The 144,179-nt window shown below is 40.4% G+C and overlaps 1 protein-coding gene across 2 annotated transcripts; it reads right to left on the bottom strand.

Moving 5' to 3' along the window:
• Positions 1-27,684: 27,684 nt before the first annotated feature.
• LOC116036824 (contactin-4) lies at positions 27,685-138,645 on the bottom strand. 2 transcript variants are annotated; one of them, XM_031280491.2, is made up of 23 exons: positions 138,493-138,645; positions 80,126-80,270; positions 73,769-73,892; positions 73,252-73,427; positions 71,706-71,801; positions 64,620-64,823; positions 63,984-64,086; positions 63,663-63,847; positions 60,338-60,480; positions 59,578-59,707; positions 59,083-59,233; positions 53,622-53,767; positions 52,858-53,030; positions 48,030-48,147; positions 45,802-45,960; positions 42,561-42,710; positions 41,908-41,978; positions 41,258-41,492; positions 41,026-41,141; positions 34,296-34,476; positions 33,621-33,733; positions 30,399-30,567; positions 27,685-28,459 (listed from the first exon to the last, which is right to left on the bottom strand). In XM_031280491.2, the coding sequence occupies exons 2-23, from the start codon at positions 80,184-80,186 to the stop codon at positions 28,371-28,373; spliced, it is 3,093 nt and encodes a 1,030-aa protein (XP_031136351.1). In that variant the 5' UTR covers positions 80,187-80,270; positions 138,493-138,645; the 3' UTR covers positions 27,685-28,370. The 2 variants fall into 2 exon arrangements, with proteins under 2 accessions (XP_031136351.1, XP_031136360.1); XM_031280500.2 differs by having other exon boundaries at positions 53,622-53,749.
• Between the last annotated feature and the right edge of the window lie 5,534 nt (positions 138,646-144,179).

Raw genomic sequence — 144,179 nt, 5'->3', positions numbered from 1 at the left:
ATGAAGTTATGAATATGTGTATTTATAACTTTACCAAATTGACAAACAATCAAAACAGGGCACCACCCTGGAATCAGGGACCAATAACTGAACTGTGAAACAGTCTCATAGGTGGTGTTCTCTTTAAAATACAGATCTTAATTAATTTGATTAATTTTGCTGGTATCTTTGAAAGGAACAAAGGAAGGGTGAAATTTGAGCACTGACCTGTTCAACCAGCTATACTTACAATAGATATACAAATAATCACAAACAACTGTTCTTTAAAGTATAATATAATTTAACTTCCATATTATTAATTGTTAATCAATCGTTCTTCAATCAATAAACCTATATACTTGTTACAAACTACAACAAAAGCAAAACAAACAGACATGTAGCAGACATGTCTCTGTGTATGTGTGTGTGTAAGTGTGTGAGGAAGGGGGGGGATGATGAGACCGCAGGGGTAGTTAAACCACGCGATATCAGGGTGGCGGATGAGACTCTGCGAGAGCCAAGATGGCGGGTCGTGGAGCTGGTTGCTAGCTGTTTAGCTTACCTGTGTATGTGACTGGTAGCTAGCAAGGCCAGCTGTTCACAACATGTGTATGTGTGTGTGTGTGTGTGTGTGTGTGTGTGTGTGTGTGTGTGTGTGTGTGTGTGTGTGTGTTAGGTCCGTGTGTAAAAGAGGAAAGGAAAGCACATTTTAGAGAAAGAAAAAGCACTTGGAGTCTTGATTCTCGAGGTTCTGATATTAACACTCCTCTAGTTCACTCAGGACTCTGGCCCCAATGTGACGCTATGGCCGGAGGGTGAGAAGCTTGCTAACAAGGGGATTGTCTACTATACAAACTCTAGTGTGCTAACAGCTGATTTTCCAGCGGAAATTATAGACTGGCCCCTTCGTCTACACAGCGACCACACGGTAACTGTCTCATTACCTATTGGTGCTGTAGTTTGAGTGACGAACGGGACATCTATTACCTTGCTAGTCCAGTAACTAACTTCTCCGCAGCAGGAGAAATAGCAGGGTAGCAATTACAGTTCCAGTGAGCTACCTATCTAACACCTTCACTCATTAATAAACACACATATTTCTCTGCCCAGAAACCAACTGCTAAGCAATCATAAGTCAGTGCTGAATAAATGCAGATGTTAAGGCCTTGCTGGAGCAATATGCCCATATTGAAAACCTATGAGACATTAGAAAAACAAAAAAAACAACTCCCCATTTTTCTACCTCAGTGATCCAGTAGACAAGACATATTTTACTTCCTTCCTTGTAGCCTAAATTACCTGTGTATCTGCTGTGTTGAGGTAGGCTCTTATCTTTTATTGAATAAGTTGACAGGAAGCAGCATGGTCTGTGAGGTGGATCTGATGGGATGGCATATCTTGAAGGAAGCTGGCTCTGTGCATCATTGACAATTCCCCATACAATATTTGCGATAGTTGCTCCGGTTCAACTTCTCCTCAGTGCTTGTTTTGCCATGTAAGCCGTACTGTTTTCCTTACTGATCAACATCAGTTCTAGCTTTGCCTCTGATCATAGAAGTGACAATTTAAAATTTAAAGACATTAATTTAATGCTTTAGTGCATAATTTCTGTCCCCCCAATGGAATTCTAAGTAAGGACAACAGCTGTTGGTGCATCCACATGACGTAAGGGTTAACCCTAACCCCCTAACCCTAACCCTCTGAGCATCCATCTATCCATCCATCCATCTTTGTCCGCTTATCCAGGGTTGGGTCGCGGGGGCAGCAGCTCCAGCAGGGGACCCCAAACTTCCCTTTCCCGAGCCACATTAACCAGCTCCGACTGGGGGATCCCGAGGCGTTCCCAGGCCAGGTTGGAGATATAATCCCTCCACCTAGTCCTGGGTCTTCCCTGAGGCCTCCTCCCAGCTGGACGTGCCTGGAACACCTCCCTAGGGAGGCGCCCAGGGGGCATCCTTACCAGATGCCCGAACCACCTCAACTGGCTCCTTTCGACGCAAAGCAGCAGCGGCTCTACTCCGAGCTCCTCACGGATGACTGAGCTTCTCACCCGATCTCTAAAGGAGACACCAGCCACCCTCCTGAGGAAACCCATTTCAGCCACTTGTACCCTGGATCTTGTTCTTTTGGTCATGACCATAGGTGAGGGTAGGAACGAAAACTGACCAGTAGATCGAGAGCTTTGCCTTCTGGCTCAGCTCTCTTTTCGTCACAATGGTGCGATAAATTGAATGTAATACCGCCCTCGCAGCGCCGATTCTCCAACCAATCTCCCGCTCCATTGTCCCCTCACTCGCAACCAAGAACCCAAGGTATTTGAACTCCTTCACTTGGGGTAAGGACTCATTCCCTACCCGGAGTAGGCACTCCATCGGTTTCCTGCTGAGAACCATGGCCTCCGATTTAGAGGTGCTGATCCTCATCCCTCTGAGCATGTTTTTTGTTTTTTTACTTTTGGTATGTCAATAAACAGACATTTGATAAGAGCATACATGCACACAAACACTAACAATACTCCCACTAACAAATGACAACTACAAATCTGTACCATCTTCAAACCATAACGTCTGTTTGATACAGTACAACTTGTCTTAATGTCTAGTTACACCTTTGTCTATCTAATAACAACAAAAGAACACCATGTGATTTTAATCAACATAATAAAGAAAAAACAACCATTATTTGCATTCTTGTAAAGCATGTGCTGTGATTTGAAGAGAAGTGCATTTGTGTCTGACAGGCTCAATTAAAATGTAACATATAAGCCTTCCATTAAAGAAGCTGTCGGGTTCATTTCCACATTGTTATGAATTCTTTTAATTATTTTGTGTTGTGCAACTTTCACACTAAGATTTCATTACAGCTTTGCTGGCTGGAATGTGTACATTTTGATGGCACCATTTCAAAACTGTCTGCCTTGAAAACATTTAAAAGTTTCTTTAGACTTTAACACATTTGTTAGTTAGTGCTGCTGTTGGCACTGCCACACATCAGGGATCAGCCTGTTCTCATGAACCATTCGTTCAAAAAGCTACGAAAATTTAAGCACTGTAATTCGTAAGCATTCCATGTTTTTTTTGCTGTATTCACTACACTGACGGCCGCTGTATAAGAATGCAGCTGTCTGCATAGGAAGGTTAGGGTGGATGGGTGAGCGTTAACACACAGGACTTTCAAGCCAGAGAGTGGAGTTAGCTTCCCGGGGAAAACTTTAGGCAAAGGCACATGACCAAGCATCCGTATTTTACGCGATGGGAGAGTGAGAATGTGTTGGTCCACAACAATTTACGCAACATGGTGGCAGCACGACCAGTATAGCTACAAGTCCGCAGCTGTCCACGGACACGGAACGCAGAAAGTATGTCTGAGCCTTAAGGATTTAGACCAGACTAAACAACTGAAGGAAGAAACAATCTAAGACAAGACAGTTGAAACATTGTGCCTGCAGTTTGGATAGCTAAATAAAAGATCTCAGTTAACCACTGACAATTACCAGCTACTGTAGATAACACAGATGCTGTATGCAGAACATTATTCACATCAAATAAAGTAGATCTTTTCACTTTTCTCTTTTACAGGATTCTAGTGCAATAACACCCTTGTGGTCCTAGCAGGGCTTTCCTTGAGACAGCGAGGCTATACATCATGCTGCCCCGACCTGCCATCCAGTCACATGCTGGACTTTTTTTAGCTTGTGAAAAGAAGAAATAACTTCATCCACATACAGCTTCATCCATATCACAACCTATTTACTTTTTGCCATTCCTTAGCACATTTATTATAATTATACCCCAATAACATATCCTTACAACTTAGTTTATTTTTAAACTTAATTTAATCCTCAGGCTCAGAATTAGGTAAACAGCTTGATATAATGGTGTTACTGTACCCACCTGTAAGAGAAAAAGTTCAGGCCATCAAGTTGTCATATTGTTAACGGGCCTTCGCACATTCTGTATACGAGTAGAAAAGCCATTAACGGGTCATGCTGCACTGTGACATGAATGTTGACCGGCTGGGGGATTGGCCTCAGGTGACAGGGCCACATTCTTCCCAGCAGCAAGGGGCTGAAATCTTTAATGGAGAACTTGTCAGGGCTCAAAAGAGGATTCATAATGATATCTTTCACAATAGACTGCCTGACAGCCACTGAGTCCCTTGCCTGTCAGAGGAGCAGAGCCAAATAAGATGCCATGGAGGTGCACAAACTGCCTTCTTCGTGGAAAATAATGAAATACTGAGGTTTTTAGGAATTCTAAAATCAGGGTCCATATACTCATTTAAAGCTCTACTATGCCAATAAAGTTGAAAACATTTTCTGAAATGACAGTATTTGACATGACTTTTTGGCAGTAAAAAAGCCTTTAGTCTTCTAACTCATTCTTTTCCTTATTGCCCCAGAGATTTATAATAACCCTGCACTGCCTTGCTTGTGATAACATCCCAAGTGCATGGCTCTTCCCTGACATTAATATTACACAGTGCCAAATTGGAAGTGTCTCAGGAGGTAAAGATGACATTCAAATATCCTGTCCAGCTCTATTCATTATGGCCAGTGGAAGTGGCTCCCCAACTGGGAACCAGGTGAGCAACTCTTCTCTCAACTCTCACCTAATCAGCTCCCTCGAGAGATCTGTTTTCTGTAGAGATGATGCTGTTGTGTGGATGACATTTACATTTTTAGTATTTAAAGTTATTAATGTCAAATCGTTTAAAATCAAAGTTCTGATTGTAATGTTCTGTACGAGCTCCTGATTAGTAACAGACAGCTTTGGACAGATATGTATCTTTAAGCCAATTTCATGTTTTTTTATGCTCTTTCCAAATACCTTGAATAGAAATAGGAGCTATGACAGCTATTCAATAAATATCCACTTATGCTTTTTCCAAGTGGTGTGATATTACCCTAAGGTGCCATAGCAGTTGTGCAAGTTATTGACTCTGTTTAACAGAAGTGCTTCCTTCCGCTCTTTATGTCCCCTAAAACTATATTCTCAAACTTGCAAACAAGGATGAAATTTCATTTTTGTTGAAAGCGTACACTGTGTATGTCACTGTATTTTGTCAATCAAATGAATGACCTAAGGGGGTGGATCCACTTCTAGGTTTTCAATTGCCTTGAAGCAAAATCCCAAAGTGGATGCACTCAGCTCATATTTCCAAATTAGTGTGTCCTTTTTTTTTTTTTTCTACGCAGAAAGGCACACTAACAAGAAAAGCAGAGATTCACCCATTTTCTTACTGAAGAATTATTGGAGCGTATCTCTCCGGCTGGCCATGTAATAAATGGGCTGAGACACCATGTACTAAGCATTTGACAGTAACAAAGAAAAAAAGGAAAGACTATTTTAAAATGAGGAATACTTTGACCTCTGGTGTGCTAGAAGAAAGAGGTGTCATGAAGGTCTCTTTATGAGTGATACTGCTGTCTTTAGCAGGCATGGAATGGGCAGTGCTATTATTGCCGGGGGGTTTCACTTAAATGTTAACATCTCCGGACTGACCAGACTTCTAAACCTCATTCCTGCTCTGCAATGTGAATGTGTTAATGTTAACTACATGTGTTGCACATGTTGTGAAGAAGGTGTTGCATGTGATGTGTGTTGTGGTTCAACCCGGTCTCACGGCAGCTCGTGAAATGGTCACGTTATTTTGATCTATTGATTCGTCAACAGGGACACGATTTTCTCGTTTATTTCGTGGTGGTCACCATGAAATGGGAACGTGACCATTTCACGACACAACAACGGGGAAATGAAACGCCACACGTGGTAGACGGTGACAACGGCTGCCCGGACACGATCCGCGGTCTCTGGGGGACGCAACAACGGGGAAATGAAACGCCACACTCCGGCGACAACAACGGGACGGACCGCCACACGCGGGACGCGCTACAACAACGGGAAGGTTGTGGTTAGGAAAAGAACAACGGGGAAAGGAACCGTCAAACGCAGGAGACGGCGACAACAATGGGATGGTTGTGGTTAGGAGAAGAAGAATGCTGAAAGGAACTGCCACACATGGGACATGATCCCCGGTCTCCGGGGTGAGTCCTGTGTTGTTTGACCCATCCACCACCCCAACCAGCCTCCTTACGCGGATTTTCGGCTTTTCAATAGTACTCGCTACCGTAATCGTGCTGTTATCACGAAAGATGCTTCCTATTGAAATACATTAGTTTAAAATTCATGCTCACCACCATGATAAAAATGAGAAAATCGTGTCCCTGTACACGAATCAATAGATTAAATAACGTCACCATTTCACGAACTGCCATGGGACTGGGCTGTGTGGTTTTAGTGCTGATCATTACTCTGGACCGATTCATAATTTTAAAAAAGCCACAATGGAGATTAAATGATGGATAGAAATGCATGGTGTTGCTGGTATTTGTTCAGACTGACTTATCTCAATAACTATTGGATGGATTTTCATTAGCAAAGGATACATCCTAATGACTTTGGTGATTCCTTGACCTTTCCTCTATAACGGCACCATGAGGTTAGTCTATATCCACGACGTTCCACTTCCAGGATTGCTCCTGTGCTGTCGGAAATTCCACCAGATCACGCTCTTTTGCACCCGGATTCCGTCACCTTCCGCTTTCTTTGTGTTGGAATTTTAAACTCTGGTGGATTTCTGAGGACTATGGTTCACTGCTCCTCAGATCTCTGCAGGGTAAATCCAAACAGCTAGCTAGACTATCTGTCCAATCTGAGTTTTCTGTTGCACGACTAAAACAACTTTTGAACGTACACGTTCCATCAAAACAAGTTCCTTCCCGAGACTATTTTGCCGTGGCACCGTGGCTCTGTCGGGCGCTTAGCTCTGCCCAAGACGATTGTGATTGGTTTAAAGAAATGCCAATAAATCAAACCCGGAATGCTTTGTGGACTAGACAGACCCTCCTCTGCAGCGCTGTGGATGAAGGTCTGGCAAAGCTAGACTACCATGATGTTGACTTTTGTGGTTATGAGTAAAAATTATTCATTATTCATTATCATCTACTGCCATCAGGGCATGAAATTGGCACCCGCCCACCCGCCAAATGCGGGTAACTTTTGTGATTGGCGGGTGAAACTGTCAATCTACCTGCCACATTGGCGGGTAGCCAATGAGAATTGAGTGATTCAGACTCGTAACTATCGGTAAGCAGGGTACACGGTTGCTTACGGGCCTGGTCCAATCAGGGGCCCGCATCACTGGAGACATTGATTGACAGCCGGGGCCCCCTATCGCATTTTCATTACTCACACAATCCCAGCATCCCACGTGCAGCCACTGACCAAGCGGGAGTGAGAACGGGTCAAATTCATTTCCTAGTTTCTGATATGAAGAGGAGACGTGTGTGTGACTCGAACATCTCACATTACAAACAAAACGTACAGCGAAAGACCGTGGAAAACATTTCAGACCGTCCTGCCAACATGTAGACATTTTAACATCAATGTACGCTGTAACGATTTTTCACTCTAAAGTCAGCGCTGCTGTTTCAAATTGTCGGCTCTCTGCAGAGGGCGGGGCTGCTCCGTTTCCCCCGCGACTGACGCGCACACACAAACACACACACAGACACACAAACACACGCACGCACAGACACACACACAAACGCACACAGTGGATGCAGGAAAAAACGCAGATGAGACGTACAGGATGACCTAAATTGAGGACAGCTACGTTATTGTAAGTGCAATGATAAGTTAAAGTCTAATAAGTATTTTATTAAACCGTATGAATGTGTGTCCCAGGCCAGGTTAGGAAATTAACTAAACAATGTAAAGATCAACAAGCCAATGACAATGACAGATATGTTCATATTTGATTCATCCAATAAATTATTTTGTGTCTTAAATCCACCAGCCTTTTTCATATTTTACCAACATTTGCAGCATCCTGAGCCTTTTTGGTAAAGTTCCTAGAAAATCTCAGCCTAGAGTAATTAATTAATAGTAATAAGTATTATTCTCCCCAAAACAAGTTTCCTTTTTATTTATTTTTTTATTTTTAAGAACTATACAAAAAACATTCATGTGTTATGGTGTGCATTCACCAGTGTTTTGTTGTTGTTGTGGTGTGCGTAGGCTACTCCTGATTTTGTCAGTCATCTCATCTCTTATATGCAGTGGCATAACGAGCCAACACCGGGCCCCTATGCAGGATTATCAAGGTGGACTACCATCAAAAGGACAGGACAGGATCATAGAGTCACAGCAATTCCTGTTTTTCACCTTTATGACGCAAAAAAAAAGTGGCTGGTAAAAAGTCCCTGTGGCAGGTGGATTTAAAAATCCACCTGCCACAGTGGCTGGTGGTCAAAAAAAGTTAACTTCATGCCCTGAGTGCCATTGTGTAATAATTTATATTGGTTTATTGCCGCATATTTCCCTCAGACAGAGCTAAAAGAGTGTGAATATCGGGCTTACGTTGATCAGGAGGCTGGAAACGTAAGCCCGATATTCCAACATGCGCCATTTGAACTTAGAAGGTGATTATGTCAATGTTGTGTTCGCAACCTGTTTCTGCTGCCCCCAAGTGGCCAAAATATCAGTATTTGTGGCAGAATACTAGTGATGTTCATTTCTGTTTCCTTTGCGTGCGATCCCCGGTCTCCGGGGTGAAAGTCCTGTGTTGTTTGACCCATCCACCACCCCGACCAACCTCCCTGCACGGATTTTCGCCTTATCAATACTACTCGCTATTGTAATCGTTCTGTGATCACAAAATAAGCTTCCCATTGAAATACATTACTTTAAAATCCGTGCTCATCACATGAAAATAACGACATTAATGTGTTCAGTACACAAATCAATAGATTCAATAACGTGACCATTTCACGAACTGCCATGAGACTGGGCTGTAATTACACACGTTTGATAGCCCTATTCCTCTCAAGGAAATCCATTTCCTTGAAATCTGAGCAACACTTCTTCCACCGCTGCCTAATAAACTGTACTGTGATTGGGATTTATGAGAAAAAAACATGTCTTATGATATTCATTATGTAATATACTGTATCTACTATGCAATTTTCACAACTGTAGATTCATCTCAGAGTCTAATTTTAAGCAGTCTCAGGAGAGGAACATCCCTGAGGGAGGAGATTTCAGTGCTTTGCAGATGTCACAGCGAGGCAGGAAAAACCATGTTCAAATTAAAAATGCACTGTAATGTAAAAAAATATCGAAGCTGTATTTCCTCCTAACACACTCCCTGCTTACACTAACCTGGTGACCCCAGGCATTGTTACTGATGAAAAAAAGCAGCCTGATCTGTCTTCTAAATAGAATTCCTGTGTTGAAAAGTGCCCCAGCTGCAGATTCACTCTGCATTTAATGAAACACACACACAAAAACATTTCACACAGGTCTCAAGGTGATAACAGGATTTGATACGTATTGATTTACGCAAGTAATATGAGACCCTCCTCCTATATATACTGTACATCAAAAGTCTTTGACATCACCATTATTTGTTTGGAATATGGCTATCCATCATGAGACACTCAAATATGAAAGCTGAAAAGAGTTGAACACAAATGTATCTCTGTAGCTGAAGATTCATTACGCTTTGATTCCTATGCAATTCCCTCCCATTTTCAGTCTCAGCAGGCAAGTAGGTTTCCCTCCCGTCACTATCCTCTGAACAGCATTTCTGCTGAAGTCAAGTTCTGGTTTGAGCAAAAGAAATTAATCCTAAAAATCAGCATATCCTCGACAGTTGTGCCTGCAAAAACACACGTCTCCTTCCCCCCCTCAACACCCACTACACCTTTAACACAAACTACAACAACGTCACGCAATTCCACGGAGTGCCCCTCCAAAGAGAATGGCCTATTTCATATTTATATCTAGTGAGAAGATGGTGTACTTCGCTGCGCTTTTGAGTGAGAGATTTCCCTAGTCTCTCACAAAAAACTCTGCCACCCTTTAAACATTCAAGCCATGGTTCAGTAAGGTGCCTGCTGTCAATTTTATTTATAAACCTCCCTGGCCTGTTCTTTCATTCAGACAGACTTTCCACCACCCCTCCATCTACCTCTTGTATATTGCCAGGAGGGATGCAGACACCTACAAGGCATCCTCAAAGGCAAAGGGTAAACATGGTTCACAACAGCACTTAATGCAATCACTGGGCAAAGAAACACATGCCTCAGCAACATCAAGCTACAACACTCTTGGATGTGTTAGGGTGAATAAAAATGCTTTACATCCCGTGGCTTTAAAAGTGTAGATTTCTTCTGAGAGCCACATCTCAGAAATTACCTCCCATGCTTCCTCTGTCCAGTATCCGCCTCTCGTGTAGCAGACAGTGAGGCTCAGAGAGCGTGATGACTCCCTGGTGGTAACTCTGACAATAGGCTGTGATACTCACAAACCAAAGTGATGGTTCCCTGTGTGAAAATGCAGAGAGAGAAGAGAGAAGCCACAATAAAACAGATAGATGCCCTGGTGAATGCCAGAGGAACACTCAAACTGTGGGATTCTGTGGGAGGACAGTCACATGAAGTTTCACTTCATGCAAGAGGAACAACAGAAAATACCGCTCAGAGATGGCCATTAAGAAGGATCTTGTTAAACTAATTTGCATTGTTTTTATTTTTTTATGTTTCTAAATTTTCAACTCCACTATTCCTAGTTGTAACTTGTTTTTACCTATGAGTGTAGTTTTGCTCTCATTCCTTCTGTGTCAAAAGACCTTGACCTGGCAATACTAGCTTGGTGGAGGATCTCTGTATTTTCTGCATAACCTTCAAGATTCATGCTGGTGAAAATAGGTCCAAAAAGTATTTTTTAGACTTGAAATATTTCTGTACAGAAGTTATAGTTTGATCAGCCCACATATGAAGTTCATTACATTGCATACATTAGTAGTCCAGAAACATGTATTTGAATTTGTTAATTTTTTCCCCGTTAGATAAATACTGATATTTTGCATATGGACTTGTTAATCTTTATTTTACTTTAAAGACATACATTAGGCTTTTAAAATATGCAGTGAAAGAGCAGAACGGTGGAGTATACGGTAATTTATTTATTAGCCACTAGTATGCACAACTAGCCTATAAAAGTGCTGGTATGCCTGTAGCTGCAGCACTATTAGCATATACATCATATCAACGTTTCAAACTGGCGTTTCATATTAATTCATCCATTAGTAGAAAAAGTTGGCAACAACTTGAATTATATTATGGGCTTTAAAGGACATTTTGCCATAGCCCAGTCTGAAATGTCTTTTATAGACAGAAATAAATAAGCAAATAAATAGAGATACATATATTATCTTGTAATCATTAAAAGGTAATAATAGCAGTACAAATAATTAGTTTCCCATGCTCTTATTAAGAAAAGTGTTTTGTGGACAGACCAACTGACAAACTGTTTGAACATGGGAATTCTTACTTGAATGATTTACAATGATTTTGAAAGATGTGTTTGCTGAGTATTTTGTTTTTGTTGGTTTCTCTTGCTTATGTTGAAATGCACATGTTCTTATTTATCTTTTCTCTTTTTATTTTTAACATGTTCAAAATAAACTAAACTAAAAAGAGAACACAAAAAACAAAACAAAAAAACTGACTGACCGGTATCCCTATGCCAGTCACGCTGCCAGTGTGGCCAAAAACTACCTGGTGCAAAAGGAAGAAGACTGATTCTCACTCACCACAAAATAGGTCACCAGCAAGAGAGTAACTGAATAATGGCTGTGAAACCAAAAGTATTGCAGTCAACAACATGCTAAATCCTTACCTTTGCTTATACTGTACCTTCGAAAAGACCTCTTTGCACATACATTACTTCTGCATGGTCGCTATGTGAAGACCATCTATAAGGGCACAATGATTAGTACACCATTCTAGATACATCCTATCATTGACTTCCTTCTTTGTCAGATGCATGTGCTGTCTGATCTAAGCTCTGGTTCTTTGAGGTGATGTTCTTGAATAGAAAAAGCACCTGTTGAATTATACGGACTAGAGTAGGGTACCTTTAGAGGATAAGATAAAATGTATCGTCCAAGTGGATAATTTTGCTTTGGACATCACAGTGTCTGTAGTATGAAATCACAGTAAAAAAAGAAAACAAATACATTTATCCATTAATTGCAGATGCACATCTACATCAGAAACAGGGCACACTTAGTATTAGTACAATATATAACAGATCAACGACAAGGACAACTACGGCATACACATATTTCAGCCTATAGGCGGAGTAAACTGCTCAAATCGACGGCGGGACAAAGGGATGTTTGAAACAGCGAGGCCTGCTGGGGGACCCTGTCGTCTGCCTGAAGGGAGGAGCTGATGGAGAACCTTAGATGAATCTGAGATGGTTTTTTGGGCCTGTCTGATTAAGGTTTGTGGAAAAATAGCCTGAAAACTGGGACGTTGATGGACTTCCATGACCTTTTTGGCTGTCTGTATAAGTCAGGTGATCTAGGTCTTCGACTGTAATGTCAGTTTACCAAACCATGTGCAGGAGGCTCTCCACTACTGCATGATAGAACAGAAGCTGTGTGGAGAGGATGTTGATTTTCCTAGTGTGTACTCTGCATACACAGAACAATCCTCAGAGCTAAACTTCATCAACTAATAGCTTCCTGATGTTGGATGTGAAGAAACACTTTCATGTATCACTCTGAGGGGAGAACCTTTCCTGTCTGTGTACCAGAATTAAATCTAGGAAAATGCGATTAATCAATAGGGTTTAAATCATACCTGCAAACTAGTCGCTTTTTGGCGAAAATCGCTGTTTTGAATGGGAAAATGTCATCCATGTGAATCGTGTAGATCTGAAGAGTTTTTATTTTGGGGGGGGTAATCCGAGACCCGGTGCTAATACGGCACCGGTGCCTTAACGACCGTTATCTACCGGACCGAATAGCAACGCAGATTTCGGTGCCTTATTTAGGTGCCACTTAAATGCCTGTGCTTCTCTCTGATGCTCCGAAAACGGATGTTAGAGGGAACTGAAACATCGCCGCACGGGACGCTAGTTAACACTACACTCGACAGCAGGTAACGTTAGCCTACCGTTAGCTAGCAGCTGGAGTAAACACGGTTAAAATGCTGACAGCTAAACGGTGTAAAAGTGTGTCTGCATTTCACACCAGACTGTAGCTGCCGTTGTCTGAAAAACACAGACTCAGCCTCGCCTCGCCAGCCTCGTGGTGCATTCAAAGTTATTGTAAAATACCTTTTTCCCATCCAGTGGTTGTTTTTGTAGTTTAACAGGAATTTACTGGTGAAATAAGTTATTGTCATAAGTTATTGTTATTCCATTTTTAATAAATCATTTAATTTTGACCCTGTGGCCTTAGCAATACACAAGCCGTTCTTTAATGTAGCCGTTTTGTGCTCCTTTTGGGGTGTCACCTTTTTTTCAGCCCTTCTGAGTTTGCAGGTATATTAAATGCTCAGGGAAGAAACTTTTTCAGAATGTTAAAGCCCTTGTGGTGCTTGGGTAATTGTGACAGAGCCATGACCATTACTGCCTGTGACACACACATACACACACACACACACACACACACACACACACACACACACACACACACACACACACACACACACATACATATAGTACGTGGGGCGTTAAGTGGTGTCTACTTAGCTGTGTTTTTCAGTCGCCTGTCTCACATGCATCTGAAAAGATACACTTCTATTTTATTTGCCACAAACTGGCTCAAGGAATGTGACAACGAGGGTGTCACATTCACCCAGTTCAACAAGTGTTACACTATACAAATGAAGTGGGGTGTGGAAATCAGTGATGTCAGCCCTGAACGCAGTGCATGGATGACCTGTTGTTTACGCTATGCAGACTGTAGGAAAGGTTTTATGGGAAAGCCTTACAATTTTTAAGGGGCATCCTCAACAGTGGAGTTAGTCTCAGCAGGGTTACACAAAAGGTAACAATCAAAAATCACCAATCAAGTAATGGAATACTTTGCACGATTAAGTATATGAAGAAAACCATCTCTTCAGTTATCATTTGTAAATCAAATACAAACAGAAATGTCACAGACTGGGTGGCTACAGAGCTACAACTGACTTCAATTTCTGTGCAAACATCCAGAACGGAAAGGATAGAGCACACTACATTGTTATATTTTCATGCTTTTCACTGAAACACCATGTATATTGTTGGATTGTTGACGAGGAATGGGCTGTATTCCCTTGAATAAAATAGGCCCGACTTGGATGTATTGCTCAGTGATGCTTCAATAGCATTTACCACCCTCGCAGATGGCTGCTCTCTTATAGCCTGGAGGAACACAGTCAAGTCTGAGCTGCTTTTAACTGTAACACAGTAAGTTAGCTTCAGTTGTGTTAGTATGACAAATATCTCAGGGAGAGGAGTATATTTATGTTCCGTACACTGGGAAATATGAACAAGAGAGTACTCTGAACATTTGAAATTTTAAGTGAATGGATCAAGTTTCTATGTACAGTAACATTCTGTGGATGCTCTCATTGGGTTAATAAGACATGATTTGTGATTTTCAGCATTTTGCAATCCACATCTCCGCTTTGCTACTGTACTTCTCTCTAAGTTAGGAGGCTCAGTCATGTAGAAACTCTCGTCCTTTTCCCCATGAGAGAGATGATGAGACTAATCCAGGACCATTCGATCACATGAAACCTTTCAGTCAAGCTATATTTCAATGTCACATTTCTTCATGTTTGATCCATGAGGTACAGGCTTGCATCATCTATCATCATCAAGTGGAGCTACCGGGCTCTCCTGACCACTGAGCAGTCGCTCTCGGGAGACGGATGCTTCAGAGGAACATCCGTCAATCAAAGACTCGTAGAGGCTTTTGCTGCATTTCCATCTTCAATCAACCAAAAAGAAGCTCATGAATGTTATACGCTGGAATCTTGTCCATGCATGCAAGGCTACTGGTATTTAGGTACGTGCATGCACACAAAAGCTCTGCATATACTCATACTATATATATACAGTCACTCTTTGACACTCCAGTTATCATAGAAAGATTTTCACATGCCTGTCACAGATGTGATTCCTGATTCAGCTTTGTTAAAAGTACAGCTTCCTGCCAAGATTGGAGGAGAGCCTCTTGGAGGAGTTGCTTAAAGCCAGGAGTGTACACATTCATTCTTCATTCATTCTTCCAAGTTAGCCTTGGCACTTGTGTGTTTGTGGAGGTATGTGGTGTATTCCAAAATTAAAAGAAACACCCTCTATCAATCTGCAGTAAAAATATCTGTATTATCTGCATTAATAGCTCAAAGATGAATGCAAAAGAAGACTTTGTCAAGTCTTTGGAGGTGCAAGAGCAGCAGTTCATTCTCTCACTGGAGAATCATTTTGAGCTGCTTTGAAGGCTAATCAATGGCACCCGACATCTAACTACAAAGACCCCTGATTTAGTCAGTCTAGTTAGCAGAAAATATCTAAACATGCCAGCGCTGCTCACCTAGATGGACACCTAGAGTCCTTGAAATATCAATGCATCGAACAGCTGCTGATGAAGTGCTGACAGAAAGACTGTTGCATGTAAAATCATTAAGTGAGACAGTCCCCTGAAGAAAGGAAGGACAGGACAGGCAACAGATTTTGGGATGTTTGCGGTCACCAAAGGTTGAGCACTATTCAGACACAGAAGATACGTTAATTGGGGTCACACCTCTGGGACGTTCTCTCCTTTCAGTCTAATTTTCTTCAGATGAGGATTTGCCCACAGGATCGGAGGAGAAACTGGTACAAATTAGCCAATTTGTTGTCAGAGATTTAGTAGTGAAGTGGGACAATTGGGATCATTTCATCAAATCATATTGGTGTTTAGACACAATATGAAGCAATCCTCCTTTGCCAATAATAATAAGTACTAGTTAGTACTAACACCATGTCATTAATCTGTTGTGCGCTACACTCAATTAATCTATTTTCTCCAAGGAGCAAGGAACAGACTGTGGCCTTAACTGTGGTTTCACAACGTCTATAATTAGAAAAACAATTTTTCAATTCCATGATAAACATGGTTGCAACACTGTGTAACACACACATCTCTCCCTGTATCCAGCTACAGTGTCTTTCTCACTGTTTCCTCTCACCTTCAAAGTTCATTTGGGGCTAATGAACACAGCTCATACGAGCTGCACACTCCCCGATGGTTTAAGAGGATATTTCACTTGTTTATGTTCGCCATATGGTTAGTGCCACTTTTCAGTGGGGACCTGGGAAAAAGGGTTACCTTCAAAACGGGTCTCTACACACAAATGTCCTGTTTGCTAGAACCTTATATTTTTATATGCAAATTTTGGGTCACCTTGAGGGCAATGTCACTGTTTTTTTATTAATTATAAAACACTTAACAGTACTTTTGAAAAAGAAGTTAGTATATATTTTATTCAGCATGTGAATTGCCTTGTTGTGTCACAATCCTATACAAAGGGCAGCAGATACGGTTGGCATGCAAAAAGGATGTTTATTAAGAACATATTAATGAAACAGGCAAAACTGAAAGTACACACATGCAATGCCAATGACAAAAAAACATTCATTTACTGCTGACAATAGAAGTGTCCATGAGTGCACCAACTTTAAAGCTGCTATGATTCATATTTATTCAAAGAACAATGTATCAAATATGAAACAATTTGAAACCTACAGAGAATTATCACCTGAATCTGTAGCTCCTATCAACTTTAAAGGGATATTTCACCGCTAGAAAGATGAATATGTATTAAATTGCGTCATTTATGTAGTAGAAATGTTGGTACCTTCTAGACCGAGAAAAGCCAGAAAATGTATTTTTGGCTCATGTGGATAAAAGACAACAACTCCCAGAATGCACTTGCTTTGCTTCCCTACGAGGCCACTCCCAAGCCACGCCTACCGGTTACAGACATAGTCAGTGAAATTGGTTACAGAGAGGGAGTCAAGTCAAGTGTGTTTTATTGTCATTTCAACCATATACACGAAACAACGTTTCACCGTTAGCTTTCCACCTAGCCTGAACTCCTGCACACCGCTTTCGAGGTCCCCTTCCCCGGCTAGCGGCATCATAGGACACCACAGGCTGAGGTGCTGGTCTCCATAGCAGGCAAAGCTCACGTAGTGTGTCGAGTATTCCGTCTGTAATAAAGTTTCCTGCATATTCTCCGATCTGTACCAATGTATCCCGGTGGTACACGTGTGGTAGTTTGAATGCACATAATTGCAAGTTTGTTGCTGAAAACAGAGAGCCTTGTTAGCTTAGCTTCAAGATGGCTGACAACTCGACTCGCATCGGGTAGTGACAGTCCCACCCCCTATGGGCGGGTTGAAAACATACAGAACTAGCTGGCTGTAGTCCATAGCCTCTGGGCAAAAATGCCTCCGATGACGCTAAATGACGATTTTTGTGTCATCAGAAGGCAAGGCAAGGTAAGGCAAAGCAATTTTATTTACATAGCACATTTCAGCACAGGGCAACTCAAAGTGCTTTACATAAAACATCAAACATTAAAAAGCAAAGAGCAAAAATAAAAAATAAAAAAATAAAAATATTGACGAATACAAATTTAATACGAGATAAAATACAAGAATAAAATTCACAGTACAGTATAAGAATTAAGGAAAGGCAACATCAAAAAGAAAGGTCTTCAGCCTTGATTTAAAAGAACTGAGAGTTGCGGCGGCCCTGCACTTTTCTGGTAGTTTGTTCCAGATATGTGGAGCATAAAAACTGAACGCTGCTTCCCCCTGTTTAGTTCTGACTCTGGGGTCATAAAGCAGACCTGTCCCAGATGACCTGAGAGGTCTCGGTGGTTCATAGTGCAATAACAGATCAGAAACATATTTTGGCCCTAAGCCATTTACGGATTTATAAACCAGCAGAAGTATTTTGAAATCAACTCTTTGAGGCACAGGAAGCCAGTGTAAAGACTTCAGAACTTGAGTGATGTGATCCACTTTCTTGGTGTTAGTGAGGACTCGGGCAGCAGCATTTTGAATCAGCTGCAGCTGTCTGATTGATTTTTTAGGGAGACCTGTAAAGACACCGTTACTGTAGTCAAGTCTACTGAAGATAAAAGCATGGACACGTTTTTCCAAATCCTGTTGAGACATAAGTCCTTTAATCCTTGATATATTCTTAAAATGGTAATAGGCTCATTTTGTTATTGTCTTTATGTGGTTGATGAAATTCAGGTCTGAGTCCATAACTACACCAAGATTTTTTACTTTGTCTGTTGTTTTTAACATTGCCGTTTGAAGCTTAGCGCTGACTTTCAGAGGCTTTTTTCCAGACCCACAATACAGAGAAATCTAGTCTCAGGGGGACATGAGGGAGGGAAGCACAGTCATTCGAAAATACTACCGTGTTTTTACTGATACAAAGCTTAATGCTAATCGGTAAAGTATGCCTTTAATTAGCTTTGTAGAAACTAATTTGGCAATGACTTGAATGTAACAGACGTTCATTAATATCAAAAAGTTACGCACTAAAGCTTTAAATATGTGCTATTGACAAATTTTATATTTATTAATGCAGGTTTGAATTTTATGTACATTGCAATTCTGATGCATATATAAGGTGTTTTGTTTCCTTTTTTTCAGTCAATTAATCATAAGTTACCACAACTGTTCCGATGAGGAAATAGACAATATTGGCATATATTGGCCTCCGACACAGACCTCCTCTTCCCACCACTCAGGAACAAGCACCGTACCTGCGGTGAAAGAACTTTCACCATCGCAGCCCACCCCCTCCCCTGTGGTCTGTGGTCTGCCTTGCATCTCCAGTTGGCGTTGGATAGTGCTGACATTGTCCAGATGTCTACAGTATTTAGACTGATTGCCTGAGACAAAGTGAGCAATGGAAATGAATGCCTTTACCAGAGGAAAATCCAGATCAGAACAGAGCAGAAGGACAGAAGAAAAGAGAGCTAGGGAAGTAAGACAGGCCGCTTCAAGTAAGCTGTGTCTTGTTAGGTGCTTCGTTTACTTGATTTATTTATTTCAATTTTTAGTCAGTTTTGTTTGTTCCGTCATTTCGTTAATAAAGAATCTGGTGATATAGCTAACAAGCTTAGTTGCTTCTGTAACATCTATGCAATTTAATGATCTTGAAGCAATTGGCTGTCTCAGTAATTGCATCTTTGAAGACAACTGCTTCACAGAGGCACACATGGCAATACCCAGATTGGTAATTAAAAGTGCAGTCGAAGCTGGGATGGGATGATTAAGGCAGTACTGACTCTACTGACAGATGACGGAATGAAAATTGTATTGATAGTGCAGAGGCGATATCAGTGTAGTCCTCTCAATCATCGGCATGCAATACACACACACACACACACACACACACACGCGCACACACACACACACACACACACACACACACACACACACACACACACACACCCTATAAAGTTAAAATGGCTAATGTGTTCACATTCATTTGCTTATCAATACATCCAGAAGACACTGAATAGCATTAGCATGCACTTGGAGTTGTGTTTCTGTCCACCTAACAAACAGCAGTCTCTGAACTCGCATTGGGAGTTTCGTTGAAGTTGGATGTAGTCCAAATTGTTGTCTAATGAACGGACACTTGCAAGCAGGATGGATGGGAAAGGTGGCCGGCCAGGATTTCCCCATCTCCCTCCCACAACCTGGGACTCAGACTTGCCCTGCCATCCAACAAGAGATGCGTCTGTGGGCAGGGAGCCCGCCTGATGCGGAGGAGAAAGCCGCTGATGTGCTGCTCCCGTTCTGGGACGGTGAAGAGGTAGAGCCCGTGCCGGCTAGAGAACCATCTCTGGGTGGAGATGGTTGCTAGAGAATTCTGGGTGGATCCAAGTCAGCGGACTCTTGCCCGCCAAAGAGATCCCCTTCCGGGATGTCTGGGTGTCGCCGCTGGTGGTACCCTTACCTTACCTGACTGTCCGCCTGGCTGCCATCGTTTGCCGCTTCAGTTCCTCCGACGGTAAGCGGGCGCAGAACTGCTGGCGGCCGGTGGGGTGCCAGCAAGGTGAACGGGGCTGAGGCACACCTCGCAGCTTGGGTGCTGGAGATCTGGCGGCAGGATGTAGCCGGTCCGTCGACCGGTACACGGGCGGACACCGCTGTTCTTCGAAGTCTTCAAACTGCTTGTCGCTGAAGAAAAATAGGGAGCAGATCTCTGGTCTCGCAGCTGTAATATACAGTAACTGCGGACGTAAGAGAGGCCCGTGCAGGGCACAAGTGCACGAAAGAAATCTTCACGACTGCGCATGCGCGAGGGATAAACCCAATAGCAAAAGCTCTTAGATGGCGAAGCCTATACAAAATAGAACCATAGAGTCATACAGTGACAGCCACATTCATGGGCAATACGCCGGCTTGAAAGAAACCCAAATTTCCCTTTTAAGCATAGGCAAGTGTAGGGTATTTTGACTTAAATATGGTAAGTCATCTTTATTCTTCATTACGTAATGACAAAATAATCAACCACTTCCCTTATCTAAATCAGGCTCATGTGAAATCATTTGATAACTGTCTCCGTATGTCCCTTGTTTCTGAGCTTCATCAATGTGCTTGTTTAATGTAGGTTGTGCAGCATTTAACACATCACTATAATTTTTCGGTATTTCTGAGATAGTCTTTTCCTGTCAACTTCTGTGCTTTCTTACATGCAATGCTGCGCCCATTGTGAAACTGTGTCTATCTTCTTTAGTCCGTGCTTATGTTTCTGTGCTTATGTGCATTTATCTGTGCTTATGTGCTTACGAGTCTGAGCTTATGTGCTTTTATCTGAGCTTATGAGCTTGTGTCTGTGCTTATGTGTTTATGTGTCTGTGCGTATAAGATTTGGTATGTTTTCTTTTAATGCCATCAACCGGCCAGGGACTGCAGATGAAAATTAGCCTGTATGTATGTCTAAATCACATTTAAATGATGGACTCAAATGTGCGTGTTAATTAATGTACATTGTCCCTTCTTAAATAAAAAGTACATAAACTCAAGTCAATTTTATTTATATAGCTCAATATCACAAATCACTAAGTTGTCTCAAAGGGCTTTCTGCACAGACACACACAAAAATGGAAGTAACCTCAGGAAGCGCAAGTGAGGAGGGATCCCTCTCCCAGGACAGACAGATGTGCAATAGATGTTGTGTGTACAGAATAAACTACCATTGATATCATGCACTTCTTCAGGGTTACTAGTTTAGTAAATCGTTCACTGTTATCAACTTGAATAATCACACAATGACAGATGAGCGAGTTTTACACACACATGCATTATCACCTCAGCAAATATATCGTAAACACATCCTATCTGGCTGTGTAGAGGCAGCCTTACAGTATATCAGTGTAGTGCTCTTATATCAAAACCTATCTTCTATAGTGTATCATCCTATTTACAGAATATATTAAATGTGTTGTATGTTTATGTTTATCAGCCAAAAGACTCCATTGAAGATAGAATCACACTATTTACACATTTATTGTATATTATGCACAAAAATTAAGTGTATGCAACCATCTATTGTTGCTTGTATTGTGTATTTTTCCGACTGTGGGACCTAGAATGGAGAGGACTCAGAGAAGTTGAATCACTGGTATTTAAGGAACAATGGCGTCATGAATAAATGTAAAACAGAGGAAGCTGCATGAGCCAGTTTATTTCTAACTGCGCCATTCTGCTAGTTCTTATACGCATTAGAAGCTTATGTGCAAGTAAGATGACATACAGGCAACAAAAAAGGCAAACTATAAAGTCACGTTTCGCTGATCAATAATTTACAAAGGAGTGATTGGCACGGTGACGTCCAGATCCCCACGGATTTCAGAGGCTAATGGCATACATGCATTAATGGGCTGAAAGGCTGGAGGTCGCTAGGCAGGACAGATACGAATACATTATTGTTCTGTACGGAATGACAGAGCAGGCAGTGTGCCCAAAGTCTAATGAAAAGTCAAATTGCTCACAAGTGCAAAATATGTAAACTTTGCCTTAAGTAAAAAAGGACATTTGACACTGTATTCATGAGATGATGAGATTATTGTTAGCTGTTAGTGTTACAGCCCTACAGCAGATAATCAATAATGGAAGACACAACGTAGTGAATACACTCACCAGGAATTCATATACAATGCAGGGAAGACATGCTGTACAATATGACAGCAGATTACACATAGATACATTCAAAACTACAGAGCCATATCGATGTTGCAGCAGTGTCGTTAGTAGCCTACCAGCATCAGCACAGTCACAGATGTGGTAAATAGGCCACATTCACAAGTTAGACCTTCATGCTCAGCTCCGAATTGCTGCTCATATCTGACTTTTTGGGATGTTTTCTTCATATCTATTCTAGGATCATATCTATTCAATATCTGACACCAATATGAACTGACAGCCATGTTGAAAAGACTGTGTGAAGAGTGACAGTAACAAAAGATGTCACATATCTGCAGCTTATTTTGAACACATTCTGGTTCTGATGCCTGCCCTCTATTTTTGACTTGAACTGAGGTTTCTCCCCAAATATCGGTCAAACCATCAACTCCACTTCCTTTCTACTGTTGTTTTTTTTTTATTGCCCAGAGAAAATCCTGGTTGAACCAAGCTGCCATAGTACCAAAGTTAAAACACTAGTCAAGGACATAATGTAATGCAATGAATTATGGTCAAAACTAGGGAAATTTAACTAAAATGGAAGGAGTCTTTGTCTGTCTGTCTGTCTGTCTGTCTGTCTGTCTGTATGTATGCATGTATGTATGTATGTATGTATGTATGTACTGTATGTATGTACTGTATGTATGTAGTATGTATGTGTGCGCAGTACATTCAAGAACAGATGAAACAGAGAGACTGGAGATGTTACATTGTAGGAAACTCCAACATTTTTCAAGTTTCAGAATACATGCTTTTGTTCCTGGAAATAGCCTAGTCCCAAATAACTAGTTGTTAGAAAATGACCCAAGGAAGCGCAGTGTCAAGTGTGAAGTTGATTGTTGTACAAGCATTTGTAAGAAAAAAGGTGTGAATCTCCCACAAATTGCAACTGAAAATCTGACAGATGGTGTTTACAGCGTTCTCATTCAATACTGTTCAAAAGATTTCAAAAGATTTTGGTTCACATTAGTCACTAAGACACCAATGCAAGGGAAAATAGGGTCCAAGTTTAAAACTACTGCACCATTATTTATGCAAATTAGCACATATTTAAATAGACAATGCCTCATTTGCATGTTCAAACATAAAAGTTTAGAAAACTTGAAATACAAAACATTATTGTCTTAATGTAAGTAATCAACTGGGTAAGTTTCATGGTGATATCTTGTAGTTCAAATATTTTCCCTATTCACCTGTAGCGTCTCCCCTTAACATGGGCTGCAATGGGAAATTGGCATCACCGATTTCAGTATTTATTTAATTATTTAATACTTTCCACCACTTGGATTTCTTAGGACCTTTTATATGTTATAGAGGAGACTTTTAAGAGACTAGATTAGTTGAAAGAGTTTCTGTTGCAATTTGTGTAGGGTCATGTTGCATAATGCCTGTACTATTGGTTGAGCAGTTCTCGAGAAAGCTGAAAGCAGCAATACCAGAGGCCAAGCAATCAGCCTGTTCTGAACAGGCACTTCTGAATGGGCACTAGTAAGACATGAATTGCAATAAACCAAATGAATGCTTTAAGCTTTATGTGTAGGTTATAGCCAGCCAGGTCCCTAAAAGGCCTTATTCTTCTCCATGGTATAATTTAAATGAGGATTTATTATGATTATTATATTTCAGCAGCCACAACACAATATCCATCGTAACAGTAAGATAATTCTATAGAGAAATGTTGGCATCCACAGACCACAGTGAAGCATGGAAGTGATGAGTGCAGTGTGTGCAGTGCCTTCACCAGTGGTCTTCCACACAGAGCCTTTTCCCTGTGAACCTGGGAGGAGAGCTCTACAGGCTGCTTGTCAGCTGTCCCATGGTGCTTGGAGAGGGCTCACAGTCTTTTTAATTCCCAGCCAATCTTCTGTCCATCACAGCACTTTATCCTTACTTTAGAGCTCAGCTCAGGTCCACACACTGTCACTTTCTGACATATCTCACAGCCTACACCTCGATATACCAGAAAATATTGTCAGTTCCTCCCCACCCACGACTCACTTTAAATACGAACATCAAATCATATTTTCAAACAGTATGTAGGAACAGAGCCTCCTGCCCACCTCCCCACACCAATCCACTTCACATTTAACTTTCCTTACCTGTGTGTGTGTCTGTGTGTGTGTGTGTGTGTGTGTGTGTGTGTGTGTGTGTGTGTGTGTGTGTGTGTGTGTGTGTGTGTGTGTGTGATGGGGAAGATTTATGTAGACTAAAATAAGAGCTTTGGGTTTAGTGTATGACAGATCAACCCACACTTATCAGGTGACCCAAGCAGTTTCTTCAGATAGCCCCACATGTTGATAATAATGAGCAGAGGTGGCTTCTAAGCAGAACAATATGCACAGCCCAGCAAAGGTAAAGAAGCCAACCCTCGTATGCTGCCATTCTCCGGAGATTTCCATGAATAAAGGATTAGCTTCAAGCTGTGAGTCAAGCTCTGGTTCTTCCAGTTGCTTTACATATTTAAGGCCGAATTTTGCACCAGCAGAACAGGCGGCTTAAAGTCAAAGGAGATAGTGCAGCAGTTTTGTAAAGTGGGAATGAGTCTTGGGCGAGTATATTAATGTAAGTTCCTGAAATTCTCGACATACAGCATTATCAGGTTTATCTTTGACTTTCCCCCTTGTACATTTGTCACTGAGAATGTTTAGTCGTAAAGCCAAACATATCCCACCATGTTGGACATATTTACAGTAAATCAATTTCTTTATGACACAAAGATGATGAGCTGAGATCAGAAAGCTTCCAGTGAGCTCTGAGGAAAGTCATGTCGCTTCAGATTTTATCTTCCAAGACTAATGCCAGGGATAAACTGCCTAATCCATCATACTATTAATTGCCTCAACCAGGATCTTCGCTACTGATTATCAACTTTATAAGTGTATGTATGTAACTATGAATAAATATTCTGCCTCTCTAAATACCAGGTGATATTTTGAGACTGGAAGTTTGTAGTAATACCTGTTTGGTAAAATTATGGTTTTCTTGTGATGAGTAATCCTGTTTTCTTGAAAGGTTTGGCTGCTGACATAAAGGACATTTCTGAGGACTATGGTTAACTGCTCCTCAGATCTCTGCAGGGTAAATCCAGACAGCTAGCTAGACTATCTGTCCAATCTGAGTTCTCTGTTGCACGACTAAAACAACCTTTGAAAGTACACGTTCCACCAAAACAAGTTCCTTTCCGAGGCTATTTTGCAGAGGCACCGTTGCTCTGTCCGGCGCCCAAGATGATTGTGATTGGTTTAAAGAAATGCTAATAAAGCAAGGCATGTTTTTCTCCCATCCCGGAATGCTGTGTGGACTCGCCAGGCCCTCCTCTGCAGCGCTGTGGAGGAAGGTCTGGCAATGCGAGACTAAGCTAGTTAACACCGTATGTAACTTTGTACCAAAGATCATCTTTTTAGCCAGATATCTGTGGCGGATTGGTGTATCGTCTGGTTACATGAATGACACAAGCTAAAACACATCCACTGATTAAAGGGTTTCAATGTGAAGAATTTATTGAGTCTGCTTGTCATCTCACAGAGATATCTTATTATATTAATACAATGGTATTACATCACTGAATTAACAAAATGCTGATTCAGTCAAAGAAACAAATTAATCCAAATTATAAATTTGTATTTCATACATCATAACAAGATATTCCAGCAAAAAAAAAAAAAATCAAATCAAAGAATGACACAATAATAAACATTGTATAGCACTTTAGTCATCAAAATACAGAATAATGCCTAAAAATAAAATTGAGGGAAAAACTATTTTACACTCTTAAGGACAAAATATATATTTGTGCTACTTTTCAACAAAATAATGTACACACAAAATAATGTATGACAGATGTTGGGTTAACATTTTTCAAAATCTACCCACTGGATTATTATTTAAAAATAATAGGAAAATGTATTGTCCCAAAAAATGTCACGCCGATCTGTTGAAAATGACAAACCCTATGAGTGTATGTAGTACAACATAATAAAACGGCAATACAAATAAAATCTGTGCAGAGCAAACAAACCTGAAATCTAAAATATTACAGTAGCACATGTTAACATTTTATCACAACAACATTAACAACATATTGTCTCTTATACTTTTAATCCATCAGCAGTGCATCGTATGAAGGTGACAACTAACTCAAAACTTGTCTCCCACAAATGATGTTGTTACAACTATTTTGAAATACATCTTGATTACGGTAAATGTAATAATGTTGCAATGCAGATTATGTTCATCATCATAGACAACTGACTGTAAACTATTTACAAAAGATTCAGCGTTATTATGTGATATCCTGTCAAGGTATGTTGCCGTAAAATAGCAAAAATATGAAGGCTGTTGTTTTCCAAAAATGTTCTGTTTATGTTGGATGGAATTTGTTTAATGACAAATGTTGTTTCTTTGATCAAATCATACATGTGCAACTAGGTAAGATGCAGTTTCCCTTTTCAGTATTCTGTATGTATTGACTTGGTTCGGGTGGATGCTAATGTTAATGTTTTGTGAAAAGCACACTAAATGCACAAGGTTTAGGAACACTTTTATACTTCTCTTTTAGGTTTGGGGGTGTAATACATTTATATAGTAGGTGTTTTTTTCCCATCTTATGCCATTTCTCAACACTAAATTACACAAAATTACATAAAATACAATTTTATAAAGACATTCTGTTTGATAAGCCTGCCCTTTTGCAAAATAATTACAATTTGTATTTTTCAAAGATTTGAAGAATATAAACTTGATAAGGCATAACAGCTTTGTTAAACATGTCAAGAATTCATCTTATTTGGGTTTGCATCTGTTCCTAATATACAACCCATTTAAGCAGCAACTCCAAGTGTTTCTTGAAACACGTCTAAAAGCATAATTTCCTTGCATAAAATAAACACAAAAAACATCCACGGCTGTCCTAACCCTGTGGATGACGGGAGGCTGGTATTAAAGTGTTGATGAAGATTGTCGGTTTTATAATGGGCCTGGTGACACCTGTAGCAACTGGTGGTCACATCAAGTTACATATCTAACCTACATTGTTTTAATGCAAAATGAAACATGGAAAGTCGACTCTGGAGGTCATGTGAAGAATCTGTACAGCTATAACCCAAATAAACTAGCATGGACAGCATAAGACGGAGCACAATAAGATTGGATTTATTAACCCAAGATTAGAAATCTGATGCATGATCAGATGTCTTTTAAGAAACGAATGCCACTAGTTGTCACTGCTTGGGATACATTAGCCATTATGGTATTAAATCCTGTACCTGTACATGCCAGTTAGGTAAATATACGTTATTTGTATTAATTGTTGAGAGTTCAATGAAAAAATCAATACCACTCTTGGAAGTGAGGGGAAAACGGCTAATGATAAAAATTCCTAAAATGTAAAATTATTCCTTAAATTTTTTGGGGTAATTCTGACTCCACCACCAACAGTGAGTACGTTTACATGCACCCAATATTCCACTATTAGTCAGAATATGACAATATTCTATATTTGATACACGTCATGTAAACAGCATATTCCAGTTGGATATTCCGAATAAGGCCTTTTTCCGAATAAAGCATTTTCCGATTAAGACGGGATAAGGGAAAAAAACGGAATATTATGTGCATGTAAACGTAGTCAGTGAAAAATCACAAAGTGCTACAATTGAATTAGATTTTAAATTAAGGATTAACACTTTAAATCCAAATGATGAGTAAAGTAAAAAAGTAAATACATTTAAACCAACTCATAGTTTTCAAATTGCATATGTGTAGTATGTGAAGTAAGTGAAACTTGTACCTCAACATTCATAGAGGTCACAGCAAGCCAAGAAATAACTTGGAAATTGAGGCAAAAGAGGTGGAAACAGACAGAGACACGAGGAAACTGGGACATGAACCTGTGCTCATGTTGATTTTAAAATGACAGATAAGAAATTCATCTTTCCATGTTTATCAAACTCATGCATCCTGGAGGATTGCAGTGATCCTGGAAATGGGCAGATGACAATGTTTTGTAACTGTGCTGTTGCCTATGACTAACAGTCCAGCCACAGATTTGTAGGCATTTGACGTGTCACAACGCTCCCATCATTCAGTTTGGTTTGCAAACCAGTGGCTAAGAAACTAGAGAGTTTCTTAACGCTGTTATGGAATATGAAGCTGAAAGTGGTTAAGAAACTCTTAACCACTTCCAGTTTCATATTCCATAAATCTGACATGTAGAGCAGAATCATAAATCATATTCATTCTAATGTCCAGAGCTAAATATAGAGGCATTAGAAGCTAGAAAATGATCATAAAAAATACCAAAAACATCATAAAACAGCAAATCTTCATTGGAACTGGACACATACACCCTTTTGAGTTAAGACCTAAAAGGAAAAGAAAAGAATATTAATCCTTACATTAACCATCCTTTTTAAAAGAACTTTAATAAAGTAGTGGCAATATAGCACATATCTCTGCAAAGGTTGCATCACAATCTAAATTTATAATTTTAAGAATGCAAAATGTTTACAAGTTTTCAATATCATGGGGGAACGCCTCAATCCTGAGAGTATTTGGGCTTCCTTTAAGGATGCATTGTGAAAAAGTCAGACGTATGGCAGAGTTAGGATCATCTAAATATGTCAAGTTGCTGTGATGCCACCTACATACAAAATGCCAACAAAATTTAGAGCATCACTCATCATATGTTTATGTGTAATCTAAATTTGGTTGCAATCTTACTTTTTTAAGAGTTTTTGCAAATAATGTCAAAGAAGCTATGTATAGAATTCCAAAAACAAATTAAAGCTGCAAGCAGCGATGGACGGGCCCTCGCGCCTCTGCGCGTGTCGGGGTTACCAGCGGACACCGCTCCTTGTGACCGTGCATTTGCGCGACACTCAGACACTGCAAAAGGGAACTCCCTGCTGAGTTCAACGATACCTCAAACAAGACTCTACGTCTTACATTTTATTAGCTGTGAAAGGGGGCGTGGCTAAAACATAGGGGGCGGGTCAAACCATCACCAATGAAGAAGCAACTCTGTGCTGAGTTCAGTGATACCTCACATAATACTCTACCTTAAAAGGTTCAAATGTTATGAACGGGGGTGTGGCCTGAGTAAGTGGGCGTGGTTAAAGTATAGGGGGCGGCTCAGTATCACATGTAGACCACACATTATAAGTTTCATGTAAAACGGATGATGTTTGTCATATAAGGCGCATTTCCTGTTGCCAGCGGGGGGCGCTATGACCAAAAGTCAATTTTGGCCTGTAGGTGTCCTCAGGCGTGGACCCTTGTCAATCGTGAGAATTTTCGGGCAGATAGGACAACGTACACTCAAGTTACAACAACTTCTTTGTTCATCGCTAAACACTCAAAATGGCCGCCACGCCACGCCCACACCGTTTGACGAAAAGTTTTTCTTTTAATAACTTTTCATCTTTAAGGTGTTGGGATGTTACAGACCAAGTTTGAAGTCCGCCGGATCAAATCTCTAAGAGGAGTTCGTTAAAGTATAGCACCTCGACTTTTAGGCCTACTTCCTGTTGCCACTAGGGGGGCGCTATGACTTTAAGTAAATATCGGCCTTTATTTGTCCTCAGGGTTGGACTCTTATGAATCCTGAAAAGTTTCGAGCCAGTTGGACAATGTACACGCAAGTTACACCCACTTCCTATTTTGATGGCAAAACGCACAAAATGGCCGCCCCGCCACGGCCACGCCCTATAACGAAAAGTTTTTCTTTTAACAACTTTTCATCTTTAACTTCTTAAGATGACACAGACCGAATTTGAAGTTGATCGGATGAAATCTCTAGGAGGAGTTCGTTAAAGTACGACATGTGGAAATGGCCAAAATCACACTAATTTCGAACTTTCAATTCAAAATGGCGGACTTCCTGTTGGGTTTAGGGTATTGCTCCAATGACGTTTTCTGTACGTCTTGACATGTTACATAGGTCTACCAAGTTTCGTGAGTCTACGTTAAACGCACTGCAGGGGCTCAATTTTTTTAACTTTGTAGGGGGCGCTAGCTAGCCATTTTTGTGCGCCTATTCCCGAAACCCTTAAAATATGTAACTTTTCACCAGACTTGATACGCCCGCCAAATTTGGTGAGTTTTTGAATATGTTAAGCCCCTCAAAAAGCCAATTAATTTGGTGTAATAATAATTCCTTCAGTTTCAATAGGGCCTTCGCCGCTGTCGGCGCTCGGGCCCTAATTAATAGTTTTGTTCCAAATATTGTACATTACGTAACAATTTTGATAAATGATATAAAATGAGCTGCACATTTTATGTTGCAGAGTATTTGAAACTTACTGGACATCTTTGGTATGCGGATGGGGCCACTGCTGGTGCCGTCGCCTCCTTCGGTCAGAGCTTTGATCTCAATGAGGTAGTCCTCTCCAGAGGGGATTTGCAGCACCACACTGGTCTTATTGGTTTCCAGTACAGTTGTCCTGCCGTGCCAGTTCTGACGATACACAACCTGGAGGAGAGTGGGGATCCTGGGGTAAACATTTCATTCTTCAGTCGAAACAGTCAGACATTTTAAAACTTTAACTTTTTGAAACTCTTAGCAACAATGTAGGACTTCATTCAACATGTAAAAATAGTTTGTGAAAAACAAATTAAATTCCCAAACGCATGAGAAGAGTGTGCAACCAAATTTTGGTTATACTGTCCAGTCCCTCTCTAGAGTAGATCATGAATTCAAAAGGCCTTGTGAGCATAGACGGATTACGGCATGGGCAAAGTGGGCACGTGCCCAGGGCCCTGACGCTCCGAGGGGGGGGGCCCTAACAATCTGATTAATTGAAATTGTACTATCATTGTACAACGCCAAGAATTTATTCACGGTATGATCAGAACCGCCGCTTGTCAGCAGGCAAACCAGGCAATTGATTGGGGCCCCCGGCCGTAAGGGGGTCCCCGAGGGCTAACAAACTTTACTCCACAGCAATGGCTCAAAATGTGGCAACCACAGTGACTGCATCCCCCCTTCCCCTTAAACAAACATATTACTTTTTTGCAATGACATCTCAGTCGGAAACCTCCCCGAGGGGGCCCCATTCTCTAGAAGCACGATAACCCAACTTTTGAATTAAGTCAAACGAAAAGGAAGAGGAATTATCCTTATAGGAGTGAAAAAGGGAAGAGAAAAAATAAATATGATGAGAAAAGAAAGCAAGACAGTGGTAAGTAGAACAGATAATGAAGATTTAATTGTGTAACTGTGTTAAAGTGATCCTGGAAGGGTTACCATGTCATGCAGTATTTAGCCCTAGAGCCCTGACTACGATATCTTAACTCCTCTAATTTTAAATGCACTACTACTGCTCTGAGCCAACGGGCATATGAGGGTGAAGCCCGATCCTTCCATTTAAAAAGAATGAGCCGACGGGCCAGGAAGGAAGCAAATGCAAGGGAGGTAGATTGGGAAATTGAAAGGGATATTCCCTTTGGAGCCACTCCAAACACTGCAGTTATAGGATTAGGTGGAATACTACAGGAATACATGTGTGAAAGAGTGTCAAATATAGATGACCAAAATGGGGCAATAGACTGACAGGAGAAAAACGTGATGAAGCGTGGGAGGGGCAGCATGGCACCTCTGTAGAGGATGGATACCCGACCCGAGCTCGACGGGACCTGACGGGCCTGGCCGGATTTGGACAGATATTTAGAAATGATGTTCGGGTTCGAGTAGGGCTCGGTCACATCAGCGCGATAAGGCATTGAACATTTTAAATTTAAAACAGCTTATTATGTACTAGGTACTGTGCGCCTGTGTTAACATGCGCTTGTTGCCCCGTGTGCACTGATGCGCTCATCTGTTGACATTTCTGAATGCCTTCTTACATTTGCTTAATAAAAGCGGGCTTTCCACACAAACAACTATACATGTGTCATCAGTATGAGGAAAAAATGAGATTTTCGGGCTCGGACATAAATATCTTAGTGCCTGTCAGACTCGGGTCAGGTTTGGTTACTGGTCTGTCGGATGCGGGCCGGGCTCGGACAGTAAAATGCGGCCCGATCCGCACTCTACACCTCTGACAGATTGGATTGACCTCAGGGTATAGCCTGGCCAGTCTGCTTCTGCACAGATGTAGACGATGGAATACCTTAAATTGACTTACACCACGTCTCACACAAAAAGAGAATTTATTGATTCTCTCAGTCGCAAACCGCCAGGTTTTTATCAGGTATTCTCATCCCCAGTTCTTCCTCCCAAGCACCTTTTAGATGGTTAAGAGAAGGGTTAGAAATATTTTGAATCATATTATATAACCTGGAGATGCAACCCTCCCGATATAGATTAAGGCTAAAATATTCTTCCATCCATCCCGAGAGTGGGGCAGCCGAGAAGGATGGAGTCGGGTGTTACGGGTGAAGTCTCTAATTTGCAGATATCTAAAATAATATGTCTTGGAAATGCCATATTCTTTAGCCAAATAGTCAAAAGATGAAAATATCCCATTGTGGAAGAGATCAGCCACACACTTCACGTTCATTTGAGACCAAAGGTGGAATGCCGAGTCTAGCAGGGCAGGCTTGAAAGCATGGTTGCTGGCTGTAGGGGTGGACAGAATCATTTGTTTTAAGTCAAAATGTATCCTAAACTGTGTCCAAATCCTAAGAAAACTGCTGACCAATGGGTTGTTTGAGTGGTATTTTCTACTTAGTGGCAAAGGAGCACACAGCAAGGAGGCTGGCCCGGTCCCCTCTCGGAAGTAAGACATCCAAAATGCCAATTTATGAATACTCGCAGCCCAGTAGTAGTACAGGAAATTAAGAAGCGAAAGACGCCCCCTCTGATTATGGATTTTTCTAAAAATGCCTTTCGAAGGCGTGGAATTTTTCTTTCCCAGATAAATGTGGAAACATGATTATTCAGTTCCTTAAAGAAGGATTTGGGGAGACAAACCGGATTGACTGAAAGTATGTAGCAGTCTTGGCGTAATGGCCATTTTAACTGTGTTTACTCTCCCCGTCATCGACATAGGAAGGGACGCCCAGCGCTTGAGGTCCTCTTTTGCCTTCTCAAGCTGGTTGAAAATTTAAAAATATGTAATACATTTTTTTAAACTTGATTCAGTGAGGCCTTTGCCAAATTATGAAACCATTCTTATCTACAGATACTGCACGCTTGCTTACAACAGAGCTTCACAAAAGACTTATCATTAAATGAGCAGGGCTGCATATCTCTGTAGAATAATATATTTATATTTGTGGAAAGCATTATCAAAAACAGTGTTTTTTCCCACACAAGTATGCAAAGTGGATAAAATATGATTCATTGTTGTACTGGTTGGAAGAAGGAGAATTCGTTCTGTGGCATGACACATTTCATTTTATCACCTGGGATAGATCTTTTAATTTTGAAAGGCCAGACAGGGCCAATCCATAATGTAACACTGGAGTGCTAGGGTCTATCTTTCCACTGCAATGTGAAAGTCATTTATTAGGATGACAGCTGCCGAGGCGCTATTTGTTTCTCCAGTTGTGGAGCTTCTGCTATTACTCTGACAAACTCACCTTGTATCCTGTCACCTCAGACTCATTTTCCATCGCCTTGACATGTTCCCAATTCAGAAAGATCTTAGAGTTGGTCAGGTTCCACTCAATATTCCCCGGAGGCTGACTTGGAGCTGCAAGATATGCAATTATATAGACACACAGTTCACAAATGAATGCACAAACGAGTGTCGCCAATAGTATTCTCTAAACTAACTAATCACTGCCCGTACGCATTGTGTGGTGAAAGTAAGCTAGTTGAAGTTAACAGTGGGAGTGGAAGAACTGAAAGCAGAATATTACATTAATTTCACTACAGTGTATATAGTTTTGTTTTTGTTTTTTAAAATCCAAACCCTCGATCCAAGACCTTCGGAACCATTTTACGATTTATTGCAAAATAGTGTGTGTGTGTGTGTGTGTGTGTGTGTGTGTGTGTGTGTGTCTAACTGTAGAATATACTGTAATTTGCTTTAGTCCCAGTTCCAGAAATATTATGGAGGACATGACCTAAATGGTATCCAAGGCCCTGGCATCATGGCCAGTCAGGAGAAAGGAACCAACAACTCTTTCAACATACATTGAGTATTGCATGTGAGTATTGTATTTAAATAGACTTGAACCTACTGTGGAAAGTGATTTAATTAAAAGGCTAAGCAAAAACAAAATGAAATAAAGTCTTGTGTGTGGACTTACGTGGTTTCTTGGTGGTGATGTTAAAAGCAGGGCTGCAGGGACCAAGTCCAGCGCTGTTTTGGGCTCTGACCGATATCAGATAGACTGTGCTGCCCTTCAAGCCCGAGAGCAGAGATGTGGCGTCGATAACCCTCACCCTCTCTGCTTCGTTCTGCTGTGATCCTTCCTCCCAAAAGAGGACCTGGACCGAAGATGTGAGAGTTGCCACAGACCTCAAACCATATTGTCTACCTTTTCCTTTTTGCATTTTCCATTAACAGTCCATAAACCGGTACAAATCTGTAAAGTCAAGTCAAACCTTATTTATTTTGCCAATTTCCTACTGAGAGTATCAAAATGTGTATCAAAAGTCATTTGTTTGGAGTATTATTGCATAGTGCATATAGGTTGTCACAAACTGGCTCAAGAAATGTGACAATAAGGCAGTCTGTGCAAAGCTTATACAAGTAATTTATTAAAACTAAAGACATTTGGGGCATCTGGGTTTAAGTTTTTTAAATGATGAAACCTTCTATAGGAGCCAATTTAATAGGAGGGGGAAACGAGTTCCATACTATCAGCTCAGCTACTGTAGGTCCTGCTTTATCTGACAATCAGCAGTGCCAAAAGCAGCACTGGGAGCGAGAAGTACAAGGAAAATGAGCTTGACAGAATCTGTATTTATAGGGAGATCATTTATGACCCTTACACGAGACAGGAAAACCAGATAGTAAAATGTCAAACAGATGGTTTGAGAGTAGGTACTTATTCAATTGGCTGCACACAGGTTTTCAGGGATCTTGCTTGGGAAAGGCAGATTAGCGACAGGGCCTGGAGTTGCTGATAACAGATGCATCTAGGTTTTCTTTTCCTTTTTTACACCAGCAGTTTTTTACATCAACAGTTTAATTATATGCAGTTTTACTGGAACTTCGGAAATTACCGAAAATACCTGAGCAGAAGATGTGTAGAGTTTTTAATGCTACCTCAATATAAACACACACTTAAAGAGGGATGAAAGAGAGGGATCTAAAGAGACTTAAACTGTCTTGCTGCATCTTAAAGTCTTACGGAGACAGTGGCAGTAAAGTGCATCATACCACCAGTGTTTGAACTATGCCAATGTTTGTGTGTGGGGAGCACAGATATTTAAATACTGTTTTTATATAGCCAGCTTCAATGTTTGTATTGAACCTGGTGGAGACAATTTTAGAAGAGGGTGACTTAGCCTATACAGTACAATAGCATTAAATAGTACAGTATCAGTGTATGTACATTTTCAGTGAATGACCTCATTTGCTGATGCTTTATTCATATTATCTGAACTGTGCACTGGACTGTCCTGCCATAAACCTGCTGACAGCAGAGCTCACCGTCCACATGAAGGCTGAATGTACCAAAGATATAATGATCATAAAATCAAAATGTGTCTACAGATTTGGGAAAATCTTCCAGAAAAGGTGTATGGTGTAGAAAACTGCAGCTGTTCTGTTGTCTCCCGTAACAATTCTTATATTGTAAAGGAAATTGACCGTTTGCTAAACATCTTCCAAAAATATTGATTGTTCATCCGTAGCCTAGCAACTGTAACTATCGATGGCAGGCTTGTCAAGCTTTGGATTTCTCCAAATGCAGAAGCAGAGTGCAACTTTTTCTAAAGTGAAAACTACAAGAAACAAAGTATACGGAATGGATTAAACAGTGGGTTAATCTGCTCTGACGAAAGCTGTTAACGTAAGCATGCCAAAATCTTTTTTTGTGCTAGTAATTTATGTTGTATTTCTATAGTAAACATCTACGTTGGTATGTTAGAATTAAATGATAGTGATATTATAAAAAATGTGTATGTTTATTTTTCTTATAACTGACTAGGTATAACTATTGCGCTAACTGGCTTCCCTGCAATAATCCATGTGTTCTTCATGAATCATCAACTGTGTGTATTCTTACTTGTGACTCTCTTGAAAATTTCTCATTTTCATACGAGTCAGCCGAATTCATTCAAATGCAATAAAATCTGCCCGTGACAGTTGTCATTTCAGCAAAAAGAGGGGCACTGGCTAAAAATTAGAAGCCTACTTTTTCTCTGCTTCTGACTGAAATCAAGGAACTTTTCTTTTAAAGATTACCACACATTTGGAGTGGTACATGTGCCACCATAATCACTGTAAACTGTGCATTGCTAGAATTAGAAATAGAAGGTTGACAGCTGTAGCAACAGTAACTGATGGATGCACAGTGTAGTGAAATTAAAGTTTGGAAGGGTGTTTCAGTAACATTATTGTTCAAGTCTCAGTCAGAGATAAGGCTGGATCACAAACCAGGCAAAGTGGGCAACTGCCTAGGGACCCTATACCCCTAGAGGCCCCTTAACGTTCCAGGCATCATCCACTAGTTTTTGGTAATTGCAAGGGTGTTTGAGGATTTTTCACACTGTACAACAACATCTAACTTTGGTAGATACTGTATTATTAGATCATCTTGTAGGCCTGTCCTGCAGAGGGGCCCTTGTCAAGATCTAGTTTTGAAAGCTGTATTACTTTAGTTTATTTTGTGATCCTCATGGTGACGAATAAAGTTCTAATATTGCCACATTTAACTGACACAGGAAAACCTGGGGCCATTTAGGGCCCTATTTTAACGGCCTGGTGCAGGTGTGTTTATGGCGTGTACAAATCCACTTTTGCTAGTTTGACGGCAGAAAAAAAGGGTCCGTGCGCCTGCCGCATGGTTCAAAAGGGTTGAACTTAGTGTCTTCATTAATCATAGGTGTGTTTTGGGCGTAACATGCAACAAACCATTCAGAGTATCATCTCCCATTCCCTTTAAAAGCCAGGCGCGTTTGGACCTTGGAGCATTGCTATTACGATGGAGGATTTGCAGGAAGGAGAGATTTTCAGGAGAAGAAACTCAATCTGCTCGTGCGTGAAGTGAAAGCGTGCGAGCAGATCATATCATAATACTATTTCACATTGTAATATTTTTATTTTTAATATTTTGCATGTTTGTGTGCCGCTGCGCGTCCCTGTGTGTGTAACAAGCATAGTGTGCGCATGCTGTGCACGAGCCTTGGCGCATTTTGCGCTGTTGAAATAACAATGAAATGCTGCGCTATTGACTTTAGACCAGGTTTTTGTTGGTCAATGGCGCGATCACTTTCTGCTGCCTCAAGATAGCAATACACCAAGAATGCACCTGAACACACCTCCCTGTAAGACCAGCACGCCCATGGGCGCACAGATGGACGCAGGTGCATTTGCTATTTAAACGACGTGGGAGCTGGACGGGAAATTGACAACTGGTCTTAAACTAGCAAAGACACTTGCGTCAGGCTTTGTGCTGCGCTGCGCCAGGTGCAAGATAGGGCCGTTAGTTATCTTCCAACATTTGAGGGCTAGTTGGTGTCTGGCAAATAATGAAGTTGCCGTGCCAAAAGGTTGGGTGGGAGATAAATTGAAGGGCGTGGTGATGAGTCATTATCCTCTCAGCTAGTCATATTAGGTCTCACATACATTTTAAACAGCTCTTCTACTCAAAGCGGTATATGACAACAATGTCACTGAGTATTGTATATAGAACAGTAGTATAGTATTGTTGTTGTGGTGGTGCAGTTACTGTAGGTAAGACGTGACTGCAAGGCACCTCAAATCTGCAGCTAATGTAAATGGTGTGGCTTTGCTTAATATAGTATTTGAGTTTAAAGATACTTTTCCTCATCTGCTACTGGTGTGGTTTATATGTCACGATCACTCCACCACTACTCACCTACTTGTCTTCAGCAACAGGGTCAAGCTGACACTTGAATGTGAAGTTGTCATCTTTTAACACATCAAGCAGACATGTTGGAGGACACTTCACTGAAATCAAAAGGAACTGCTACCAATACCTAACTGTTTGTTGGACAGAACACACGGAGAGCCTGTTTTAGGGCTGATCTACCCTGCTGGGATAGATTATCAGAGCCATACGAGAGCTCTCCAGGCTCTTTGCTCCACAGCTGGCTGCTGAGAGGATTTTTTTCAGTTCTGACTGCAGTATTGCTTCCAATTATCAACCTGATTTTTTATTTGTTCCTTTAGTCGATCCTTTTAAAAAAAAAATACATACAGGTTTTGAGAGTGACTGTCTAATCTAAACAAAAAAACTTTTGTTCTAAAAGGAACATAGAACATCCATCATAAGAACAAAACTAAAAGGGCAAAAACATCTGTTTGATAAAATGCACCCACACAATACCACATGTTGTCTTTTCTCCCATGGCTCAAGTGCCACATAAAATCACTTCTTGATTCCCAACACTAAATACCTCTGAGAGTGTATGGACAGGGCATTTGGAAGCAACTACCGAAGGAGGCTATTTTTGGAGTTCTTCCAGAGGACTACATACAGATACAACAGTTTGTAGTCCAGCTATTTTCTGGGATTAGGAAAAGCAGGTATACTTTTCTCAAGTGCTAAGCCACTGTGTTACTTGTAACGAATTGTACCGAGACAGTTCTGCATTTTACTGTAAGTAGCTCCTGGAACTAGCCAATAAAGCTGTCGATTTACCCCAATATACACATTTGTTCTCATGTGTCAGTGATATCCCGGCAGAGGAAATTCCTTCACTTTACCTTTCATAGAATAACCTACATAAACAACAGGTTACTGTGTGGCCATCCTGTAGTCCCTCAGCGTTTTTAATAGTGTGTAGATATATCATTAGAGCCACTGCAGTCTTCTCCTACGTATATTTCATCATTCTAATAGCACAGCACAGGGAGTTGCACATGCTAATGTTGCTCCGTGTGCCTGGGTATTTAAAAAATGTGGTTATGTACACAGCTGTCTGCTCACACGTTTGCCATATCAGCTTAAAATGTGATAAGATGTCGCTTTTGTGTTTACAGCTCATTTCCAATGCCCCCGCAGTGGCCATCAGTTACTGCTGGTATAAGTGGCAGTGCACCTGGTGACCATTCCCCTGATAGCTCGAAGGGGAGTGAGCGTACTTGAGGAATGATGAAGTCTTAGTGTCAGGAACAACTTTAGGATATGTGGGGAACCTGTACTTATGGGAAAACAAAACTATCTATGGACAGATGTGTTGGTGAAAAATGACGGATGTAGCCTGCAGAGTTGGGCATAAATGGGCTGAATGAGTCCTTGCATTCAACTGCATTACTGTACATTATATTATTATAATGTATAAAAGTATTTACTACAGGCTAGTTGAAGTTATTGATATTGAGGCCTATCGTTTACTTACACACTCCACACCTTTAGTTCTTCTTCACAGCCCAATTAACTGAATCAATAGTTGAAACTGAGTGATGTGTCCTCCATTAAAGCAGTGTAACATATTTCATGTGTGATTTAATGTCAAACTCTTTGTATAAGCATTAGACAACTGTTAAGTTCTGAAACTAAATGCCTAACTAAATATGAAAAAGGTCACTTTCTAAAAGCAGACTCAACATCTGTTCATCCAGAATATATTTGATAACTAGAAGGGCTCTCTGAGAGTGCAGACCTCCGTCAAGGCATGCCCCATTTCACAATAATAATTCAGTGTGAATTTTCCAAGTTGGGAACTCATTTTTCCAATTATTCCAATACCACATGCACAGCACAAATTCTATATCCTGCAATGTTAACGGAAGTGAAAAACAATTTGCCCTGTGATTCCGATCCGTTCCAAAATGTAATAGTTTCTTCCTTGGCCAATGCTACACCCTTCCACAAAGTTTCATGAAAGTCGGGTCATTAGTTTGTCCGTAATCCTGCCGACAAATAAACAAATAAACCAACCAACAAACCGACACACTGAGACACAAAACATAACCTCCTTGGCAGAGGAAATTACTGTATATGTGCAGTTGCTAAATTACCTAAATTATAAACCAAAGTGAAACATAACAGACTGTAGTAGCCCTGTAAAGTACACTCATTGGCACTGTGCCCAGCCTCTGCAATTGAAATGATCCACTGAAACATGATTTGAGAGTCAATTTAGGCTCAAATTAAATACATTAGAATATGTCACAAAAACCCAGTGGACTTGTTTAGTAAAGGTTTGTCATTGTGTGAATTGGAATTAATATCTAGTACCCAGTTAATGATATATTGAATATTTTTCAACATTTGAACCTTGTAAAAATACAATTACAATTTAAAATAGTAAACAAACAATTAGTTTCCGCATTTCAGCATGAATATTCATTCAAACATAACTCAGCTAAACAGCTCTGTCTAGCTCTCAAAATGCCATCATGGTGTTTCAAACCCCTGTCTTATAACAATGTGTGTACCAAACACCGGCAATGGCCTCAAAGCTTCTCAGCAGAGGTCAGGCACCTGGGCATGCCCTACCATATATAATATCTGGGGTTTAGGAGAGAATGTTATTTTTGTTCTAGGTTTTCAACAGCTAAATCCCAGGAGAGTGTTTGTTGTACAGGATAGTGATGTATGATGTTCACACTTTCTCTTATTTATTTATTATTGGGAATAGAAGCTCTCAGACAGCCTTGGTATTGAGGTCTTTTGGAGACTGGAACAGCTGCCAACAGACATATTCATTCTCTAGATCAACCCGTGAAAAATCTGCTGCTCTAACACATGCAGTATATTTCCATGTTGTCACCACCGGCGGTTCTATTCAAATGAATGCCAGCTTATTGTACTGTCAGTCATTTTGGGATTAATGTCTACTCCTTGTTTGAAATATTCCTTGCGGTACTATTATTTCAACTTTTCTTTTTCATACCTCATATGCAATAATCTTCTCACTGCTGGACCCGGGGGGAATTGGTTCCCAGTACACTTCGATCTCAGAGGCTGATACAGCGCGGGCCCAAACTCTTGATGGCGCCTCAGAGGGCTCTAAATAGAAAAGATCATGAATTATGCATGCTTGCAATTAAGAGTAGGCTACATTTCTTGAATTAACATGACCAACTTTATTTCTGTTTGCAGCATGTGCAGGTGAACACACTCACCTTCTTCTGCAGAAAACACTTTGACGACGTGGCTGAAAGGCCCCTCTCCCATGCTGTTGTAGACTCCCACTTTCACTTCAAACTGGGACAGGGGTGCGATGCTGTCATTTCTGTAAATATATCTCGATGCATCAGGTGATGCCAGCACTGTCTGGATCCAGGTGCTGCTGCCAAGTGGGAGGAAAGCCACAACATAGCCAAAGTCCTCTCCGCTCTGCTGTTCCTCTGGAACTGGCTGAGATAGGGACAGAAAAGTCACGCCTTTGAGCCAAACAACTGTGAGCAGAAATGAAATTAGGGAGTTGTAAAACAAAGTAAAATAGAAATAGTGTTTTATGTCTCACAAATGCACCAATACAGCATCTTTCTGCACTTTGAACCACATCCAAGAAATGTAAAGTTGTCACCTTATTCTAGATTTACACATATGGAATGTGCACTAGCTCTGTATCTTCATTTTGATTTACACAACAGGGGGAGTCAGCAGGCAGCAAATCAGAAGAGCTCTGCCTTTAATTAAAAGCCATTCCACTGAAGCCAGGCCACTGCAGACACACTAACTCTGCCAGAAGTCCATTCTCGTCAAAAAGATTAAAAAAAAAAAAGAGCCACAATGAATGCCCATACACAAATGCCTATGATCCTCTTACCTCCCACATGATAACAAGTTCTCCTCGAGCTCCTCCGCCACCACTCACATTAATTGGTGCAACCTTGGGAACTAAACAGGAACAAAGAAAACAAAGAAAATCATTCTGTCTCAGGCAGGTGCAGAGGATTCTGTTAAACCACACAGCTTTGAATGAGGTGGTAACAGTCACTATGTAGAGGTTGTTATTTACAAAAAACAGGTTAATCACACAGCAGAGGAATTTGATCGACCTCATTAGCCGAGCACGGTATGTCAGCCCCATGTGTGAGGCACAATGGGAATCTTGTTCCCTTGTGATTCAACCAGCGGGATGGAATTACTCAGCTAACCATCTCAAAATAGACACTTTCATGTCGATGCCTCATGTATACATAGGCCAACGTTTCAGTTATTGCAACTATTAATCATGTTCCAGAGTGCTGATATACAGAAGCTCAGTGTTGATCCTTAAATCTTTAAAAGTGGAATTCAATGTTCACTTCTGTTGCATATAACTGAGACAATCATAAGTATTGGCAAATATCATTTGAAACGAACAACAGATTTGAAATGAGCAACATCACAGGGTGCACTGACAGAAATGGTTAAATTACATTTCCCAAGTGGGACTGCTTAATTTGTTATGAAGAGAAACAACAAATTGAGGAATACCTGCTGCTTTGGTTCGAATCTGTTTTGATGGCGTGCTGGGTTCTCCAACACCAACACTGTTGATTGCCACCACCCTGAATTCATAATCCACCCAGGGGTTCAGCTCTTTCACTGTTGCATGCATCATCTGTCCAGGCACAGAATCAGGAACTAGGATTAAAGAATTTAGAATTGAGATGTGTTTTTTATTTAGTTTTTGTTTTACGTTATACTGAGGCACATTTCACAATTTGTCTCTAACAAATATAAAAACATTGCACAAACCAGTGAAGTACATCGAAATGAAATGGTGACATTTGGAAACATTTTAATATTATTCCGATTACAGGATGTTCAGTATTCTACACACACTATTATTGTGGAAATTGCACAGCAATGTCTGCATGTCATAATGCCATTTAAGTCATAAATGCAAGGATTGCGTTAGTTAATTGGAAATAATTGATTCTGTAATTCAGTCATTGTTTTAAAGTGCTCATATTATGCTAATTTTCAGGTTCATAATTGTATTTGGAGGTTGTACCAGAATAGGTTTATGTGGTTTAATTTTCAAAAAACACCATATATTTGTTGTACTGCACATTGCTGCAGCTCCTCTTTTCACCCTGTGTGTTGAGCTCTCTGTTTTAGCTACAGAGTGAGACATCTCACTTCTGTTCCATCTTTGTTGGGAGTCGCACATGCGCAGTATCTAGGTAAGTACTGCTAGCTAGTCAGTTGCAGAGTATGAGGTCGTGCCATGCTAGCAGCTAGGTGAGCATTATAACGTGTGTTACAAAGTGACCACGTTTGTCTCTGAAGTAAAGGCTGGACTACAATAGAGCTGTTTGGAGCAGTTTGTGAACAGTGTTTTCTGTTGGAGATGGTAAGTCCCTTTGGGGTGGACTTTGGGCTTTTTCACTTTGTAAACCTATAACGTGCACAAAAAGATATATAAGACAATAAAGCAAAGGGGAAAAGCCAAAAAGCATAATATGAGCACTTTAAGTCATCTACTTATGACTGTGTAATGTATGTTACTACCTGCATAATGACCTCTGTGGTGCTAAAGGGAACTGTCTAAAATTTGAACTTTTGAACAGAAAGGCTGTGTTACATACTTGGGGTGTGGAGATTGGAAGGCCAGGCAGGGAGGACCTAACACAATATGCTTTTTTGGTTGCATTATGGAACAAAGGAAAAAAATCCCACACTCTGCTCTTGATATAGCATCACCTTTTATTTACAAAAACTAACATTTCAGACCCTCCAGACCTTCATCAAGAGTATCCTTGGTGACATTATGGGAAATAGAGGATCCAGTGTTTCGGGAGCTTAACCCATACTAGGTACTACAAGTAAGGATATCTCAGCCTTTGCTGTTTAGACTCTTTTAAGTCCCCCCTAATGAAACTGCAATGCTAAATTACTGGAGGACCCTTAAAGGGACCCTTGTAATCCAAATGTTTGCTCATTATACGTGTCTGTATAAAGCTGGTGCATTTTAATTGGATTTTTGAAAGCCTCAAATATCTTGATTGTCCTCGAAAATCCAGTATCAGTTAGTTGGAACCAAGGTTATTATAGTTTTGCATTTTTCATTAGTTTTTATTTTTATTTTGTTTTGACTTTTTGTTTTCAAATTCAGTTTAGTTTTAATTAGTATTTAAAGCAGGTTTGCTAGTTTAGTTTTTATTTTTTGAAAATGCTTAGTTTTATTTTAGTTTTTATTAGTTTTAGTCTTTTTTTGTAATATGGGTTATTTGTTGGGGGCAATATTCAAAAAGGTCAGAAAAAAGTATTGTGTAATAATAACTCAACAAAAACATCATACAATTTTAGAAATAAGTATTCACAATGTATTCAACAATAACACCAGTACATAAAATGTACATATGATGATGAGCACAAATATGTAAACAGTCTACACAAGACGCAGCAGTGAGTGGAAAATGTGTTAGTAATGTGTTCCAGGAAAAAAACCTAAATAGCCAACAGACTAAAGAAGACATACATCAACAGGTGTTTTGAACTTTGGTTTGAGTAAAGTTGCAAACTTTTTGAAGTCAATCGACTCACACAGTTGTGTAGCTAGATATCCCAGTATTAATCCACATATTAACCCACGCTTCCTCACACTTTTAGTGTTCATGCGTATTTATTAACCAGCAGCTATCGGGTCGCCGGTGAAAGCCCTCCTGTAGTGTTCTCTGTCCTGCGGTTGTCTCCGTCATGCTGCCTGGCCCTGTACCCATACATCAGCTTCTGTTTTGGGGGAAGGGGGCTTTGCGTTCTCCTTGCCCTGTCACTGCTTGTTAAGGTAAGCTAGGTTAGCCTCCTTGTGCGCGCTTCTCAAATGTACTTTCAAATAAGTGGGATTTTTCCCTTTAATAAATTGTCCACATAATTTACCACCTTCCACTGCGAGGCACTTGCTTTTATCTGACACAGTCATAATCAAATAGGACTCTGCCGCTTTCTTCCGACTTTCGGTACCGCTATAATGCCAGGCGAGGGGCATGGACATGTTTTCATGTTCAATTTGACATGGAATGTCGGAATTTCTGGGTTCCCAGTCGGAAACTATACATGTCTATGGCATAGACTGAATAAAACAGGTCTATGGTCGGAAATGTCAACTCTGAAAGATATAACGTTATTTGCTCTGTGAAATACATCGACAAAGACGAAAACTAAGGACATTTACTCAATAATTTTATTTTATTTTAGTTGGTTTTGCAATGCCTTGTTTTTATTTTTATTTCAGTTAACGACAATGTTTTTTCCCACCTAGTTTTCGTTATTTTGTTCGTTTTCGTTAACAATTATAACCTTGGTTGGAACATGCTGCATGTTACACTAAAAACACACCACAAACAGTTGTGGCAAAGTGCCACTCAAGTTAATAATTCTTTTTTTCTGTGACGTGTTGTTCATGTGTTTCAAGCATGAAGAAATTCCTTGTAAACATAGGTCAACATGTCACAGGAGTCACAGGACTACTGTTAACAATTGCATGCGGGTATTTTCTGGCCGCACTTTACCACAAAAAGTTAAAAGTTATCCACAACTTTAACAATGGGACCGTAATTTTCCTTCCGTCCCTTTCCTTTTCATTTGCTTTTGTCTATTGGCCGCTAACTAAATAGAAAGTATTTGCATCTGAGAAAGAGAGTAAAGTCTCCAATGACCATAGACTCACACAGTACAGTATAATTCCTCGGTACTGACTTACATTAAATTGAAAATAAGGAGCTGTTACCTGTTCTCACAGTCTGCCAGCCGATAGAGAAGGGGGTCCTGGCCTGTACCATGTACATGGTAACAGGACTGTGGTTGTCAGGTCCAGAGCCCCAGGACAGTTGTACAGTGGTGTCAGTAATGTCAGTCACCACCAGGCTCTCCGGGGCACCAGGAGGTCCTGGAACACCCAGAAACAAGGACAGACACCTGCATCAGCCACACTGCACAACAACAGCCAGATCTCAAAGACTCAGAAGTGATTCAACACTCAGCTTAACAACCTCAATTCAGGGCTAGTGGAGATATAAGGGGTTCTATTGGGAGTGTTAGGGCGCGTTCACACCTGCCTCATTTGGTCTGGACTTGCGGACTTTTCAATTTGATCCGAACCAAAATTACAGGTGTGAAACATCCCCCGGACCACGGTCCGGATCAAAAGACCAAATTTTGGTCTGATAAAAAGAGGTGGTCTCAGTCGAGACCAAACTGAACCACGGTCCGGTTCATTTATAGTGTGAAGGCATTTTTTGGATGGTTTCAGACCAAAGAAGCTCTGGCAGGCTCTCCTTGTGTTACAAGACCGGGGAAGCTCCTTTAAGGAATAGCTCGGTGCTTAGTGTGTAGGCTACAGAGCAGACAGCTGTCGGCTATTAAAGCAGAGAATACATCAGCAGTTTATTTGTTAAGTGGTAGTAAATGTACAGTGTAGGTTTCCGTTTGTCTCTGAATAAATTCTCCAGAAAGTTCCAGTGTCTCGCTTCTCAACATCACAACAAAACAAAAAGAGCCGCGGCAGTAGAGGAGAGCAGCAGTCAGTTTAAAAAACTCCGACACAGAGAGAGGATACGAGAGGACGGGGAAGCCCGTCAACAAACCAATCAATTATCAGTATCTGGAGACGCAGCTCACGTATGTGATGACAGCAGGACGTAGTTTTGTCACGTATAGATCTTTAGTGCGCTTGCATAACTGCAGTGTGAAACCAAAACTTACCGGATCAAATGTTACAACGTAACAAAAACATGAACCTTGGTCCGGACCTGAGTTTCAATTTAAGTTAAACTAAATTCCAATTTCAGCTTTAAAATATCCCAATGCTTGAACTGTAATATAACATTATCACATACCTGGTAATGAAAAAAAAGATTTTTAAATTATGAAAGAAGTCATGCTGAGTTGAATCATGAAATATTATCAAGTGAGAGGAAACATGTGTGCCTTCACCCAAAAGGAAAAAACTAACAAAAAAAGCTCTTCTTGTGGAGCCTGGTTGCCCAAACTGACTTACCAAGAGGAGAGAAATCATTATTCAACAATAGCATGAGAGACCAGTTTAGGGATTTAGAAAACAAGGCAGGATTTTCAATTGGGATCTCATTGAAATTAGGGAAAGCAGCAACACAAGATCAAACAAACAGGCAGGGACTTGGGTAACTCACATGAGATTTTCTGCTAAGCCCACAAATCTGTAAAAGTAACACTGAGCCCTCAGCGGGACTACCTGCTGCTGAAAGAAGATCACTGGGTATCAACAATGCTTGGTTTCAGATTATGCATAGAGAAACATACAATCCGTGTGTAAAAGCTGCTTCGTCTGACTTTAGCTGCCGACGCGTGATGTCATGTTTTGCCACTCTGAACCTCCCAGACACCAGTATTATTTCCACTCCATTTGGTTATCCATTTCAATCATGGATGACAAGTTGTGATTGGCACAGCTGTTTGCAGTAAAAGGGATCAGACCAATAGTGTGACTCGCTAAGAAACGGAAAATTATTCATCACCACACCCCTCCAATTTATATTCCATGACCTTTTTGGAGCATACTGTATTGCACTGAGCCTTTATTAATGAAAACAGCAGGTGTCCTTGTATATGGAAGTTGTCTTTGCTCTCACAACCTCCCACTTTCAGGACTTGTCTTTGTGAGTTACCTAAAGTATTTTATCAGGCATTACATCCTACCATGTAACTTTTAATTGGAGATGTACTGTAGATCTAAAGAGCTCCAATCCCCCGAAAGTCTGTTAGTTAATTTTTCTCTGAATCTCTGAAAACTGACATCTTGGTGATACAGTTCTTATCTGAGAGCAGTGACATGTGTGTGTGTCATAAACACACACACACACACACACACACACACACACACACACACATATTTCAAAAAAACAAACAACCAAGACATCCTCTACCTCCGTAGAGTCCCACAAAATGACAAGCACTGTAAGAAAGATGGAAGAGGCATACCTCTGACAATTAAGTCTGCTGCTGCCGAGACAGTGTCAACTTCAGTGTGTACCATACACACATACTTCCCACAATGCTTTAGCTGAATGTTTCTCACCATCAGGTCACCGGCAAATCCCTAATGACAAAGAACACATTTGTAGAAAAGTCTTGCAGAGGAAGAAAAAGCCCAAAAGTAGCAAAGTCACACAAAAAAAGTACGGAAATCCTCGGAACACATTCAATTTCTTTCTCAGTCATATGCAGTAAATCCTCCACAAAATAATTTTGGAAGAATTCACCACAACACTACTAGAAAAAAGATGAGACATGACAGTCCAGCAGAACAAATTCATTCTGCTTCACATTGTAAGAAAAGGCTACAAAAATGTTTTTCTTTGGACACGTGTTTGTTGTGTTTAGACTTTTCCCTTATGGCTCAGATGAATGACTTACTGTTAAGTGCAAAAAGTGACACTAACAATTTGTCAGTGTTGCTTTTTGTGCTTACCTGCCGTACACACACACACACACACACACACACACACACACACACACACACACACACACACACACACACACTTTTTTAAAAACTTTTTTCCAGCAAACTACAGCAATTCAGAAACAGTCCCTTTATGTAAAAAGCGAAGGCAAGTTAAACAGCTGTTGCAATTATGTTCACTCTGGAAATGTCAGTGCTGTACAGTGACTTCAGTGAGCCTGTTTTGTGCGATCAGAGGGAGCATACATCTCGTAATTACAAACATTTAGGCTCCTTTGTTCGGTGAGAAATTAATTGATTTGCTCATACAGTGAGAACACCTCCGGGAATGCAAATGTCATTCCTGTTTGCAGGTTTCTCCCTCAGACAAAACACACAGTAACATCTGCTGGCATCTGTGAATTAGGTGTATACGGTTTCTGACACATTGGCTTAAAGTTAAAATCCACCTTAAAACCTTACTATTATCTTGGTGCTTTTATGTTGCCATTCGTTCAGTCTTACCTTCTTACAGGAATAGTCTGACATGGTAAGAAATTCCCTTCTTATTCACTTTGTTCACTTTCTTGCCGAAATTCCATGAGAAGATTGACACCACTCTCATGTCTGTGTGTTATAGAGCTAGAGCCAGGAGGCAGTTAGCCTAGCTTAGCATAGAGACTGGAGGCAATATCAAAAAGTTGCCTATCAGCACCTAAAAAGCTGACATTTATATCTCTAAATCAATTTATTACCTTTTTTCCAACTTCAAATTTTTCCCAATTTCAAATGATGTCCCCAAAAGAAAACCTTGTCAACATCTGTTTTATCTAAAAAGATACATTTCTCTGTTTGTTCATCTTACTTCAATTGTATTGCTGCAAAATGGGATTGTCATGCAGACAAACTGACCAACACATTTATAAGAATAGATTGATACTTCTCTGTGGCGTCTGTGCATCGATACAGTATTGCCAAGTATTGCTGATACTATGCTGTTTCGATTCCCCCCCCCACCCCTACTAATAACTAGGGGTGACCCCGAATATTCAGAAATGAATGAAATGACATTTTCTGAACCAGAAATGTGGTGATGATTGATCGTTGTTTAGGTACATTAAACCACGTTAAGCTTTTTCACGTTATGACTTATAAACCCCATGAGAACCGTGGGGAGTCAACCCACAGCCGCTCCGCTGCCCTACGCTTAATGTCAGATAACGTCCATAATAATTGGACTTTGGGTTTGATTTTCTGACAGTTTTCAGTGGTTATGAGGAGCAATATGAGAGAGAAATTTGGTGATGATTGACCGTCTGCTAGGGGGCCTGAGAGCTACATGGATAAATATGCACCAAACAAGCCACTTTGAAATTTTGCTCTTTTCATGAATAAAAAAGGTGGGTGATGATGAATCGGCGATAACAACACTTTATTTCTCGGATTCAGCGCTCGCGGGCGCTCGTTGAGCCTCCGTCCAAATCTCTGCCATTTCAACCAGTTGACACCAGTTTGTAACATAGAAATAAAATGGATTATGGATAATTTTATTTCTATAGTTATGAAATGAGGATCATGCAATATTGGCTATATGGGGGTGCTCAATGTCTTTTCAATCAATCAATCATCATTTATTTATATAGGCACTTTACAGCAACCAGCAGGTATCCAAAGTGCTTTACATCAGGAACCAAGAATAAAACAACATATCATGCAATAAAAAGAATGAAACATAGAAAACAGTAAAATCAGAAAAGGTTACATAGAAACAGAAGGAGGAGAGGGAAAGTGTCACACCTCTACTACGTATTAAAATCCATCCTAAACAAATAGGTTTTGAGTTTGGATCTTCTACATATAACTACCTGTTTTCTTCCAATAATTTATACAGCCTATTATGATATAAATATCAACATATTGCTTGCGTGAATAAATCCAACCGCCCCATTTCAGATTTAAGTTTCACTTTCCACGATTGATATGATTCGACGATCAGTCGACGATAGGCAAGGCTTGACCATTCTGATGTAAATTCTTAGTCGGGGACAACCCTACTAATAACCACATTATATCTTGTTGTTTAATCCGTAAAGAAACCAGTGAGCCAAAACACAATCCGTTACATAACCCTCCCTCTGCAAATTGTGAGTTTAAAAAAAAACATGATATAAAGTGTTTATTAGTGAGCTTTAGAGGTGCTGGTAGATGGATTTTGGCTGAACTGTTTACAGTCTTTATGTATGCTAAGCTAGCCGGCCGCTAGCTTTACCCACATACATGAGAGCAGTATCTTCTTATCTCTCAACTCTTCAAAGCAAATAAACATAGTTCCCAAAATGTTGAACTATTCCTTTAACATGTTGTATCTCGTTTGATGAATCCCTACACAAACAGTAATGCAACAACAACAATTTGCTACTATTTTTTAGCAAACAGCCAGATGTAGTGACTTTCCTGCATATCCTGAAACACTGCTGTGGGTAAACTTGCAATGACGTGTGTCATGACCAAGGTTATAATCGTTAACGAAAACGAACAAAATAACGAAAACTAGGTGGGAAAAAACATTGTCGTTAACTGAAATAAAAATAAAAAAGACGCATTACAAAAAAACGATAACTAACTAAAACTGTAATGTCTGTTTGCAAAACTAACTAAAATAAAATAAAATGATCGAGTAAATGTCCTTAGTTTTCATCTTTGTCGATGTCTTTCATAGAGCAAATAACGTTATATCTTTCCAACCATGACATTTCTCGTAGACGTGTATAGTTTCCGACTGGGAACCCAGAAATTCCGACATTCCATGTCAAATTGAACAGAACATAGTCCATGCCCCTTGCCTGGTATTATAGCAGTACCGAAAGTCGGAAGAAAGTGGTAGAGTCCTATTTGATTATGACTGTGTCAGATAAAAGCAAGTGCCTTGCAGTGGAAGGTGGTAAAATATCCCACGAATTTGAAAGTAGTCTACATTTGAGAAGCATGCACGAGGAGGCTAACCTAGCTTACCTTAACAAGGCAAAGGAGAACGCAAAGTCCCCTTTCCCCGAAACAGAAGCTAACCCCGGCAACGTTACGGGCATGGATGTATGGGTACAGGGCCAGGCAGCATGACGGAGACAACCGCAGGACAGAGAGAACTACAGCCGTGCTTTCACTGGCGACCCGATAGCTGCTGGTTAGTAAATACGCAGGAACACCAAAAGCAGGAGGAAGCGTGGGTTAATATGTGGATTGATACTGGGATGTCTACACAACTGTGTGACTCAATTGACTTCAAAAAGTTTGCCACTTTACTCAAACCAAAGTTCAAAATATCTGTTGATGTATGTCTTCTTTAGTCTGTTGGCTATTTAGGTTTTTTTCCTGGAACACGTTACTTACACATTTTGCACTCACTGCTGCGTCTTGTGTAGACTGTTTACATATTTGTGCTCATCATCATATGTACATTGTTTGCACTGGTGTTATTGTTGAATACATTGTGAATACATATTTCTAAAATTGTATGATGTTTTTGTTGAGTTATTATTACACATTACTTTTTCTGACCTTTTTGAATCCCCCGACAAATAACCCATATTACAAAAAAGACTAAAACTAATAAAAACTAAACTAAAACTAAGCATTTTCAAAAAATAAAAACTAAACTAAACTAGCAAACCCACTTTAAAAACTAATTAAAACTAAACTGAATTTGAAAACAAAAAGTCAAAACAAAATAAACATAAAAACTAATGAAAAATAAACTATAATAACCTTGGTCATGACACTGCAAATATGTGGGCTGTGGGCTTTCTATGTACGCAACACAACAACGAGTGGGGGCATTTTGACTCGTTTTTTAACTCCCTCTAAATCCAAATTGTCATTTTTACATTACTTTTTGTGCTGGTCAAACAAAAAGGGATATACCGTCTTAATAAGTGAGCCTTAGAGGTGTTGGTAGGCATAATTTTGAACTTTTGATTTCAATCTTTATGCTAAGATAGGCTAACTGCCTCCTGGCCCTAGTTAATGCACAGATATGAGAGTGGTATTGATCTTCTCATCAAACTCTGAGAGAGAAAGCAGATTGTCCAACAATGTCAAACTAAAGATGATGTACATCTCTGTTTCTGTGTAATGTTAGTAATCATCAGTAACGCTTTACTATCATTGAATAGCTGAAATGGGTCTTCTAGTAGTTTATTTTTAATCAAGGTTTTTGATGAAAAATTTGATGGTTGAGAAGCATTCAAATTCAATGCATACTGACATTTTGTATGAATATCATAGACTATCATGTAGGTCAAATCCTTGGTGGTGATTTTCTTTGCCTAAAATCCCAAAGAATAGTTTTCACCCATATTATAAAGTACGTACCCCTCCAATCATCTCAAAGTGCTCCTGCCTGCTGAAATCAATGGCTTTCCCGTTGAAAAACCACTTGAAGATGGGACTCGGGGACGAATCACTAGACACCTCGCATGGCAGCACAAGGCTCTGTCCCACGGTGGCGTCCAAACTCAAGGGTGGGACTGTAATCTTGGTAGGCTCTACACCAATATGGAAGCACAAATGGAGAATTATTTGTTACTGTATGCAGCACTGTATCTCTATAAAATTCCAGCAAAATGAAGTAATAAAGCTTAATTTGCCCAGATTAGTGAGACAGATTCTGCTCTATCAGTGTAATTAAGTGACCTTAAATAACTTCACTTAGGAAGCGAATGCCTCTCATAACTCACAAACTTACAAAAGTAATGAATAATTAAACACACTGCAATCACAATGTCAACTAGAAAGTGAAAGAAAAGTCTCTCTCTATAATCATCATTATTTAAAAACCCAAATCTGAAAATGCCACGCTAGCTCTTTTTAAATTAAATGTTAGTGACAAAACATTCCTCACTCACAGCTATAGACGGCGGTGGTTTGCCTTACTCTGCTACATGAACAATAACTCACAGCTGACAAAACCATAGATGACTTATACATCTGTCAAACTGGCGGGAACATAAACCGCCTATATTTTTCATTATCAATTTCATGCTTGAGCTAGTATTTTCTTCCCTTAACATAAGTTTAAACCCTTGGTTTAAAAGGTACATTAGTGAAAACATGTGGAGAAAAAGAAGAAGCAATACCTTTCACCACCAGTATCCCTGTGCTGCTGGATGTTCCAAAACGGTTTCTGGCCAAACATGTGTACCTGCCTCCATCAGATTTGGAGATGTTGGTGATACGTAGAGTCCCATCCTCCATTATGGTCTGTCTAAGGAGAGGGACAAAACTGAAACACCCCATCATAAGTTCCCCAATTCATTAGTTTTTAATTGAATGAAAAGTCATGATAAGAATCAAGTTAGAAACTATTTCCTGGCTGAGAAGTGGCGTCATTTCTCAAGCCATTTGAATTTTTTTTTTCCCCCATTAAATCATTTTGAATGAAGGCTTTAGAATATATTCCAAAAGTCTATTTGCACGCCTCAGAAGATAACAATTAACTTAGCTGAAGCAGAACAGATTTGCTGTAGGTCAGCATAGTATTGACAGCACACTAGCTTAAATTCACATATTAATTGGATACACAACAGGCCACCAGGACTGGGCAGGACAGTGAAAGGAAGAGCACTGGAAAAAGGCAATTTGAATGGGATCTTTACCTTCTGCCTTATCGCTCTACAACACGTGGAGATAGTATCAGCATCCTATAAGCCATTTCTAAATATTAATAACATGAAGACATAAAGAAGCATCTCACTTGAAAAAAAAAATGGTCTCATGGGAGAAATAAAGTGGGAGGCTGATGAGAGCGCTTGAAAGAAACTAAAACAACAATTACACAAAGGAATTTTGACCCCATTGTTGTCTGGTTGTAACAGCTTGTGACTTACTTTCATGAACTACATTTCCCTTTGTTGTAATATTCTCTAGTGAAAATGTGGCCAATTAAAGGCATACTATGTAACTTTTCCCTCTTCGGTCCCCCTACAGGTTATCTCATTGGACGCGGCTGTAGTTCCAATGAGACAACCTGTAGGAGGACCGAAGAGGGAAAATTTACATAGTATGCCTTTAAATGAGATTTTCTGAAAGTGTGAAAATATTATTTTTATACTTTTATACTAGGTTAAAGTAAAAAATAAATAAAAAAGTATGTACATACATACAAAAGAAATGTTATGTTGACACTAGTCTTGCTTTGCCAGACATTCCTCCACCGCGGCGCTGCGGAGGAGGGTCTGGCTAGTCCACACAGCACTCCGGGATGGGAGAAAAACGTGCTCTGGTTTATTGGCATTTCTTTAAACCAATCACAATTGCCTTGGGCAGTGCTAAGCACCGGGAAAAGCTGTGGTGCTGCGGCGAAATAGCCTCAGGAAGGAACTTGTTTTGGTGGAACGTGAACGTTCAAAAGTTTTTTTAGTTGTGCAACATAAAACTCAGATTGGCCAGATAGTCTAGCTAGCTGTCTGGATTTACCCTGCAGAGATCAGAGAAAATGTTAACCACCGGGCACCCGGATAGCTCAGTTGGTAGAGCGGTTGCCCATATATAGAGGTTTACTCCTCGATGCAGTGGGCCTGGGTGCGACTCCGACCTGCGGCCCTTTGCTGCATGTCATTTCCCCCTCTCTCTCCTTTCATTTCTCCAGCTGTCCTGTCAAAATAAAGGCCTAAAAATGCCCCCAAAAAATAATAATAAAAAAAAAAAAGGTTAACCATTGTCCTCATAAATAGACCGGAGTTTAAAATGCCAACACAAAGAAAGCACAAAGCAACGGATAACCGGTCGAAATGAGTGAAATCCGGCATAATTTCCGGCGGCAACGGAGCAATCCCGGAAGTGGAACGTCGTGGATATAGACTACGTTAACACTAACCCCTCTTAAAATATTTTTGTTTCTCATCCTCTCTGAGAGAAAGTGCTCTGTGCTTGACTGTTTGTTTTTGACTGATCAAACTGATTTGATTTTTGACTTTTTCACTTCTATAATTTTTTTAAGGATAATATTAATTGTAAATAAAACTATTACAGGAAAAAACTGTGTGGGCAGGACCTTTTTTCTGCACGTGTTAGTAATGCAGGCATTCCTTTCCTTACAGCGCCAACAGTCTTTACCAATAAGTAGGGCAGCCCTGCATTTAGCCTGAGAGGCAGGGCGAAAAAAGTCTCCCTAATGTTCATTAAGCTCATTGCTTCCAGCCATATATATCTATAACTCAATGATGGAAGGCGACTTAGATGAGTATATTATCTCATTCGGACTATGGTAGCAGGAGAATGAGACGCTGTTCAAAGAGAGTTACAGTAGTACAGTTTTTATGGCACCTTGGTTCTACATGGACAAGTTGGAAAGCATGTAAACATATGCATAAATGAGGCAGATAATGCTCTCCTGTTGTGACCTTTGGATTGAGTAAATCAAACAGAAATTCTGTGAGCAGCCAGCACAAAAATCAAACAATTTTACAATGGCTAAACATTGGAATAAATATGTATTCACTCGGGCCGAGCTGAGACCCAGAGAGCATGTCTAACACAGGGGGCTTTGCGCTGATTTATTGACAAAAATATCAAACACTGACTGATAGAGGCGCACTGAGAACATGACCTAAGGGGCAGTGAGCTGCAAAAGAAATAGAAACGTGAAGAACTATCTGCTATGTAGACAAACTCCGTTATGCTGGGAATTTCTATTCTTGTCCTAATGCGCTGCCTGGGTAACGCCTGGGTAATTCTTCTCCCTTTCCTCACGACTAGCCCATGGGGAACATGATTACTAAACAATCCCAATGGTCACATGTTGAGGCAGGTCCAGTGAGTTACATAGAGTCTATGGAGGTATGGCTTTACATATTGATCTGAGCCAGAGCCAAAAATAAAAGGACAAAGGAAAAAAACAGCAAGAGAGCAGATATAGACTTTATCTGACACATAAGCAGCATGCATGACCGGCATGCTGCTTATGTGTTAATGTGATTAAAACTACAAAATTAGAGTCAGCAGATGCTATACAGTGTTGAATATGTACATTTGACAGCACTCTGGCCAGATTGTCACGACTATTTCTCCCTTTTCTGCAAACTTTTTAGGATCTCGGGTTTGACTGTTGATAAATAGAGAGACGATTTGACTCTCAAACCACTGTACTGACATTGTTGTTGTGATCTGAAATAAGAAAGGAAATTGAAAAACAATTGCTGGCTACATCAGATAGTGGTTTTCCAAAGAGAGTGGACAGCTCTTACAAAATATAGGAGCAGGAGGAGGAAAATCCTTCAAAATGAATGAGCATGAACTGTGGGAGTCACATTTATACATTCCTACTAAACCTTTAAGACTCAACAAGTTGTTGTGCTAAAGAAAGAAAGTCAGTCAAATAACCTGTACCCTGGATACTGATTCTATGAATCCCAACACTCAACTCAATCAGGAGAAAAATCATGTCTGGAGTTTAACTGACAAAAGGCTAGTACTACATTGCACAAACTTAAGGCCTCCTGCACACTGGCTGCGTGGCGTGAGCGTGTCAGCTGCGTGGCATGTCCGTTTTTATTTCGGCTCCCATGGTAACAGGTTAGAGCTTGCAAACTGCCTGCGTGACACGCACGTCTCAGGCGCGGCTCGAGCCACGAAGAAAACGTGTCCATGCTAGAAATAGGACTGATGCCTATTTTAAACGCGACACAAGGCAAAATAGAATAGGAAAAGATGTTTATATGTCATTTTGACATGAATACATTTAATAAATGACATTTTGATGTTTGAAAGTCTCTAGGTGTAGACATAAATACAGATATAAATGTAATTTAAAAAAAATTATAATTATTGATTTTCAAATATTGCACCTGTCAATACAGAACAAAATACTGCCGACGTTGTCTTTGCTCTAATCAAATCAGTATATATTTATGTTTATCAATGGGAAACATACATGTGTACAGACAAGGCTAGCAGCAGCAGCACCACGTCAGACACGTTTTCTGATGTGGAAAGACATAGAAAACGCCAGTCTACAATGTCCCTATCCGGTATGCTATACTGTATGCCTGTGTGTGATCTATGATGGAATCTACAACTGTTTTGACCCTGTTCGCTAATGTTTTGGTGAGTATTTTGTAATCCGTATTTAATAAACTGATTGGCCTATAGTTGTCCAGGTTGTTTTTGTCGCCCTTGTTTTTATAGAAAATGGTAATGACTCCTTCTGAAAAAGAAGCCGGAATATTTTGCACACGCTCCATATTTTTAAACACAAACAACAAAATTGGAACCAAATGGTCCTTAAAAGCACCATATTATAGCAAAATATAGTTTTTCTGTTGGAGTTTGTATGAAAAATAAAGCTCTCTGGGAAACTTAGTATGAAAGAAGAAAAATCAATTCATAGTGCTATACAAATAATGCTGCCTTGCCTTGGCTTAAATTATACATTTAGAAACAGCTAATTGGTTGAAAAAAGTACAGGTTTCAGACAAGACAGAGAGACAGACTGAAATCAGTCTGCATTGTTCCTCTTGCCCTCTTTATTTCAAAGTCTCCCTATGGGAAGTTGTTGTAAGTCACTAAAGTTGCTGCCTGAACAGACCAAGGTAGCTCTCAGAGAAAATTGATGATATTAAGTTAATAATACTGCTTGAGAATGACAAGTGTTGTGTGTCTGATGCTGTGCATGCATACTGAAAAACGGTCTAAAAGGCAAACCAGGTTACAGGCTCCAATTTAGTCATTAAGGGTAAAATAATAATATCAACAGTGGGACCTGAAGAGTTTCCATTTGGAAAGGGTTACATCTGAGCTGGAAAGGGATTTTCACTGATTGTTAACACCTGCTGAACTGTTTTCCTGAAAACTGTTGTTGAGTGTCTACTTCTCAGACCTTTCTAGCAGTTACCCAGCCCAGCCCTTGTTTTTCTAAACCTACATCAAAATTTACGTCCCCTAACTCCTTCACCGAACATTTAATGGAAGCAGCTCTCATACTGTGCTTGAACTCGGTTGGTTCTTATTCTGTGTATTAGTGTCTACTAAAGCCGAGTGCAACAACAAACAGTTTCTTTTAGCTCGCAGGTGTTGCCTCAGACCCTAAATCATGAAATGGTGTGGCCAGTCATGTAGCCTGACAGAGTTTCACTGAAGGATGTGGTAAGATCGTTTTACTTTATGGTTTTCACAGAGAGAGCGTCCCTGCAGGATCTCTGGTCTACATCCAGCACTTTGACTGCCTTGAAGAGCTGTGAAACCACGGGACACTTTGAAGTTTCAAACAGCTAAATCATATTGCACTCTTTATCTTGTGCCTCAAAAAAATGATGGAGTAGGGGTCATGTCCTCATTCTTACATCCAGTAAAAAGACAAAACTACTGAATGTCAACAGAAAACCAACATCTTTTTCTATGCAAAGAATAAGGTGTCTATCTGAAAAAAAAAAAAAAAAAAAATGGACCATGCAAGGCTGTGGTATGCAACACTGACTTAAACACGTCTGCTTGAGCAGAGACATAGATAACAATGAGTCCTATAAATGAATATGACAACATGAGCAAACCCTTTAACAGATGCCATCATTAGCATGAGCAGCGGTGCATACAATACCCTACCTCTTGCTGTCCTTCAGGAGTTTGTCCTCTTTCCACCAGGAGATTGTGGCCCTGGGGGAAGCGTGGGGGCGACACTCCAAGACCACCTCGCCCCCCCTTTGGATCACTGTGGACTTCTTCACGGGCCGCCGGCTGAAGTCCGGTGGGGAGGCTGAGGAACAGGCACATGTTAGGGCCATTTGTTTTGCTTTGTGGGACATCCGTGCATCAGCAAAAATGTCTAGTGCATCACCTGCAATTATGGGACTTCTATTTCAACACTAGACTGGCTCATTGTATGAAAGAATTATGGAAATGAAAGAGCAAGGCCATTGCTCAGTGAGGAGCTAGTTCAGCCTCTTATTATTTATTTATCATCTTTCAGATAGAAAGCACTTTCATTTCAACACAATGAACATAAAGTACAATATAGCTTAGCCTTGCCTCTACATTGTATCATTGTAAATAATACTAAATAATAATAATACTAGGGCAAACCTTCTAAAAAAATCTTACCTACAACCTTGAGCTCAGCGCTGGCATAGAGAGCTCCATGTTCACTCTCTGCAATACACTGATACATCCCTGCATCCAACAGACTAATCCTGGTTATGGTCAGTCTACCAGCTTCCACATGGATCCTCCCCTGCAAATTACGCCAGCTTTATAATGTTTGACAACATATTTGACTGATTTATTTGTATTTGTTTTGCAAGATTATCATCATCATCTTGTATTTAGATCATCAGAGGTGCAATTGAGGGCAAGCCCTCATTTTCTATGTAGCCGAGATTACAGAAAATAAATCCACAATAGAATTTAGAACACAATACACAAACAGTGCAGAAATTGTAAAATACAATGACCGGAGAAGAAAGAAGGACATGCAAGTCACTAAAAACAATTATGTGAAATCAAGGACATAATCAAATAAATAAAAATATAAAAAAAGAGAAAATCAAGAACATTAAAATTACTAATAACAATTACAACCAGAAACAGGACTATTCAACACCATTGCTCTAAATTGCCTATATGTCGACGACAATAAGATGAATGCAAGCTTTTTAGATCATTCTCTGCCTTATTAGGGTTCTTAGGTTTTCAATTCAGCATTCGCTATGCGTGAGTAAGAGTTGTTACTGAATTACTTCTGAAGGATACTTTTGCAGTATTGTTTGAGAAAAGAATGCATTATTTTGTGTGTAAAATCACAATAAGGTTTCTTACATTTTCTTAGAAATATCAATTCTCAATGTTACTGGTGGAGTCTTACCTCTGCTGTTAGCGGCTGACCGTTCTTCAACCATTTGTATGCAGGCCGAGGCTTACCGATGGCTTTACATTCCCACTGCAGATTAGCATCAATTGCCATATGAGCATCTTTCAGTGTCTGGACCCAGTGCAGATGTTCAACATCTGTGAAAAAATACCAACAAAAATGTCGCCATTGGGCACCTGGGTAGCTCACTTGGTAGAGCGTGCGCCCACATGGAGAGGTTTACTCCTCGACGCAGCGGCCACAGGTTCAACTCCGACCTGTGGCTCTTTGCTGGATGTCATTGCCCCTCTCTCCCCTTTCATAACTTCAGCTGTCCTATCAAATAAAGGACTAAAATGGCCACACAAAAACAACAACATCATATTACAGATATATTTAGTTTTACCAATATCGGATTAATGAGTAGGTAACTAATTAGCTTAATGTTATTGATCATGGTATATTCCTAAATGACTTTTTAGTGACATATGCATTTTGGAGCGTGCATACAGCAACAGTGTTGAGCAGCTTTTGTCAAACTGGGTGTTTGCTCTCAATGTGAAGTAAATTCCGGTCTAATTTTGACGGCTGGAGTGGTTTCGGGTCAGATTTACATACATGAAAGGCCATGGCAAATTTGTTTCATTCAATTTGCGCTCGCAATCTGCGTGTAATTAGTTCCTGATTTACTGGGGCAGCAGCTCATTACGCAGTCAGTGCCTGGGACTGACCTGCAGGCGCATTGTACAGTAGGTGCAGTTCATGGATAAGAGATCACCAAATTCAGAGCAGACATGAAAATGTATTATGCTGCAAATACTATAATAATATAAAGTAACACGATTCCACAATTCCATTTATTTATAGGTAAATTATTTATTAGGCTGCAGTTCAACTTCACTGGAGATAAAAAAAAGAAACTCATTAAATTTCAAAAAAGCCTGATCTGTCGACCTCCTTGTATTATAACAGCAACATGGGGCAATAATCAAAGAGACACAAGAAAATATAACTAGAAAATCAGAGGGGAGAAAGCTGAGAGAGAGAGAGAGAGAGAGAGAGAGAGAGAGAGAGAGAGAGAGAGAGAGAGAGAGAGAGAGAGAGAGAGAGAGAGAGAGTTATGCAGAAGGGAAAAGGGTGGAGGTGTAGTGCATACTGATGTCTCACTACAGCACTACTGAGGTAAATGTAGCCAAACTGTAATTGTCTTAACAATAATGCAGGGATTTCACACTTACTCCTATTTATTAATCACATGACATTGTTGTAGTCATTTTGCTTCGACTGGCAGCTCTTCTCGTTTGGTCAGTCGGTTGGTCCACAAAAATGTCCCCGGACACAGTTTTTGCCCTAGGAGGCTTAAAGGTCAAGTGTGTGTTTGTGTGTGTGTGTGTGTGTGTGTGTGTGTGTGCGAATGCATAAACACAAGGATGCATGCGCTTACTTGGTAAATTTGCAAATTCACGCTTATTTTTATGGACCCCATGAAGAGCAGCTGTTGCCCTGGTAACAGCTAATGGGGATCCAAATAAATACACACAAAAATCAATCTGGGTATATAACATGGACTCAGAGCGAAACCTTGACAGCCACATCAAATCAATAATCAAGTCTCCATACTATCACAGTAAGATTTGGAGGATTCATGTCCATGCAGGGCCAAGCTTTTATCTCCAGCGGGTTGGACTATTGTAATGGTCTCTTTTCAGGTCTCCCAAAAAACTATTCTCAAACAACGGAAAGCAACTGCTGGGTCCTAACCCTTACCCTAACCCAGCAATAAATCTCTCAGTCGTTTAGGACCTCAATACATATCTGACCCTTTTACCAAATGAGCTCTGAATGGAGTCCAAATTAAGAAGCAGCATGTAGTTTACTTTGGCCTCCTTTCAGAACTGGAACAAACTTCCAGAAGATATAGGATTTGGCCCAACTTTAAATACAACCTTTGAATGTTCTCCACTGCCTGTGACTCAACCTTTGGCCCCAATCACTTTCCACATTGCACTTTAATTTATTTCAATTCTTTATATTTCTAATTTCTTTAAAAATGGTTTCTATCTTTTATATTTGTGAATGTTTTGTATGGCTTATCTCAGAGGTGTCAAACTCAGCTTTACTGAGGGCCACACATCAAGGGCCAGATGTAGAGTGTATAGACATGTTTATATTTAAGAGTCAAATATCCTTTTTTTCTAAGATTCTTTTTTGGGCATTTCTGCCTTTAATGGATAGGATAGCTAGATATGAAAGGGGAGAGAGAGGGGGCAAGGAAATTGTCACAGGTCACACTCTGGACCTTCTGCGTCGAGGAATAAACCTCCAATTATAATACCAATATAATACCAATTGAGCTAACCTGGCCACAGAAAAGTCAAATATCTTTGACCGTATTATTGTATGTCCTATAAAGTCTTGTCACTTACAGTTTGGGCGACATAAATTCCTAAAAAAGTCAGAAAAAAAGTTTCTTTGCCATCATAGGAAAAAAAAAAAAAGCCGACGTTGCAAAAACGACAAAAACATCGGAAAAAGAAAGCGTCGGCAAAAGCAACAAAAAGTAGTTGGGCCAAAATGTATTGTGAACCCAAATTGATATGCGGGCCGGATCAAAATCTGCAAGGGGCCTGAATTGGCCCGCAGGCCTTGAGTTTGACACATCGGCTTATCTCCTTTTGAATGGAGTATGTAATGAAATAACCTTGCCTTGCCTGACTACCGCTTTTTGTCAACAACCACTTCATGATTGGCACTACTGACGTCAATGAATCTATATGCCTCAAGTTTTCAATTAAAACAGCAGGTATACAGGTTCTACGTAAAACAAAAACATGTACAGATTGATATCCATCTTTTCCAGTTCCTTATCAACACATACAGCAGACGGGAACAGTGGAGACTCTTACTCATCTCTCTGCATATAGAAGACAGTTGTGAACATCCACTGAAGTCGAGAAGACGGTGACTAATTTCAAAGCTTGCAGTTTGACAGCCGGTTACTTTAAATTCTATGGAGGTGGTAGACCTATCCTGACATGAGTATTCTCATTGTCTACCTTAAGCCCCTGGTTAAAAGATGTCCAGTATGAGGCGGAAGATCTTTCATGTTAACAAAAAAAACACAGACAGTGAGCACAAATTACCTCCAGATTATCCTGGAATTCTAAGGCTATTCCATACTGAGAAAATAACTCAATTACTTCAGATAGAATGATTAATAAAGCACGAGCCATTTCTCCAACAAATACTGTATTGCTAAATATGAAATAGTACTGATTAAGGAGAAAAAAGATTAGCAGTCATCTTCCTGAAACACAAAGCAAAAGTATCCGGCTCTTACTGTGGAATATAAGTTGCCCTCTGGCAACATTTCGTCCTCTGCTGTTTTCGGCTACACACTCGTAGACACCGGCATCCTCCGGGCGAAAATATGGAATTTCCAGAACCCCACTGGAGAGGTTGATTTTAATCTTGCCAGGGAGTGGATATCCATCAGCTCTTCTCCATGAGATAGAAGGCACAGGGCTGCAGAGGTTACACACAAAATGTCACACTTACCACAAGGACTGCAGCCATTTTTGCCAGTCTGTTTGTACTTCATACATTTTACAAAGCAATGTGAAGGGTAGAGCTGCACCCTGCTTATGTTTCTGACACTTACTTTCCTAAGGCAAAGCATTCCAGCTTCACTGATGATCCTTTAGAGACGTGAAGGGTGTCGGGAAACTGAACCTCAATCTTTGGCTCGTATTCACCCATCACTACTGCATGAAGGATAAAAGCAAATCACATCAGTCAAAACACAAAACATGGACATGCAGTTTCCTGTAATTCATATTGGATGTAAGCCGTGGCGCTGATGACACTGGCAGAGAGCGTGCGTGCGTGTTGACGCCACATACAACAGAGTTTGGCTTAGCGGATGGATGAGTTTGGATTACATATCTGCCTCAGCTCGAATCTGAAGTGGTACACATAAACGGTCCTGATGGGGTTTAGTATGTGTGGCAAGCTCCTTGCTGTGCGTGTGCCTGCATGCATTATTGTCAGCACAGACTACATTTCTGCTTATGTAAATGTGTGCCTTCATGCAGATAGAGAGGGTTTCTCGAATACATAACCCTGTATAGTTCAGAGGCTTTGGGATGGTGCAAAAAGTTGCTCGTAAGCAAAAGGAAAAACAGTGTCACGCTCAAGACAAGCGATTTATCTCTTAGGCTCGCCCCCCCTCCGACAGCGTGTCAGTTCAGTGCGCAAGATAACCAGGAAGCAGCAGAGGTGAAGTGAGGATGCTTACTGTCTCTCCTCACCACCACAGGGGTTGGAGAACTTATCACGGTGGCGTTGGTCATCATGTTTCTCACCACACACGTGTAGTTCCCAGCGTCTGAGGGTTCAACTTTGGCTATGTACAAGTTGCCCGTCCATTGAGAGATAAAACGACGGGCATCCTGTTGCAGGAAACTCCGCTGTCCGTTGAAAACCCATGAGTATTTGATTTCTGAAAAAAAGAAGGTAAAAAAAAAATAAGTAAACAGATACGGTACACCTTCCAATGACTTTCTCAAAATTACAGTAATACCTGCAGTACAGTACACATATTGGAAGATATATTACAAATAAATGATGAGATATTCTATTTCTCTGCCAAACATATAGTTATAAGATGACTTCAAAGGATGAGAATGGTAAAATGTTATATTAATTTTGTCAACAAATCCCATGAAAAGACCAAAACCATCAATTCATTGATTGTACAAAGTACTGCTGGCGTGGCCGAAGCCTAAAGGCTCAGCCTAAAGGCTCAGCCTAAAGGCTCAGCCTAATGGTAGTTAGAAGGTCCAAAGCTTCTATATAAATAATCTTTACTTACTTTAGTTGAACAGAATATGTGTGAAAGGTTTAAATCACAAGAGGGAGTTGATCACATTCAAATGATCAAATCACATTTGATGGGATACATTCATGCATTGGCTCCTGAGGTCAGGATGACTCAACAAAAATGTTTTATATATAACACAGGATGCTGCAATATAATAACCATTATGATTCTTAAAAGGGTTCTGAGTAATGAATAACTGTAAAACTTCCTTTCATCCAACATTGAGGGTGCATGTGGGCCAGACAAAATAGCTGAGGTGTGGTGTGAGCATTATTGGAATTTATAAAATACTTTAGTAAAAGTAATGTAGTTTTAGTTTAAAAAAAGATCTGTCTGAAAACATGGTAGTCAGGTCAGAGGAAGTTTATGAAGCCGTTATGAAACTGAGGCCCTGTTTACACGATGACGCTCACGAGTGAAAACGACAAAATATTTTATCGGATGTGCCTTTCGTTTAGACGGCGACGGCGTTTTTGGGGCTTAAAAACGCAAAAAAGTGAAACCACCCTCCAGAGTGGAAATCTTAAAAACGCTCCACCGTCGCGTTACCGTCTAAAGGGTAAAAACGCAAAAGTCTGAATACAGCGGTGTGGAGAGAGACGAGAAAAAGGCATCAAGGTACTCTGTTGTTACGGAGTAGGCTACAGAAATGATAGGCCCGTTATCTAAAAGATTTCCAATGTAATGGCTCAATATTTAAATGATTTCGACAATGTGGATAAGGTTGTTATAGTTCGATGACCATATGTAGGCTATTCATTTGAGCCAGAGTAGGCTACAACGTTACGGATGATGAGAAAGAGAGAGAGCGAGTGGCAGCGAGGCAGAGGAGGGTCTGCTTCAGCCTCCTCTGCCTGCTGCCTCTCGCTCTCAAGCAGCGGCTGAAGGGTTGCGAGGCTCAGGATATTGGTAGTGCTCCCGTGGGTGCTGTGCTGTTGCTTATCACAGTCGACTGTGCCGGTTATCATCAGACAAACATGCAACTCCACCTCCTCGTCTATCCAGACAAAATTGTCAGCTTTTGTTGTTCGCTTCGACGTGTTTTGGTTTGGCGCTACTAAGGAGAGAAGTAGAAGGAAGGTTCTACGTAGGCACACGGCCTTGGTGGTGTTGTGTGGCAGCGCCACCTAGTCACCTGGCGTGCATACTACATCGAATTTCACACACTTTTGCTTCACCATATGCACGCAGATTTCCCCCCCAAAACTCTCATCTAAACGCAGAATAAAAAGTGAGAACGCAACGGCACTTTTGCGTTTTCTCTTCAGATCATTTCCGTCTAAACATAGCCTAGATGATAACAAGGCTTGTGGTATGAACACCCAGAGAATGCCAGTCATAGGCTTTGTCCTCTGCCTGCCTTGTCCTTTGTCCTTCCAGATTCTATCACCTCTGTATTGTTTGTAAAATATGGATAATTATAGACCTATTGCCTTGACAGTATTCTCCTTAAAGTGCTAGAAAGGATTCTGCTAACAAGGTTAGGGATGTTTTTTTTATCACCAGTTTGTCTTTAAAAGGAAACATGGCACTGATATGTGTGTTTATGCTCTAAAGAAAATACTAAATACTATCCCCGCCTACAGGCAGAAACTAAAGCTCTGCAAACCTGTAGTGAGGACATCAAGGAAGTGGACCAGTGAGGCTGTGGAGGATCTCCAGTCGTGTTTGGATTCTACTGACTGGAATGTGTTCAGGACTGGATACAGACACAGCTTCCTTGTACACAGAGGCTGTGACGTCATACATCAGCTTCTGTGAGGACGGCGGTGTTCCATCAAGCACCAGGGTGAGTTACAACAATGACAAACCCTGGTTCACAGCCAAACTCAGAAGGTTAAGGCTGGCTAAGGAAGACTCGTTCAGGAGTGGGGACAAAGACAGATTTAAAGAGTCGAAGTACAAGTTTAGCAAGGCAGTGAAGGAGGCTAAACATCTGTAGAATCTCTGAGAAGCTCCAACGCCAGTTCTCAGCTAATGACTCTGCGACTGTCTGGAAAGGACTTAGGCAGATCGCCACCTATAAGCCTAAAACCCCCCACTCCTTCAATGACCGACACCTAGCCAACGACCTGAACAAGTTCTACTGTCGATTTGAAAGACAAAAGGAAAGTCCTGACACCATCCCCCACGACACCTCCCTACAGCTACAGCCACTATGCATCACCTCCACCGCCCCACCTCAACAGGGTCCTGGGCCCCCTCACCAATGCCCTCCTTAAAGGTCCCCCCCTCCAGCTCGAAACCCCCCACCCACCTCAGTGACGACTCTCTCCATCCAGGAGAGGGACGTCAACAGACTCTTTAGGAGACAGAACCCCAGGAAAGCTGCTGGACCAGATGTTGTCTCCCCATCAAGCTTGAAGCACTGCGCTGATTAGCTGTCTCCAGTGTTCACAGACATTTTTAACACCTCACTGGAGACATGCCACGTGCCAGCCAGTTTCAAGACCTCAACCATTATCCCTGTCCCCAAGAAGCCAAGGACCACAGGACTTAATGACTTCAGACCCGTTGCCCTGACCTCTGTGGTTATGAAGTCCTTTGAGTGCCTTGTGCTTTCACACCTCAAAGACCTCACCGACCCCCTCCTGGACCCCCTGCAGTTTGCCTACAAAGCCAATAGGTCTGTAGACGATGCAGTCAATTTGGTCCCTCACCTACATCCTCCGGCACCTGGACTCCGCAGGAACCTACGCCAGGATCCTGTTTTTGGACTTCAGCTCTGCCTTCAACACCATCATCCCGGCTCTGCTTCAGGAGAAGCTCTCCCAGCTTGGTGTGCCTGACTCCACCTGCAGGTGGATCACTGACTTCCTGTCTGACAGGAAGCAGCATGTGAAGCTGGGGAAACACGTATCTGACTCACAGACCATCAGCACCGGATCGCCCCAGGGCTGCGTTTTTTCTCCTCTGCTCTTCTCCCTGTACACCAACAGCTGCACCTCCAGTCACCAGTCTGTCAAGCTTCTGAAGTTTGCAGACGACACCTCCCTCATCGGACTCATCTCTGATGGAGACGAGTCCGCCTACAGGTGGGAGGCTGACCACCTGGTGACCTGGTGCAAGCAAAACAGCCTAGAGCTCAATGCTCTAAAGACAGTGGAGATGGTTGTGGACTTCAGGAAGAACCCAGCCTCACCTGCCCCCATCACCCTCTGTGGCTCTTTCCGCTTCCTGGGAACTACCATCTCCCAAGATCTCAAGTGGGAGCTGAACATCAGCTCCCTCGTCAAGAAAGCACAACAGAGGATGTACTTCCTGCGGCAGCTGAAGAAATTCCTGCTGCTGTTGACAATGATGGTGCACTTCTACACAGCCATCATTGAGTCCATCCTCACATCCTCCATCACCATCTGGTACGCTGCTGCCACTGCCACTGCCAAGGACAAGGGTAGGCTGCAGCGTGTCATTCGGTCAGCAGAGAAGGTGATTGGCTGCAATCTGCCGCCGCTCCAGGACCTATACGCCACCAGGACTCTGAAGCCTTATTAACAAGGCCCGGAAACCACCCTGACTCTCCACCCCTGGCTCTTCATGCCACTGTTCTCGCTCTGCTGTAATGCTCTTTGCTCTTTATTTATTTTTTTATTTATATCTTTATTTTTAATTTAATTTAATACATACTGTGTACATATACTTATACTTATATTGTTAAATATTCCATCTAGAGAATGTGTGACGTGCACCAACAACACCAAAACAAATTCCTTGTATCTGTTAAAAAACGTACTTGGCAATAAAACCCTTTCTGATTTTGATTCTGATTCTGACTTGCTAAATATAGAAGCCCAAACTCCACTGTACTTATGTGTGTTATTGATGCATCCAAGGCCTGTGCCAGAATTAATCATGAAACATTATTTCTGAATTGTTTGCTAGTGGCAAGGCAAGTTTATTTATAAAGCACATTTCAGCAAGGCAAGGCAATTCAAAGAGCTTTACAAACAAACACCAAAGGCATCGAGGTGCTCCAAAGTGTATTCTTAGAATACTAGTCATCTGCGTGCCCATCAGACAAGGCTGCAGCAATTACCAAAGGTGTTTTCACACTATGGCAAAAATTATGACTTTCAATTTAATGCCAAAAAGAGTAATGTCATGATAGTCAGAAGTAAAGAGCATAGGACATTTGTTTTTCTTGTGTTTCACTTGTGCGATGTTCCTCTCATGACATGCAAGGCAACAACATATCTTTCTCACTGATGATATAAATGATGGCATACTGATAGTGTTGTAAACTATATGCTCAGGTCAACATGTTGCTGTCAATGTAGTCTCACATTGCCAGACCTTCCTCCACAGCGCTGCGGAGGAGGGTCTGGCTAGTCTACACAACATTCCGGGATGGTAGAAAAACGTGCTCTGCTTTATTGGCATTTCTTTAATTTATAATTTATAATGTATACTGTTTATTGATCCCCAGTGGGGAAATTACAATTTACACTCTGTTTGTTAGAAATCACTACACACAGGCCTGAAATACACACACATGCTCAGGACCTATTCATGCACAAATGGAGAGATGTCAGAGTGAGTGCTGGACCAGCGCCCTGAGCAGTTGGGGGGGGTACGTTGCCTTGCTCAAGAGCACCTGGCAGTGCCCAGGACCAGAAATCCGGTGGAATTTCCGGCGGCAACGGAGCAATCCCGGAAGTGGAACGTTATATGGATATATTACAAACTACTGTGCAGTGTTTTGACATCTTATCAGCCTTTAAACTCATGGATCTGATCTCAAATCTGCTTTCCTGGATTGTATTTCATTGTCTCACTGGTACCCGAAACAACAGCCCCTTCTGCTTTTTTAACGCAGGGCTGTTTTCGGTCTGAATACCCAGTTTGACAGTATATGTCTTTTCATATAATTTGTTGACATAATAAGAAAAACAGAAGAACTCTTGCATAATCTTTTGACCATGAACCAAGGCTGGTATCACAGTAAAATCAAGCAAAGATGGAATTAGCAACAGATGTTATCAGGTCACAAGGTCACACGTGTGCTTATTAGTTCCTAAGATGCTTACTTTATCTGTTTTTTAGCTTTTGCAGGCAACATCTATTTCATTCGATCTTCAACTCTTGTCACACAGATTATAACGAGGAGGATTCATGTCAAAATAAAGAATGGAAAGGAATGATAAGAATGTCAATGTAGCAGTGTAAAACACATACACAGCAAGAGAGAGAGAGACAGACAGAGAGTGAGAGAGAGAGAGAGAGACACAGAGAGACAGAGAGAAAGGCAGAGATGTCTGCAGGGACCGTGGCGTGAACTTGGCTATTACTGCAGCCCTCCTGTATCAGACACATGACATTCTGCAGTGAGCCCTTTTGACTGGGCAGACGGTAAAAAGTCCTACCCGCTTCCTTGAGGGAAAACAGTGAATTAAAATCATTACAGGGGAAAGTCAGGGCAGAAACTGACAGACCTTTCATGATTAGGAACTATCAGAGAGTGGGTCTGTTTAAGAGCTGCAGTCTCAAAGCAACAGAGGACTTGCAGGCACATAATCTCATGTCCTCTGACAGAATTTAACTCTCAGCACGGCTCCTTTTAGACCACTTATCTATTGATTGCTCAAAGAAGCTTCAGATGATTCGTCTTTTACCAGGTGCATCACTGTTTCTCCTCAAGTTGTGCATCGACAAACATTAAAGAAGCTTTGACAGTAATTTAAACCTTGTGGTAACCAAAAAAACAATTTTTCATTTTTAAAACACCTGAAGCTAGCATTATCATGTAGTGCAAATCCCATCAAGTGTGTGACTATGCTGTGTTTAAGAGGAAAAATAAAGAGATGGAGGCTTTTAAAGGGGGAGGGAAGGAAGGCTGGAGGGCAAATTGCTAAAGTGTGAATTCCCACGTGGCCGTAGGATTCAGCTGGCAACAGAGAGCGGAGAAAGGCTGGTACGCTGGCGTGAAATTGTGCTGGTGGGCACCGAATGGCTACAGGAGTGCGGACCACTTTGAGGGTCTGCTAATCAGCAGCACACAGACACATGAGCCGACTCACAGCTGTGCCACGGGATAAACGCTCCCCCGGCCACAGAAGCCACCGGCAGACTTTATTACCCGCAGATAACCTGCCCACATCGAGAAGAAAAAAAAGACAGTTGGGAGAAGTGGAGCACTGGAGACTTTATAGATGACAGCATGGTCACAGATCATATGGGCGAGAAAAGTGAGCTCAAGGTTAAGCAGTTTGAGGCTATGAACTATAGATGTGAAGGCATGAATCTGGGCAGGTTGAGCGGTGGCTGACCATGAAAAAGAGCCCCGTCTGACAGATAAGGAGAAGTGAGTGCAAAGCAGTGTGTCAGAGTTCGAAAGAAGGAGCAGCAAAAAGAGAAGGTGGAAAGGTATAAAAACAAAAGAGACACAGTAGTGTTACAGGGAGATATTAAGCAGCAGTGTGAGGAACAATAAAAACTGCTGAGTCAAGCAGGAATGTGAGACCACAGCAGACAATGCAGAATAGTTAGAATAGAGCGCTGTACCTCCGTAATGGGGTGGAGGGCCGCAGAGCAGAACCACAGCTTGACCCTCTCTCACCGACACCGTGTTCCTTGACTTCCTGCTGAAGTTCTGCAGAACTGTTGAATATTAAACAAAATAAAATAAAAACCTTTCAGTGTTTGACAGCTGAAATAACTTTACATAAAGGTGACATCCAGGAAAGGGCATTTCATTCTGGAGAATACTTCCGTGTCTGTTCACGTTGCTTACAAATCAAACCCAAGAGTCCCCTGTTAATATTGCAGCAACCAATCGAGCTTGAGAGATTACTTTCACCTTTAAATTAAATGCTGCTGTGCGGTGTGAGAGAATAGACATATTGGGAAGACATATCAATCACAAAGTCTTAGAAATACCAACCAAGTCCCAGGAGGGATCAAGCTAATATCAGCAGTGGTCAAATCAGTTCTTGACTGATAAAAAAAAAAAAAAGCCCAAAATCAAGACATACAGTCCGGATTCTGTCATGCATTCCACTGGTGCCACAGACTAGTACGAAGAGGTCATTTCAGACATAGCAACTGACATTCAATCTGAGATGGAGCACTTGGATAAGAGGTGGGCTCAGAAAGAATACATTATGACAATTTCAATATGTGACAATCATGGCCAATCACATTCACTTCTTTCATGCCCTTTAAACACAGAGCTCTCCCCGTAATGACAAAGTGACAGCTTGCAGAGCTTCAAATATGAATACAGCAGCCCATATGTACGGACAAGAGCAGATGATGAATCTTATTAGTTGAGTTCACTTGTATGGACGAGTCAGCAAGATACTAAACCGATACCACACGTGCTGTTTAAAATAAAAATGTTCCTACAGTAAGTGCAAACAAGACTATAAATCAATAACCCAGCTAGCAACAAAATGAGGTTAATGTTTACCATCTCAGCATGCCTATACTATTATTTTTTGCACATTAAGAGGATACCGTTAACGTGTTTATGTCCTATGTAAGATCAAAATACTGCATAAACTGACGCAGTTAGGGTATCCTGTCGTGAAATATTTGAGTGGAAAATGTTCCGTTGGAGATGCTAGGTTAAACGTCAGGGAAATAAATGAACCAAATTTCATGGCAGTCAAGCCAACATCTGTCTAGATATATTTTACTCTGGACTCTGGATGATAGCATGGTTACACAAGTAGTTTGTGTTCATAATCTCAGTTAGAGTTGCAATGATTAGTCAAAGATTTAATTAGCTGATAAATGTAAAAAAATAAATCTGCAAATGTTTTGATAATTGATTATTCATTTAAGCATGAAAGGTAAACATTGGGTCTGGGTCTACTGGTTTGCTAGTCTTCTATTGCAGATTACACAACATTTTTAAAGATCGTTGGTCTTATGGTCTGTCATTTAATTGATTAACCAACTGAAAATAATCATTAGTTGCAGCCGTGTTCTAAATAATTTGATTCTATTTGGTCGTGCATAACATCGCAGCAAATCAACAGGGGAAAAAATCACAGCGTCAGTAAGAGTACGCACAGTACAAAAACCAGCATACAACTCTACTCACATGCAAACTGGACTTTTGCCTCCCTGCTGACAACAGTCCCAAATGTGTTGGTGGTGATGCACTGGTACACTCCTTCATGATTGATTACATGGGGATTATTGATCAACAGGTTCCCCTCCACAAGGCTGTAGTGTGGATCTGACTCTGTGTTTATTTCTCTCCCATCCATTTTCCACCTGTAGAGAAATTACAAAATAAAAAGAATCACCATCATCAAACACAACACTTCATGTTTTTGATGAAGGGCCACATCAAGTTTTCAAGTCTACTAATATTGTGATGGAAACTTTATTTTCATCATTCCACTGAATATTTGGTAAAAATCCAGAAAACATCAGGAACAAGAGATGCATCCCTACTTGTACTGCATGACTACACTGAAATGCAATGTAGCCAATCCAGTAACACAGCCTGGTATCATAACCAGCTCGGCAGAGCACTTTGTACCACACATTTACTGATGCTACACACTGTAGTCTCACCTTATAGACAGTCAAAGGGCAGTCAAAACACATACCTATAATGTGGAGGTGGGTTTCCCTTGGCTTTGCAATTAATAAACACCTGCTTATCATCAGTGCTCAGGGGGAAAATACTGTCACTGGGCTCCTGGGTGAAGACAGGACCATGGCGTGTATTCTCTGTGTGGGAAAAACAAATTGGTGCTGAGCAAGTGGCACTAAATGAATGCAAAAATAAATCACTCAGTGCTCAGAAAACTGTATATAAACTCTACACACATATAATTAGCTGCCAACATGGCTCTCTGATTGGCTAACTGGCACATTCTATGCAACACATGAAGACGTCTTATTTTTTTCGGCTTCATTCACAATCAGGAGTGTGCGGTGTGAGAGAATACACATACTGGGAAGACATATCAATCTCAACGTCTTAGAAATACCAACAAAGTCCCAGATGGGATCAAGCTAATATCAGCAGTGGTCAAATCAGAACATGACTGATAAAAAAATGCCACAAATCAAGACATACAGTCCAGATTCTGTCATGCATTCCACTGGTGCCACAGACTAGTACGAAGAAGTCATTTCAGACATAGCAACTGACATTCAATCTGAGATGGAGCACTTGGATACGAGGTGGGCTCAGAAAGAATACATTATGACAATTACAATATGTGACAATCATGGCCAATCACATTCACTTCTTTAATGCCCTTTAAACACAGAGCTCTCCCCGTAATGACAAAGTGACAGCTTGCAGAGCTTCAAATATGAATACAGCAGCCCATATGTACGGACAAGAGCAGATGATGAATCTTATTAGTTGAGTTCACTTGTATGGACGAGTCAGCAAGATACTAAACCGATACCACACGTGCTGTTTAAAAGGATACCGTTAGCATGTTTATGTCCTATGTAAGCTCAGAATACTGCATAAACTGACGCAGTTAGATGCAGGACTCTTACATTTACAGAGGTCATTTCATTAGTGTAAACACATTGAAATGTGTTTGGTTTTATTTTCAAGTTACAGTTGAAATGGAAGGGCAGCATTATTGTTGCACTGATTAATTGCTAGTTCCATAAATCCCACCCTACTTAATTATTATTGCTACGCCTGTCCACGCTTCTCACACAACACGTGATTAGTTACAATGATAACTGTATCAGATTTAACATTCGCAATTATTAGTAATTACAAAAAGTATTTCTGGCTTCTCATTTTTTAGCTGCAGACTGAGAAGACTAGCCTGGGAGCCAGGGTACTATTTTCAAATTCTGATGGCAAAAAACCGCAACACTCATTCACAGACATATTAATGCTTCACCGTCACAGCTCATCTCTGCATGTTGTAGTCTGTTTACATTTGTGTGTTGGCTCAGCACTATGTCACAAGTTCTGTTGCTCTGATTGGTTCTAGGTCTATTCAATCACATCCAGAAGCATTTGGGGTGCATGTCCATCAATAGTCTCGCTTTGCCAGACCATCCACGCGCTGCGGAGCGGAGGAGGGTCTGGCTAGTCCACATAGCATTCCAGAATGGGAGAAAAGTGCTCTGGTTAAGTGGCATTTCTTTAAACCAATCACAATTGCCATGGGCGGCGCTAAGCTCTGCACAGAGCTGCTGTAAAATAGTCGTGCGAGAGAAAACTCAGATTGGACAGATAGTCTAGCTAGCTGTCTGGATTTACCCTGCAGAGATCTGAGGAGCAGTTAACCATAGTCCTCAGAAATCCACAGAGTTTAAAATTACAACACAAAGAAAGCGGAAGGTACCGGACATCCGGTCGAAAAGAGTGACATCCGGCGGAACGGAGCAATTCTGGACAGAGGCGGACTTTACCATTAGGCAAAGGTCGGCAATTGCCTTGGGCCCCGAGCTACCTAGGGGCCCCCAAAATGCCCCATTAACTTATGCTTAAGGTTTTTTTTTTTTTTTACTTTTCGCAAATTATATATTTCTAAAACTCCATTTGCGAAAAATGGCATCAAATCATTAGTTTCGCAGACCGGAGGGGGGCCCCCCCACCTCACTACATGATTGGACTATTCCATTATCTCACTTACTGCGCATCTGCGAAAGTGACAAGGCTGTAATGCGCCAAAATACGGAGAAAAAAAAGTGACAGACAGACAGGGTGCGTGTGTAGAGTGACAGACAGTGTACAGAGTAGAGTAACAATGAAGCCAAACTACCCAAGTCGTGCTGAAAAAAGGAGGAAGTGGGAGGAAAGCAAAACGTTTTTAAAAAAATTGCCGAAGTTAACAAAGTTTTTTGTGATGCCCGCCGCTGACAATGACAACAACGCTACAACCCATGCTACAACCACCATCACGACCGTTAGCACTGCTGCTAGCGAGGAGGAGCTACCTGTTGCTGCCGACAGTGCCAGCCGAGGCTGCTCAAGTGATATTGCTGCTAACGTTATGGATATGGAATCAGTGATAGCAAGATTTGCTGAGGCCAAAGCTCGCAAGGTCAGATTATAGCGCTTTAGACATGACAATACAGACACTCACCCACTCACTCACTCACACAGACACTCTTACACAGACACACTCACACAGACACACTCACACACACACTCACACACAGGCACTCTCACACAGATACACTCACTCACACACAGACACTCACTCACTCACTCACTCACTCACTCACAGACACACTCACTCACACACAGACACTCACTCACTCACACACTCACTCACACACAGACACTCTCACACACACTCACACAGTCTCCTCCCTCTGACACTGTGTCAGAGGGAGGAGACTGAGAGAAACTCGAGGTTTCTTCTCTCTCATTTCCTCATTCATTCATTCAGTCTGTATCAGGCGCATTTTAATGCAGTTTGTTATCTGCATGAATAAAAACTTAATAAATAAAACTTATTGTTAGGCAGATTATAAAACGTTTTTTTCTCAAACATGTCATGTCCTTTTGTCGACGATCCCGTTGATGAAAAAGCTGTATTAATTCACAGAGAGTTTACGTCGGGAGATGATATTGAGTCCCGACTAAATGTATTTTCATTTCCACATAACCGATTTGAGAGGTATTTTTTTTCACAGTCCATCAGATATGTAGATACCTTATCCGTCCTCATATCACTAACATTCACCATCGTGGACATGCTTTAACATCCCAGCAGATTCTTTGTGTCGCATTACGTTTTTTGCAAACGGCAGTTTTCTTTATTGGTGATGCAGATCATACTGTAGGCTAATAGTAAAGCCACTCGTCAGAAAAGTGTGACCCGCTCTGAAACGTTTTTTTAAAAGTTTTTTGTATTGTTCCCTGGACACAAACCAGTGAGAGACATAAAAAAGAAATAAATTATAAATTATAGTTCTGTTAATGATCATGGTGCTGCAGCCTCAGAATGGGATATAGTAGGCCTAGTAGTTTACTTTTTCGCCAGTAGGATTGCACCCAAATGAAATTATAGGTGTAATACAATTCCAGTTTTCACTAGTAGGCTAATATTATAAGTTAACTGTGATTAAATATGAAATTAATACACTTTTAATGCTTACGCATTGACTCGAGCAGCAATTTTCTCCCACACCAATTCTCTCTCTTTTGCAGCAGTAGCCGCCGTCTTACTTTTTTAACTAAATACATGTTCAAACTCGCTGTTTGTGCGCATGAGTATTTCCGCCGACCCGTTTGTTTGTGGTTGTTACCATGGTGAATTGTAGAATCATGGCTCCATTCATGCTGCCTTTTTATTGTGGTGGTGCACGCGCGTGAACTTACTCTGAGTTGATTGAACCAACTCATATCAGCTGTTCTGGAACCGAAAACTCTTCCCATCTCAGGGTAAATCAACTCAGACATCAGGGTTAGACTCAGAGTTTGTTAAACCTTCTACCTGAAACTGACCCCCGAAGTCTAGACATCATTGCTGTGTGAAGACTGCTGAAGAGAAGTTACAAGTAGGACTTTCTTAGAAAAATAAGGATTGACAAAAGGGGGGAAACATGAGATGTAGAGGGCCCCATGTCTGTGTTTGCCTTGGGCCCCAAAATGACTAAATCCGCCCCTGATTCTGGAAGTGGAACATCAAGGACATAGACTCTGTCAATAACAGCCCCTTGGAAATCTAAAATTAACAGAGCGGTTCCAGACTAACTCACATTTGCGGCGATGTCAGGCTATGAGATGACATCTGTCGCTAGCAGATTTTATCAGCTGTAGCTACATCACCTAATGTTTTTTCTTTATTGAAACCTGAAATTATTGTGGTAATGATATGCCTCTGCCTTAGCCTTGTAGTTAACGCTGGGAGTGGTTACTACTGTTTTTAAAGAGGTGATTCACTGAGAGCTAGATCTGCTACTCTTTATTCACACTCTGTATCTGGTCACTCTGAAGAATCAAAACACAGACATACTATACATGTAAATTGGTCTAAGCTATATTACACGTCAAGACTAATTAGAAAGACTGACAAGTAACCCAGCTGGCTAATTGAGTTATGCTTTATTTCATTATGATCTTAAACAAGTAGAATAACTTGGTTAGGGTATTTACATGCGAGTTGCAATATCACAGTATTGCCTTGCTCTGGAAATAATCTAATTATTAGAGAGCCTGCAAAGCTGCCGTCTATATGCATGTTGTTTGTGCATGCGTGTCTGCTCAGTCAAGCTTGTTGTCTTGGTTAGCTCCAGCCAAACTATCAATACACAGGAGTAATTAACCGATGTTGCACTAATTACTCCCGTGAAATCAAACATTTCTTCGATAGATGCACACTCACACACTTACACACTTGTGTCCACCCTCCCTTTTTCATACGCCGAGCTGCACCCCGTTGTTGCTCTTGAAAAATTGCCCTTTTTTCTTTTTTGTCTCTAACCTTGACTAGGACAAAGAGCGCTCCCTCCCGTATTATCATCCTTGCCATCATCATCCTAATGAGAGTGGGAGTCTTTGCTTCAGGAAAGGGCCTTGTTTTCCCCTGCCTCTGACGGAGGTACTGCATTTTTACCCGGGTGGCGGTGTCCTTTAAATTAAACAAATTAATGAACCTTTAATAGCTGGGCTATTTCACCTGGGAATGGGAAACTATCGGGGGGGTTGTGTGTATGCTTGAGAACAGGCCTGCCTTGTAAACACACAAACTGGACTGACCACTGGCACACATAAACACACACACACACACACACATACAAATTACACTTAATAAGTTTTGATGAACAACCACATGCTTATAGTGGCATTGACAATGCATAAGCCTGAGTAGTGTAGTACATATTTAACAGGCTGCATTTGAGCATTAAATATTCGAATATTATTCGAATATTTAAAAAAAATAACAAATGGAATTCGAATGGTATTATAGAGGAAGACTGACAGCTCTAATGGGAATGCATGCAAATGTGAGCTCCATAGTGGGTATATGTATGTACAGTACAGCACGCGCTGCTATTTACATATTCTTGTCTCTTGTGTTTGCAGGCTGCACAGATATACACTGCTGACTTGAGATGAGATGCTAAATCAGTGGAAACGGAAGCATAAATAACAACACAATAAACCCTCACACCATATGCTGAATAAATATACTTTCTTTTTTTTTTGGATGACTTGTAAACGGTTAGCTTAAGTTCAGTATACAGTATATCTGTCAAATGTGACTGTCAACATTAAATCTCACTGAGCTCTTAATGAGAGCTCTTAGAGAGATATGAACTCAAACAGGTATTACGGAACCGAAGGCTAATGTTACTCTGCTTTTCTCTCAGCAGAAAGGAGCGCGTCGGCACACAGTGGATCTTTGTTGCCTGAGACTAGAGTACAGAATACATTAGTGTTGAGAAAAGAGTCAGTGTGGATTTTTACAGTGCTTACCACATTTTATGTAAGTGGCAGCAGGTGGACATAAAGCAAGAAAATTGCATAGTAAAAAAGGAAAGACCAGAGAAAGTGAATTGGTGTATGGTATCTCTTGAAATGTGAATCTAACAGTGAGACATGTTTATCAAAGGTGATCTGAAGAGAACATTTAAACTCTTGCTGCAGTTAAATATTGAGATTAAACTGTAAATATATTAGCCAATCTTTAGAATGACACAAGGCAGTTTCCCTTTACCCTGTGAAAACGTTATCCTGTCAAATAAAATTAAAAAAACGCCACTACATTCAAATGTCTGCCTCTGTGATTCCTATTTGCCCTGGAATGCTCTGCTAAGCTCTTAAAACTGAAGTGAAATCTACAGATTTGGCCATGTTTTGCAACTTTCTTTTACAAACTGGTAGAAGATTTAGCCCAGATACAAAAGCTGCTGAAATAATGGTACCTTCTGAGACTGACACCATGCCCTTTCAAATGAAATGATCCAAACATGCATAAGACAGAGGCAATAAAAAAAGGCGTCTTGACGTGGCATCTCACCAGCCAGGCACTCTTTGAGTGACAGAAGGATCAACAGTTCCCATGGCAACAGCATCTTCATTTTCCAAGGTCAAAGATTCTCCTTCTTCCCATCCAGTCCAGAGAGTGGAGAATATTTCCTGGGCAGAAACTGCTCCGTTTGGCTCTGGAAGAAAAAGGAGGGCAAATGAGCACTGTGGAGATGAGGAGATGCAGTCTACAACAAGCATCTGGAGAGAGAGAAAAAAACACACACGGTGGAACTTGTGGAAAATCTGTGAGCCATTAATAATTCATTTAACCAAATAAGTCGAGCCAAGATCCAATGCCGAAGGGCCAGCTAGCAGCTGATACTGGGGAGCTGATATTTAGTGTATACTACATATCACTGCTACACTATCTTCCAGGAACAAGTCAAGCATAGCGAAAAAAAGAAATAAAAAAGATGCTCTCAGCAGCAGTAACAGATGAGCAGAGCAGCCTGCCAAAGGTAATGCTAAGCTTTCTAAAAGTTGTTTGTTCAACATATTTACTCTAGCAAAATGTGTGATGTATTAATGTACGATAGATTGTATATCACACAAAAAGCAGACAAACTGAACTAAAGGAGAGGAAAAAAAGATCCTTCTGTGGGCAAATCAGAGACAGAGCATCTCCCATGGATCATGATGCCAGGAACTATTGCCATCGATTTAAAACTACAAAATAAAGCTTTTATAATTTGGCCAACCTTGTCAAATTATATTACAAGTAACATAATGCAGTTTATGCTGTTTTGGTGCAGTCTGTATTCCGACATATCAGGGTGTTCGCATGTTACTTCTGAGCCCATTGTTGAAAGCTTCTATAATCAATATTTGAACCCACATATGAAGGACTTACATTCATCAGGTGGCCATGAAATGACTTCAAATGTTGCTTCATGTCTGTAGTTTGTGTAAATAAGCAGCTATTTGCTAACAAGTTTGCCATATCTATATATACAGTTTTGTGTTTACTGCTTGTTTTTCGCAAAAATCACTTAATGCATTAAGACATGTAACAACACATCTTTGTGACATGACATCTCTTATGTTGTGACCGCAAGTGTACTCATCCCAAACCAGTCAGTACAGAATGTTATATGATTTTCTTCTGTTTGGCACACTCAGTGAATCAAATGATGACTGTAGACACTCATCCTAGCATGTACAGAACATAAAATCCAAAGTGTGACTTCCACTGGAAACGTTTTGCTAGTGGGGCGGTTGTCTGTTAGCTATGTCCTTTTCTGTGTTAGTGCCTGTAGTAAATTGTTGCCGACAGATGGATGCAAAAAAAAAAAAAAAAACAGAAGAATCACTAATCATGACTGGAAGATGGGAGGAAAAAGCATTAGCCAATATAGGGAGTGAAGTTGATTTATTCTGCCCTCCATTATTTATGCCAAGGGGGCACAATACTGATCAACCAAGCTTCATCTTGTCAGTCATCCTTATTGATTTGGTTTCCTGTTTTTTTAACCTTCTGCCTTCTTGTTTGTCATCCTGCCCACACTCACTTGTCACAAGTCTCAATCAAATATGTAGGGATGGATCAATAATGGGAGATTTGGTTGATGTCTTTTCTTATTAGACTTTCTGGGTGTATATTTTCGAAAAAGAAACTTTCCAACTATCCATGTAATAAGAAGAACACTCATGCATTCTTTTCAGCCACTTGGGACTCTGAGCTATGACATGATCCTTTAATAAACTGCGCCGCCTTGTGCTGTTCTCAGCCTACGTTACGAGTCAAAGGTAAAACTATATGTTGATTAAGGTGCTGGATGAATAGGTGCTAAGTGAATGACACAGATCTGCATATTGCAATTACAGTTAGATGCATTTCTTTTGGGCTCTGAGAAACTAAATCGATGCAAAATGTTTTCCAGACATTTTGTCAAAACGCCTACCTTCAATCAATACTGTTATAGGCCAGCACCTGTAAGTAATTCCAAGTCAATATGTTTTAAAATTCAGACGTGCTTGCCAAGCACCAAGTGAGTGGAGGAACTCAGAACGAGTCAAAATAGACTACAAATGCATGTTGATAATGGTCTCATGGTTTTGACTGACAGTTACAGTAAGCTACTTTATAAATGGATACATAAAAAAGAGTATGAGGTTCTTCATATTGATCAGACTGATTTTAAATCTATGACTTTGCAATTTTGAGCCTGAATTTGAGTTTGAATCGCACGAGGTGCATCTAATTGCTCTATTAGGCGTATCATTTCTAGGTAATATCTACATTAATACCCACATCATTCATGCATGTGAATCCAAGACAGATCTTTTGCCAATACCAGGATGCTCAATGAGGAATTACAGCCATTGGTATTTAGTGGATTGTGAGAATATAAGAACCATTACAGTCCATTGCAGAGGTTGTCTAACAAGCCCCTGCAGCCTTGAGTCATTAGCGTACACTCTGCCCAGTGATCGATGTTAATTTATGTCCACTGTAGTCAGCTGTCTACTTTCACTTTCAAGCTGATCAACTTTATTTCGTCTACTCGCAAACACGTGTCCCTTGTTCATTTAGCATTCAAAATCAGACTCAAGCAACCTGATTGCATTTAGCAATAGACAGTAGCCATTATGCACAGTATGGAAATGCAGAGGCCACAATCCTGTAAGGTATATAAGTGAGGGAGCTGGCACTGTTCCCCTGTCAGATAGCACAGCTCTGTTTTAATGATGCATAGGGCCCTTGCCATCCTTGGGGAGGATGTGTTTCTTGGTCACAGCCCAGAAATTTAAAGTAGTTGCTTGTGATCCCCATGATTAATTTAAATACCCTAGAAAAAATACAATGGTAATAATTCTTGTGCCCAGCGGATGGTGGTCGCAGGTGTTGGAAATACCAAATGGGATGAGGCCAAGCTAATGGTGCCTGGAAGGGAAACTATCCGTCAGGGATAATCCCTAATACTGTAACACCTCTGCATAGATAATGTGCTTCCCCCGCCTCTCTTACTAGCCCGTGATATTGAGATAGGTGTGGAGAAATGATTAAAGGAGGAATGGATGTTGACACGGATAAATGTATGTATCCAGAGTGAAGTATTGCCCGGTTTTAATGTTTAGTGATGATTAGCTTCCCACTCTGGAAGAGCCAAACTAGGCTAACAAAAAAAGGGAGGTGGAGGGTGTCCTGTGAACTCTGGTGAGCCATGTTCCACTTCATTACACTCTGAGTAATTGGTTGAACATGTGACTACAGAAATTAACTTCAGCAGCCTTGTGAGAGGTAATTAAGGCAGGGTGGGCATACCATGGTAAACGCGAAATTCAGCATCACACAGGGCCCCATAAAGACATCAACCTGACACCACATTATCATGGCTCAGAGCCCCAATAGCCTGAAAACATATAGCCTCCCTCATTGTAGTCATTGTTCAGTAATGCTCATATTAAAACATGTCTTATCTGTGTAGGCTTCAGTTTCATCAGACAAGGTGCCGGGCTGTAAATATCAAGAAAAACCTCCTGATCTCAGATTACATTTCATCTTAAATCCAGTCAGCCACAAGGAAGCATGAGCCGTGCTGCAGCTGGGGTAGCAAACTGTCACTCACTGTGCAAGTGCATATTACTCATTGACTAAGAGAAGGCGGCGAATATTGAAAGCTAACATCCTGTCAATTCAATACAGACTCGGCAAACAGAACCGTACATGAAGTTTGGGAGTGATAAGCGCATGGTTGTGAGATGAATACTTATGAATGCTTAAAGATTCAAAGAACCTAACTGACCAGCGTCGAAGTTGTAATCTTTGCATAGTTTTATGTGTAAGTGTTAATTGACCAACAGTTTATTAAAAAGATAGTTTAAAAAGACCGTAGCTCCCAATACGGTGGTACCTGTATACAAGAACGCGACTGTCTTTATAATCTATCTTTTTAATAAACTGTCTGTACACTTACAAAGTTCTCAATGCTTTTGTTAACATTTAGGGACCCTCATTATGCTACCGTTGAAGTGTGGTGATATTTTGAGCCTTTTTAGTGGTATAAATAGCGATTTGTTTTTACTTTCCCTGTGCCCCGAATACTAGCATTGTAAGCTAAGCAGCGGTCCGCGCTAGCTTGTTTCAAGCTACAAACACATTCAATTAGCATTAAAACATGTCCCAGAGAGCGATCGAGTGGGTACACATCTGTTATTAACCCCTAGGTTCGTTTTGCGCCAGAATTGTCCTTTAACAGAGAACAACATATAAATTAAGCGATAATTTGTGAGATAGTTACCTTTTCTCGGCTAAACTTAACTGTAATGATGTAATTCCGTAAGATATACAAATTGTCGTGCATACTTTTGTTTTGGGAGAATGAGAATGCGTTGAACTAAACGCATTGAAAAACACTTTGAGGAGAAGGATAAGCTAAAAGTCAACATAGTCAGGGCAGAAAAGCTGGCTCTGACCACCGACTGCTGGACAGCTCCAACAAATGAAAGCTAAGTCACAACTACATGTACGCGTTTAACATTTTGCCTTTTTTCTTAAAAATTAACCGGCTAGTTACCGGTTATTTTGTGCTCTCGAAAGCAAAATTAACCAAAAATTGACATCCCTAATCTGAACTCATTATTATAAAATTATTATTTCATCACTTATTTTCAGAACAAAATGTTTGTATTATATTTTAAAATTGCCGTTTTCACCGTTTTAAAACAGAACTGTAACACCACCAATTTAAACTGTGACGGAATACTGTTCAATTACAGTACTCATATTTTGTATTTTAAACCCGTAATCCCGACTTGCATTTCATTACTCCCCAACCCTGGCTATAAGCAACTCACAAAAGGTATCGCAACAAACTGAGGCTAAAATAGTTCACAACTGGAAACGTGATTCAGAAAGGTAAGCAGTCAACACAGGTAAGCAGTGGCTTATTTTCTGTTTTTTTCACCATATAATTAATCTTAAACTCAGGAGTAAGTAGTTTACAGAGACATTTGGAGGCTAGAATGGCTACTTTAAACTCCAAAAACCCTTTAGAGTCAATAAGCAGGGGCATAAGGCTTTATAATGATTCCTAGCTCCTCATTCAGCACACTACCTTATCACTGGGCTTTTATTGTGTCAGCAGCTGTGACCCATTTCAGGGGCTGCCTCTTTCGAAGAACAAGGACTACAAAGGTGTAGCCTTCGAATGACTGAAGGCTACTGTGCTAAGCAGCAGTACCTCCTCCCACAAATGAGACAGTCCATACAGAGGATTAACCCAAACATTACATGTACTGTAGGAACAAACATTAGTCCTACTTTTCTGAATATGAAAGTGCGCTTCCACAAGAGATTACATTTATTAGAAGTAAAAACTCAGACATCACAAACACGTATTTCTAGACCCACACACAAACTAATCATAATGACCTGAATGTCTGCACTGGCACCATGGAGGCCATTTACTCAGTGTAATTTGGTTTCCAGCAAGACAGACTCCAGCAGAGCTATCACAAAAAGACTGATTGATTCTGCAGGTGGATAGAGCCCTGCTTGCACTGGCCGTAATAAGAACACTCTATATTCACAAGATTGCACTGTAAACATCAAAGGGAGGAGGTGTCTTTTTTCATTGTGAAAAGCAAATCGCAAACATTTTTACACCAAAGAGTATTTTTCGGGAAAAAATAGGTAACAGGTCTTAGGTAAGAGCTGCGCTTGAGGAAAACATAGAACCTTGCTATATATATCAGCTTCCTTTGGGAACTTGTTTGCGAGAGTGGAAACTTTGCAACATTTTTAAATCTGTGATTCTTGCATTATCAAATTGAATTATCTTAAGCAAACCGACGTCCTGTTTGTCATATTTGGAAACACTGTTGACTTGGTTTTTGATGACTTTGCATTAGTAGGGACTTCTGAGTTCTTGAAAGATGGCTGAAACTCATTCTATAATTATTGTTTTTACATAGCATGAGGTCATTAAAGCTCCAGCAATCAATGGGCCTCATTCACCAAACGTTCTTAAGAACAAATGTGTTCTTAAACCCCACTTACGCAGTTTTCACGAAGATTCTGGCATTCACCAATATTTTCTTATTTGGGATTTGTTCTTAGGTAAGAACAGAATCTACGCACACTCAAGAGCACTCTTACGCACAATTTAGAGCTCACATGTTTGCACAAAACAAGTAGCTATACCGTTTCCATCCGTTCTAATCTAAAATTTAACATTTGTCTCCATTTTGTCACTAATATGTTTGTTTGTTTTAATAAATACACACTACTGCTCATTTGTAAAGCAATTTGAATTGCCATTGTGTATCAATTGTGCTAGGCCAGCCCGGTCTCATGGCAGTTTGTGTAAATGTGACGTTATTTTAATCTATTGATACGTGTTCACGGAGACGTTTTTGTTGCTTTTTACGTGGTGGACAGCACAAAAATGTGAAGTAATGTATTTCAATGGGAAGCATATTTCGTGGCCACAGCACGAAAATGGTAGGGAGTAGTATAAAAAGCCGAAAATCCGCGTAGGGAGGTTGGTCGGGGTGGTGGATGGGTCAAACAACACAGGACTTTCACCCGGGCAAGCAGGGATGGCGTCCCGCGTGTGGCGCTTTGTTTCCCGGGGATGGCGTCCCTGCGTGTGGCGTTTTGTCCTGCGTGTTACTGTGGCGCGTCTCCCAGCGTGTAAGGGCCTTGACACACCAACCAGACGGGCCAACCGTCGGCAGAAAAGCCAGTCGGACTGATCAGTCGGGTCCCGAGGTCCAAAAAATGCCTCAAAACACACTGAGGCGACGCCGACTTGAGCGTACGCTCTGCGCGTGCGCGAAACGTAATACGTCTCCACAGCAGCAGGCGGCGCTGCTCTGTATTGTTTCCATTAACAGTCTGATTATTTCCCAGAAAATGAAGACCGGCAGCTGATTGGACGAACGCGTCACGTGGTTCTTTTTTCTCCGGAAATTCACAGCCAGACTGTCATGGCGGCTTGTTCAGAATATGATCTCATATTGTACTAAAATAGTTCACCGAAACGTGTTTCTGAAAACATTTTAAGCGAGAAATAGGCCGTACAGTTGCTGAATCTGTCTTCATTTCAGATCGACAAAGCTCAGTTTAAAAGATTTTCGTCAGATATTGAGTGGCTCATCCGCTCCCCATTTCCGGGCGAGTCCCAACTGCCCTGTCCCCGACTGAACATGTCGGGTCGGCCCAATTGAAGGCCGACGGCTCCTCGGACGGCCGACGGCACAGGACACACAGAACAGACTCGAGTCACTGACCTCGCCAGACAGCCCAACACCCGATTATCGGGCTGGTGTGTCTTCTCTCTAAGGCGCCCTTTCCCCGTAAGGTTTTCCCTAAACCCAACCTCCGCCACCCCGTTATTGTGGCGCGTCCCCCGCGGCCGTCTCCCGGCGTGTAAGGCGCCCTTTCCCCGTAAGGTTTTTCCTAAACCCAACCTCCGCCATCCCATTGTGGCACGTCCACAGCGGGGCGCCTCGCGGGCGCCTCCCGGCTTATGGAGCGTCCTTTTCGGCCGCCTCCCGGCGTCCTTTCCCCGAGAAAATAACGTGACATTTACACGTAAAAAACGAGAAAAACGTCTCCGTGAACATGTATCAATCGATTAAGAATAACGTGACATTTACACGAACTGCCGTGAGACTGTGTTGGCTAGGCCTATATAAATAAACTTGCCTTGCTTTGCCTTCAATTCATTCTATGTTTTGAATTATTTTTTTTGGCCTCAGATTTCAGATCAAACCATTTATTTTCTACTTCATGGGTTCTGCGCCCTTCTCCAGATACAGCGTTCACTGCATGAGTAACTGCGTTCCATGCATCGGTTTTATTTGCTGCTTAGTATGCACTGCTGCCGCTACTAAATATGATGTCTCGTTTTTCGTTAACTTCTATGCAGCAGTACCTCCACTTCAAAACTACTAAAGTCATTCTTTCTTTTGGAGACGACACCTCCACCGTCTTTGCCATGTCTTTTGGACATTTCTCTAAGTGTGCACACGACACGGCCCTGCCATCTCATGCCCTTTTATGGAAATTAACAGGGCGTTTATCTATGCTAAATATGAGCAACGGGCACAAGCTTTCAATTTACAAAGACATTGGGATTCATCATTCTAAGAACACACCTGCCAAAAATTCTGCTGTTTAAGAACACGTCATGAATCAGACGTAGACTTTTCTTAGGGACTTTCTTAAGAACATCTAAGAACTCTATATAAGAGAAAACATAGGAACAATAAATCAAATGACTACATGTACAAGGGCATAGTTAATGAGCATCTGAATGCCAGAGTGACTCGCTGAGCAAATTCAAATTGTGCTCTCGCGAGAACTCTGGATTTCCAGGGTATTTGACCCACAGGTTTCCGTCAACCCGGTGGTGCGCGGTCACAGAAGGCTTGTATCACGTGGACGCGCCAACATTTTTGTTGTCATTACTTAGAATTCCTCATGGGGGCGCCAGCTACGCACTATAGCTTTAAAATTGGAGGTATGACATTCAGTTAATGTTGCTTGGTATGGACAGTGCCTGAATTTACCTTTTTCTAACAAGAAGTGGATAACTTTGTACTCATGTACATGTTTGCCTACTGCATGCTACAGTAAGTTCTGATTATATATTAATACAATGACATAAGACCAACAATAACGAGCTTCAACATCTTTGATGGAAGCTCATTCACATCGACAGACTAACACCAGCCTGTGTCGATGAGACACCTAGATCGACATTCATTTCTGTTATAGTCAGGAGAGGCTAGTTGCTACAATGTGTGAAAAAGGTATAGGTCTTTCATCACTTTTCTTTTCTGCAGTTGCAATTTTCTCTTCCTCCTCTCTGCCTTTCTCCAAGTAAAAAACATTGAAAACCAGGTCAGCAGAGGCTACAGTATCTCCAACATCTTTGAAATGTTCAGCCCCGTTTCCCATGGTCAGTCCAAACTTTGTTGACACTTTTTCAGAATTAACCTTGTGTCTCCACAGAACTGGCATACTGAACGTTAAACTATATAAACTTCCCTTCACAGAAACTGAGACAGTGAGTATGTTTGCACACAGTAGTATTCTTCTTATCCTGCTTTTGATCATATTTGGAATATGATGTTTCCAATGCCTATCCATGGTTATTCCGCTAAAATGATTCAGGTTTCTTAGGCCCCATTTACCCATGTCATATCAAGTGTCCTATACCAGAATAAAAGCCATATGAATTTTAATGCACATTTGTTTAGATCGGAAGCGGTTTGATAATGGCTAAAAAAAAATGCCAGAATAACCCCTGGGTCTAAGCAGTTTCATTACAACAGCTACAGTTTAGCTAAGCAGCTAACAAGCATCACTTTACAACACAAATAAATGTATAATGTGCATTCATGGACTTAAGGAGGTTCGGGGCTTAGCCTGTACCCATTTTAATAAACTGAATGCAATGCAAAATGGCGAGTGGCTTGCCCAGCTTGTTAATAGCCAGCATATGTTCATTTCAACAGCCCTATTTGTAGATGTTAGTTAGATGGCACCAACATTTGAATGAGACAAAAACGACAGAAATACATGGAGCACGGACGCAGCGTGACATGACTGCCGCAGCATGCCCACATAAGAGCGCGTCCATTATAATTACCTGAAGCTGCACAGACCACGGAAGAATCTCTATTTTTACATCCATCAGAGAGAATAACAATCAATGCAGAGTATGTTATCTGTTACGATAAAAGCCTTTACCTAACTGTTGTTTTCATCTTTTTTTCTCTTAAGGAGGTGAGTCCTCTTGCATCAAGTCAACAGTTATCTGAAACGTGGATATGGTGCTTACACTATCCTAGTTTCTTTCACAATATTCCAGCTAGTATACAGGTCTCAAAACCAGGATCCAGCCTTATAAAAGGTTTCTGAAAGCAACCATGAACCAAATACTCCCAAAACCTGATCATACAATTACCCAGTTAGTCAGTGTGCATGGAAACATTGGAAACACTTCCACAAAGAATGATGGCTATACTGAAAGGAACACATTTTTTTTTTTTAGGAAAGGTTCTGCCAAATTCTCACTCTAAGCTTGCAGCAAGTATTTTCATTTAGACGAGGAACATATAGCAATGTAAAGAAAAAAAAATGCATTGAGGAAGTAATGCATTTTATAGTCCATTTCTTTTCCTGCTCCAGTGCTGCAGGAAATTCCGCCGGATGTATGTATTTTCCATTTCCTTCAGCTTTCTTTGTGTTGGAATTTAAACTCCGGTGGATTTCTGAGGACTATGGTTAACTGCTCCTCAGATCTCTGCAGGGTAAATTGACACAGCTAGCTAAAATATCTGTCCGAACTGAGTTTTCTCTCACACAACTATTTTGCAGCGGCTCCGTGTGGAGTTTAGCACCGCCCATGACGATTCTGATTGGTTTAAAGAAATGCCAATAAACCAGAGCACGTTTTCCTCTCATCCCCGAATGCTATGTGGAGTAGCCAGACCCTCCTTCAGTGCACTTTGGAGGAGGGTCTGGCAAAGCGAGACTATGCAGGGGCTTGTTTTGAATAAGAAGAAGACCTGGTAGTTAACATGTACAACGGGGCATCCAGACAGGAAATATATCATCAACGGCAAACCCAAGGAACAAGCACCAATACATAAAAAAAAATCATAAATAAGTCAGTGATAAATCAAGGACAATTCACATTACTTCTTTAATGTCTTCAGTGAGAATTGTATTACTGTAGTTTTGTGTTGCAAGGCAGAGGGTTACCATCCTTCTATGCAATTTTATTAGGATTTAGCACAACTTCAGAATAAGAATCATGATGCATTACTGTGTCATCATTCATCTATGTCCTTCCTCGTGTCCAGCAGATAATTGTGAGTGTGTGTGTGTGTGTGTGTGTGTGTGTGTGTGTGTGTGTGTGTGCGTGCGTGTGCGTGTGTTCCCGAGCTCTTACTGATTTTGGAGAATACTATGAAAATCTCAATAACTAGATTTTTGTTATTGCCCTCAGTGTAATATTTGGAAAATCATCCTGAAATGGCATCATCTATTTTTTTCTCTATCTCTGCATGCACTGAACATTTATTTCAACCCTCTCTCCATGCTCAGGTATCGCATGGCCTGTTAGAAACCCCACTAAGTGCCCACAGCAAGAGAGGCACATTACGGCAGCTGTACAGATTATAAATGATAGGGAAACTCTTTTCACATTCATTAAAGTGCCACAAATGAATAATTTATGTTTAAAATTCCAGGCCTCCAAACATTCAACTGTGTTGCGTCAGGCCTTTCCTCTCCAAATTTTTACTGTACAAGTGATGCTTTTGCTGGTCAGTAATATGTTATCTATTCAATGGAAAGACCAGTAAAAGCCCCGCATGTGTCTGAAAATGATTACAATTGAAATAAAAAAGCAAATAAAGTGAGCCAAATTCATCAGCAGAAGTGCACTTCATTAGTTTTCGGATCAATAAGACCTTTTTTGAAGCTATGTTTTAAAGATACGATACAGTATCTACGTTATTTGTCTAAGTTGCCAATCATATGTTGTATAATAATAATTATGCATCGTTATAAATTAGAGCCCAACCGATATATCAGTGGGCCGATATTATCGGCCGATATTAGGCATTTTCCAAACTATCGGTATCGGCATTTATAATGGCCGATAAATGAATATTTAAAAAATAAAATAAAAACGGACGAAACCCCCTTCAACCATGTTCTGAGTGTTGGTGTTGCATAGTTTGTCCACCAGAGGGAGCTCTACAATGTCCCTGTTGGCAACACTCATGTTTAACCCTTTAAAGTGCCCATATTATGAAAAAAAAAACACTTTTTCTGGGATTTGGGGTGTTATTTTGTGTCTCTGGTGCTTCCACACGCATACAAACTTTGAAAAAAAAAACATTCATGCTGTTTTGAGTGAGATACGGGTTTCTGAATGTGTCCTGCCTTCAGTCTCTGGGTGAGCTGGTCAAAATCTGCACGGCTTTCTACGTAACTAGCTGAGACGAGGGGCCTAGGGGGCTAACCGTTAGCATGCTAGCGCTAGCATGCTAGCTCGTTCTCAATGGCAAAACACTGCTACAACACACACAAATTCACCTTAATCTACTAAATAAATTGGATAGAAATACTTACATGTCCCTGTTCTGCAGGTATTCCACACAAAGTTGGAAGTGCGCCCTCATTTAGAAGAAGTCTCCCGGCTAATCCTGCCTTGTACAAGCCGAAGTTGCAGAAACAGCTAGCTACTGCGCATGTGCGACTGACAACAAAGATGTTACAGCAGTTGAGAGGTCTCACTCTGTAGCTAAAACAGAGACCTGAACACAGGGTGAAAAGAGGAGCTGCAGCAATGTGCAGTACAACAAAAATATGGTGTTTTTTGAAGATTAAACCATGTAAACCTATTCTGATACAATCTCAAATTACAATTATGAACCTGAAAATGAGTATAATATGGGCAATTTAAGTTTTATATCTTAAGTTTGTATTTTTATACATTTTATTTATCAGAACTTTAATATATTTTGATTTTCCTCTGTTCTGATGTGACAATAAAACAAACACGTTTATTTTGAAACTGCATTATCATATTATTTTAGTGAGGACTCATAAATAACTACAAATAACTAATGTTAGAGAAATCTGTTTATGTTTATATTTCGGCCAATATATCGGAATATCAGATTTTTAAATCACCAAATATTTGTATCGATATCGGCCTTAATAATCCTTATCCTGTGTCGGTTATTATAAATATTCTTTCTTAACCTTTATTTTACCAGGGAAAAAAATCACATTGAGATTAAAATCTCTTTTACAAGTGAGCCCTGGCCAAGAAGGCAGCACATAAAAATACACTTTAACATACAACAAATAACAGACAGACAGGTATGGACAGCAATAATAAATAAGAAATAAAAACAGAAAATCACATTTTAAAACAAGCGCAAACATGTTGATATATTTGATGTAGGCAGGACTTGAATTCAGTATGTGAAATAAAAACCTGCAATTTTAACTGATTTTGTAACTCATTCCATGAAGTTGGAGCACTGTAACAAAAAGCAGTTTTTCCAAACTCTGTTTTAGTTTGTGGAACATCATACATTCTACTCAAAGGAAAGATTGCTTAGAGGAATAAACCACCCACAAGAAACCACGTCAGTTAGTTTCTATACAGAGCCACTTGTAAGAGACAGTAACATTGTTATCCTCATAATTCGCCCTCTGGCCTGCAGATATGTGACATATGAACCCTGCTTGCATAAATACCAACATTTCTTTTTTTTAAAACAGGCGCGGGGCCCTGTGCAGCCACAACGTGCCCACAGCCTTTGCACAGGCTACGATTATGCTTTACTTTCACAAAACTGTAACAATCATATACTTGTCGACAAAAAGCCAACAATGCTTCTCTAACTGACGTGAAAAATAAGAATCCAAGAATTGTGTATCCTATTACTTTGAGGATTACTTTAAAAGGCTGACATGTAGCTTGGCTACTGTTGGGAAGCCAAGGAAATAACAATGACACCAAAAACAATCAATCCATCTTTGTTTTCCTCAGTTGAGCACATTAAAATCGAAGTGAAAAAAGTGTTTTGGTGAGTGTCTGGGCATTTTATACCTGTATAAAAAAAAGCTGAGGAAAGAAAAACGTCCACCGAAAATTATAGTTTTCAGCGCAATGCAATGACAGCTCTCTGTGTGACATAAAAAAAACACCAAAACAAATGTTGCTGAAGAAAAACAGGCTCAATCATAAATTGCTGATGCTGTACACCCGCTTCATCAAACCATACAGTATCATCACAGCTACTCAGGCTTCTGTCGGCAGTGCCTGGCCGTCTTGCTGGCAGGGCAATTGCAGCTGTCAGTCATCTGAATAATGTGGGAGACAGCGGTGGTATTTCAGACAAGAGAGAGGGATTTTATCATCTTTCCTCCAGTAGGTCACACAGCAAATGACTAATTTTAGTAAAAGGTGGGGTGTAAACAGCGTCTGCTTTTCTTGACAAGGCTTTGACTGAGCATCACTGTAGGACCATTCAGATTTGTCGCTGTCTGATTATCCACCCTGACATCCTGGGAGTGAGTCTACAAGGAGTTATATCAGGCTGGGAGGCTCACAGGGAGAGACTTCAATAGGAAGTGTGGAAAAACTTAAGAAGAAACTCCACAATACAGTTACTACATAAAAAATTCATGCCATTTTGTGGCTCCCACGGTTGAATCTCTTCAGAGGTTCCGTTGGCGGCTTCTTGGAAGAAGTCTGATGAAGAGAGAAGTCTGCTCTCAGTTCTCAGGAGATTTTAAATGTCAATCTCAGTGAGTGCCTGCAGGAATGATCTGTACACACCAGCTTTGGGTTAACATATGGATTAAATCCGATATTGTCTTTTAACAATGGCTCTTTCATGTGCATTTCATGTTTTTGCAGCAGTGCATGGATCAATTGGCGGCCTGTCTATTAACTTAAGAGAAAGAGAGATTGTAAAAAGGAAAGATTACAGCCTGCAATCTGTGCCAAATGCCTTCAAAGCTTCTTAAAACAACAAAGGCCAATAGATGTGGGGGTCTAAGTAGTCTATATACTTGGTGTTCCACTTCCGGGATTGCTCCGGTGCTGCAGGAAATTCCGCCGGATGTATGTATTTTCCGTTTCCTTCTGCTTTCTTTGTGTTGGAATTTTAAATTCGGTGGATTAATGAGGACTATGGTTAACTGCTCCTCAGATCTCTGCAGGGTAAATCCAGACAGCTAGCTAGACTATCTGTCCAATCTGAGGTTTCTCTCACACGACATATTGCAGCAGCTCCGTGTGGAGTTTAGCACTGAATTCCGATTGGTTTAAATAAATGCCATTAAAGGTGCTGTAGGTAGGATTGTGAAGATCCAGGACTTAGCCAAAAAATGTGAACATCGACAACTTCTCAGTCCCTCCCCCCCTTTCTGCTAAATCCCAAAACGGTCTCCTAAGCCCCTCCCCCCACAAGGGAGAATGAATGCGTGTGCCTGAGCAGTGATTGACATGCAGTTAGACACCCCCCCTGGCCCTGATTGATGCATCTGAACAGGGAGCGGTGGATTTTTGCAAATCTCACTACAGGCTGTAGGTGGAGCCAGAGGAGCCAGATTTTTTTTAAATGACCTGCTTCATGTAGTTCTACTGGAACATAGGGTCAGTTTCAGCAAATATGACAGAAAGTTAGTTTTATAAGGGCCTTGACACACCAACCAGACGGGCCGACCGTCGGCACAAAAGCCAGTCGGACTGATCAGTTGGGTCCCGAGGTCCAAAAAATGCCTCAGAACACACTGAGGCGACGCCGACTTGAGCGTACGCTCTGCGCGTGCGCGAAACGTAATACGTCTCCATAGCAGCAGGCGGCGCTGCTCTGTATTGTTTCCATTAACAGTCTGATTATTTACCAGAAAATGAAGACCGGCAGCTGATTGGACGAACGCGTCACGTGGTTCTTTTTTCTCCGGAAGTTCACAGCCAGACTGTCATGGCGGCTTGTTCAGAATACGATCTCATATTGTACTAAAATAGTTCACCGAAACGTGTTTCTGAAAACATTTTAAGCGAGAAATAGGCCGTGCAGTTGCTGAATCTGTCTTCATTTCAGATTGACAAAGCTCAGTTTAAAAGATTTTCGTCAGATTTTGAGAGGCTCATCCGCTCCCCATTTCCGGGCGAGTCCCGACTGTCCTGTCCCCGACTGAACATGTCGGGTCGGCCCAAATGAATGCCGACGGCTCCTCGGACGGCCGACGGCACGAGACACAGAACAGACTCGAGTCACGGACCTCGCCAGACGGCCCGACGCCCGATTATCGGGCTGGTGTATCTTCTCTCTAAGGCTTACCTACTGCACCTTTAAACCAGAGCACGTTTTCCTTCCATCCCCGAATGCTATGTGGAGTAGCCAGACCCTCATTCAGCGCACTTTGGAGGAGGGTCTGGCAAAGCGAGACTATGGTCTAAGAGACGGTCAACATCAATCGCACGCACGTGCTTAATTGTAGTTAGGGAAAAATCTATTCTGGAATATATATCAAAGTAAAAACTATATTTGACAAAAGGGACATCAAATTGATAAACCTGCATAAAGTTGGGGGAAAAGAGATAATTAAAAATGAATGATCAATTGCAGCCCCCTATGGCCCCCAAAACACTTAATCCTACATTGCCCATAATGCAACTGGATAGCTTCTTTGGTTAGACCTTCTCTGACTGCTACGCTATGTTTCTCAGACTGCACACTGCTATCTTAGGTGCAGGCCCATAACCCTGATGACATCAGAAAGGTTATTTTCTGCTACACTGGAAAGCTGCTCCAGAGCCACAGAGGACATCATACAACTGTTTTCACAGGCTAGCATGTAGTAGCATGTACACTGAACTTGGTTTGAAAAATCAAAAGTTCCCCTTTAAAATCCATCCCATCCACCTGAAAAGTTTTTAAAATGCTGTGTGGCTTAGTTAACTTACTTTCCCAGATCCATGATGAGATAGATAAAATAGATTGGATTAAACTCGGGAATTAGGGAATGAAATTAGGTAATGGAGTACATTATTCTCTGTTTTTATTACTGTGGGGCTGGATCGTGGAGAAGACCTCACCTCACTGTGGAGCAATTGGCTCTGCTGCTTATCATTTAAAATACACGAGAACCCTCAGATACATTTAAATTAATAATAATTTAGAAGGTTTTTTTGCACAGTGATAGCCGGTTGTCAAAGCTCATCAGAAATTTTCATTGCTGAGGCTTTTCACAAATCAGTCATGAAGACAGAAATACAGAAGTGATATTATAATATACATATAACACATACATACATGCTATATATATATATATATATATATATATATATATATATATATATATATATATATATATATATATAAAAATAAAACATATTCAGTTATGCTGTGGCAGACAAGTGGCCAGAGACAGAAAACACCTTGTATCTCACTCATTCCAGTTCTGTCAAAATGTCAAATCTCAGACAGCGACCGCTACTGTGGACAAAAGCGGGTTGACAGAACTACATTTATTGGAAATCTACAACAAAGTGGGTGTACAAATGGTAAAGGAGGGCACCACAACACCTGTTTTGAAAGCTGAGACATTTCAATTTCAGAATGCAAATAGCGTGGGATTTTCACTGCTAAGGGGTCATGCACTGCAAAAAAATCACCAACCTAGAGAGCAAAACAATCCCTGCACACAATGCAGTTTCACAAATTACAACGGCTCCATATCATAATGTCAGCTGAGCATTAACTCAAACCAAAGCTATAGAAATGTCAAACCTCAGACAACCATTGACTCGGTGTCTCTGTTAAACGGAAAGCAAAGGCTAGGGATCTTATTTGCATGTCATAGTTGACATGTTTCCTGAAATGCTGATTCCAGTTCTGATGTTCTTTTGTCCATCATTCCTGTCAGTTAGGGCTGACCAATTTGAGGAAAATATCTAGTGTTATACCATTTCAATTGTCTGTCTAGAAATTATACTGCAGGTGGATAAATCCTAGTACTACAAAATAAAATAAATAAAAGAATGAACGTTAATTAAGTATAGCTGACTGAACTATTATTGCCTGCTTAAACCTTCACTTGCTACAGCTGAAGCCAGACATACATTTTGGGTGCACTCACCTTTGGTTTTACCTCCTAATAAACTGGTTTAGATAATCTGGCTAAGCAGCTGGTCTAACCGTTTATTCTCCTTGCTCTGTTGATCTCTGCAGCAATGTCATATAAATAGTATAACCCAAATGATGGCCAAAGTGCTTTGGCCAGTTACTGGAATGTTCTTTTAAATCACTTACAACAACAACAATTAAGAATGCTCAACAGTAACTACATTAGCTCCAAAAAAACACAATATCTATAAAAGGTTGGGTCGTTCCATCTTAAAATTATGAGTCCAAACACCAGTATCCACTACCATCTCCTTTACCCTTGCCCTCTCATGCACCCAAAACTCCCCCAGCCTCAGTGGTTTCAATTAATTTGGCTCTCACAGAGTCTCAGCCTGAGAATATCAACCCAGGAGACAAGACATCCATTACTGCCAGGCCTCCAGCTCCATTTAGACTATACTGCTGAGGAAGCACTGCTCTAACACTGAGGATAATACAACTATTCTCTTTGTCTGGAATATGAGTTTTACAGTACACACAGACATGTGTTCTTTATTGATGATGTAGAAAAAACACAAGACAGCGAAACCTGTGCATGGAGGTGTGCTGAAGGTTGATAAGTGTGTCCTTAGCAAGCCCTGGATCCTTTGTCAGACACTAACAAGCTAGCTACCTGTCATATGTCAAGCTGTGAGAAAGAATAAACAATAAGCCAGCAAAGACAATAGTAAAAGTGGACTTGACAAAAGTTTCATGAAAATTATGCAGCGGGTTGGTTAAGTGATCTGCAGTATATGAGTGAACATGTCTCTCTGAATATACAGCCATATTTCAGGAAACCCATGTAACCTTAAATCATCTGTTGCAGTTGTGTATTCCTTCCCCGCTACAGTACTACGGCATTTTATGCTCATTTAAGCAAACAATGCCACATTCTGTTTAACAGGGGTGGAATGTCTTGCACCGCTAAGGTGAAGACACGCATTCCAAAACAACTCCAAAAACACACAATCCAACTACATCTACAGTAACAGAAAACTGTGAAAACCATTCAACTGTGCATTTTTCATTCCACACCTTGTTTTGTTTGCCCTTGGACTACAACAACAGGATGCAGTAGGCAATATGTCAGATAACTATCTTATAAATAGTGCGGGTGAAAAATCTCCCACCTGAATTTCCCACCTGAACTTTAAGAAACTCTGAATTTCATTTTGTTCTGGTTCTAAGCTGGAATTTCAAACTGTCTGGTATCTCTGGAATACAGCATTAGCCAAAGTAGCAAGGGGCATAAAGCCAACTGTTATGTTTGTGAAGGTTTGAACAATGCAGTATGTTCAGGAGCCATAGGGTCCATAAACAACAACAAAAATCAGCCATGTGAGCGGCTCTGTGAGGCTGTACTGCAAACAAAATGCTAACAGCAGCGTGCTAACCTGCTCACAATAACAATACTAACATGTTTAGCAGGTATATTGTTTATCATGTTCATCATCCTAATTAAGCGTTTGCTAACATGTGCTTAATACAAAGTATAGTTGAGGCTGATGGGAATTAGTATTTAGTATAGGGTATTAGGTCATGAACCAAAGTATTGTAAAAATCTAAATTTTGACCTGATGATGGCACTGGACAGTTAGGGATTACCAGACTTATTACAATTCATTCTGAGGGGAACATGAAGGTCTGTACCACAAATGTGAACTTAATGGTGGCACTAAAGGAATATTCATGGGAACATCAAACCTCTGGGAAAATCATCAATGTCTGTAAAAAAATAATGAAAAAATCAGCGACTCCATATAGAAGATGTGATACTTTACTGAATAAGTGACATTTTTAACCAATTGGTGGCGCTAAAAGAAAACTCAGGGGATCACCAAAGCCATTACGGTTCATCCTCTAAGAACCATGACCTGTACCAAATTCCGTGGCAATAAATTAACAGTTGTTGACATATTTTAGTCAGGAACAAGTGTTGGACCAACAGACTGACAGACCAACATTAAAAAATAGGCATTGACCTGTAATGGTTTATGATGTCAAATAAAATGTATGCATGAATAATTTCAAAAATCACAATGTGCTTTCTGGTGCTGACCCTGAACAATGAGTCAAGCCAAGTGAAGTTTACTGTATGTACGCTAATATCACATACAATGTCCCAATGGGCTTTACAAACCTACCACATCAATTGTTCCTGAGCTAGCACAATGCAGCTGGGTAACACACAGATGTTCATGCTGTAATCATAAGAGCAAAGGTCGCTGAAGTCATCCAACATATTTCATCATCCATTATACATGAGACTATGGCTAAGTAACAGTGCAGCTCCCGGGCCTATGCTGCTGTTGTGTAAGGGGATTAAGAGTCAGTGTGAAAATGGATGTCTCTGTGTCTAAGAGCCACATTCCCAGAAAGCCCAGTATTACTCTCCTGAACTCCCCTGCATGGTTGGGTCTATTTGAAGTTCAGAGCCTTCACAGCTCAGACTGTCGAGCCTTTCACAGTGATGGCCTCCACATATTCTTCATGTTACTGCCCCATTAGACAAGCTTGGCTCTTAATTGCAGTGGTACTATCTGGCACATACAGGGCAACTGTGTTGCTGCAGCCAGCACTCCACAAGGCTAATTTCCACTTCCCTGTCAGTGCTTTAATACCGTAGAAGAGCGACTTCCTGCGGACAACCTCTTGTCACTTTGCTACTGGTGATCATTAACAACTTAGAGCACTTCTGACAGCAGGTGGCTCTGTGTTGAGAAGTTCAACTCATTTATCATCCACTGAGCCTTTCTTCTTACCTCAATTAATGGTAATGAATGCAGGATTTTCTCCAAATGTGTCATTATTTGTCATACCAGTTAACGGTGCAAACATAATAGTTATACATTGTTTCGGCAACTACAATACAGTTAAAGGAGAATTCCGGCCAATTTTTACGTTAAGGCCTGTCAGTGTCGATCTGTGTGGTAGTTCCCTTAGCCAGGCAAGCAGCCTTCGTCCCCCTCCCGCAGCCAACAAAAATCCCCCGAGAGCCCGGTGGTCTGGTGGATGTCCTCCAGAGGACAGATCATGCCTTCGCGGCGAAACATTTTAGTTTATTTCCCCCTCAAAAATAGGTAATTGAGCACTGTAGTCGTTATGAACATATCAGTGACTATGTAACTACATGGAAACGAGATAAATGATGTCTGTGGCTTGCACAGTAATAACATTACTGAAGGCTGAACGTAACACATACTGCAGCAACTCCAGTTTGCTAGGACCGATCCAGGTCGGGGTTTTTTCTATTGAAAGTACTTGCATAGCTATAGCGATTCTCCTTTAAACAGTGTTCTGTTCTTTTTATGACTCTTTTTTTGTGAGGGGAGGGGGGTTTGGACTCACAGCCCGCTGCTCCGAAGCCTGGCATCACCAAACAGCTAGCATACGGTAATATCTTCCATGAGTTCACCTGGAACTCCCACAGCAGGTATGTTAAGTTAGGTTTACTCTCTGGTGTTGTTTTTCACATAGAACTGGGCAGGTTAAAGTTAACTCGACTAACGTTAGGCCGGTACGCTGTGACAAGCGCTAACGTCAGCTGATTGGCTGAGTCACCTTGGCTCTACAGACTTACTTGCCGTTTAGGAGTTCCAGGTGAACTTGCCGTTGCCGTAGATGTAAAGCCAGAGGCTTACTGCAGTCAAGCAGTAAAGTAAGCATGGCAAAGAGGGGCTAATCAAAGACGGTCCGTTGTGTTTGAGCGCGGAGCAAGGAGGGGCTGAGCGAATATTTTTGATATTGTGTCAGGCCGCCACAAATAAATCAATGTATAGGAAATACAGTTTATGGAAAGGTTGTGGTTATGAGAAATTCTTACAGAATTTCAGGCCTGTGTTGGGTTTCTGACATAAAAGTCAGACATGCTACACGCATATCCACCGCCCATGAATGCCATGGCCTGCTCAGTTGTCCCGAAAACCATCATTAGTCTTACAAATATCCACAATCCAATGTGAATATAATTCTTAGGGACACTGGGCCAGGATATCAAGCTGCAATGAGGGTTAAGACCTCAGATGTAGCTAAAGTCAGTGTAACACATAGTTCAGCCTTAAAAAAAATAAAAACAAAAGTAGAGAGGGGGTTGATGGATAGAGGGACTGGGGGAAAGGGCGAATCATTTTAATAATAATAATGTAATTGTGAAGGTTTATGGCAGCACAAGCACGTAGAGCAGTGTGAAATTTGTGCAGGGGCCTTAAAGCAGCTTTTGTATGTTATCAGGGTTTATGTGCACCCCGAGGAAAGATAGTTGTTCACTGTAGGGAGCAACATTGGTGCCTCCAACCTTCATGACGGCTTTGACAAATTCATTGAGGATATTATCAAGGGAACCAGAGGATGGCCTCATCCTGTATGTGATACATCATCCATGAGTAGTAAAAAGGTTGCAAAATGGCTTAAAAGATTCAGACAGCATTTCAGTGAAAGAAAGACCAGAAATAGTCATGGATCGGACAAAATAAAAAGTTAAAACAAAATAAAAAAAATCTGACACAGCAGGAACAGGAACAGGAACCCCAGGATGCCTTCATAGTGAAGATGGTAGCATTTTTCCAAGGGGATGATTTTAGCTTCCATATATAGGTTACATGTAACTATTTGGAAACAAGTACTAAAATCTTTAGTAATTAGTTTTGTAGGTATTTGGTTATGAACTACAGTATTTGAAAAATGATGATAAAGATGTTGGTGCTAGATTAAAAGTCACCCAAGTTATTATGATTCATCCTGAGGGGGACATAATTGTACCTAACAAATTTCATAGCAAACCATCCAGTAGTTGTTGAGACATTTCTTCCTTGATCTACAGTTCCAATAGATGGGGAGCAGAGTTGGACTCAAGCTAAGTGGTTCAGACTCTTCTGGCAGACAAAGTGAAACGTGTTAGTTCCAGGACTGTGTCTGTTTTTACAGCCAGGCGACATGCAGGGTGATGTCAGGTCTCACAGGCTGTACCGTATGCCTCTCCAAGGCATCAAGTGGCTTCAAAGAAACACGGGATGAGCCAGCTGCACATCAGCAGGCCAAGTCCCTCTCTGTGACAGAGTAAAGAGTCAATGGAAGCCAGGAAAACCCATTTGGTTTAAAAAAACATTATTTTTTTCAGTCAGATAAAATATACTGGTCAGTTTGCATGGCAACAAGACTGTTCATCCTATATTCAGGTTATAGAAACTGTGAGTCATGTTTTCACTTTGTGTAATGGATATATTAGGTCTGTTGGCAGAACTGTATCTATAACGTTGGTTGATACTCATTATTTCTGATAAAATCTTGATAAAACACACTTATTATAATAAGTATAGAATAATTTACAGTGGCAGTGAGCTGCAATCATGATTTTCAATTATTTTCTATTTAGCAACTTGTGATGCATAACTTAGTAGCTGTTACTATTAGTTCACAACAAAACAAGTGCCTAATGCCTGTAGTACCAAATATGTGCTGCAAAATGTCTTATTGCACTTTAATGCACCGATGTATTGTAAAGCACACTACTGAATGCTCTTTTTTGTGTTATTGTTTCACAACATTGAATCACAGTGGATGTTATTAGTTTTTTTTTTTTTTAAATGATCAAGAGAAAAGCAAAATAAATTTGAATATTTATGATAATAGACAGCAAAAAATATCTAATTGCGAAAATTAATTATTCCTACAATATCCAAGCATGGCAACTACAGTATGGTTGAGGTATAGGTATGGATAGGCAGCTTGAACTATTTAAATTAGACCAATTTTAAGACAACAATTGTAACAATTGTTGTCATGATTACATTTAATAAAAGACCAGTGCACAAAACACATATATTTCTAGGCTTGGTGAAAATTGAATGCTGCCTTTAAAAAGTACAATGTTTTAAGTTATGTCGGATAATAACAAAGAGCCAATATAAAACGTGTAATTTGCACCGCATATAACATACAATTTTCACCGCATAAGTCTACATGAACATGACATTAATTTGGGCTATAAACATTGTAAATTGTCTGAAATTGGACACAAAGCCTGGTCTCAATTATCAAGCCCATCCTCAGTGCCCTAACCTTTCAAAATGTAGAGAGAAAGAAGGACATTAAGACCTTTTGGGTAAAATAATATATAATTCAGACAAACTACTAGATCTGATCATTTGTAGTGAATGGTTATACAGTTAGATTTGGCAGAAAAGGCTCTGCTCTTTGAGGGAACTCTAAAAAATCCAAGCAAACGAAAACGTACATGAACATAAAATGTTGCACATTAGAAGGCAGTTGGGGTGGTGAAGATAACGGCAGTAGCAAACACCATAGGCATGAGCAGAGTTATAGAATGATGTCAGGTTATGCATTTGCTTGATTATGAATAGCCTAGATGTTACTCGTCACCTGGCAACCAAACAGTTGGTGAATGAGCAAGTGATTGTGATGCATGCATGCAAGAACAACTTAGTGTGTCATGTCATGCCTAACTAATGCTAAGCTCCACTTAAATTAATAAAGTGAATATTTACCCAGTAATTTACAAAATTCCCAGCAACCAAAAGTAGATCAAAGTGTACACAAAGTATCACAAAAACTACGAAAACACTCTTGAAAAACATCCCAAAAAGGTAATTCAAAGTGCACTAGAAACCTATTTAAAATACCACAAAGACTGTTTTACTGTTATTTACGAGACAAATGTTCTGAGAGGCAGAGGGCTGCTGAGCTCACAAGCCAAAGCTTGATCTCATACAGGGTTTCCAACAACGCAGCAGGAACTCCAGCTGTGGGAACAAAAATGCAACTTGCAAGCAGACAGACAGCCTTGAGTAAGCATAACCTGAACCAAAACAAAGTCAATTGTGAGAAGCAGTTCAATCTATTTTGGGCAGATAGGTTTAGTGAAGTTTAATAGAAGCCAGTTTCCTCTTAAAGCATTACTTCTCTCTGCTAAGAGTCCTGAGCCAGTGCCATAAGTGTTTTGTTGGGCGTGATCCTACTTACAAGTGGTGGTAAAGTGTTCTTTGTTCCAGCATTGCATTTGGTTTATTTGCCAACTGCCCAGTTACAACAGAACCAGGGATTGTAAACAAAAGCCAAATGGCCTGAGAAAGAACTTGTTTATTGGACAGAGATGTTAGGAATGGGGAGTCCAAAATAAATTTCACTGCAATTTAAAGTTTTAACTGTGTATGTAAAGAAAAGCTAAACACAATTTTTACTGTGGCCTCCCTGCAGCCCGAAGACTTGTTTTTGGTCATTTGCTGTAGTTGGCCTGATTATTCCTGATGAATCTCACAGCAGATCACCTGGAGGATGATGTTCGAGATGTAGTGCCATGTAAAGTCAAACGGCACAGTTCCCATCTGGCCAAATAAATCAAATGGAATCAGCAAATGCTTCAGTGTTAGACATTTCACACACTGGGCTGTTTTTGACAGCAATTGCAATATTTACTAGAGCATGGTTTCCCTATTACTGTATTTTTAGAAAGTTAAGTATTACATGGACATCTTGTAAAATTATGTCAAAAGGTATGCATCACTAACCATGATGATAACATTTAATAATTATTAGTATCAGCACAGGTAGTGTAGAGAAGTTTGCACATCTAGACTATTCATCTGCTCCTATTTGTGTGTCTTGACAAGACATCAGCCTGATCTCTGCAGAGCTACCGTTAGCTACCCAATACTCCACGTGGTCCCAGAGTGGTTTGGATAATCAGGGTGAACTTGCCTTGTTTACAACCTGTCTGATTGTCAGACCTTATGTGTTTCCCTGGCAGACTTCATTATCAGACAAGAACATTGACATTGGACAGTACTGCAACACCCTGGATTATGTTCAGTGATATTTTTCTTTATGTCCAATGCCAACATTTAAAAAATCTTGCTTTCTACAATATATGCACGTGGCAACTACAGTTGAAGATCTCTTTTATGACAACTAAGTTATGGTTAAAGGACAATTCCGGCGCAAAACGAACCTCGTTCTCTGGAACATGTTTTCAAGCTAATCGAATGAGTTTGGAGCTTGAAATACACAGATGTGTACAGAGTGGGTACACATCTGTTAATAACCCCTAGGTTCGTTTTGCGCCGGAATTGTCCTTTAAGGTTACAGTTAAGGTTAGGCAAGTAGAACATGTTGCATGTCTGTGACAGGACGCAAACTCTGGTCTCGTATGTGCTACACGCCCATTCACCGACCTGACCTCCACATCCTTACTTTCACCTCCCCACATAAAGGACACACTACTTCCTGCATATCCTCTGAAAGTTGGCATTTCAATTACATTTTAAGGTGTGGATTTTACCAATATGGACATCATTTGTAGGGATACTGGGCTGCCATGTCACTATGTTCAGAGATCTCAGCAATTATTTTGGTGAGGACATTGTAAAGGACACAATGTCCAAAGCTACCTAAATAAGTAATAGTAACTATGTAATACATTCCTTTTATCTCGATAGGATTTGAAGTTAATATAGGGATCTAATTTTCACAGAAGAAATACCTCTCTGGCTCTTTGTTTTGATCCTGACAGGAGCAGATCACAAGCGCTCTGCCACCCCGCGCTCATGCACTTTAGCTAATACAAGCTGTCCTGGTCGATCATAGCAGCCAATTAAATGCTGTCCTTCAGCTCTATGTGAGGACAAACATTTAGCATTTGATAATGGGAAACAGCAGTAAGTAGAGGAGTGACTAGGGGATAGTTTGGTAAAACACTCTTCAGGACATGACCACACCTGGCTGCCGCTGCTGCTTGGAAAATGTAGCGAGGCTGAAATTAGTATGCAAAGCTTTTGTCCACTGAACATGTCGTTTGCAGCCGATGACAGACCGTAATGGATTGAGCAGGGCCTTATAAGTCGCACAGAAACTGGGAATCACAGCTCACACACAACAGTCTACTCTGGCGGAAAGTAGAGTGAAATTATTGCAAAGGGGAAAAAGGCTTAGAGAACCAAAGGCCTTGTTTTTCTGTGTAATCTGAACAGCCACAAAGGTGCACACAGTCTCTACCAGTCAATATTTTCTCAATGTATTAATACAGTTAAAGCACTTTTTTTCCAAAAGAAAATACTAATGTAACTACACTAAGTACACATGCAAACTAGGCTTTATACTGTGTTTAAGGATGTCACTGCAATTGGGAAGTGAAATGTTAAGCAAACACTAACAGTGATCAGAGAACAGATACTGCCTCTGTGCTGCAGACAGCTTTAAACAATCAGTAACACTGATATTCTGTTGAATTTGGTTGCTCCTTTTAGAAGGAGACTGTAATACCAGGGAGCATGGCATATAGGATGCAGACCTCTGATGCATACCTTTAATAAAAGACAATTGAAATGACAATAAGATTTACTTCATTCCTTCTAATAGGAGCAGAGATTGATGTGAGCCGCAAAAGAGAAGCAATCTTTTGCAATCCAATTATGTAAAGCTGGCAGGTTTCCTTTTCACAGCCTAAGATCAATTGCCCAGTGGAGAAAACAAGATATGATCCACAATATGAAGGTCTTTGCTGCTTAGACAGAGGGAACAGCCTGAATGGGGTCTGTTGCATTAACCCAAGTGCAGCAGAGAGGGAAGAGATCAAACATATATGACATCAAACAAGTGCAAAGTACTGCACTGTATATACTCATTCCAATATATCTTTTTGAGTGTAAATGGCTGGCATATTATGCTTTTTTGGTTAACAGCACATTTCAGTCAATGGCCTTGATGATACTGATCAAGGAACATCGTTCGTTTCTTAAAATAATGAATTCACTTCTCATTTGAACCAGTGCAACTATGAGAAAATACATGGCAGCAACTTGTCAGTGTATTTCCGAGTTGTAAAAAACAGAACAGCGAAAGAGTTTCTTTTTTTCCTGTACCTGTGACAGTCTATGGTGCTAAACCTTACACACACAAAGCACATGCAGCTATATCAATCACTGTTTTCTCTTGCCTGTCGAAGCCTGTTGAACTATTTGAGGTTTCACACCAAGCCCAATTAGTTTGGAGACAGGAGTTACTGGAATGGAACCGCCGCAATGCAGAACAAGAACCAAAGCATTTCCTTGTAAAAAAAAAAAAAAAAAAAAAAAAAATGGAACGTCAATCAGACACATGTCGCACGCCGTCAAGGAAAAAAATGAAACAAGGTTGATTCACACCACTGCCTCGCTATGGTATTACTCCGAACACCTCAATGCTAAAAGCTCTCCTTCTGTGCAGTCTGCTGGTAATGTAGAATCATACTCTGCCAATGAGAAAATGCTGGTTATTTAATGTGAAGAAATTAAAGCTATGACATCCATCAACACCACAACCACTGTTTTTAAGCAGACTCATATGATGCAATGACAAACATTGAGTATTACAGCCAATATGGTTAGCGGACTCAAATGGAATGATATTGTACCTTTGTATAATCCAGCCATCCATTCTCAATTGATGTCTGCAGTCACCATACTGACAGGCAGAAAAAAAAATCGTTTTTTGGTCCTGCAAGCATGTAAATGCATTCAAACTGATTACTGAGGTAAATGTCGTAAAATATTATTCATTACAATTTTTTTTAATGTAATTTCTGTCACTGTTGAGGCTTTTGAGTGGAGGGGGCAAGGACAGTTTTCACAGTCTAAGATCAATTGCCCAGTGGAGAAAACTATATATCTTACAATAGCTTGTACTATATTGAATGTGAAATTGAACGTTGTCTTGTACGCTTATGCTTTTCTTGGCCAGGTCGCCGATGCAAATGAGAACCTGTTCTCAACGGCCTACCTGGTTAAATAAAAAAATTAAATTTAAAAAAAGTCTGATTTACATGTAATCTGGAGAAAACCTCAGTCTTTTGGATCCACAGCCCGCTGCTCCGAAGCCTGCATGATTACACAGCTAGAATACAGTAATGTCTACCATGAGTTCACCTGGAACTCCCAGACAGCAACATTATGTTAAGTCTGTTCCTCTCTGCCGTTGATTTTTTTTTTTTTAAAACTAGACGTTAGCTATGTTAGGCTCTATGTGAAAAACAACAGCAGAGAGAAACAGACTTACTTGCACTTTGCTGTTGCTGTAATAATACAGGAAAGCTAGAGGCTCACTGTGGTCAAGCAGTCGTGCACGGAGAGGAGGCGGCCACGGGACTAATCACAGACGGGTCCACAAACACAGAGAGAGATGGACAAGGACGGGCTAAACAAATCAATCCGCTGTGCGCAGCTCTACAATAGTATAACTTTTGACCCATTTTAAATCAATTGATTAGAAAATCAATATGTGGCGGTCAACATTGATATTGTGGGGGCCGCCATAAATGGAAACACTGAGGGATTCAATCACATCTAAAGGATTTGATTCAAGTCCCTCTAACTTTACCTTCATATTCAGTTTTATGCAGCAATACACTTTACATTACTGAAACTAAAGACACTCTATAGTTTCACAGTGACTTTCAACTTGCCCACAGTTGATGTTGTAAATGATCACGTTCATACTTCTAGGTTGGATATGGATAAATGATACAATTTATAGACATGTAGACACCTGAGGGGGACAGTACATGAATCACATACAGTACATGTATGTTACCTTACTGTATGTGTCAAGCTCTTTGGCGCTCAGGTAAGAAGGCACCAGAGCTGATTCATGAAGACAACAATTAATTAGGCAATTGTTGTTTATGGTGTACTGCTTCTGGAGCCTATCCCATCATGCAACGGGTGTGCCAGTCTATTACAGCTTCACTCACAGTTTTTTACAATGTGATGTCAATTACATGTTGCCAATGTAGTCCAAGCTGAGAGCACAGATAACGTTCCGAGTCTTTTAAAGCAATACCTAAGAAAAAGACATGATAATCACTTGGAAGCTGGAATAAACAAGCCACATGTAGACAATGATATAAATACGCAACAAATAACTTCCTCTTCTAAGCAATTCAGTGAACATACAACCTCCCATGGCAATTATTCTTTCCCAGCAATATCGTTTGAGAGCAGTTGCAGGTTGTTTTAAATTCCATTGCTAGTTCAGTCCTGTAATTGGATTTGGTAGCACCGAGGTGTCTGTGACCTTTGGCAGGAGCCAGCTTGTTTAAACTGGAGATCTCGTGACCCTTGACACCTTTAAGTCCTCAGACAGTCTGATGACAGGTAAGATGACAACTCACCTGAGAGGTCAGTTCAGTAATTTGTAAACCATGGGGCTGTCCACTTGTGAATGACAGCTGACATAATGCAAGAACCTAAGATCATTTAAAACTAACAATACCAATACAATTCAAAACAAGTCCTAGATATTTGGTGTTGACTAGGCTATTCTGTGTACTGTGTCAAAATCTGCATATGTATTCTGGGATTTTTAGGGCTGTTATGGAAATGAATTATTAAAGCCTGTCCAGTGGCTGCAAATAGTAGCAGAAAACCTCTCACAGCTCACGAGAATTTAACATGCATCACAGTTAGGCTAATGGCCACCACATGAATGTTTAAATGTTTCAAAAGGTTATGTACCCTGTAGCCTTTTCAAAAGGTTATCCACCCTGCAGTGTTAGAGCCATTGCCTAGTGGACGTCCTGAAGTTACGTTGCTGGTCTGCTTTCTGTGGCTGCAAACTCAGCTTCATTATTTACCACTTGAGTTTTCCTCAGGACTGGATTTAAGTACAGAAGCATCCATAATTTCTTTGATTGTTCCAGGAATCAGAGTTAGCAGCTCAACAGTCCGTTAGGCTTGTAAGCCAGTGTGCTCGGACAGTTGTGAGGCAGTAGGTCACTTTTTTTAATCACCCAGCTGAAAAAATATAGATAAGACAACTCCTCAGTCCTCGAAAATCCCTGCAACAGCAGATTCTCAAAGTCAGGTCCTAAAGGTCAGTGGTGTAATAAAACACACAAGTATATTTCCGCAAGTACTTGTACTTTACTTTCAATAGTGCTATTTTTTTTTTTAACTTCAAAACATTTAAAAACTTAAGTAACAAGATCAATATTCCAACTTTTTTTTAAAAAATGTAATTAAATAACAAAAAAAAAAATTCTTCAAATCTTCAAAGTTACTATTAGGCTAACCTACAGTAGATTTATCTCTTATCTACGGTTAGCCTAATAGTTACTTTGAAGATTAAGATTTTAGATAATTAACGATCATACTGTAGTTAGATACCTATGTGATATAACTGTAGATGCAACAATGTGCTTAATTCATTTTTATCAAAATATTTTTTCTTTTAAGCAAAGTGACTTTTTATTGTTCAGTAACAAGGACAGAGAATTAGGCTACTGTAAAGGGATTTATGCTTCTGCGGGGACTCTATGCAGAGCTTTCGCCGTGGCTTGAGGTTTATACTTGTGAGCTGGTGTCAGCGTCATTCTAGTGTATCACTAACACAGAATAGCAGAGCCGGCATGTGTGTATGCTGGGTTTCTAGCATGTGGTGCCTATGCTACGTACGTTTAACGCAGAAGCATATATTCTGCTTAAGGCATCTAAACCGGTGAATGTAGCGGTCTCGCTCATTGGACCATCTCAAGCCGTGCTGCAATGCTGATGGAGCAGCAGCAGTTTCCTCACAAAATTCAAAACGCTTATACAACATATGCGGTGTTCTGTCACTAGTGTTACCCCATTACACACAACTGTTACACATGTAGCGTTAGCTTCCTTTTCATTCACTTTGCTTCAGTTAGCCTAATTTTTTGAGTATTTCAACCTGAGTCTGTTACACAGTTTACACACAGTGTTAACACAACCACAACATCGTCGCACATCCTTAATGAATGCATCATCATCAGTAGTGGACACCTACATAGGGCAAATGTTAATTCATCAGTAGGCAAACAGAAAATGCCTAGGTACTTGTCCCTAACTTTAACTTAAGCTACATTTTGAATGTAGGGCTTTATATATAATGGAGTATTTTTACATTGTTGTACTTTATCTTAAAGCAGCAATAATCAAACCTACAGAGAACTATCAGCAGAAGCTTTATAGCGAATTTCAGCTGATTGTTTAGCTGTCAGCCTACAACTTTACTGTTTTGATTCACTCTCACCGGTCTCATAGCATTAATTTCGGCCGCAGCAGGCAGTTGTTTTGAGATTAAAAAAAGCTCTCAAAAACGCACTGTACACTACCTGCTCAGCAGCAAACAGACAGACATAGTTACAGACTAACTGGAGCATTTAGCAACTAAAGAGCCAGATACCCTAAAAACGAAGCTAAAATTGTGTGAATATTGGACTTAAACGGATCTGAATGTTGCTTCCCTCAGAACTAAAGACTTTTATAAAAAAACTCACCTGTGATATCATCCTAAATCACAGCTACAATAGAGAAGAGCGTCCTACATCCACTGAGAGAATTCGCAGTTTCACCCTGTTAATCTAAATCATGTTTAGAAGTCAGGCATATTCAGTTTGTCATCCACAGGAACAGTAATTCAAAACCAGCCTGGTCTCACAGAATTCCGTGAAATGATCACAAACTGTTAACACCGCATTACGTGGTGGTGGCACGGTATGTGTGAAAATTCCATGCCACCACGGAAAACAATGCCAATGTAAAGTCAATGAGAAGATGACGTAGCATTAAGAGCGACTACGGTAGCGAGTAGTATGAAAGCCCAAAAATCTGCATGGGGGTTTCCTAAACCCAACCGTCCCATTCTTCTTCCCCTAAACCCAACCATCCCGTTGTTGTCTCGCGTCCCGTTATTTTTTTCCTAACCCCAACCGTTCTGTTCGGCTTTCCCTAAACCCAACCGTCCCTTTGTTGTCCTGCGTGTCATGGAAACGTAAGCCCACCCACAACCTTTTCCTTAACTTAAGGGGCCGTGTTCATTTCATGGAATATTTGGCGATTCCGTGAAACTGCCACAGATTTTGAGTTAAAGGGCCGTGTTCATTTCACAGAATTCTGTGAGATCAGGTTATTCAAAACTTACTGCAAGAGCAAAATTCCAAATTAACAACAGCAGTGTCCAGACAAAGCCTGACTCATTCTAGACATCTTACACTTTAAACCTAATGCAGCATATTTAAATGTTATACTCAACAACTGCATTTAGGTCTTACATGGTCTCATAATAAAGGAAAGTGGAAAATCACTTTAGCTTTTGGCCAAATCAAAGGTAAATTCATTTTATTGACTAAATATTATCTGATTATCTGATTAGTATAGACTAATCAATGTTCTAATCAGTGTTCTATTAGCTTCAATACCAGCAGTGTAAAGCAAACTTCTGCAAATCAGGACCAAGCATAAAAACATAATCCAATGTCGTAACGTTATAGCATAGTTTGAAGAAACTATATCTCACTTCACATGCAAGCAAACTATTAATGTCGGCTACCTGTTATTTCATAGAAGGCTTCTTTTAGAGCCAGCGTACAGTAGGCAAATGGCCAGAGAACACTACAAACATATTCAGTACTACAGTAAGAGTAAGAAAAAACCTTGCAAATAAAATAAAACTGTATTCTTGCTCATATTTTCTGCTTGATACTTTACAGGTTACTGGGCAATGTGATGCACACAGTTTGCATTAATGCATAACTTATCTGGCTTCGTAGTACACTATTGTGGTACAGCTTAGGGCATGAGAGTTGTGAAATAGTCATGTTTTGTTGGACAGGTGTGGAACATGATCCAAGTCTTACTCATTACAGGTTTCTTAATTCATCAAATCTTCCCATTGGATCATCAACCTATTGCCATTATTTGTAGATGGATCTTTTTTGACAACCCATTTTTGATGACTTGTAACATTAACAACAGGAATACTATCACAATAACAGAGTGGCAGAAGTTAATTTACAGAGGTCTCTTTTAGCCTGTAAGGTGAGAATGAGATGTATCTGTTTTCTCAATAATTACAGCATGACATATTGCATGAAAATGGGAATATAAAAGCAATTAATATTTTCTGCAAGAAACAGTTTAATTAAATTGAATTTATACTTGGAGCGAAAACCGTAATTATATTATTGTTTGCATATACTGTAAATGTAAGGAAATTCAGAAGGTGTACTGTGTTACATGACCTTTGATATTGCATATTCATGCAGCATACTGTGAAAAAGGACATGTAATACTGTACATACGTTTGTACATCATCAGAAACAAATGCAAACAATTATCTGCAATAACAACAAAGAGATGTATCAGCACTGGATTACAGCTGGTAAAGTTTGGACTTTACTCCCATCATGCTCTACGCAGTATGTTACGTATACAAACTAAGTTGCTTTATATGGCTACCTGTCCATACAGGATGTGTTTTGTACTTAAGGTCAGACTTGATCATAGTCTACAGTAGTGTTTTAAATATTATGGGAACAACAACTATTTTTTTCTTTGCCCTTTGTTGTGCTGAATATCATTGAGATGCAGACAGAGACCAACCATCTGAGACAAATTCCCATTCGACATTTATAGTCCTTGAGAGCATAATAAAATCCTTATCTTCGTAAACACGCATATATCTGAGTAAGCTCTCAGTAAAAGATGGAGTTTTGAGCAGCTGTATGTTTGAGATAGATCTATCAAAACAGTTTGTCATTTTTAACTAATGTTGGACTCACTTAAGTCGAAACAGAATGGTATGTGAGAATATTGTGACAACAAAGATTTACTTTGTAGTAAATAGTTGTAGTAAAATTTGTATAAATCAAGATCGTTTGACAGAACAAATGATCCAGTATATTCATAACAAAATGACTATTATAACTGTTCAATTAGAAATACATTTTGTAAATCTGCATAAAGCTAGAATTGATTGCTGCTGGTTAAATTTGATAAACTGTAAACAAACCGACTGCACATCTTAAAGTCATCAAGAATTTTGACATCATCAATAATCACAGATGGAAGAATAATTACAATGACTACAGAAATGAAAAAAAAACAAGACTGTGGCTTCATCTGTCCATATTAAGATAAGCTTGAGTGAGAAGTGAGGAGCTTAGGAGAGGCATTCAGTCGGATGCTGATTTGAATATGATTCATGGAGGGCCAGGTCTTCAAATCCTATCCAGCTCCCACAGCCAGTCTGCCTCCGATAGGCTACCACTCAAAGTTGCTTCTGCTATCCCAGCTAACAGTCACCGTCTGTTACTGCCCAGAGCTCAGGAGCAGAGACGTCTGGGTGCTGTCTAAGCCCAGTTCACAACATAAAGGGTCAGAGCACCCATTGTGAATGTTATCCCTCCATCGAATGGGCGTTATGGTTATCAGCCTACACCTACCAGTAGATTTAGGATGCTGCTATCATCTATCGTCGCTGTTAGCTTGGTCAGGACCCACCAAAACTACCTACAAGAATTCACACCTCTACCAAAGAAGCATAAATGCATTTCATTGTGCAACTCTCTGGTGAGGCAGCATACTTAGGCGCCTACTGAACCAGAACTAAAGCTTCACATCATGGACCAGTGGACCTGGTATTTGAATGACAGATGATATCTGGGAGGTGAAGTACTTAAATGCCACAGCAATGACCATTGTAGCAAAAATGTTTGCAAAAAGAGAAACGTATTCAATCAAAAATGTTCTGGCTGATTGCTTTTGAATGTACTTTTCCAAAATTGCTTGAAATTGAACTTGTCATATTATCTTTGATTGCACAGAAGAGAAGGCATCAACATCTAGAAACAACACAAGAGCGATTGATCTGGAATGCTGAGAGGAATGGGGATTTGGGGGAGATTAAAAGAAGATTGTCACACTTGAGACATTAAGGCATGCCATGTGTGAGCCTATTTTTGTCTTTCGAGTGAGCATGTAATTTGCAATGAAGGTGAGGCACATTGCAAACATTGTGAGATGATGAAATTTATTGGTTTGCCTTCGCTACAGGTTTGGTAGATTCATTTTAATCACAGTGTGTGAACTGACAAGCAGATCACAGAAGTGTTGCGACGCTGTGGGAAAGCTAAGCCAGTTCACCACTTTCTCATTTGATGTTATCCCACCTCATCCCATCTGGCTCATGCAGTTTAATATGTACATATTTAAATATGAACTGGCCTTTAGACATCTGCAATAACATTTCTTGCTGTTTGTATTAAAATGTTACTTTCTCACCACCTTTTAAGTGAAGCATTAATTTTAGGCGAGGGTATATTTATGTGGTCAAGCTGCTTTGACAAAGGAATTTATGAACAGAATGGCCTACAGTCAATGTGAACACACAACAAGCTCTGCATCAGGAGATTCTCATATGGTGAATCTTTGCCCAACAGGTAAGTTTAGACATTACAATCTGTCAATTCTGACACTAGGTTAAAGAGATGCACCAGAATACAGTTGAAAATGCAGTCAGCTGAAACCAGATATGTTGTCCTCAGTCTAAAATAACAAATACAAAACAACTTAAAACACATAGCTGAGCAAACATGAATGTCAGTGTATAAGCAGTTTTCACTGTCTCCGTAGGTTGATAACACAGACTTCTGTCAATCAGGACAATTCTTATGCTAAAGGTCCTATGACATGCTGCTTTTTGGATGCTTTTATATAGGCCTTAGTGGTCCCCTAATACTGTATCTGAAGTCTCTTTCCCGAAATTCAGCCTTGGTGCAGAATTACAGCCACTACAAGCCAGTCCCACAATGAGCTTTCCTTAGGATGTGCCATTTCTGTGTCTGTAGCTTTAAATGCTATTGAGGAGGAGAGAGGGGGGGGGCAAGGTGGAGGGTGGGGGTGTGGCCTTGACCAGCTTGCCATGGGCAAAGCAGAGAAAGGGGAGGTACATTTTCCCCTTATGACGACATAAAGGGAAGATTCCAGATTGGCCCATCTGAGCTTTCATTTTCTCAAAGGCAGAGCAGGATACCCAGGGCTCGGTTTACACCTATCGCCATTTCTAGCCACTGGGGGACCATAGGCAGGCTGGGGGAACTCATATTAATGTTAAAAAACCTCATAAAGTGAAATTGTCATGCCATGGGACCTTTAACAACCTCAGGACTCTTGTCCTTTTAACTTTCAAGCTTGGCCAAACATCCATAATTTGAAATTACAGATTCAAATGCATTCCAGTCCTTAGAACAACTGCATAGATCACACACACAATTGTAAGCCTACTACAAAGCATTCATTTCTTTATATACCACAAAGAGCAGGTCAGAAAAATGTAGAAAATGACCAGCGTCCAGTGAAACGATTGCTTATACTGCCTGCCAAAGCTAATCACAATTAAAGTTAACCAATTTGCAGCTTTGGCCACTTTTAGCTAACTTTAGCTGGGGTTTGGGTTGACTAACACATACAACAAACAACCGTGAGAGATGAATGAGTAGTTAATGAGATAAAAGGAGAATGAACACTGGACTTACATTAGTCAGGTGGCCACAACATGACTCCAATGGCATGGTAACGGTGTCCTATGTCATTGTGGTAAAAAGAAGTGCATCTGTAGAAAAGGTGCCCCTTAAAATGCACCTATAAGCTATCTTTCTGTTTGCTGTGGTTACAAAAACAGCTTCTCCTGTACTATACGGTAATTCCTCTACTATGCGACAGTAAGTCGCGTGGTTATGACACAATCGTTAGCCTATTTTTATAAAAACGTCTGCTACGGAGCCATAACGTGAGGTACAAGGTAATGGAGCCTTTTAAACATTGTCGTGTTTCTTTAGAAATAAACAATGGACAAATAAAGTCTTTAAACACTTCAGATGTAAAGTTATTCACTGTCAAAGTGACGTCAAAATGAATGGCAGTCAATGGAATGCTAACGGGAGGTGATCGCTTTGTTCAACATCGCCTTGTTGATCTAGCTCACAGGCAGTTTCGACTTACATTAGCTGTTTAAGTTGAATTACTAATGTTAACTAGCATTTTAGTTAGCAATAATTAGCCTGTGTCCATGTTATCTCCTTACATATACCTACGCTCTCCGTCTCTGCAAGATTCGGAATGATTGAGATTTCTCTTGGCACAGCTACCAGAAGACTTCCAACTTTCAGACAGGTTGCTCACGTCACATTTACGTCGTCTCTCTCAGTTGGAGGCTGCGCAGTACCGCTCAGCGCTCACCGGAAAAGTGCTTCTAACGGCCTTCACTGGTTTCCGTCCAGAGCAACGGGATCTGTTGGTCCATTGTTATATACTGTCTATGTGCAACTCCCAACAAAGATGGAACAGAAGTGAGATGTCTCACTTTGTAGCTAAAACAGAGAGCTCAACACACAGGGTGAAAAGAGGAGCTGCAGCAATGTGCAGTACAACAAACATATGGTGTTTTCTGAAAATTAAACCACATAAACCTATTCTGGTACAACCTCTAAAATTATGAACCTGAACATGAGCATAATATGAGCACTTTAATGGCTTTTTGTGTCTCATGTAAAGTACTTTAAATTGCCTTGTTCAAAGGTGCTATACAAACAAGCTTGCCCTTTTTACACCATACCCTCATAGCAGGAAACACACAGGTGTAACTAATTGTGTAAAAACAATGATGGCTCTCTTCCATTTAAATGTCCCAGTAGGCCTAGGTCATACTATAATTTACGCTATTATGTACTGTACACGTGGCTTTCCTGTGGTGGCATGTCAAGAAAGATGTAGGCTACTGATAAATAGTTAAGTTCATAGCAAACCCAAACTTAACTGTAATACTATGACCAATGTAATAAGGTTGGAAAACGGTGATGTGTTCTTTTAACGGAGGACAGCCTTACCTAAACAGAATCAGTATAGCGGCTGCTGAGTCTTACCTTCTAGTCCATGTCACTTTAAACACATCAAAGGCGATGTCAGCAGAGAGCATGTCATCCCTATCAAGCCATACATGCATTAAGGTCAACCTTGACAAAGTCAACATCCTTCAGCTACTGAACTGATCCAACCTGCAAACAGCTGACTGAGACTTTTTAGCTCTGCTCTTATTACTACATTGAAACTAAAGAGCGCAAAGAAAACACATTCAAGTAAATAACTATCCTCACACATTTATGAAAATGCACAGCAATGATGGAAATACATGAAATCTTAATCCACTGATGTCAATGCACATTTACTATTAAAAAAAAAGTCAAATATCCTACATGGTCGCCTTCCAGTGTTAGACTCAGTGTTCCAATAAACAAGTAACTGGAGTCCATGTTTTCATCAGTTAAAATACATCATCTTCCTTTACTTTATTCCTGTGTTTAATACCTACTACACCATGTGGTCAAGGTCTAAAATTGTTCTGACCCTGTGTGTTTATTTCACTTAGGCCTAACCATCTGGCTGCCCTGAGCTGCAAGGTCACTTTTCATCCCCGTTCACTCCTTCCGCTTTCTCTCTAAATTGTAATAAACACACACATCATCATTTTTAGCAGCTAAACTCTGGTGACATGCATTTCACAGTTGTTTTTGCAAGTGAAAAATGCTTTTTTTGCAAGATAATGTTACGTGCACTACGGGTCAAGAACATGTCCAGCTTTGCACAAAAGTCACACGTTGTAAGTCAAGAAAAGAAAATAGGCATTAGTATTACGTGCACTAAAATAGGCACACTACATTATGTGACAACGTCCTTTGAGTTTTTGGATGCTGGTGTAGACACTACATGGCAAGGATAACATGCACACATTCAAATATGCATGCTCTTATACCTAACATCAACAGAAATTCACCTCACCAGATCAACATTTAATCCAAATTAACCAAAATTCACACACAAGGTAAAATAGAGATACAACTATACTAAACCAAAACACCATAAAACCATAATACATATAAAAAAACACATTGCCACATGACCTAAACAATGTAAAGGTCATGTAATTGTAACCAAGAGATATCAAACACAGAGACCCAGAATTAACGGGAACCAGAGACTGCTATACAAAACATATAGATTTTATTACAGTATCAGTGATCTAATCTATTGAATCCAGGCCATAAAGAGTGATGGCATAAAATTACACTACATAAACCGTCAAAAACCCAATAAACAAACAGGGTGGGGTTAAACTGCACTATCAGAGGTAAACTCCACCACACACAAACCAATTCAAATAGTTTTACACACTCAATTTGCCTATTCACAACACACTAAAATAGCTTAAACCACACAAAAAACACATGCAGAATGGCTTCTCTACCAATCAGTTCCCCCTCTAACACAGCAGAATCCCCACACAATAAAAAGCAAAACAAAATGGCCCATTCAATAGCTTAGTTAAAAGTACACTTAAAATCAAAAAATGGGAAGAAAAAAAACTGTGGTTGGCTCATTTGGCAGGGTCTTTGTTTAAAACTAGAAAGCAGAGAAGCATTCTAATAGGCTATACCAAAGAAAACTTCACAGAACATTTGCAAAACATATGCAATAAAATAAATATACCTTTCAAGGCTCGAATAGTCCTTTTTCCCTATTCAGAGACATGCAGGTGACTGGAATCTACATTTATAAAAAACAATGTTAATATTACAAATACTAAAAGTCCACTTAAGAACTACATTCAGCATGAGCGAACCTTATTTATTGGCTTATGTGCCTAAACTATCACTCCAATTGTTTGTCCCTCACCAAACATGGGGAATCTAACAAAGAACAGGTTTCATCATCTAACAAATAATAATAAAATCATGCTTTTAGACACATTTTATATTAAGAAAAGGGCCTACCAAATCAAACACCAAACACAAGCTGGCTTCAGCTGCCCTCCCATGTAAGTCTCCGTGTAGGAAGAAAGGCCCACTCAGGTCAGCTCCCCACCCCCTTTTATAGACCCCGCCCCTTGTCTGAGGCTTCCTGTGCCCTTCCCTCTCACATGTAACCCCAGGGGCACGTTCAGCCCTGACAAAACGTTGTCAAAATGTTTATTTAACACAAATTTACTAAAACAAAGGTGCATTCAACACCCTGCTGTGTGCGCAAACTCACTATCTTTTTGTTACCACGAGCTTGCACACACGTCGCTGAACGAGAGAAAACTAATAATATAATACACATGGTAATGAAAGTACGCTTACATAAGTTTTATTATTTATTTATACTTAATATATATTATAGTTATAATACTTCTGTACTTCTGCGAAATGTACAGACCTTTTCTTGTAATGGAGTATTTTTTACTTGTACTTTCAATAACTCAAGTATCTGAGTATTTATGTCCTAATTAAACATGTTAAGACAAGCATCCTCTTTCTCGTAACAGTGATTTTCCTATAGGCGACAGTGTAGGTATGGACCAATAAAATGGTCCATAGCATCGGTTATGGAGATTCTGTGTGCTTGCCCCACTGCACACTTTAAAACATGACGTGCTCTACTGTGCAACTCAGATTTGAAGTTGTATCTCATTTTAATTAGCACACAGAGGTATGATAATATTTGTTCTTCGTGTTCAAAGACTTGAAGACTTCCAAATGTTCTGATTATTCAATCTTCTATTTGTGCTATAATTAAAACATCAGAATAATTATAAATCACAACAACAACAAAATGTGGAGAAGATGTTAAACAGATGACCACCACTCTCTCACACTCTGGCTATAAATCTGTCATCAAGATATAAGATGTATTATGCATATATAGTATGTGTTAACGAAGCTATGTAAACAGAAAAAGTAATAAATGATAAGGCCACTAAATATAAACAGTGATTATTAAGTCCAACCGTCTGCATTATAATTGATTTATATGATTTTTCAGCGGCTGAATGTTTTTGTTATAAAAGCATTTTCATTATTTATGAATTTGGCTTGTTAATAATCTCAACAACTCTCTTTAAATTAAAAAAAGGCAGATAATATAAAAACATTAAATATTTTTGAATCAGGAAGACCTTTTAGTGACACATCGCATAAAATAATCTGAAATGACACCACAAATAAATGTGTGCTCCTCCATATTTTATATTAGATTCTATAATCAATACACAAACAGCAGAGAAGCGTGTAATGCCATATATGACACGCCTCTCAGGGTGGAGGCTATGCGGACCTGCCGAGTTCTCATCGCTGTGACTGTCCACTCGCACAAAGTAATGAGATCATCCCGGGTGAAGTGATGCTGAAAATGAATCATCTCCTCCCTATCCCCTAACGGCACGGTGGGCACATTTCTCCTAGACCTTGTACTCCGAGGCCATCCATCCTCCTCCACCACACAGGGCAGTGGCTTCACTCATCACACACAGCCCAGCACCCCGCCCCCCTCCCCCAACAAAAGCACCTGACATGAAGCCCGTATCTAATCTAATCATAGCCGTACAGGACAACTCCAGCAACAGCATTTCTATAAGAAGTATTATGACTTTTCCGTTTTGGGTGGTCATTCACTTGTGGCTTAAATTCAACCACAAATTGTTGCAGCGGAGGTCCAGTTATTGTGTGGCCAGGCAATGATCTATATTTGCTGACAGAGGCATGTAAGCAGCACAGTAAATACACACTATAATATCCTTGCATCTTCAGGACATGTTTTCTGTTAAGACTAAATGTATTTCAGTTTAACGCCTGTACTGTGCCTAATACATAAACAGAATTACTGGCTAAGTGCATGGAGAGGGTTGTCAGCAAACATCTTATCCCAGCCATAGAACAGTTTATAGTTTGCTTACAGGACACACAGGGGGGACTGAGGCTGCTACTCGCACCAGGTCAACATGGTTGTCAGTAATCTACAAAAGACTAAGGCATATGTACGGATTCTATTCATTGACTTTAGCTCAGCTTTGTAAACAAAGCAGATAGATGTACTTCTGCAACGGCTTCTGGACTTGTAGCCCTTTAATATAGGACGCGACAACTCGGCTGCTGCGCCCTTGCGCCACGCCGACCAAAGTGCAGGCTCAACGCAACGCTTGGCATGCTCGCGCTTAAAAGTTCTACATTGTTGAACCTTTGCTGCGTACTGTGACAAATGCCCTGCACTGCCATTAGGAATGAGGCAGGCAGCCAGCTGGGCACATAGGTAAAAGTGGAGAAAAAGTAAGTTTCAGAAATTAACACCAGCTCCATCCAACTCTCTCCTGCAAACTACAGAGACACTACAGAGTACCCCTGCCAAACAAAAAGATCTACAGGGGAGATGTTGTTCTTAGTGCAATAAAAGACCATGAACAAACTGCATTAATCTGCATTCTGCATTGAATGCATGCTGGACACTTGTGTATGTTGTATTAATTGTAGGGCTGCACAATTAATCACAATTTTATCGAAATCGCAATATGGACTAGTGCAATATCCAAATTGCACGGGGGCGCAATATTTGTTAAAGGCAAAATATGTGTCAAACCATTCTTAATTAAGTATTGTGATGCTGCAGAGATGTCCCAGCCAAGAAATTGTGTCCTACAGAATAAAGAAAAAAAATCTTCTTTTGGTACAGATCCTCGCAAAAATCACCAAAATGACCATTCCCTCCAATATCGTGCATCATATGGCAATCGCAATATCAGTCAAAATAATCACAATTAGATATTTTCCTCACATCGTGCAGCCCTCATTAATTGCTGTACAATTTTACAAAAATATAAAATACAAAAACTTATGTGATGAGATTTGCTGTATTGATGTAATGTGCTGATTTTATTCTGATGATTTTCCGGTTGATGGACAATAAAGTTGTATTCTATTCTGTTCTGTAACACAATTTTGCTCTAAGACAAAAGGATAAGAACATTCCTGTGGCTAATGAAATCACACTGCACAATCCATGGTGGGGTTGAAGGATGGCCACAGTCCTAATCTATTAGACCTTGCAGCCTGTTTTCACACTGCCCAGATATTAGGACAAAGCGCATTGATGAATTCCTAGAGAGGCTTTTTCTAGACAGACACAAACATAAACAATCCGGTGCAAAGAAAAAGGAGGTGCAATGTGGCCGTGAAGATAAAGCTTAATCTATCACAACTCTGTAAGTGTTATAGAAAAAGACAGTTGAAAGGTTTAGAATAATCACAGATGTCAGGAGCTATTTTTCATTGTGCAAAGGATATGAGATGTCTGGGAGGGAAATATATCTTGAGGAGCTGTGCTGGGAGATGGGCTGGGGCTGGGACTATTGCCTGGGTAAGTCAGGGGGAAATGGTGCAGGTCACAGGGCCAGTTGACTGACAGTGCCGAAGGAGACAAAAGTAACACAGCCAGGCTGCAGGGACAGACACCTAACAGAAGACAAACAGGCCTTTGACCAGCTGACCTGCTCCAGAGAGCGAGGAGCACGCCATGCGGTCTAAAAACGTCTGCGTTTGTGATGGATGACTCACTCTGATCACACAAATCCACACGAATGAGCCTGCCGTGGCTATTTGCCATGCAAATTCTCACATAAAGGAGCAGGAAGACTCACACTTCTGTCAAGGTACCAGTTTAATGCGACTGTAAGCAGCTCATCACACGATTGGTTCATTGCAAATCCATTTAGTGTGCAGTGCATTAATCATGCTGCAGGCTGCCAAAGTTCACCGTTTATGTGACTCTGTAGATTACAAGAGAGCGGTGCTGGAAACTCTCTTTAATGGTAAGGAAGCTCTCATTAGGCTCCCTGCATTCATTCATTTTTCCAATGTTGCGTGCAGCCTAACATACAAGCTCACAGAGGTTTGATATAGAAGCAGCTGACTGATGCAGTACGTGCACAGAATCCGCAGAGAATCTGACTTGTATATGAGATTTAGGTTTCTCTGCAAGGTAAGCATTGCATTCCCAAAGTTGAAAGCTATATTACTGGGCCATTTGTGGAAAATAGCTTGTATAGTAGCTATCATTATGATATTCTCAATATCCCTATCAAATTCCCTTGGGCACTCTCTCAATTACATACTTCTTGCAGAGCTGCACTGAGTGGGGTTCTGACATTATATTCAGTGCTGAGGTGATGTTACCACATGACATAATTAGATTGCACCACAATAAGAGTATATATTAATCCAGATGAAATAATAGTACACAAATGCGCGCGCGCGCACACACACACACACACACACACACACACACACACACACACATACACACACACACACACACACCATGCCCCCAATCACCACACACACATACACCTACCTCGGTGTGCGCTTATTAGATTAATAGTTTTCCATTACGAGCCATGCACAAAGAAAGCGGCTGATTGTCAAAAGCTATCACGATCATTTAGCGAGTGTCACACTTGATCAGAACCAATCTTATCCATCAAAGCTGAGGCTGAATACATATGTATTAAAAATAGTTATGCTGTTTGCGTGAAGAATCAAGAGCAGGGGCGTTGGACTGGGGGGGAAAAGGGGATTGAGTACCCAGGGCCCTCATGTAAGGAGGGCCCAAAAAGATGCGAGAATGAATAGCTGTGGATGCAGGGAGGGGACCATAGAAAATGCCTTTCTACAGGGCCCAGAATTTTGTGCTACGCGCCTGATCAAGAGGCACATGGATTCATGAAACATCACACGCACGGACATTGTTCGTCAACATCTGATAGGATTTGAGACAGGATTTGATAGATGGAGGTGCCAGAGGGAAAGTAATTTCCACTAACTTATTCTACAGTATGCTGCTTTGATTAAGAAGAGGCAAAGGAAGGTGAAGAGTGTGCTACACAGCTTGTTGGTCAATGTATGTACTGTAATATATACATTTCTTCAACACAATGGCAGGAGGCCAACAATAGGAGGGAAAAATTGCAAGAAATTAATTTGACGTTTTCTGTCTAACATACTAGCTCTACATTTAAATACAAAAACAATTCTGTTTCTTTATTCCCATGTCCTCCACATGGATGACCAACTGGGGAGGATGCTGCCTGGTTCACTCTTAGGTGTACCGCACATCCATGCACACGTACATGCATGTGCACGCACCATAGGGGTTTTCATCAAAATGGGGGACAATTATTTCAATGCTTAGCACCAAGAGCACATTTCAACATCATGGATCATCAAAGCCTATGAAAAATTATGTTTTGTCTCCTAAAATCCACCAAAACATAGTTTATTGAATACTGCATAATAACACAGAGTAAACACAACACACAAGGATTATCAGTGTAGAACATGTATAGATTGTCATAAACCGTTAAAAATAAAACACAAGGTAATTGTCAGTGTGCACAAGCGCAGGCTGCCAGCTAAATGACCATCACATTCGCTGCCAGCTATGGCTATCTGGCCATCTTAATATGATCTTTAATATCGGCATTTTCACCATGTGTGACGGAAAATGTAGTCTTTCAGTGTATGCAGAACGCAGCATTTATGTTGCCAGGTATTTTAATAAAGGAATAAGTTAAGCCTCCTGGAGCTCTTTAGAAAAGCAACTTTGTCTTTGGCATGACAGCTAGCTCGGGACTCGGGGCACCCAGTTTGAGACTGGGACAATCCGGAACAAACAGGGACGCCTGGTCACCGTATGACTGGGATATAGTGCTTTAATCTCAGTCTTTAAGCAAATTGTATGCAGCCGATGTGTGCTTGTTTACTGTAAGACCCCTTTTACAGGATTTTCATTTTAAAACGAGTCAGGTGAAAACATTAAAAAAGTCAAATGGAGACTCATTGAGCTAACGTAAGCTTAACTAGCACGCTAGCTACAGCTGACAAAATCTGCCAGCATCAAAATTCAAAAGTCAAAAAGTCACTGGCTAGCTCTAGCTCCATCTGAAATTGAGGGACACAATGTTTCATAAATTACTGAGAATTTCCATGGGAAATCTGTAAAAAAAAAAAAAGGGTAAATTGCAAGTTAAAGGTGATTGCATACTTTATCATGTAAGCTATTGATACAGATCCTATTTAAAGTGGCTACTGTCTAAATACAATAACCTGATGGCGGAAGGAATAAAAGATTTGGAGTAACGTTTACTGTATGTAGGATTGCTTTCATTTTATTTTCACATGTGTATCATTGGGCATGTCCTCATCTTTAGCCTAGCCATAGGCAACATCTACATATGTATTTAATTTATCACAGCCAATGAATGAAGAAAGTTAAATTGGTTAGAATATAGCTACCATATATAATAAATATAATGAAATAATTTCGCTTAGGCTATGCATAGTGCCTAGGCCTGCCAACAAATGCTTATTGTTACAAAACAATACTTAGACCTATAGACCACTACTGACCTCAATCACGCTGGCTCCCTCAGAATCAACTGCCCTGCCAATCTCCTGCTTCTTTCTCTCTGCTGAAATATGTTCCAATATCTATCTCATCTGCTCAATGAATTGAAGGATACAACAGTACATTAGCATTAACAGGGACCCGATGATGACAACAACATTCTATGGGGACTGATATAGTTTTGGAATATGCCTACTATAGAGATAGGCTATTATTGGCAATGAATAAAGAGTTGTGATTAGCTTGCTAAGTTAACCATTTCTTGTATTTCCCTCGTTCATTCTAGCTAGACTTTAGTTTTCCATAGCAAACCAAAATATCCCCTTTCCTTTACCTCAAGAAAACGTAGCTAAAGGTAAGCAGGTCATTAAAAACAACTTACAATTTCACTCTGTATCACGCTAGGTGTAATCAATCTTCCTTTCACCATTAGCGTGTACCGGTGTGTGTGTTTGTGGGGGGGTGGGGGGGGTGCATAGCGAGTTCAGACCAAAGAGTAGCGATGAGACGAGATGAATCCCCCAGTTACTTGCAACGCGCCGGTCTGCAACGCTCTGAAAGCTGCCAGTTCACACCAATGCAACGAGACGGTGCGGTGCATCATCTTGATAGCACAACGACTCTGTACTTCTGTCTAACTTCGGACTTTTCGGCTTTTTTGTAGCTGGACATATATCATTTGTTGTGTCTAAATATGAATGAGGATACATCGAATTGTTATTGTTGTTCTTATTATTATTTAGGGGGGCTTAGGGACATTTTGGGGTAGCTTCAGCCCCCCTAAAATAGGCCTAACGACATCCCTGTTTTCAGCGCACAAAAAAAAAAAGGGGGATTTAATTAACATCACTTACTATACCTTAAAGGTGTAGAGCAGGAATGAAGCAAGGCAATTGCTACCTGGAGACTAGTCCATAGCCACGACATTCCACTTCCCGGGATTGCTCCATTGCCGACGGAAATTTCGCCAGATTTCACTCATTTAGGTTGGATATCCGTTACCTTGGTCTTTCTTTGTGTTGGAATTTTAAACTCCGGACCGATTTATGATGACTATGGTTAACTTTTTCTCCTATCTCTGCAGGGTAAATCCAGACAGCTAGCTAGACTATCTGTCCAATCTGAGTTTTCTGTTGCACGACTAAAACAACCTTTGAAAGTACACGTTCCACCAAAACAAGTTCCTTTCCGAGGCTATTTTGCAGAGGCACCGTTGCTCCGTACAGCGCCTCCTCCGCAGCGCTGTGGAGGAAGGTCTGGCAATGCGAGACTACCTGGAGACAAACACAAACTGTCCTTTCTAGAAAGACCTCTCCATCACAGAGCACTCCTGGCTGACATTCTTCTCATGTTCAGCTTTGAATTGCAATAACATGTGGTCCATAAAGATGAAAAATTCTGCAAAGTCACGTCTTTGTGAATGGGAGTGAGGATATGGCTATATATACTGTATGTACTGTATATAGGCTATATATGGTGATATATCACTGCAGAGGACTCCAATAGTCATCACTGTCATGTGACAACTATATAACTCAGTTTTTGTGACTTATCCTCCTGCTGTTGTGAAGTTCTTATGCTCCTAGCATGGGTAACTATTAGCTGTATATATTGGCAGGAAAATGATGTGAAGGCAAGGGATAAAACATACACTACCATCACATACAGAAGCTTCTTATTCCAGATAGCAAACTCCATACATTGCTCTAAGGCACAAAGCTGCTCTAAATATTCCACTAAGTCAACTATATATTCAGTTGGGATAAACGAACACTTAATGCAAGTCAAGGTTTTAGCTGACTAACCAACTGTCAGTCTTGTTTTAGCTTCCAAAAATCCAAGAGAGCTCAACTTATAAAAAATGCTTTTCAGAGGACATCAATTATTCACCCCAAAACACCTTTTTTGGATTTCTATTCTAAAGATGAGCTGATACTCCAACTGTTATGAACACCATCTATTCAAGAGTTTGCAATGTGTCTGTGTGACAGGTTCATATTACAGGCTTCCTTTCTATCAGTGTTGCACAGGTGTTGCTTGACTTGAATCGGAGTCTGCTTTTGAAAACGTGCACTGCCACAAATGTTTTAGTGATTCCGGGGCAACAGAGGATTTGTTCGAGGAAACTAAGCTGGGCTCCCATCTTCTTTGTGAGGTATTATCCTCAGTCATCTTTCCCTCACACCTTACAGTCTGACTGAACAGCCTGTTTGTAAATTTCCAAACTTCACTGTGGCTTGTCTTGGTTGTTTCTGCTGATAGCGAGTATCTGTTACTTTATTTACCCGGTGAATAAAACTTCCTCACCTCAAATTATTTTGTGAGCTGTTACTTCCAATATCGCTTTGGTAATCCTGTGCTAGACTGCAGCTATAAACTTTATTATAAAATTCATTCATTCATCAAATTTTCATTGGTGCAGAGGTACAACAATATCTAAACAAACACAGTTCAAATCTGCTTCCTGACAAACATTTAATCAAAAAATCCCCCTTTTGACATGAGGAAAAATAATCTTCTGCTTTCCAAACACAAATATGTTGCAAGGCTAAAAAAGATTAGGCTTAAACCATGGCTGACCACAGAGTGAAGTGGCCATCTTACATAAGAGATAAGCAATTCAAGTTGATGTGTGACAAATCCTGATACAATAACATGGGTTCACAGCCAGGTTCATATGAATAATTGATTGTTAAAACTATTGTTGTGAAAAAAAGAATACATGAACAGGAATTATTTATGAAATTGTGTATATGTTTACCGATGCAATGTACAGGAAGCCCTTATCTGCAGTCTGACTATTTTTAGCACAAGGGAGGGCAAAAAAAGATGAAAGTAGCTCCCAGTTCAGTGTGGTACAGAACATGGTAATTCCATTTTCTATCCTTCAAAAGAGTGAAAGTGAGGGCTCTGATTTATTCATAAGCCAGGCTTCTTCTGACAGAGAGCATTAGACAAAGGCAGATCACACAAAGGTAACAATTCTGCTGAGAAAAGCAAATTACAAATCAAAACAAATCAAACCAAGGTGTGAACAGTTAACATGTTGCACTGCACAGAATACACTAACTCAACAGTTGATAAGTACAACTTTGGTATCAAGCAACTGGGCTAAAATCTTCTTTCCATAAAAACCTTGACGCGGCTGTTGGTCAGGCCATTTCATTTATTTCATCCCTCAACAGCTGCACTAGCGTACCCTCGGACTTCTCATGTTTTACATGAGGAGTACCAACTTCTGCCCTGTGGGAGGCACTTCAAATCAGTACAAGCACTCCTTTATTCCTCACTCTATAACACTACTCAACAGTGGTGGAATGTAACAAAGTACAAATACTTTGTTACTGTACTTAAGTACATTTTTCACGTATTTGTACTTTACTTAAGTACAATCAATAGTGCATACTTTTGACTTTGACTTTGTTGCATTTTGCAGCAATTATCTATACTTTCTACTCCACTACATTTCTACAACGTTCCGTTACATTTCCGTTATATTTCAGATCAGTTTTTCCTCCTGACAAAACGTCTTCCTGACCGTCACACGTTTGCTGCTGACGGCCGCTGCTGAAGGCAGCGGCCGTCCAGCTCCCGGTGCCGCTTGCGATATTACGAATCCCACTATGGCCACACCAAGACCCGCCCTTCAATAGCATTTATCGGCCAGGTGCGTACCGCTCCCGGTACTACCTCTGCTCCTGTTACTGCTGCTGCTCCTGATACTCTGCTTGGTCATATGTGAAGCATCCGTTCACATAAGGTTAATATACAACACGTATATCTATCTTAAAAACACTCCTGGTTCTCCTCAGCTGTGAAGCCATGTACTTGTTGTCCAAGCCTGTGTGTTCTCGCTAAATAAATGTGTGCAGCATTCACTTTCCCGTGGGAAATAATGCAAAGTCGAGCTTCATGCAGATCACCCTGATAGATAACCAGAATTGTAAGTCAGAATGTAAACTGGGCCACAGATGGTATGCACAATTACATTATCTAAAACTAACTTAATTAAAATGCCACAGCCCATACAGTTTTTTTTAATTATTAGAATATAGACATTAAGAGAATAAATCGTTATGCAAGTACTTTTACTTTTAATACTTAAAAGTACATTTAAAATCAGGTACTTTTTACTTTTACTTAAGTAGGGTTTTCATTGTTGTACTTTTACTTTTACTAAAGTAAATATATCTCTGGTTATTTGTACTTTTACTTAAGTACTGAGTACTTCAGTACTTCCTCCACCAATGCTACTCAACCAATCAACAACCCTACACTACACTACTCAGGCTTATGCATTGTCAATGCCACTATAAGCATGTGGTTGTTGTTATATGTTCTGTCCACTAGAGGGACTTCCAACATCAGCCTGGCCTGGCGCATTGCATTTCTGGCACGCCGCTCTCTGTTTACATTATATTCCACCACGAGCACACAACGACAAACACAAATCAACAGAGACCTCTGTAATGAAACATTATCTAACAAGTGTAGCTGGTGAAGTGGCTCTGTTGTTAAGGCTAACAGTGCTCGGTTAGCACAATGAGATCATGTTAGAAAGCACAGACGAAACGATTTGTCATAAAGTAACAATAGCGTTAGCCACGATGCTAACGGCATTGATAACTAAGCCAAACAGTGCTGCCACTACTATTTTAGTGATTTATAAGCAACCTGTTTCTTGCAGATTGTCACGTTACTGAGAATACAGATATTAGAAGGTAATTTATGAAGTCGATGCTAACTCTGACAGCTGTAAGGCAGCTAACATTAACTTTAGCTGTCTCCATGAAGCTCCCAGCTAAGCTCCTATAACTCACGACGCAATTAGGAAACCAGAACAAGTTTAGCTAACTAATGATAACATAAGCACTTTGGCTAGGTGGATGTCAATTTTAAATAGAAATGCATCGATTGACCGACTGGTCCGACCGATTTTCACGTGATCGGTCATGACCGGTGACCGGCCGGTCAGTCTGACATATGCCAATTTTATGCCGGTCAAATGCACTCGGGCACCGCATGATTAACATTGCACAACATCAGCATCACACGTGCACACACAGGGTTTCCGCTATATGCATGTAGCAGTGGCGCACCTCCGCTCCATCAGCTGTTTATGAAATGTCAAAGTCGTAATTATACACGGCTCTGCAGAGCTGTCTGCTCTACTGATCTCAGGCGAACAGCTCTGCTCTCTCTCTCCTCTGAGGCTGAACAACTGGAACATGAAAACCGCACCCACGCAGGTCCCGTGAAACATGACAGCTACAGTTTATCGGAAAATAGCGTTGGGCACACTGACTTTGATGAATTTACTGTTTATCAGACCCCAGATGAGACAAGAAGCTAACGTTAGCGAAAGCTGTGGTCCCTCTGACTCCCCGCTGCAGGAGATGCTGTATTTCTCCGACACGCTGTATTAACGTTATTTTTTAAAACGCTTTCCAGGTTAGTGGGGATGCATACCGCTCAAAACCAACATTAAAAACGTAGTAATCTTCCCTCGGTGTTTAGTTTTGTTGCTAAATTGTGTGTAAAATGAGCGGTGACGTTAAATCTTCTGTTTCAGGTAACGGCACACCAGGGTACCGTCTATTTGCTGGATTGTTCCGAGGTAACCGTCGGTAGCTAACGTTAGTAGATAAACCCATTGACAGCAACGGTATATTGTTCATATTTGTGCACAATGACAAATAAAACAAACTTGTTAAAAAAGGAACTACACGCTGTTTTCAGATAACGTTACTGTTGACATTCAAACAGGCCTGTGTGTTTGTTTTGAGAAATATCTTTATACTGCAATATTTATACTGCATGTTATATTTATTTTATTTTTATTTGTTTATTTATATATTATTTTATTGCCATTTCCTGTTTCCTCTGTTTTCATACATACAGAAGTTTAGTTTGTTAAATATATCACATTTTAGTCGGATATTGGATGTGAAAAGAAGGAAATGGTTCTTCCATAACATTGCACTTGAGATGTGTGTGAATTTACCACACCAGGAGTAATTAATATAGTTCTAATTTATAGCGATCGATTATCTGTTCAAAAAAGGGTGTGTGTGTGTGTGTGTGTGTGCGCACGTGTGTGCGTGTGTGCGTGACGGAAAGGCGTGTCAGATGCTCTTGCTGGGTGACCATACAGATGTTTTTGATGTTTGTGTTTTTTTATGTTGTCTGGTAATTGTTGGAGCCGACGATGCAAGGACATTTTGTGGTTGAACAGACAATAAAGTTTTATCTTAGCTTATTCCAATACTATGGTGTAAAATGCTCCTTCCTGGCTATAAGGTGCCTTGCAGTTCCATGTCAGAAATGATTCAGCATGCTTGTGGCTGCACAGCCTCCATCAAGCTTCTGTCAGTCTCTATCAGAGAGTGAAGGTCACCACTCTGTCCTGCTTACCTGGCCTCCTGCCGCCCCACCACATGTCCTCACACTGCACCTTCAGCCTCCCTCTGAACCTCGCATGTCTACTCTGGCTACAGATCAGAAAACACTGCATTTATCTCCGTTACTATGTTGATAAATCACTAACTGCAATATTGGCCTGGGCTAATATAGAGTAGTCGTCTCAGTTGTTTGTTTTTTTCTGCAGAATTTAATTCTTGTCAGGCTAGAAAAGCCTCTGAAACAATATTTGGATCATTATGGGTCAGAAAATCTCTCCGCTAAATTTCAGACTCTTTTAAGTGTTTTAAGGCCCTGACACATCAACCCGATTATCGGCCGTCGGACAGTCTGGCAAGGTCGGTGACACAATCCACTTTTCTCAGGATATAATTTTTTGTCTAGTAATTTGAATGTTGCATTCGAAAGGGGAGACTAAGAAAATACACGCTGCTGGGTGTTAGATTTTTTTAAAGTGGCTTTTTTGTTCTAAAAAGCCTTTTAAAATGTCAATGACGTCATACACATATATACAGCCAGAGATACTGCTTTACAGCAAGCTCTGAGTCGCTACCTTTTTTCTCTCGAGGCATCGACAACACAGCTGACAGGTTAGACTCTCCCTGTCAATACATGTGCTACAAAGAGGTTTGCTATTTTTTTAAAGACCACGCCGAAATATTCACTCTGACATTCTGGTTCTGCTTAGGATGCCGTCAAGCGGGATCTCCGATCGTAATCAGTCCTTCACTGACCAATCAGCATTCATTAGCAGAATGCTAGCATGTTATGGGCAACAACGACTCAACCTGTAAGAAATCGAAAGGACATAAGTACTCGCTCATTCAACTTTCGACCTATAATCCATGTTGATCTTGCAAAAACTACAATCAAATCTGAGATTTCTCAACGACAATCAGGCGAAAGAGACAAATTTAGCCGTCTAGCTCCATAGAGTCCCATTCATTTTGCACTGGACCGCGATCACCCCCAGTGGAACTCTGGTGGAACTGCAACCAAATTCGGTACAATGGGGCTTAATAGGGAGTGGAACGGCTTTCCGTAGACGGGCTTTGGCGCAGCGCAGGTATCCGTCATCAAGGGTGGCAAGGAAGCTACAGTATTTCCCGTTGCTAGGTAACGACATGCTGTTATCTCATTGGTTGCGCTTTCGAAAGGTCAGCGGCAACTAGGTCAAAGATGAAATAATTTGAACTTTGAGCACAGTGCAAAGCGGCACTGCCCTCCCCATGGGAAATCAGTGGAACGGCCGGCGCAAGGCGGTTTTGCCGCCTATCATGTGTAGGCGGCTTAAGGATTCACTGTGCCACATGTATGTTTTAACATTAGAACATGTTTTATGAAATCATGCCAACAATTATTTGAATATCTTATTCTATACAAAAAAGAAAGGTTTGTATAAAGGCTTTAGACCACCCTACAAGTTATTGTAAGCCCAGTTTAATATGCAACTTCATTTTATACAATGTATGCGGTAGGGGGTCCCTGCTCCATCTCTCTTTCAGTTAAGGGGTCCTTGGCTTAAAAAAAACATTGAAGACCCCTGGTTTAAAGAAATGCCAATAAACCAGAGCACGTTTTTCTCCCATCCCAGAACGCTGTGTGGACTAGCCAGACCCTCTTCCACAGCGCTGTGGAGGAAGGACTGGCAATGAGAGACTATCTTACATTGTTAGATACGATCACTATTCAGAATTAAGAATCCTCCTTCATTAATACTATTTTAGTAATAAGATGCCTCTCCTAAAGCATCTCCAAAGGTAAACCTCACATAGTATAAATGTACACATTAACGTTGAGCACCATATTAAGATGATCAAATCAAATCCAAGTTATTAAACTGCACGTTGACAGACATCAGACGATCAAAAAATCACACCATAATAATCACACTTCCTCTCTGGATTCTTCCGAAACTGACAACAATCAAATGAATGACAACATCTGTCTCTGGTGTGCATTCTTTCATTACGTAACTCGAGCTACCTTGACCAAAAGGTTATTTCTAATAAAGAAAAATTACTTTTAATCTCGAGCCTGTGGGGCCTCTTAGGTGTGATCTGGTCACATTTGATGGATATCTCTCTGTCCGGTCCTTCCTCCAGGCTGCAGTATGAGGACGCTGACAAACAGCAGGACCAAGGAGACATAATAAACCTGTCGATATATAGGTTTTTCAAATATTACAAATTAGCTCACTCACAAGGCAAAATATTCTATTGATTGAAAAGATGCTTTGCAGATGATTACAGGTATCAAATGTTATTAGACGTCAGGAGATAATTCGATCCATAAGATATAATATAGATTTTCAAAATTGGTGTGTAGTACGGGTGGATAATTTGATAGTATCATTACTTGCCTTTTAGTGTAATTGTGACATTCTCATATCATATTATTTACAATATAATATGATCCAAATTCATGATTTAGAAAATGTAATGCATACAAGTGGATCAGTTTGATTATTTTACATCACATTACACATAGTTAATACAATACATTGTTAAAATAAAAAATAAAAAATAAAAAAAATAAAAATATATATATATATATATATATATATATATATATATATATATATATATATATATATATATTAGTGCAGGTTTAATGATATTGTGATATTTATTTTAACCATACAGCCCACGCCTAGTTTTATGTACAAGATGGTCATGTCATAACTTCACACCAATAGACAGCAGAGATGTGGTTGTGCCACTAAGATAATTTCCAGGAGTAGCTTCTCCTTTAGGACAAACACAGCCATCAGTTTTACAGTGAAACTTAACAGTAAAATGCAACATAACCCATGTCACAGTATCCACTGGCTGCCTGTCTGGCCGCTGGCCAAGGACGTATTTTATTTGGAGAGCAGAAGCGACTGACAGATGCCTGAGCGGCAACACAGCATTCATCAAGCCATCGGCAGCCTGTGAATACAGAGGCTGCCTCTGCTTGTATCCACCTGCAGCTATTAAGACTGCCAAATCCCCGGCATGAGAGGAGCTGGCTGAAGCAGTACTCCGGTATCACAGACCTGACCCCACTAGACAACAGTCAGCTCTGGGTGTTAAACCAACCTATCCGCTCCATACATCACTGTTATCTCTATCACCCCTGTGAAGATTAGCCTTCAGCCCGCGCTACCTAACTGTTCAGATTGCAGCTGCTGAGCAAAAACCCAGAGAGCCCAGGCAGCAGCATGAAGTGATAACCCCCAAAAAACAAGGTTTATATTCTGAAATGTGGAGGAATACACTGACATGTACGCGATGCCTTTACGTCAACCTCCCAAATAAATCCAGCAGCACTAAATAATATAATTCACTCACACTTTCAAATGTGTAATTTTTGTACAGTTTATCATTGTATTCACCTCCGTTGGATGAAATAATGGTGGGTTTAATGAGTCCTAATTTAGCTCAGGTTACCCCAGAAACCCCCCGAGGCATACCTGGATGACACCAAATTGGAAAACATTGCATACGTGCTCATTTTGCAGGCAAGGATGATGTAAACAGCAGCCGACAGATTGAACTCTATGTTGGTGTATCAGCTGTATTTCACGCAGACAACAATGCATTCCTGGTGGTACAAGAATAAAATAATATTGTTGTGAGTTGTTCATGCACTGGATTGTCTCGGGGTTTTTTTCTGTCATTATGTGGTGATGAGGATGTGAAGGGACCCATATGTATTCTCCAGATGACCCTCCTGAGAGTAATCGACAGGGCTACATGAACGTGGCAGGTTTATTAAGCCAGTGCTTAGAAATTAAGCCACAAAGTGGCATATTAATCATCATTTCACTGGACTAAGTGACAGAGGAGTGTGATCATTGGATATCATTTTGGGGGTGGAGGATGGGGGGGGGTGCATTTGAGTGAATATGGCTAATGGCAAATTTATGTTCCTTCCTGGGTGGGAACGGGGTGAGTGACTGTGTGGTTGTCAGTGTGTGTGTGTGTGTGTGTGTGTGTGTGTGTGTGTGTGTGTGTGTGTGTGTGTGTGTGTGTGTGTGGGGGGGGAGGGGGGTAATTTTCCTTTTAATGATCCCTGTATATCAGCACAAAAACATAATCAACGCAACATGAGTGGCTCAAGACTTCTGAAGAAGGAGGTAATTGGTACCTAAACATCAGAAACTGCAAGCATATCCAGGACGGATGGACACACACACACACACACACACGTGTTTGTTTCACTATCTTTGTGGGGACCCGTCATTGACATAATGCATTCCCTAGGCCCTTACCCTAACCTTAACCATCACCACTAAATGCCTAACCTTAACCCTTACCCTCACCCTAACCATAACCTAATTCTAACCCTAATCCTAAAACCAAGTCTTAACCCTCAAACAGCCCTTTAACCTTCTGGGGTCCAGCATTTTGGGCCCCACAAGGCTGTGCAGACCCCACAAGTATACTGTATTCCCCGGTTTTTGGACCCCACGAATATAGTAAAACAAGCGCGCACACACACACACACACACACACACACACACACTGTAGTGTAGGTGGGCACGACTCTTCTAAGGATAAGCTTTTCAATCATTTTATTAAGCTATTTATCACAAACTCATGAGTGTACAATCAGAAAGAAAAAAACGTAATTTTATATTTCTCACTGTATTTCTCATGATAAAACACGCGAAGAACACCAGCGTAGTCCATGAAAAACACTTTGAGGAAGCCTCTGTTCACAATCTCTGATCCCTCGCTGCAGGTGTCTCTTGCGCGTCAACCTGATCACCTAAATAGTGATGAAATGTGGAGAGGAAAAGGCGCACTTCACTTCTACACATATGTGCACACCTCATGTGTGTCTTGCAAACTGACTTATTCTTGCATTAACGGTAGCCTATCTCCACAACGCGGACTACCAAAGTCCCTCTTAACAGCAGTGCGCTGCAGCCTGGTGGAATGTGCAAAGGATCACGATGTTTCACTCCGGTACTGAATAAACTACACTGTTGGCTGCTGAGTCTTAACTTTCTTTCTTACATGCTTAAAATGGGGATATGTGGACGTATAAGGGGATCATCTCATCCTATACAGTTACACGGCAACTGCAAACGCATGGCAAGGAAATTGGCAGTGGATTATCTGTGCGCCGCAGCGTGCCGCCGGCAGGCAGATGCACGCTGAAATGTACAAAGATCGCACACTATTGCATAGCATAATAACTTTGACGGATGTCTTACCTGTTCAGAGGAGACACGACAGTAAGCAGGGGACAGAGGGGAGGATGTCGGGCGGAGCGCCGAGCCACACAGTCTTCACGGTGGATGAAGGGACTGCTACACGTCCCAGCACTAAACTCCAAAGTGCGTCTGTCTTTTTTCCACGCCAATAAAGGACAGCGAGATTCAGACCACCCCCCCTTATTTCAAACTATATCCAACTGTTTCCTCCTCCTCCTCATAATGATAATAATAATAATAATAATAATAATAACAGAATCCTGCATCATGTATAGCATGTGGTGGCAATGCTCTGCACTATATGGGCCTAATCATTTTTGTCAGTTAAATGTGAATCGTAAAATAACCTACTGTAGGCTACACGTGTGCATTATCTGCCCTTAGCATGTAGCCTATCTGACAGCTGATGATGTTCATTAGCTTTCACTCAAGTCCACATATGATTTCTTAGGGTTATTGGAAAGTTCCAATAACCCTAAGAAATCATATGAATTCTTCTATGAATTGGCAAAACATAGGGTACCCTTAATAGAATCAGCTTGCTCATAATTATGAATGCCACGGCAGCAATATAAGCAATATTACACTAGAGTGATGCTTCAGTGATGCTTATGTCGTGCAAATAAGCACTTTAAATCAAACCCTCTCGTGGAATGATGCGATTATACAACAACGGTGACCAACAACATAAACGTTTTACTCAAACTGTATTCATATTGTAGGGAAATTCGCTCTCTAGTCCCATCTCTAGCGATTTCTAGTCCCTCCGTGTTTAGTCAGCCAGTCAACTAACGTAAGTAAGCTAACGTTAGCTTTGTAGAGATTGTGGGATTTCCCAAATGAATATAATTACCGCAAATATAAACACCAAACTGCTTTGCTAGCTTTATCCTGTTATAACTAAGATAGCTGCTGAAAAAAATATTTTTTCCATGGATATATTTAGATACTAAACGTCCGCGAACTTCAAACAACAGAGACGATTTCTTGTCCCAGTAAAACGTTAGTCAGCAGCTAGTTTACTTAAGATAACGTTAGCTTTGTAGAGATATCGTGGGATTACCCAGACTGAATAACCACACATATACACCAAACTGCTTTGCTAGCTCAATCTTGTTGTAACTGATATGCTGACATTTTTTTTCCATCGACAGATATAGCTCCTAAACGTCCACGAAAATCACAGCTGATCCAGGGGTAAGGTGCACAGTTCTGAGACGCTATATACATATAAAAAAAAAAATAAAGATAAATATGGTTTTATATACAGTGTGATATAGTGTGGTGTAATGATATTGCACAGTATATATATATATATATATATATATATATATATATATATATATATATATATATATACTCTGGTAGCTGGTAATCTACAGTCACTATCCAACAATGCTCATTAAATAATCTGTGTGAAAAGTATTGCAAGTATTAATTATTAAGTCGTAATTTCAATACAATTGCAGATATCTTCTAATCGCAGTGTAATGTAGTGTAAAATCGCTTTCAATTCTGTCATATCACATTTGGAGGTAAGAAAATGTAGATAACACTAACACATTGTCAGTGTGTAAAATGAGGTAATAATTGGTGATGTGAATCATAGATGGTCCACAGTTAACAGGCCTGATGAAGGCAACTGATGAGCAAAGATCCCTATTCATTTACATGCATACTTTTTAATTTATTTTATTTAACCTTTATTTAACCAGGTAAGCCGATAGAGAACAAATTCTCATTTGCAATGACGACCTGGCCAAGACAAGGCATAAAACGTGCGAGACAACATAGAATTACACATTAAATACACAAAATATAAACATACAAAATACAACAAAGAGTCTTCAAGTGAAAAATGGAAAATTGGGGTAGTTCTACAAAAACTTAAAAGTCAAAAAGGTTGTCTAAATACATTTCTTTGAATGGGTGTATATCAAAAACAAGATTTTGGACAAATACCTAAAATGAAATGCTGAAATAGCTTTCTGACAAATATATTGGAAACTCAATCCCCACTCAACAAATAGTCCAAGCCTTCTTTCTTTTATTCAAATAAATCAAATATCTCTGTGTCTCTGTGTGTGCATAACTCTGTGTCTGAAAATCCTTGCACTCTGGACCCAAACCAAAATGAGGGTGCTGCACCTCATTCACTGGTGTCACCACTTTCAGACATTCCTGCCCTCTGCTGAAACTTAATTCATTTATTTGACAATGAGTTCTGAATGACAAACAACTGAGGATATTTCTGTGAGAGATTACAAAATAATGGAGTTGCAAAGATGAAACTGTTTCACTTATATCAGCCTATAAGCAGTTTGATACGTTTTATGTTCAGGACATTAGTTAACCCAGTATATCTTTCTGTACATATACTGTAAATACCAATGGGACTGTCTTCTAAATGACAATGTAGCAGTCCTATCTAAATCTATACTTCATGATGCATTAGTCAAATTCTATTACTGTAGTACGAGCATGTAAAATACTGATGAAAACCTGAGATGTGACACATTTTTGCTGGGGCTTTGTCCTTGTCCAGACAATAGAGAGCAGGAATTTGGTTTCTGGCCTCATTCTTAGGACCTTGGCCGGTAAAGCAGCCGAAAGAGAGAGAAGTCATTATCTCTACAGATGATAACTCCATGGGCCATTCATGTAAGGACAAATCCCAGAGGAAGGTACGCCTGCAGTAGGCATATCCTTATCAATAGAGTCAACTCCCTTGTGAAATCCCAACCCCCCCCCCCAAAATAGAAAGGAAGTGGCAAGGGTAGATTTCACTTTCATGATCTGTGGAGAATGTGCTCAGGATCCAGGAATACAAACTACACCAAGGGCAAATATGCAGTTATCAGAATAGTCTACATAATTAAAGTATTCATTTCATGTAATTACTCCCTAATCCTGTGGGACACCAAGTGTTACATAATGAACTTCCTGATATTGAACAACCTGGGTAAGTGTTGCAGAGCACAGTAATATTAGATGGATTCGATCATTATGGGTGAGAAAACGATTTTTTTTTTTGGCTGTCAGATATTATGTTTCCATAGAAGCAGGTTCAGTTTTCTTTCTTAACGTAGAAAGGAGTTCCAAGAGAAGCAGACGGTGGTCTTTGGTCCAAATCAGTGCTTAGAAGTTGATTTAGTGAGATTTATTATTGTGCAAAAATAAAGGCACACCAGGTCCTGTAAAAACATCACATTGGCTCAGAAGTAACCTTTTTTATTGGAAGAGGTCTGGTATTCTGGTCTGTCAACCTGCCATCTTAGAAATTAAGGTGGCAATGAGAGAAAAATCATCTTATTGATGATTCTGATTGCAAATTTAACACTTATTTGCGACAAATTATGTGCTATTCCTTTAGCAGTTTTACAGATATGTTTAGACAACACAAAGATGTGGTTAACGTTCGGGACAGATCGTCAAGTTGGTTACATGTTCAAAGAATCAACTCTAAAACGAGACTTGTTTCTGTCTACAGTGTCAGTAGACAGTAGTCCTCTGCTTTGTATGTAGCACTTCACGGACTAATGTTGCCAGGGAACATAATCCATATAGCAATTTTACTTATTTAAAAATGTATTGGGAAAGACCATTTAGCAATATATAAAATTAATCTTTAGATGACAGGATTGTTCTGCAATTAGTTCTCCCACATAACGAATTGCACCAAAGTTTTCATGGAGGACTAAGACTTATTTATAGATATCTTAGAGTCGTTATGTGCTGCTGCATGAGTTCAAACATCACTGTTAGCATCAATTTGATAGAGCAAGTAGAGTTTGAAGAAATGCTCCTCCTCCAATGGCACCTTCACACCAAACTTGTGAAGGTGCCCTATATGTAACATACTGCTGCTGACTGGTGTCAACCAACTGTTTGAGCTATCTGCGTGTAAAAAGCTTTTCATAAAGCAGTGGCAGAGACCCTTCATAATCCAATGAAAGACTTAGCATGCTGAATTGGCTGCTGTTATGATATACATGTAGAGGGCAGTTTAGTTCTGAATTTCAACCAAATCTCATTGATTGACTGTGAAGAGACAATGAGACAGCTGCCTTTTGATTTCCTATTGTCATTTGCATAATCACATTCATGCAACGAGGGTAAAATTGAAAACATGGAGGGTAAAGACCTGTACTCTCCACCACTTTAATGTTTGAGCCACAATACGAGCTTATATCATTACCATTACCAGCAGCAACAGCGGCGCCGGAATTGTTTTCACCTTCTGAGTTTGTGTGTGTGTGTGTGTGTGTGTGTGTGTGTACATCACGGCAAAATGACTACATACTGTAGTGGGGAACTACTGCGGAGGCACTTGATTTTCTTTCCGCGGTAACGTCGCAACCATGCAACCAGGTGTGTATTTTGAGATCAAAATAAAGGCCAAGTTCGAAAACGGGTGTGGTCCGAGCAAGGGCGCCAAACAAACACTTCAGACCAGCCACTTTACTTTGATGTCATGGCTGCTGTGATCCATCCATAGATGGTCTCTAGTTTTAATTATTTTTATTTTTTCCATTCTAAAGAAGCATACCACAATGCAACGTGCCATTTATTTTATTACTGTGTGTTGAAAAGTGAATATTTCACCTATCACCCTCACTGTGTAACACTCCATGGCACATTCATAATTTTAATTTATGGTAATTTACTCTTCGATGAAGATGCTGCTTTGTGTCTCTTCCTGTTGTACTTTGTGATTATTTGATCCCAACTGGTTAAGTTTTTAAAATGTATTGCACACTAGAAGAAAAAAAACACAGCCTTATCGCAGGAAACTGACGTTAAGCAAGTATTGTTAATGATTTATTGTATCCATCGTCTTTATCTATTTTAGAATAACATGTAAAGCAAGGCAATATAATTTATACAGCACGTTTCATACACAAAGGCAATTCAAAGGGCTTTACAGTACATAAGGAATAAAAAGCATGAATATACAAAACAAACAAAATAGAAAAAAAAGAATACATGAGGCGATTAAAAAACAGTCCTACGACCCTGCTCATTAATGAGGTGCACACATCCTGTCCTGCATGCTGTAGTGTACGCTATGGCTGTTAGTAATGATTCACAACCCTCCCACTCCCTGTGAGTAACATTTTAGAGGAAATAGACAAATCAGAGATGCTTTTCATATCTAGACATTTCAATAGAGATGTGACCTGTCGGTAATAAGTGACACCAAAGCCTGGCTGTGTAATTTATGTGCTGCCTCAACAAATTGCTTCACAGGGGACATGGGGAACCTTTTTCTCTTCTGGCAGATGAAACCCACAGAGACAGTGCCTTCTCATACTTACTTAAACTTCAAGCTGTTCCTAGCCTTTACTACACCCCTAGTATAAAAGCTCCATAAAGATAGTCACATGAATGCGTTTCCTATACACGGCTGTGCAACTTCATAATGACACTGATTGTATGAAATCCCACCACCATTTGTCATATTATTATAGCTTTTGCAGCTTTAATCAGAAAACCACTTGGTAATGTGTCTGCGATGGCTTCCTCGATTGCCTGAAGTCACACTTCTGTGTTATTACATCTTTGAAAATTTTATTTGCTTGCTGAGGCAACACAGGTTTCTCCCTCTAATTGTCTCTTCAGGGAGCGGAGTCTTCATGCGCGAAGGAAGGAAGGGAGCAAACAAGGGGTTTTGGCCCACTTTTATC

The sequence above is a fragment of the Sander lucioperca genome, chromosome 6 (genome assembly GCF_008315115.2).
Source record: "Sander lucioperca isolate FBNREF2018 chromosome 6, SLUC_FBN_1.2, whole genome shotgun sequence".
NCBI classification, from domain to species: Eukaryota; Metazoa; Chordata; class Actinopteri; order Perciformes; family Percidae; genus Sander; species Sander lucioperca.
This window is presented reverse-complemented; position numbering and strand designations above follow the sequence as displayed.

What these genes read in the sequence shown, in the direction of transcription:
- LOC116036824 (XM_031280491.2), bottom strand. Translation starts at nt 80,186, where the DNA reads ATGAAGATGCTGTTGCCATGGGAACTGTTGATCCTTCTGTCACTCAAA. An exon ending in AACCCACCTCCACATTATAG is followed by an intron (nt 73,428 to 73,768) that starts GTATGTGTTTTG and finishes ATTTCTCTACAG; the next exon opens with GTGGAAAATGGATGGGAGAG. An exon ending in AGGGATACTGGTGGTGAAAG is followed by an intron (nt 53,031 to 53,621) that starts GTATTGCTTCTT and finishes ATATTGGTGTAG; the next exon opens with AGCCTACCAAGATTACAGTC.